At 35.4% G+C, this 128,719-nt stretch overlaps 4 protein-coding genes across 11 annotated transcripts; 1 reads left to right on the top strand and 3 right to left on the bottom strand.

Moving 5' to 3' along the window:
* Positions 1-7,529: 7,529 nt before the first annotated feature.
* On the bottom strand, positions 7,530-27,362 carry CAP1_3 (F-actin-capping protein subunit alpha). Of its 2 annotated transcripts, none has more exons than XM_051214565.1 (12): positions 27,214-27,362; positions 24,867-24,977; positions 24,723-24,829; positions 24,541-24,672; positions 24,411-24,500; positions 24,291-24,376; positions 22,244-22,469; positions 20,276-20,530; positions 16,307-16,430; positions 12,420-12,502; positions 11,937-12,080; positions 7,530-9,666 (listed from the first exon to the last, which is right to left on the bottom strand). In XM_051214565.1, exons 2-12 carry the CDS (start codon positions 24,973-24,975, stop codon positions 9,586-9,588), a joined length of 1,437 nt encoding a protein of 478 aa, XP_051067752.1. In that variant the 5' UTR covers positions 24,976-24,977; positions 27,214-27,362; the 3' UTR covers positions 7,530-9,585. The 2 variants fall into 2 exon arrangements, with proteins under 2 accessions (XP_051067752.1, XP_051067753.1); XM_051214566.1 differs by lacking the exon at positions 7,530-9,666 and adding an exon at positions 9,667-10,444 and having other exon boundaries at positions 27,214-27,266.
* A 16,904-nt stretch (positions 27,363-44,266) lies between these two features.
* Positions 44,267-52,904, top strand: TMEM30A_1 (Cell cycle control protein 50A; the record flags this gene model as incomplete). Of its 3 annotated transcripts, XM_035732263.2 has the most annotated exons (7): positions 44,267-44,364; positions 44,402-44,535; positions 44,570-44,716; positions 46,532-46,721; positions 49,299-49,637; positions 51,778-51,940; positions 52,651-52,660. In XM_035732263.2, the coding sequence occupies exons 1-7, from the start codon at positions 44,319-44,321 to the stop codon at positions 52,658-52,660; spliced, it is 1,029 nt and encodes a 342-aa protein (XP_035588182.1). In that variant the 5' UTR covers positions 44,267-44,318. The 3 variants fall into 3 exon arrangements, with proteins under 3 accessions (XP_035588182.1, XP_051067750.1, XP_051067751.1); XM_051214563.1 differs by having other exon boundaries at positions 46,532-49,637; positions 52,651-52,904; XM_051214564.1 differs by having other exon boundaries at positions 44,402-44,716; positions 52,651-52,902.
* Positions 52,905-54,452: 1,548 nt separating this feature from the next.
* On the bottom strand, positions 54,453-64,313 carry PUF60_1 (Poly(U)-binding-splicing factor puf60). 4 transcript variants are annotated; one of them, XM_051214561.1, is made up of 8 exons: positions 63,974-64,313; positions 63,593-63,939; positions 63,308-63,543; positions 62,977-63,140; positions 61,209-61,521; positions 57,250-57,385; positions 55,513-55,699; positions 54,453-55,001 (listed from the first exon to the last, which is right to left on the bottom strand). In XM_051214561.1, exons 5-8 carry the CDS (start codon positions 61,425-61,427, stop codon positions 54,728-54,730), a joined length of 816 nt encoding a protein of 271 aa, XP_051067748.1. In that variant the 5' UTR covers positions 61,428-61,521; positions 62,977-63,140; positions 63,308-63,543; positions 63,593-63,939; positions 63,974-64,313; the 3' UTR covers positions 54,453-54,727. The 4 variants fall into 4 exon arrangements, with proteins under 4 accessions (XP_051067748.1, XP_051067749.1, XP_051067747.1 ...); XM_051214562.1 differs by lacking the exon at positions 63,308-63,543 and having other exon boundaries at positions 63,679-64,240; XM_051214560.1 differs by lacking the exons at positions 54,453-55,001; positions 63,308-63,543 and having other exon boundaries at positions 55,419-55,699; positions 63,679-63,939.
* A 15,487-nt stretch (positions 64,314-79,800) lies between these two features.
* On the bottom strand, positions 79,801-122,067 carry MS3_00006418 (uncharacterized protein). 2 transcript variants are annotated; one of them, XM_051214557.1, is made up of 23 exons: positions 121,911-122,067; positions 119,168-119,272; positions 118,198-118,325; positions 118,008-118,105; positions 116,566-116,689; positions 115,511-115,598; positions 113,479-113,634; positions 111,240-111,616; positions 109,379-109,639; positions 108,900-109,102; positions 107,674-107,912; positions 106,223-106,542; positions 104,127-104,355; positions 102,501-103,190; positions 95,391-95,483; positions 93,301-93,547; positions 92,397-92,644; positions 90,415-90,823; positions 88,723-89,153; positions 86,599-87,019; positions 85,493-85,728; positions 82,518-82,852; positions 79,801-80,678 (listed from the first exon to the last, which is right to left on the bottom strand). In XM_051214557.1, the coding sequence occupies exons 1-23, from the start codon at positions 122,007-122,009 to the stop codon at positions 80,486-80,488; spliced, it is 5,730 nt and encodes a 1,909-aa protein (XP_051067744.1). In that variant the 5' UTR covers positions 122,010-122,067; the 3' UTR covers positions 79,801-80,485. The 2 variants fall into 2 exon arrangements, with proteins under 2 accessions (XP_051067744.1, XP_051067745.1); XM_051214558.1 differs by lacking the exons at positions 95,391-95,483; positions 102,501-103,190; positions 104,127-104,355; ... (10 more) ...; positions 119,168-119,272; positions 121,911-122,067 and having other exon boundaries at positions 85,493-85,722; positions 93,301-93,830.
* Positions 122,068-128,719: the final 6,652 nt, after the last annotated feature.

Below are 128,719 nucleotides of genomic sequence, written 5' to 3'. Positions count from 1 at the left end.
TGTTATCCTCAAAATAACAAGACGAACACAAATGTGTAGTGACTTACTTTCATCACGAGAACACGATTGGTTTAATAAAAACAATTATTATTATAACCAATTTTACCAGTGACTGCTTGAATGTGCTCTTTGTTTAACTGTGTTAAAAACATCCATTATACTTACTTCAATTGTGACTCCGCGCGAATCCGGTTACGCTCGGTAACCAAGCTTGTATCCTGGCACGATCTCGGTATTCTTTCGATACCACGAGATCGCCAGCAAATATATCTCGACTTGGTTCATTAACTGCCTTCTGATATTTGGCTTCCGTGGGATTCTATGGATATCCTGGCTCGCGTTCCTTTGTAATGGTTTTCATAGTCTACCGCGACTTGACGCCACACAACAAGTGTAAAAAAGGTCGAGTCTCTCACACGCTCACCTTTAAAATTGTCACCTCGGCCTGATAATACTGCAGCCTTGTTCGGCTTGCGCATGCTTACTTCCATAAGTACAGAGTGATAGACACATGTGCGCAATTGGTCGTAGTAGTTAAGGCACTGCCACGCGATTTCAAATATTACGTTACACTCTGTTTACTAGTGGAATTTTAAAATCCCATAACACTTTGAAATAGACTATGATCATTCGGGTGGACCTGACCGATAGACAAAAACTAGGCCAGATCCTCCACAGTATCAAATTGCGATAAGGCCTAGCAATAAAGTTGTTGCAACCTGGGTGAGAGTTTATTTCACAACGAGATTTCCATGACGGCATTTTAGACAACTCTTCTTATCTATACATACCATAATAGTAAAAACGATCCTCGTCTAATTTTGAAATAACGCTGTAAACTAATAGGCTTGATCTGCTGATCGTGCCCTGAAGATCACCAGATCTCCGAAGTCGCGGTTTGTTCTGTCACGAAAAAATTTCAAGCGACACAAAAGTACATTGAAGTTCCCTAGCATACTCGCTAAACTTTTATTGTCGTTGCAGTCGCTTCAAAACCCCCCCAGAGATGCCCGTCACGTAACTGACGTGCCACTAGACCACTGAAGTCAAATAATTCTGATTGGTTTTTTACCACAACACCTATATTAAGTGTCCAGAGACTGCAGAATACCTTGCAATTCTCCTGAACTCGGGACTCCAGTGACAATAAACCTTCCGCGAAACTTCCTTGTTGACATGCGATAAAAGCAACCGGAGATGAAGAACATAGTTGTCTGTCATACGTCACTGATGTGATGACAACAATTCACAGTCTCGTCAATACAGGTACAGACCTTAGCATTCTTCCAGCAATTAATAATGACTATCCACAAGAACTTGTCTTCGATTTACAAGAATTTCACCTTCATGATTACTAGCGAGGAGTTAAATGAATATTCCCCAAAGCACTAGCTGGCAGTGGAGTGCAGAAGTATCTCGTGCTTATAACCTCCTAGTTCGAATGAGTGGAGAAGTAGATGTTAAAGTTTGCTGCCATTTCCACATCGGTAAGGTTTTAACAATCAAGCCCTTTGAGAGCAGACACCTCAATTCTGAGCTTTACTTGAGTAACAGACCTATAAAAAAACTTCGCATTAGACTGTATTTCAACTACCAGCTTGATGTACGACCCTTCTTCTACGATTTAGCCTAAATTCTCTCACTTTTTTTATGTGCGATGACATCTTACTATCTTCATGTAAATGTAAATTGAGGATACTTTGTCTCTTGATTTGCGAAATTACATGAGATCAGAATTATTCATTTTGTCTACAATCTCAGAATTCGACACCGAAATTTACTCTATGTGTTCTCTCCTTTAGTTGCTGAAGAAGTGCGCGGCTTCATTTTGAGTCCCCTCGTGTCATAATCGTACATCATCTGAAAACGTAACATAGTGAACTATCTATAATTATCACAGTCGAAGAATGGAAAGGCCGTTGCAAGTAGAGACATTAGGCGATATATTGTGCGATTTAAGTCTGACTCGATATTAATGCAGTCATCTATGAAGCTGTAATATTAGATCTGATCCAATACTGTGGAATGCAATGATATGACCACAGAATCTATGACATCTTGTGTCTAAATTGCGTCATTTTTTTATACTGACTCGTCCCACGTGACAGTTGGTGGTTGTTTTTTGTGACCTTTCAAAAACTTGGACTGGGAAAAAATGTATTGAATATAAACCTGGTAGAATATCCTGAGTTACGACACCCGCATCATCGAGCCTTGCCACTTCAACTAAGTGTTCTCGCGTTTACATTTTCCTGCTTCCTCCAAGTGTTCAACGACCGACGTGAGCTGTCTCAGTCATTGTCTGTTTGGACTCTTCGGATGTGTGCTTAGGATCTTGTAACGATAAGTGAATCCTAAATAATAATCGCTTTGCAATCATTCGACATTGATTCTGACCTTATTAGTTTTGCAACTAGAAGTCAAACAAAATCAATCTCTTTCCGACATACCGACGGCCTTCCAAATATATCTCCGAACTCACTCATCCCTGACTTTTGTTTTGAGTATGTAACGATCCTTCGATTATATAGGTGTTACAGAAAAATATATTGTCAAACCTTGTATATCTATGGAATCTTTTGAACTCCGCCTGTAGCTCTTATAGGGTTGCTGCCGGTCCCAAGCCCGGGTAAAGGAGGAGGGTTGGGAATGGGGTTAGCGTCCCCATCCCGTAGAAAACTAACTCGCTAAAAAAAACGCTTACCAGAAAAAATAATTCAAACCATTTTAACTCTGCCCTGGGAGTTAGAAGGTCTTCATTTAGAAGAATTATGAAGCTTCATGGTGAAAGCCGAGTTCCTTCGGAAGCCACGAGGCCGATGCCCCTTCTAACAACCAGAGCAAAAATTTTTATTGGTACATGGAACGTTCGAACAATGTGGGAAACCGGGAAGACCAGTCAAATAGCAATGGAAATGAGGAGATACAACCTAGCAGTACTGGGAATCAGCGAAACCCACTGGACCCAAGCAAGACAGAAAGGGCTAGCTACGGGAGAGATGCTGCTATACTCCGGTCACGAAAAGGACAATGCTCCACACACTCAGGGAGTCGCTCTAATGCTGTCCAAAGTAGCACGAAATGCACTTGTAGGATGGGAACCTCACGGATCCAGAATCATCAAAGCATCATTCAAAACAAAGAAGGAGGGGATCTTAATGAATATTATCCAATGTTATGCACCCACCAATGATAGCAACGACGAAATTAAAGATCAGTTCTACGAGCAACTGCAGTCAATCATTGAGAAATGCTGAAGAAAGGACCTCACCATTCTGATGGGAGATCTAAATGCCAAAGTCGGAATAGACAAAACTGGATATGAAGATATTATGGGACGACATGGACTGGGAGAAAGAAACGAAAATGGAGAAAGATTTGCAAATCTATGTGCATTCAACAAATTGGTCATAGGAGGCACGATATTTCCACACAAGCGTATACACAAGGCTACATGGATCTCACCGGACCACACTACAGAGAACCAAATAGATCATATTTGCATCAACAAAAAATTCCGAAGGACAATGGAAGATGTGAGAACCAGGAGAGGTGCTGACGTAGCTTCAGATCACCACCTAGTTGTAGCCAATTTAAAACTGAAGCTAAAAAAGAACTGGACAAGTGGACAAATAGCACTACAAAGGTTCAATACAGACTTCCTTCGAGATACTGACAAATTCAATGAATTCAAGATAGCTCTCAACAACAGGTTCCAAGCCTTACAAGATCTACTGAAAAAAAGAAGAAACTACTATGGAGGACAACTGGAAAGGCATCAAGGAAGCATTAACTTCAACGTGTCAAGAGGTTCTCGGTCTAAAGAAATACCATCATAAGGAATGGATCTCTACAGAAACACTGGACAAGATCAAAGAAAGGAGGAACAAGAAGGCAGCAATAAACAACAGTCGAACACGAGCAGAGAAAGTCCAAGCACAAGCTGAACACATAGAAGCAAACAAACAAGTGAAGAGGAGCATTAGAGCCGACAAGAAGAAATACGTGGAAGAGCTAGCAACGACGGCAGAAAAAGTTGCTAGAGAAGGAAATATGAAACAGCTTCACGATACAACGAAGAAACTAGCAGGGAAATACAGTAAATCAGAGAGACCGGTCAAAGACAAAGAAGGCAAGCCAATCACCGAAATTCAACAACAGCGTAACAGATGGGTAGAATACTTCGAGGAACTCCTGAATAGTCCGGCTCCAATGAATCCACCGGACATCGAAGCAGAGCACACACACCTTCCTATAGATGTCAACCCACCAACTACGGAAGAAATTAGAATGGCCGTCAGTCAAATCAAGAGCGGGAAAGCAGCAGGACCCGACAATATACCAGCTGAAGCACTGAAATCAGACATCGAAGCAACCACAAGCATGCTATACCTTCTATTCAAAAAGATTTGGGATGAGGAACAAGTGCCGATGGACTGGAAAGAAGGACACCTCGTCAAGATTCCAAAGAAAGGAGATCTGAGCAAATGTGAAAACTACAGAGGCATTACACTATTGTCAATACCAGGGAAAGTCTTCAACAGATTGTTGCCGAACCGGATGAAGGATGCAGTAGACGCCCAACTTCGAGATCAACAAGCTGGATTCCGAAAGGATCGGTCGTGCACAGACCAAATTGCAACACTACGGATCATCGTCGAACAATCAGTTGAGTGGAACTCGTCACTATACATCAACTTCATTGATTATGAAAAGGCATTCGACAGTGTAGATAGGAGGACATTATGGAAACTTCTTCGACACTACGGAGTTCCTGAGAAGATTGTCAATATTATCCGGAACTCATACGACGGACTACAGTGCAAAGTAGTGCATGGAGGACAGCTGACAGATGCATTCCAAGTAAGGACCGGAGTCAGACAAGGCTGTTTACTCTCTCCCTTCCTCTTTCTTCTGGTGGTCGACTGGATTATGAAGACCTCGACATCTGAAGGAAAACACGGAATACAATGGACAGCTCAGAATCAATTAGACGATTTGGACTTCGCAGATGACCTAGCCCTCCTATCACGTACACACGAGCAGATGCAGATGAAGATAGCCAGTGTAGCAACAGTCTCTGCATCAGTAGGCCTCAGCATACACAAAGGGAAAACCAAAGTCCTCAAATTCAAAGCGGAGAACAGCAATCCAATCACACTTGATGGCGAAACTCTGGAAGATGTAGAGTCCTTCACATACCTGGGAAGCATCATCGATGAACAAGGAGGATCCGATGCAGACGTAAAGGTGAGGATCGGCAAAGCAAGGGTCGCATTCCTACAATTGAAGAACATATGGAACTCAAAACAACTTTCAACCAATATCAAAGTGAGAATCTTAAATACGAACGTCAAGGCAGTTCTACTGTATGGAGCTGAAACTTGGAGAACTACAACAACCACAATCAAGAAAGTAAAAGTATTTATAAATAGCTGTCTACGCAAGATACTCAACATCCATTGACCGGATACCATCAGCAATAGCCTTCTGTGGGAGAGAACAAACCAACTTCCAGCTGAAGAAGAAATTAGGAAAAGACGATGGAAATGGATAGGACATACATTACGCAAATCGTCAAACTGCATCACAAGGCAAGCCCTAACTTTGGATCCTGAAGGGAAGCGGAAAAGAGGAAGTCCAAAGAACACATTGCGTCGGATAATAGAAGCAGATATGAAAAGGATGAATTACAACTGGACGGAGCTAGAAAGGATTGCTCAGGACAGGGTTGGATGGAGAATGCTGGTGAGCGGCCTATGCTCCTTCACGAGGAGTAACAGGCGTAAGTAAGTAAGTAAGTTTGGGGTTTTGAATATCTTTCTGATGTTTCCGTGAAGGCCGGTTTTTGTTTCATAGGTAAATCGTTCTAGTTCTTTACACTCATTTTCTGTATGTTCTAGGGTAATTCGACCAAGTCGCGGAAGTCGATATGACATATTGAGTACAAAATCTCCCAAGTACCGTTGACATCATGGCTATTTAACACTTAATTTACATTAATGTTATCGAAAAATTCAACATCTCAAGCGTCTTATCCTAGCGAAAGTCGAAAACCTTCAGAATCACGCCTACAGTTATCCTCTCTATTACTCCTAAGGTATGTAATAATAACAATGATATATTTCTACTTTTCAAAAAATAGCTTGTTGATTTTGTGCATTTGTTTATTTTCAAAAATTATTATAACTGAGAAGAAAAATTGAACTTTTCCAGTAACCTCGTTGTAATACTGTTATTGTCCTAGGACCCTCCTCCACAAGTTATGACTTACTAAGACCCCTGAATCACTTTTAGTTCGATCAAAAACAAGGACAAATCTATGTGATTTGTATTACCGTCATCTGCATGTTAGGTGGGCTCGGAGACACTTGACGAAAGAAAATGATCATTTCGTGAACTAGCTCCACATGACCTCGAAGCTTACTAAGAGTACATGTGTATCCACATCCCAGGATTCAAACAAAGAATACAATTGTGACTATACGTGTAAGTGATTCCAAGAAAATTCAACGTGAATCGTGGCCCTACAGTGACAGGACAAAAATCCTTGCAGTTCAGATTGTTTCGTTCCGTTTTTACAAAGTCACTTTCAACATTGAATCTTGTTTTATTCGATGAAGAAGACTATGATCGACGCAGATTTGGAGACTGTGGACATATCCTCTCAACAAGTTACGTCTAGTACTAAAAGCAATAGTCAACTTTCTCTATGGACCATTGTTTTATCTCATAGACTTTATGAATGCTGAAACACAATGTTATTGTCATAAGTAGCTGAAGGTTAGCTACACCCTAAACCATGTACGAAGCCTTGTCTTGATTAATCGTCGATAGACGTTCAGTGTTTTTAAAACAACCATCATTTAAGAGAGCTTTGAGGTCTTAAAATCCTATATTACTTTATTTGCACACATATTCCTTAGACTAATATTAGCTCATTGAGCCGTATCTGTAGCCCAACTAATAGCTTTCCAAATAAACATGTTCTGTCTCTGACTTAGCGTGCAACCAACTTAAGCTTTTTCCCGGAAACATGTCCAGAAAAAATGGGAGGCTTTCGTATGAGGTTAGAGATTACATCACTTAAGAACGAGTCAAACTAATTAACCCATTTAAACTGTTTTAACTCTGCCATGATATAAGCAGGGCATTGATATTGAAGAGTTCCAATGGACAGTGACGAAAATCAATATTTTTTGTAAACCACGAGGCCGACGCCCTGTCTGACAACCAAGGTAATAGTTTATGTAGGTTCACAGAAAGTTCAGACAATGTGAATCAATGGGATGACAAAAGGAGATATAACCCTTCCCTGCTTGGGATAGGTGAAAATGATCAAGTACAAACTACACAAAGACACGTCCAAGACAGAGTTAATTAGAGATTCCTGGTCAGCAACCTATGATATAAGAGGAGTAACAGGATTGAGTAATAACTAGGTTATACAGACTGTTGGACCACAAATGTGGCTCTGTCAACTGCTTTCCAATCGACGCAGTCCGGAAACTAACTGGCTACATGATAACTGAGGTGTTTCCTTGGTACGCATACATCTACCTCGTTGCTGGATTCCGGTTCAAGCTGACCTGTATAGCAACCAGACGCAAGAGAACCATTCGGAACAGCTTTCTAAAACAGTAATGGTTCTTGACAACTTCCCATTGCTCGATTTGTCTTAAGGCATGTTATTTACCAGTCGGTTAGCCGTAGTTACCAAGAGACTAGTCTCGAACGAGCAAGCTGTCATGTGTCGAGGATAAGCTGATAATATTATTTAAGGAGCTCTTTCCATATTGTGAGATGTATCAAACTGGATTCAGTGCTGTTTTCAAGCTTGATTTTGAGCATGACAACACGGCCCTGTCTATGCCAATAAATGCGGCCAGTTTGAAACAGAATTTCGACTAGAAAATATTAAAATCACTAACGAAGACAACACAAAAACCAGAAATGTCTTAAAAGCTTAGTACTCAAAGATGAGTAAGGCAGGTTAAGAACAGCCATAGTGTGTATAATCCAGTAAAAAGTGAAGAGGGTCAAAATAAATGTGAAGACAATGACAGCACAACTGCTGGAGACAACTAATCTAATCCGATGTTAATAGAATAAAGTATTGATAGTCAACGAGGATTTCCTAAAAGTCACCTATTTTTGTGAAGCTTGTGCTGGTGAATTTTCTTGATAGACACGATTAAATCATCCAATTTAGACAAAACAATTTACTCTAGATATGGTGTCTCCTGATTTTCTTCTATTCAAATCGTGTACCTCCCGACCAGAAGTCGCCACCTTGAATTACAGACTAAATAAACAACGAACTTCACAATACCTACACACCAGCTTGTGCCCCAAAATATTGAGGAATGTACCAATCACACAACAAATTAGTTTATTCGGTGCGATTTCTAGTATGCCGCTTACCGACGCCAGAATTGTGGTATTTATTAGGTAGTAACAAATTATATCTGTGTATCAGTAGTTTGGGATTTTAAAGTGAGTACACATAGATAATTTCACCCTTTACAAATGGGAAACTTAGTGCAAGGTTGTTTTTGGGGAGATGTTTTAAGCTTTCTATAGTTGATGTGAATGGATTAACATTGTTCTCCAGGGTTCCTTTTAGAATTGATTCTGTGTGAATATATCAGACGTCGTTGTTGAAGCATATAGCTTTCTCTTTTACAGTTAATAATTAAAGCCAGAGTACAAATATGCATGATGTGAACACAGTGATCGTTGGATAGTACTTCTAGCCATGAATTGTTTGTCAATCTTAAAACAACTAAACCCGATCACTTGTAGCTACCACCCTCCGCAATCAGCACACCCAAGACAATAGACAATCATTTAAAGAGCAATACTGTGCGCGTCAATGCCCACTATTCTTTTACAAAGTGGGGGAAAACAATCGTTGTGGGTGTCGTAATGATAACAAGATGCTACAAAAAAGCATTGCAAAACAACGTTTAAAGCAAACCATAAGTTGTTATACAAAATCCTAAATATATGGTTATGAAACTTTTTATTCACCACCTAGTGTACCTAAAGTGGCCAAAATAACTTGTTTCATTTCTCGTATTCAATTATTTTTTTCTGAAAGAAGACCACGTTTTAAACAAAGGTATATTGCTTATATCCTATTCTGTGTAAAAAAAAGAACACTATCACATGGTGTTTTCTTACTTTTTCAAATCATTCTTCGTAGTTTACCATAACCAAAGTCATTATTATTCTTAACGTTATTTAATATTTTACTTATGAAATTGCATATTAGCATTGCACAATAAACAGACTAACCACACAACAATGATGATGGATTACACAGACCGATGTAAAAATCACCACATGTATATTTTTAAACAAGCAATAAAAAAGCAAATACTAATAAAAGAGATAAAACAACAGGTGCCTGATATTGAAAGTCAAAGATTGACACAGTCAAACAAATTAAACTATCAAGAAAAGCACTGTGTTGTATTGCGCTTGAACAAAAATGTTGTACTAGTACATGAAGCAAGATAAAGTGGCTGTTTAAAATGGAAATTTTCAATATTGTTGACATATGTGTATGACGAACATTTCTTATCTAGAATCACTACACACTGTTTTCAACCCTTTTCCAGTAAAATTTGTTTTAAACTGTTCTGGGACTGCGAACTCTTCCTGAAATTTTACACATAAAAAATGGGGTCAAGATTCTTGAAAAAACAAACATTTATCAACAGTTATCATTTGTATCGTTAAATAATAATCTATAGGCTAAGATTGTTATGGAGTACATTTTTACCAGATATAAATAGATTTTTCATGTAATGTTACAAACATAGAACTTTTATTTGCTACAACAGAACTATAAAAATCTGATTAGCTGATTAATCTAATACTAAAAGACTACACAGACAATATTATTAGTTTCCGAAACACGCCAATCCCACCGACTGTCAAAAGTTTCTGTGATGTAAACTACTTAGCCAATAATAAATGTATCATCACTTAGATGAATATAACGCAATATATTAGTGAGTAGTATAGATGTTGATAATAATGACACAGAGAACTGTAGACTGTTGCTTTGTTGATAAATTATTTATTAACGGGCTACTTTGACGATCAAATTGAATTGATACATGTAAAGCAAATATCACTTTAAATTTAATCAGCTTCAAATCAACAGCAAACTAGAAGCATTAATAACTAGATAATAATTGTGATTATATACATATACAGTGAAATAACATGAAATGAACCATAGAGTAATCATACACAATAGGAAGTTTTATAATAATATCAATTATCATGATATTAAAAAAAAGAAGCCGGTAAAGATTAGTTCAATAATAAAAGTGTTCCTTTGAATGATAAATATTGTAAACTCATATTAATTAGCATATATAGGTAGAATAATAGGAATTTAATTATTTTATGAATTCTGTTCATCTGCCTACAGCATAGAAACAATAATGACAATTAATTAAAACTAATATACATATTTTACATCATATTAATAAAGATTATTAAAACGTAACATTCCTTAAATTATTTAACATAGAAAGAATAAACAATTTAAACACCCATTATGATTTTGTTTAACTCTTTAACATTTAATATTAGTTTGTTTTGTTTTTTTAAAGAAAAAATAATAATCTTCATTAAATCATAACATCATAAGTATGTAGATTAGTTTTAAATAATTTATGAATAAATTCATTGATTTATAAGCATATAAAGAGAATATATAGAAATAAATGAATTCATCATTAGATTATTTTGCTACATTCACTAGTATTGCTTTTATATTCATATTTATCATTGAGAAGAATTGTATATGATTAGAAAAAAGGCAAATAGGTAATATATGTAATATTTGAAAAGTATACTATTGATATTTAGCGTTTTTATAGTTAGTTTTCTACGGGATGGGGTCGCTAACCCCATGCCCAAACCTCCTCTTTTACCCGGGCTTGGGACCTATGCTTCTTAATGAGGAGTAACAGGCGTAAGTAAGTAAGTAAGTAAGTAAGTAAGTAAGTAAGTAAGTAAGTAAGTAAGTAAGTAAGTAAGTAAGTAAGTAAGTAAGTAGTAAGTAGTAGTAAGTAAGTAAGTAAGAGTAAGTAAGTAGTAAGTAGCAAGCAAGTAGCAAGTAAGTGCAGTAGTGAGTAAGTAGCAAGTAGTAAGTAGTAGTGCAAGTGGTAGTAAGGGAGTAAGTAAGTAAGTAGTAAGTAAGTAAGTAAGTAAGTAGCAAGTAAGTAAGTAAGTAAGTAAGTAAGTAAGTAAGTAAGTAAGTAAGTAAGTAAGTAAGTAAGTAAGTATGTATGTATGTATGTAAGTATACTATAGGAACAACAATCTAGACTTGATTATGCACATTGGAAAAGTAGTAAATTAATAAATGAAACTATTAAAGTAATTTATACGAATATTCGTCAAGATTGGAACGAATAGTTTGACAGTATTTGAGCGCCGAGTATAGAAAAGTCATTATATGTGAAAATTATATTTGAAATATTCTCAGCGATTGAAATTTAACTAATTCCAACGTTTAAAGTAATTAATCGTCTTTATGATATGGTTGAATATAAAATAAACACTAAATGCAAATTAAATGAAGTGATTTTACAAAAAGGTAGAAATTGAGGAACTTTTAATATTATATAATGAACAAAGAAACAGAATGGGTTTACGTTCTATGATAGGTAAATACCCCGATAGCTAGGTGGTACTTAAATCACAGAAAAAGGTTAGCATATTATCATTATTGTTTTGTTATTATTTTATAACATCTAAATCGTCTTTTTCTGATAGTTTAATTAGTGATTCTTTGTCTACAGATGGCATTTTATGCACGTATATTCGCCTTATCAATGACTGAATATCGTCTGATATTATCGAGAAAAATAGTAAACATTTCTTTCGAAAAACAAAAAAAAACTTACAAAATCATCAGTTCCTTTAGGTATGAGGATATTGATCTCTGAAGATTTTGCTGTGATCACATCAGCATACTTTGAGTCTTCACTTAAGAACACTTGACATCCATCTGTCTTGTCAATATTCACAGTTGATAGTTGTCCAAGACACTAAACAGAAATAAATTTATGTGGAAATTAACAAGAATGAGGAACATAAATATAAATATATACATGTATACATCTGTGTATAATGCACGCAATAAAAACTACCATATTACTACTAAACAGGTATAAACTTAATTATCAACAGAACAATTTCATATGAGCAATTGGCTTTCCAATGATTTTTTCGGCTTTCAGTTGGTATCTGTTCGCAATTAAAACTATCTGATCAATAGAAGATATTAACTGTAAATTATTACTATCCAGTGACTAAACACACATTTACAGAATTTTGTAGAATTTAACACATACATACATATTTGAACACAAGACTAAAAAACTAACCTGAATTTTAACACTCTGACAATTCACCACATCAATAGATGAGATCAGATGATCAAAGACTACACCGGTTTTCTTACAATTATCTAACAGAAAATAATAAGAACTCATCAAACAAGAACGTGATAAAAAGTAAAATGATGATTGAAATATCAATAATATTCAAATTGACAGTTCCTATACAAGAATCAGTAAAAGTATACATAATGTACAGGAAAGCAGATATATACAAATACAAAATACATCTCTACATAACAACTCAGAGATAGTTCATATGACAGTAATTTTATTGCTCTTGAAAAAAAGCCATTCATAAACTTAATAACTCATTCCATCAATCATCAAAATGAACACAAACTTACTTGATTAAAATGAATTAATCGTATTATATTATTACATTTATGCGTGATGTATATTGTGAATGTTCTAAATTTTTTCATAAATCGTTTTCCAGGTAGTAAAAAACATTAACAATCAAGTTTTACGATTTATAATTTAATACTAACATTTGATTCTCTTAAATAATCCATATAAATATTAGCATTAAGTAAAATGTGATGTATTTGAAAACTGTAAGACATTTAATATGATAATGAACGTATAGATTATAGACAATTTTATTGTAAATGTAAACATGTGGCTAAGTACAAATGATTATCAAATTATTGACGAATGTCAGTAAGTGATGTTAAAACTTTTTATGATCCATAATTGTTTAAATGATCTGTTTCAACTTGACTTCACAGGATTAACAGTAAAAATAATAGTAAAGTTCGATACAATATATATTTTAAGACAACACTTGAATTAAGTTTACGTAAGAGAGAACAGCAGTATATCGAAAACGTTTGCTGTCAATCAGTCATACGCAAAGTAGAACCTGGGATACGTGTGTATCGGCTCAAGTTGTCACATCCCACTGATGTAATGGGATGAAATTGTTAGGGTAAAATTCAGAGTATTAGAGGTAGTAGTGTAAAACACGACAATTTCAGAAGGAACTTATTTTTGTGAGTTGTAAAGTATTCATAAAATACATTATGCATAGTCTTCAATCTTCCCTTTGCATCTTTTGGTGTGTTCTGCCATCTGAACTATCTTCTCGTCTGGTCTACAAGTGTTCTGCCAACACTACTTTCTGTGCACTAAAACTCCTCACTCCGTCTGATAGAGATAACTTCCACGTCACATTCTGATACACACTACTTACAAACAATCTAGTGAGTAGCGTTCACTACAGTAGCACTAATAGTGATAGTAGGAAAGATTAAGCATCGAAGATAAGATACGAGAAAATATGAATCAACTTTTGGTGCATAAAATGTCTGTTAATGAAATGAATTTGTCTTTCAGAAACTTTCCCGAGAGCTGATTTATTAGAATTGAATCGTATGCACACAAACTTTGAAATGATGACGAAGATTCGTAGCTCTATTGAATGCTTTCGATAGTGTTGAATTTTTTTTAACCGAACGGTTTATTTCTGCTTGAAGCACACCTTGACGATAACGTATTCAGAAAAACAACCAAAGCTTCACAACTAAACCATTCAGTCCAGGAAATAGAACAAGACTAAAGGCACATACACATAATCAGTACTTGATTGATAATTTTTTATTTAAAACAATTCAGGTATAAATCATACATGAACAATTTCTTTCAACAATAGTAAAGGATTTAAAGCCGATTTCACACTAAGTAACAGTTAGCATCAATGAATTAATGTAAATTGTTCAGCAAAACAAGATGATATAATATAAACATGATAATATTGAACTTCACGCATAAAAGTCAATCTACTCAAATACACATATAAAGAACCTATTTATTCTACATCCTCACATTGTATTTTGTAATCTATGTTGCAATCAGCCAATTGAGTTATTGATATTAATTTGTGTCACTCATACATTCTAACACAATAATCAAGAGTAAATTTTTAGACTGATTGCATGCGACTAATAAACTATTGACTATTGACGTTAATAATGTCTCTTGGCCTTTGTACAAATTTCTCAAAATGCGGAATTTTTTCAAATAATTACACCAATAACCGGATTGTCCCGATATTGCATAAATATGTATTGTTATGAGATGTTTGTTAAAACTAGTTAGAAATAAACTGCAGATTATACAGATGAGTGTAAATACTAAGGTGATACATAAAAAAGATAAAATCGACAAGGCGAAACTTTAAGGAGTCGAAATAATAACAGTAATGATACTTATAATCTAGATAAATACAAAATATGGATTGAGTCACCCTACTACAATCGACTTTCAGCTGGTTTACCATACATGATAATTATTTTGAGGATCCCAAGAAGGAAATCTGCTTCTCCCCACACAACTCAGACCACCATCCAACAACACGATGGATTAGTGTCATGTCTTCGATACATCCTCAATAGTCTTCTTAGAATCCACTTCTATGTGATCAAGTATAGAGTCAGTAAGTCAATCAGTTACAACGTAGGATCAGGCACATACATGCATCGGTCCAAGTTGACACACATCATTAGCATAGCAAGACGAACACCGGATTCACAGAAGCAGTTAACTCAATGGTGTAATAAATAAAGGAAAGATTTCGTGTAAGGAAATAGTACAGAAAGAAAGATATGAAGTAATTTTATTCTCATAGTTTAAGGGAAGACAAAGAGTGTATACACCTACGCCATTGTGATCGATTCTGGGCCATGTAACACATAGTCTCCAACCACTCCTTACGATAATCACGCGGACCCCAACCAAGTAGTTTGCATCTACAGACATGGATAAGACTAGAAGTGAGTGACTTCAAGCACTGATGCCATGTTTTGGTTTAGCCGCCCCAAACTTTCTTCCAACCATCCCCAACACCGGTTAGCAATGCACGTCGTGGTAATCGGTGTTCAAGCATACACAACACGTGGCCAAACCATCTCAGTCGATGAAGATTTACAACCCAATCAACTGATTTACCATCATTACCTAATACCCTGCGTCTAACCTCACTATTACTTACCCGGTGATCCCAGCGGATGCGAGCAATATTTCTAAGGCATCGGTGGTCAAATAATAGTAGCACGAGAACATATGGTATTTGGTATAAAACTGTGTAAAGAAATGGATGAGTGTGTACCTGAATAAGAGTCAAATGTTTTGTATAGCTCGAGATTTTCCCAACTGAAGCAAGTGTCAAAGCGTTCAAACATGGAACTCAGTAGTTAGAAATTGAATGCATAAACGGAGAGTTACTATTTTTAGTTTCATAAATTCCATGAAAATGGTAAAAACTTATTTTGTCGAACTATTTACACTGAGGCAAGTCAGTAATTTTGTCATCACAGATTCTATAAATAGACAAACTATCAGAAAAGGTATATCAGACTTGAAGCTTATTTTTGCAAACATCGTATTAATGGATAATAACTATAACTATTGTATAATGAAGCATGAATAATATGGTGTGATATAACTACTGACCAACTGGCATGATGCACAAATTCGCATAACAGAAAGATATTTAAATCACAAGTCATTTATAACAATGTAGAAGGAAGTCAACAAAAGAATGTAGACAAAAAAATAGATACGTGATGAGAAGACGTTAAGGTTTTGGCAAAAACACTGGTAGAAAATAGATATTACATTCCTACAATAATTCAGTTAGCAAACAGAGGCTTTTCAATACTGAATTCATTTCAAAATATATACATATATAAACAAATCTGAAATTTACACTGGCCTTTATCTGGTAAAATTCATTTTCTATTTTTGTAGTGTAGAATAAAACAAGTTAAAAGATTTATGCCAAATTAGTTGCATGCTTGGTACATTCAGATATACACACACAATCATTCATATACACAACATACTGATTTATCATCGATAATAATATCACTCACCCATCATGATTGAATTAATTTTCCCCTTAATTTGAACTGTGCATTCATTACATTTATGAATACAAACTGTTTGTTTTGTTTCGGTACTAACAATTTGTAAATTTCCGGCAGACTGGAAATTTTCCTAGAAAATAAAATGATAACCACAAAAAGTATAAAACTTATTAGTATCACTTCCTAATAATAAGTATAAAAAACTCGTAGTTACAAAGTGGGTTCAATGAACCAATTATTCTTAAACAGATAGGCAATTTGTAGAGATTGCTTAGTTTGAAAGCTACCTTACGTCATAGTTTAATATGAACTAGAGAGTCCCTGAAAATCATGAAGTACTGAACGATTAATCTATGGTTTGAGACGTTGTACCAGTGAGTCGAATGCAGTTTAACTATATAGATAGAGAAACAGATATCATCAATGGTGTTGTATGATGGTCGCGCATTATAGCAAACTGACTAATTATGGCTCATCAATGGATTCTAACTCCCTATTCTATAGATATTATGTACGATACGACAATTTGGCTGTCCTGACTTTGATCTTATTTTGGGACTTCTGTGCACACTACTGATGATAAATCTCAATCTAGAACAAAACAGTTATTCAGATCTCCTTAATATCAACCCGTGACGTAAACTGACTTCAATATTAAGTAATAAACATATAGTCTTGCTCAAGTTACGTATCTAAAAACCGTTCAACGTACTTTTATTTAAAAATAGAGTATCGTTATTCGTTATTAGTTTACAGTTTGTTATGCAATATTTAATTGATTATTATCTCTACATACTATCACTAAAGTTGTATAAAAGTATATATCAACATTTATATATCTCATACACTGCAAGTTTACTTATATTTGTATAAAAACGGATTTGTGAGACCCAAGAATACTTTCCAACCATTAACAGAAAAGTACGTAGAAGTGTTTCAATATGCAATCTTGTGGTTAGAAGTAGGGAGTGTAGTGTATGAAACAGCAACTCAATACTTCTTTAACAGGTTAAATACTAAGGCTAATCGCTGTGTGCTGATTCAATTAAGGTTGGAAAGTAATCTATACTGATACACACTTGATGGTTCTAAATAAAGCCACATGATTGTATGAGTGAATTGTTGAGTCCTTAAGAAAAAATAGCCTAGTTATAATCAAATGTTAATGACTATTCAACTAAGAATGAAGGTCGCTTCGCAAACTTTCGACCTATTAACTATAAGAGTACCGTACTTAGTAAAAAAGAATTTAGATTTTAGATAATTCTATTTCTCGACAACGGTACTGAAATGGATCTTTATGAAAACTTGTTACTTTAAGAAGTGTATCCTTAAGAATGATCTACACAATTGCCAGTTGTCTACTACAAATTTGTTAAATAGTGAATCTAAAAAACCTGCTAATCATCTTTAGTTACATATAGGGTTACTTTAGTTATTATGACATGAGGGAGATATTTTAAAACAGACACGTATATATATTCTTTTCTGTTCCCTATCAGTCAGTGATAGGCAACATAGAACCTGACAGAAATGTGGATTAGCCTAAGTCCCGACAACACGTCAGAACAGCGAAATTAAATTATCGCAATGAATACAAAAGTAGTATCAGTGATAGTAAAAAAATTAGGCAGACAAGTTATAATTTGAGAATGAGTGAATTTGAGGGATAAATAATAAAGAATAATTTTGAAACTTAAGGTTTAAGGGAATACAAGAAGTGAATGCAGTTGGCCTATAATGACCAAACCTGATCTACATCATCCAACATTTGGTTGCGATAATTGTGTAGACTCCAACCAAGTAGTATTCATTTACCAATATGCTTCTTATATACCAACACTCAGTGACTTATTGGACTTATGAAATGTCTTGGTTTAGGGGGTTACTTGCTTTCTTTACAAACTGTTTCTACGCCAACAAACTCTGAGTGAGAACGTTACATATACCGTATTTCACATCAAAAAGTAGGTAAGCCATCGGTGAAACCATATCAAACAGTACACTGTCCACTTCGAAAAGCCAAATAACCAATAGGCTATTAAGGTACTATCACTTCATAGAAGTAAAAATTTATGGTTCCCATACGTGACAGGTGGAAGTTCGAAACTGAGTTTAAAAAGTATAAAATAAGATACAGCGAACGAAACATAAATGTTATTGTAAAAAAGAAAGATACGAAATAGACTGCATATATATATATATATATATATATATATATATATATATATCCTTAAGAAATACAAACCTACAAAATCGACAAAATGTCAAATAGTGAAGAAACATTTGGATGGCTATATGCATGAATTATCTTCATATACCGTACACACCATCTAACGAGTATAAACATTGAATTGAAAAACAAATTCGAATTGAACTACATGAAATAATATCATCAGGCTAAAAATGATCACAAATAATAGTCATTAGTATGAATGTTTTAAATACTAATGCTTTCTTATATTCCAACAGAAAATAATAATAGAGACTGTCAGAAAATAACCAAGAATAGATAGACAACTATTTCTACAAAGTTGGACAGTGAATAAAAGGTGCAAAGTGATTTTATCCATGCAATTACATACACTAAACGTGTACAAGTATAGATAAATACACGAACAGCCATTCAGTTTCAAAGTGGTATACGTGAAAAATTCTGTTTTGAAGAAATCAATAATTAAAATCAATCAAGGGGTAGATTTTCAACAGTCCAATGGACACTTATAATTAGTGAAAATTAATTTATGGTGTATGAAATAAAATTAACCAAGTCACATTTTTAAAAAAATTATCAGCAGATAGGCTAAAGTATTCAGATCAACAATGAAATTGTCTTTTTGATAGTTAAATTTCTTTATGAACTAGACATTCGTCGGAGAGTCATTCGGAATCACAAAACACCGGACAGCTGGCCTTAGTTTGGGAATCCTTAACAGTAGGTATCTAGGAGGAATATAGGATGGAATCCAGGATGTTTAAGTATCGTAGTGAACACGATGTCCATTGTTTTTGGTTGGTAACACCCTCACATCCGACTCGATTGAACTCCACTAGTCACGGAAGATGGTCATGCAATATTGTGGATCGATTGAAGCTAGACGTTAACCCCATTGAGTGTTGGCTCAGTGGTCTAGAGGTTAAGCGTTCATGCGCGAGACAGAGGGTGCTGGGTTGTGGATATGCACTGCTGAGGAGTCACACAATACGACGAAACGACCATTCAATACTTATAAGTCTTCAATGGTGGACTAACATGAAACTCAACAATCTCCACAATCTTATACAGATGAATATTTATTATGTGAGGATTATTATTATTACACTAAACATTAATAGATGAGGTGATATTTAAATTAGTGTTCTGCTAATTTTTAGTTAACAAATTACAATGCAAAAACACGTCTATACTTGATCGAATCTCCTGTAATAACGGCATAAATGTTCATATCTTTTCATTTTTCCTGTGAGAAATTATCGTTTCTTGAATACAAATACTGACAAGTGTATTATATACGTCTCTACTTGTTTTTTTTTTCACAAATAAACACTTTAAATATTGATTTCCTTAGAATATTTGTATCTTAAAAATGAGGACAACAATACTAGTATAGATGAAACAATTCAGATTATTATTATTTCTCATGAACCCTAATAATATCAGACAACAAAAGGCTATATGTGCTACGTCCAAATATGTAAATAATTGACTGACCACTCATGATTAATGTCTAATTTTGACAAATGTAAACCTCGTTTGCATACTAAGTCAAATATTTTGACTCTAGTTGGTGTGTAAGCTCTTCGAGCTCTTACTACATGGTACTAAAAGTTAGTATATTATTCCATATAATGAGGTTTCAACGGTTAGAGAATTTTACAACACTACATTTTGATAATGAGATTAATCACACTGAAAAGGATTTAAGTACAGAACATCAAAAAGATAGCATAAAATTTTTAACAAATAAAACTTACTACAGTCCATCTGTTACCCCTTAGTTCCAAACATCCAGCCCCCGACGGCTCTTTCTCAGATGGTGGTCGGACAGTGGGATTATTCGATGATGAATTCACTTGAGTTCGTGATGTATGGATAACAGGTCCTTCACGAAGTTGGGGATTTTTATGTGTTTTCATATCGTCAGTCACTTTGCGCAGATTAGATGTCACCGCTGTTCCACGATTCAGATCAGCGAATAAATTAGACTGTGTTGCGTTATCGTTTGCTTGCTAATTTATAATTAAACAGAGAAATATTAATGATAACCTATCCTGAGTTATAAATTTATGAGTATGGAAAAAATTATTAACTAACGACATAGAGCACATCAATAATTACCAAATCCAATCGTCTTGATAGATTTATACACGAAATAAACGATATCTTAGAAAATTTATCGTAAGACTACTTGAAATATGCATAAACATAAACATATATAGTCTAGTCTATAAGCATGAAGCCAACCACATATTTGAATAAGAGACAAACACACAATTTAATTAAGTTTTGAGCCAGTGATCGTAAAAGGAACAATGGCTCACTAAATACTAACGTGTTTCTAGACCTGATAAACTGTATAACCTGGAAGGCAGACCTGATTGTATTTAGAAGCTTTGTTTAAAAGTAAATGATCACTATATTTTGGAACATAACCAATTAAGTTCATTCTTTTGACAAATCTGCGTTAATTATAAAAGAAGCAATCAAAAGTATACACTCAATGCTATGTTGTCCTATAGGGTGTTTATGTAGTTATTAGCAGGATGTGAGATACTGAAACTCAGGCTACAGATACACGAGCTAAACGAGTGAGAAGAAAGCATATATTTACTGGCTAAATTGAAATGTATGTGTACTCATATATATATATATATATATATGAAGCTTTCTTCTCACTCGTTTAGGTTGTGTATCTGAAGACTGGGTATCAGTATCGAATATCGTATATCTTATCATTCTTGAGAAATGAAAGTCGTTTTACGGACAATCAATCATGTGCACTTGTCATTTGACCAGTTAACTATAAGTAATTTTATTTCATTACCTACTTTAAATACACTTAGCAGGATATATGAAACACAGTAAAGCAACAATTAAGGTATTAGGATTGTTTTTGATTGAGATCATGAACCGACTGATGTTAGACCACCGTTGGAAACCTGGAAGCACTGGACGGCCGTTCCGTCCTATTGTGAGACTCCTCAGCAGTGCACATCCACGATCCCGCCCGCGGGATCCGAACCCAGGGCCTCCAGTTTCGCGCGCGAACGCTTAACCTACTGGACCACTGAGCCGGAATTCAATGGTGTTAGTGTCTAACATCAAACAACAAATGTTAAGAAGACTATAGAGCATCATCCTCTAAAATATGGTCTGTAACAAGCTATGTAACCCAATTTGACTGAACCTATCCAAAACAAGTAACATTCCCACTAGATTTATATTAATGTATTTAGGTGATAATGATGGTGATACTAACTTCATAAATCTTTGGTGTTAGAACGGGAACTACAGCAATAAAGATATAATTAAATCTTATAAGTCAGAATAACTGCTGGAAAGTATTTGATAGGTATATCCTTTCAATTACGATGATTTCAAAATGAAATGAATGCAACATTTTATGAATAGATAATTGATACACATAAATACACAACACTTCGATCCAATACGCGATATGAAGTTGCAAAAGGTAGTGACAAAATAAATGGATAGTTACAATTGGCTGACAACTATATTAGCATATCATAAGAGAAACAGAACGAGTAATGTCGCCAAGTCTAACGGTTTAAATGAATGGACGATCGAATCATTGATGAGAATCATGAATGTTTAAAATCCAAAGATTCTAAAATCTACTGAACAAAATATGTATCAAACTAATTTATAATGAACACATTTCCATGGAACAAAAAGATCATCGTATTCACACACACACACACCAATGACATTGCAGCTAAATGAGAAGCTGTAAGTACAGGGGGTGATTGTGCAGAACAATTGGAATTAACTTCACGAGTAGGCGAAGACTTAGACAGCTTCGATGCTACAGCTGGTTTACCACGAGCATTCCAAACCAAACCAGTGGTATGATGCTTGTTAACATAAACTTGTAATGCAGTCCAAACAGACATTAAAGATTTTTTCCAAGCACGATGAATTGTGTCGCTACAGTAAATAACAGAAAATATTTATGGTCATTTTTCATGAACAAATGAAGGGGGTTAATAAATTAAATAAGAAATCTTCAATGTCAATATCTTTAAAAACAAACCACATAACCATGGATTATCTCAAATAAATTCTAAAACCTGTTGAATTTGTTCAACAATACATTTGATTTTCAGCGAGATTAGTATGAGCTCTTATGGACATCTGATTTTTAATAATACGTGATTACCGCACTTTGATCTTATCGTAAAATGTCTTTTAATTGATTTCTCACGGATTTGAACAGTTGTATAGCGTATTAGTAACTGTAACGTGCTAAATTGCTTCAAGTGATTGTTGAAGAAAACGAGAGATGAAACTTCAGGTCTCAAAGTTCTCTTCGCAGAAGAAATTATAGCCCAAAGATAATAAGAGTAATCCGTCACAACTTTGGGCTCTGTATAAAAAAATCCAACACAACCATACTCAATATATATTGTCAAAATATTTAATCACTTTCACTTTTAAAATCTTGAATTTCGCTAACAGACTGACTATAGTTCCGCTGATCTAAGCCAGCCTTGTCATCAACAACTATGCTAAATATGCAAGACACCTTAGATGGCGTATGTAAAATAAATCCAACACATTGAAACCAGATTGACGTATGTAAAAGCTGGTTGAGCCACTGGATTTTTATTAGCTACGAGTTTAATAAAATTTAAGAATTGTGTAAATACCACGAGGATCAATAAACTCACTGAAATTTGGACGTAAACAATAAGAAAAAATCCAACAAGCCATCCCCTCGGTTTTGTAGAAAAACCAGATATGATTTAACGAAGTAGATCCATCTAAATGTGACTATTATCCGTAAGAAACAACAATGTATGTGTTAGGGATGCTGAGGAATATACCAATCATTATCATGTTAAGTCTAATGATGTCCTTGGACTCTAAATGGGCATTCCCTATTGGCCATTATTTATTTCACTCGTTAAATATTGTACAGATGTTGTTTTCTATTTTTATGGTACGATGTGGTCTGTTTGGTTGGTATATAAACAGAGTATGTTTGAAATATAACGATTCAAAACTCAGAGGCTGTGACTTGCGTTCTAGACTCAACTGGCTGGGCTAGACAGGGAAGCGGGACCAATCGGGACTCTAGGTCGTTCTTACTTGTTTTACGTGTCACTGATTCGATCGATAAATACGCTGCGCATCTAACCGTGCAATCCAGCCGTTACAACAGTATGTCATAATAAAAGCCACACATGTTCATCATATCTAACCGTGTTAATTATAGCATTGTACAAGGAACAGATTAACTTCATTATGAATCGATTACAAGGTGCAATTTAATTACTGGGGCCAGAACTCTCTCCAATAAGCTTCAAAAATAACTGTGATATTAGTGGAAAGATTAAATGAAAACGTTCGTGGCAAAATATATATGACATTCGGAATCTTTAAATTGATCAGTGTGTGTTCTATGGTTTAAAACAACACTTCGAAAGTCACCGAATGATATTCATGAAGTAGAATGAAGGGAATACTAGTTATCAGTAACGCTACGGCTGAGCAACATGCTGCTTTTCATTAAACATTACAACACACCGTTGGTCTTCATTAGTTCGATTGGCAACCAACCCGTTCCTTATCAGTTGGTGTTAGAAATCTTCCCAGGAATATAGTCTATCGAAACCATCAGAACGCAAATTAATTAGGTACATATATATATTTATAAACATATATAGCAGTAAACTCTAAATATAATCCTCTTCGCAATATAACAAATGGTGAGTTTATTTATAAACTGCTTAATAAATAACTAACTTGTTTTTGTATTCCATAAGAACACGATTCGTAAAGAATTCACCGGCTTCTTGCATGGTTTTAACGTACGTCGATGGTGCAACAGCCTGAATAGTTTAAAGGCTTAAAAACAAAACTTACATCACTCAGCCAGCCTAGAGCTGTAACAGACTCAGCCACAGCTGAAAGATGGTTAAAAAAGTTACTGCTTCGATTATTATCCTTAAATTTCTATAAAGGAAAACAATTTAACGAAGTACTAACAAATTACGATAACTTCTTCTATTAGGTCTCCTAATGGTGTTATAATAAGCTTAAGTTCAGAGTCAGAAGGTTTTGAGCATTCAGCTGCCAATTTGATTATTCCTTCTTGCATCAAAAAACATTGTTTAACCATGGAGGCCTTTTTAAAAATAATCCCGTGGAAGTGATTTAATACAGAATCAAACCTACGTGATTTCCAACAATATCTCCGATTTCGAAACTATTACGTACGTATTCCGATAAAGGGCCAGTGACTATTTCATGAAATTCCTTGACTGATGAAGGATTTCCACTTTCTTGAGATAAAGGAATAATTATGAAAACCTTATTTACCCGAAGATATTTTAATTGGTGATGTCCGATACATATTGTTAACGACAGCTGCTTCAAGAAGAATAGTTACTTTTTCTAATCGACAAAGTAGAGAATCAAGTCTTTCCATACCTATAAGTAAACCAAAGCAAATTAAGGCCGGACATAAAACGGCTATTCTGAATCTAGAAATAAAAACGACAAAATTAACTGCATCCCAGAGTTGATGCTCGCCCAGGGACTCGGATCCAGCACCGTCCGCTTCAAACGCCAACGCGTTATTTACTTAGCTACTGAGTCCCGATAACCACCAAGTACATGCAACTGACGAGTTCCAAATAGGACGAAACGTGCAACTCAAATTCCACTACTAGCCACCATATAACTTCGTTTATAATGCTTGTGGCTCAAGGCAATATCGAGGTAATCCGCGCATGATGCACATATGACAGTAAGAAACTGTTCAATTGTAGTCCTAAACATCAATGTGAAGATTCAAACAAACAATACAAGCATGCCAAACAGGCTGTCCAACCACTATATTTCCATCACAACAATACCTAACTTAAAGTCTTCACCAACTTGTACGACTCGGGTCGGCGGGTAGTGATTTCATCTTATTCATGAAATACAGCCACACAACCAACTCAGATTGATACTCGTCACTAAGATTTTAGTTGTATGAGAACTAATCAAGTCAACCACACCCAAAAAGTACTCGTCCCACTACCTCATATACACAAATTCGATCATTCAATATTTCATCAAAAATATTAAGGTAACGTAGATCCCAAGCAACCTAGTAAAAGATACCTAAGGCTCAATTAGCTCGAAATATGGAGTTTGCACAACAAAGTTTTGATTAACTGAAATTTATGCTGTCTGTTTGTTACCTTACAGTAACCACATATCATCCGTAAAACCAGAACTTTCTTGCAATGGTAGATATTTATTAAGACACCTGTTACAAACTTGGACCGATGCATATGTGTGCGTGGTCCTACGTCGTAGTTAACTGACGCTTTATACGAGCAATTACGGTGTTATCCATGGTAAATCTAATGATACAACTTCACTCTTTGTCCATAACCATGAAAACAAATATGTGAACATCTATTTCATCCATACCTGAGACAATCTATAAAACTGTGAACGAAGAACATTATTTTAAGGTAGAAATTCGTAGTGTGAACATGATTTCGACTAATCTAACCAAAAATCAATGGTTAAAACAACTGACAGGATGTTGATCGACTGTAAATCCGAAATGACGCCATCTTACGGAGTGATCACTCACAAGACTGAATCCAACAAATAATTAAGTCCATCGACAGTCTGGTAATCCAACCATAAAAAAGACTAGGTGACAACCCATGTAATTAATTGGTGTCACAAAATAGTTGTGTTTAGTAAGATACCATCCTCGTCAGTTTAGCAAAGAACTACTTTGCGAGGATTAATGATACTGTATTCTGAAAACTGGAGATCGGTGTGTGTCTTAATTGTACTTTTGATAGCTTTGGGAGCTATTTTCAGCGCAAAATTCTAGAGATTATTCAGCGAGCTAGAGCATAAGACTGGTTTTTTAACACTAAACATTCTCCTTGAAAATCTACAAACCGACTAGACTAGCGTAGCAGAAGATGTACGAAGTTTAAGGAAAACTTAATACTTACAAAGGCATTTCCGTCACAGTCTCACTAAGTCAACTGCAGTTATACGTTAAAAGCGAGGGTCAGTGTCAGATAACAATTAACAACAAATACTGTGGTCCTCAAAACGACTAAAGTCTTCCAACAATTCAGTGATAGAAGCTATTCTGTGGATAGTAGGAATTCAAGGTGGATTGTGTTATGTTGTAATAGTAGTACTAAGGTTACTCCACCTAACGAGATGCAGTATAATTAGTCTAAACACGTGGGTTGGGGGATTCGTACGATATAGAGCACCATACATGTAATTTTCGGAGAATTTCGGCTAGTCGTAACTCGAAACGAAACTCCAGAAATAAACTATCTGATTTCGGTTTTTGACCTTAAGAGAATGTCCTACCAAATGATCAGTCCTAGGTAAAAGTAATAACGGACTTCTTCGAATTTTTGAAAAACCAACTAAAATGCTTCGAGAATATCCAGGATGGAAATATACGCTGTTACACCGTCAAAAATAATTGTTAAAACTAAACGGTCGTCTAGTGGTACTTCGAAGTACCACTATTACTGATGGTTCAAATGATGTAATAAATCAAATGACAGAAAAACGCCAGATGAATATTTATACTAAAAAATATTAATCACATACTTTACCATTTTTAAAACGCTCATCTACACCCTTCATGCAATTTTCACAGCAAAAATACATCACTTACACCAAAGGCTTCAGGCCTTCGTAACGCAATTATCACACACCGCGGGCTAAGGCATACGAATAGAGCACCAAATAACCAAATGGTTCAAATGGTTATGGAAGGAATAGAAGAAGCTATCGCTTAACGAGATTCTGTATCTAGTATCGCTGTATCACTGGTGCTTGTGTTTCGGAACATAGGTGTGGTTGAAGATACAAAATAATAGAGGGTTGATAAATCATGGTGAAATACTTCCCTTAGTCCCTAAAAATATCATACGTTTCCCTTCAAAGGACTTCTGAGAAGCCGCTTAACCACCCAACTCATCAGCGAATTCTAGAATTTTACTGCTCGTATGTAGTAAAAGATATGCCTATAGTCCTTCCCGCCATGTCTCCGATTTCTGGGTATTATCCCTATAGTTTGTGTTGGAACTGAGCTTGTTTGGGTTCTTAAGGGGATACCAAGAAGTGTTTAAGGTGCTGTGAGTTATCTGAAGCCCACCTCTGTGACACCCATACTCAAACGGGTAAAGGTTCAGTGATTTGAGGAGCTCTTCATAAGGCTTGAATTTGAGTATCCGAACTGATTTTGTGGATCACCTTTAGATACATTCCAATTTATTCTCATTCTTTTGGAATACTATATTTTCCTACTCTAAATAAAGTCGAATTAAACTGCTGATGATCAAGCGGGATGTTCTGCTGTCGAACTGGCTAAAAATGAGCTTCAATGTTACTAGTTCAAGGTTTTTTCGAAATGTATTTTTGTCACACTTAGCGTAAGACTTTAGATCGTAGGGTATCAACACTCCTGGATCTTTTTAAACTTGGTATGGCTCTAGAGGATAGTTATCTACGCTGTATGAATAGTCTCCAACATGTTATAGATGGACTGCATTGCACTGTGAAGTACTAAAGGTAAGTCCATTGTAATCCGCCCGACTTTGAAGTAGGGTCAGATCCCTCTGAAGTGCCAGCTTAGTATCTCAGGTGCAAACTTCTCCCTGAAGTTTCACATCACAAGCGAAATGCGATTAGTTGGACGATACTTGCTAGGGAATGTCACATACATAAATTATAAAAAAGTTCGAGTACTGACCCCCAGAGGACCCCACTAAAACATTTCATGATCTGAGAAACAGCAAAATTGACACTTACCCTCAAAAGTCGATTGTTTGGGTATGAAGTGAGCCAATCAATTGACGGTGATCTGACACTTGAGCTTACTGATGAAACATATATGGTTGATCCTATCGAAAGCTTTTGAGAAGTCACGGTATATGGCATCAACATTCATCTTGCGGCCAACGATGGTTGTCCACCGCCGTTAGCAGGTTGGCTATACAAAAGTGACTTTTTCTGAAACCATGTTTTTGCGGTAAAAAGAAGCTTATGGATGGTAAGTACTCACGTAGATCATCTTATACCGGGGAATCCATTATTCAAAGATTCACTGCTTTGGCCTCCTTTGATAATAGGTATAATGTGAGGCGACTGGCAATTTTCTGGTACCATTCCTTTTCTTAGCGAATGTGTGAACATCACGCATAGAGGTTTTGTCAAGACTGAAGCTCCTTCACTCAGTATAGCAGAATGAACCATATCCGAGCCAGGGAAAGTGTCCTTATCTAAATAATGTAGTTTCTGACACACCAAGTCAGCGCTCAGATTCACCTCTCTCTTATGGTCTTCATGCATTGGTTTCTTGTTTGTTTGAATTGCCTGAATGCGCTGTTGTTACCAGTTCGTTTGTGTTCCTCCCAGTAGTGCCCTTTGTGGCTTAGCAAACGAAAAGTAGAATTGGTGATGACTAGGTTGTTTTTTTTTCGAGGACCGTTGGTAGAACAGACTGCTTTGTAGCATATAAGGTTATGTGCAGTAAGAAATCCCAACGAGCGTCCACATCAAGTTGAGAATGAAATTTACAGTCCACTTTCTGTAGATTGGCCTGTTAAGCTGAAAAATTTAGCCGTTTGAAATTCCAGCGCCTGTTGCTGGTAGGATGTCCTAGCTCAGTTTACTTGATAAGATTGATAGTTATGGTGGTGTGATCACTTTTATCCAGGAAAGCCAAGACTAAGAGGTTGTCAATTATGAAGTCTTCGTTTGTAAATAGGCAGTCTAGGTGTGACGGTGTTCGACTGTTTCCCCAGCGCCTTGCTAGCCTCACAGTTTTGAATAATCCCAGCTCCTCAATGAGTTTCGACGACCGAGTTATCTCCTGCAGTGGATATGTGATCAGTGAAGCCGACTTTAGAAATATTCTAGTCACCTAGAATCAGGATATGACTATATGAGAGATGTGTAGAGCGAGAAACCCCCTTCCCAACATGCGACTGTCACACAGCACCAGAAATAGGCTTCCGGTTGATGAAACCAACACCCCTTGATTAGTACGTAACCTCATTTGTTGTTTATCCACGAATCCATTTTGGTGATGCAATTTTTTCTATCCTCCTATAAACATACATTTTCCATATAACTGTATATACGAATGTACAGCTTAAGTAAATAATTTCGTCGAAAAGAAAATTTTATTCGCTGAATTCTCTTTTCTTTATTCAATAACGTGAATTATTGAAAATTCTAGGTAAGGACATTAGAATCACCCAAATTAATAGGGTAGGGATAACAAAGTTTGGTATTATTTACTGCGAAATAAACAGTGGTTTTACACAGTGACTGGATGTGCCCAACTTTATCACATCTAAAGCATTTAGCATGAGAAAATGCACATGAATTACGTGGGTAAAATTAACCACAGGACAAACATTTGCCGAACTTGCGCTCACCATTGTGACCTGCTCTGCAATCGCTGAATGATTTGTTATCCGTATGACCTTGAGTAAGAATTGGATTGGGATAACCAAGTAATAAGGTAAATTTCTTGATGTCCTGGAAGTCAGTTTCATACACTGCTTCATAATTATTACATTCAGTCCTAATATCTCGAAAAAGCACTTCGGCATTTACGCATCTCTCCTTAGGTTTTGCATATTATTTCTTTCAATTGGTCGACCACGTACCTGGACATAAAGTTGATCACTGAGGTAGCACTTGGTGGTTTGTTTCTGCAATTCGAGGAGAAACTCTTTAACCTTTCAGTTTTTCTAACGTACCATTTTATGGAGTTTCGCTCATTCGCGGCATCAAAAATGTGTACATACTACACGATTTAGTTGTACCTCTACGGGTTTTATAAAGAAGTAAAATGAAGTTGTTTGAAAATACCAGAGTTTTTAGTTAGTTCTAGTCGTTGCATGTCATGAAAAATCTGCAATTTTAGGATCAGGTCTAATATTAGAGCAATACTAAAAACGAAGTAGACCATAATTCCACATGAATACCTAGTCTATAAGATCTTACGTGGAAGTCACATCACTGTTTACACTGAGTTGTCCTATCATAAGAATCATCAATATGATGTTACCTACTTGTTGTGAACACATTTCGGCTGGAGACAGAACAATAATATTCAATATGAATAAAAGAGATAATTCACACAAGAATGATCACGCCTGCAAGACTGAGCCATGACATCAAATTCGATCCAATTAATTCTTTCTGTCTTCGCTATAGTTGACTTTCTCTTCGTGTAAATTATTGAATATGCATTTTCCCAGTTATCTCACCGACCACACCAACACATTTATTGGGCGATCATTGTAACCTTCATATAATTCGTATGAAAAGAGTTAGATGAAAGATATACCATATTGCCTAAAAGGTAATGAAGTCATTAATGTTATTTCAAAAGCTCAGCGTAACGTATTGCAAACAAAACTTCATGAGCATAGATTAGGGGCGCGTAATACAGTGTGAGTACATACGCCTTCGTAAGAAAGTTACACGGTCATGTTGTCCAACGGCCTATCAGTATACAGCTTTTGTTGACAACAATAAGTTCGTCAACATTCAAGAGACAATCGAAAATAATATATGTCCAGTAAGTTTAACCACTCCTTATGATAGAACTTCTTGCCAGAGATGGATGAACAAGCGTTGTCAATCATATCTTACAACATCAGAAAACCTCGAACAATGTGGGGCAATCAGAAATATATCAGTAGGGATTTGTAGTGACAAGCCCTCAAAATATGTTGATTTTGACGATAGCGGCAACAAAATAAATGCTGGTCCAATCCCCCTATTGTGTGTAGCAGACTATTAGGACATGGCAGATCGTGACCACCTCGCTATTGAGGCCACCGAAAGAAAAACGAAAGCACATGGCGGATGGATTATATACGTTTGTAAAATTTCTGCGCCAAGACTTCCCTTGCACTGATCTAGTAAGCGAGAACACATCTACCTTCTTCTCGGACATAAGAAGCCCTCTGCACGTCTAAACCATATCGAAGGAGCGCTCATTATTATGCTAAAGAGTCGTCAAGAGAAACCACAAGTCTCCTGCCTACTACAAGTATCCTTGCTTCTTTAGAGCCTGCAATCCATTAACCGGTTAGGATATCACAAAATATCATCGGCACCAAGCTGCTGCGAGTTCTTTCTTGTTTATTTTCACTTATACTCTCATCTCATTAACTCCGCCTGGAGTCCCTCCGGGGGCTACTGCAGGTCCAAAGCCCGGATAAAGGAGGAGGGTTGGACATGGGGTTAGTGACCCCATCCCGTAGAAAACTAACTCGCTAAAAACGCTAACCAGAAAAAATTATTCAAACCTTTTAAACTCTGCCCCGGGAGTCAGAAGGTCTTCATTTAGAAGAATTATGACGCCTCATGATGAAAGCCGAATTCCTTCGGAAGTCACGAGGCCGATGCCCCTTCTAACAACCAGAGCGACCATTTATTCAGGTACATGGAATGTTCGTACAGTGTGGGACATCGGGAGAGCCTCCCAAATTGCTGAAGAAATGAGAAGATACAACCTAGAGGTGCTCGGGATTAGTGAAACACATTGAATGAAAGTCTGACAAAAACAACTAGCTTCAGGGAAGCTTCTGCTATACTCCGGCCATGATGAAGAAAATGCCCCCCACACACAAGGAGTTGCATTGATGCTGTCCAAACAAGCACAAAAGGCACTTATAAGATGGGAATCTCATGGACCAAGGATCATCAAAGCTTCCTTCAAAACAAAGAAAGAGGGCATTTCAATGAACATCATCCAATGCTATGCGCCTACTAACGACTACAATGAAGAAGCTAAAGATCAATTCTACAATAGGCTCCAGTCAATCATCGAGAAGTGCTCAACAAAGCACCTGACCATTCTGATGGGAGATTTCAATGCCAAGGTTGGAATGGACAACACCGGATATGAAGACATCATGGGACGACATAGACTGGGAGGAAGGAATGAAAATGGTGAGAGATTCGCAAACCTATGTGCCTTCAATAAACTGGTCATAGACGGCACTATATTCCCATGCGAGCCCATTCGCAAAACCACATGGACTCCACCGGGTCACACTACGCAGAACCAAATCGACCATACCTGCATCAACAAAAGTTCAGGAGGACGATGGAGGATGAGAGAACCGGGAGAGGAGCTGATGTAGCATCAGACCACCACTTGCTGGTCGCCAAGAAGATATTAAAACCTAATAGCACCGGATAATGTGGCGGCCAACATCGCAAACGTTTAGTACGGCTTTTCTTCGGGATGCTGACAAACTCAACAAATTCAAGATAGACCTTAGCAACAAGTTACAGGCCTTTCATGATCTACTCAATGGAGAAGGAACTAGTATGGAGAGCAACTGGAAGGGGATCAAAGAGGCAATCACTTCAACATGTCATGAGGTCCTGGGTCACAAGAAGCACCACCACAAGGAATGGATCACTGTTGATACACTGGATAAGATCCAGGAAAGAAGGAACAAGAAGGCAGCGATCAATACCAGCCGAACAAGAGCAGAAAAAGCCAAGGCACAAGCTGAATACACAGAAGTAAACAAACAAGTGAAGAGGAGCATCAGAACCGACAAACGTAAATATGTGGAAGATTTAGCAACGACGGCGGAAAAGGCTGCAAGAGAAGGAAACATGAGACAATTGTATGACACGACAAAGAAACTCTCTGGAAATCGCCGCAAACCAGAACGACCAGTGAAAAGTAAGGAAGGCGAGGTAATCACCAACATTGAAGAGCAACAAAACAGGTGGGTAGAACACTTCAAAGAACTCTTGAATCGACCAGCTCCACTGGACCCACGCAACATCGAAGCAGCACCCACGGACCTCCCAATCAATGTTGGCCCACCAACAATTGAAGAAATCAGCATGGCCATCAGACAAATCAAGCGTGGCAGATGGTGCAGTTAGACGATCTAGACTTCGCAGATGATCTGGCCCTTCTATTCCAAACGCAACAGCAAGTGCAGGAGAAAACGACCAGTGTAGCAGCATCCTCAGCAGCAGTATGTCTCAATATACACAAAGGGAAAAGCAAGATTCTCCGATACAGCACACCATGCACCAATCCAGTCACAATTGACGGAGAAGATTTGGAAGATGTAAAAACCTTTACGTATTTGGGCAGCATCATTGATGAACAGGGTGGATCTGATGCAGATGTGAAGGCGCGGATCGGCAAAGCAAGAGCAGTATATTTACAACTGAGGAACATCTGGAACTCGAAGCAACTGTCAACCAACACCAAGGTCAGGATTTTCAATACAAATGTCAAGACAGTTCTACTGTATGGGGCAGAAACCTGGAGAACTACAAAAGCCATCATCCAGAAAATACAGGTGTTTATCAACAATTGTTTACGCAAAATACTTCAGATCCATTGGCCGGACACTATTAGCAACAACGTACTGTGGGAGAGAACAAACCAGATCCCAGCGGAGGAAGAAATCAGGAAGAAGCGCTGGAAGTGGATAGGACACACATTGAGGAAAGCACCCAACTGTGTCACGAGACAAGCCCTCACATGGAATCCTCAAGGCCAAAGGAAAAGAGGAAGACCAAAGAACACATTACGCCGGGAAATGGAGATAGACATGAGAAAAATGAACAGGAATTGGATGGAACTAGAAAAGACGGCGGACGACAGAGTGGGTTGGAGAATGCTGGTCGGCGGCCTATGCTCCATTAGGAGTCACAGGCGTAAGTAAGTAAGTACTCATCGCCTTAATTATGACCACTGTATTTCCATACTTTGCCTACTCTGGTAAACATCTGGCCCCAGTCATATCCTTCAATACTCCTATACTTTATTTAGAAACCCACATTTCATAATTTGTAGCCGCTTGACAATTTTATAAGACGCTAGCGATAGAAACGGTATTTTCCAACAGCATGTGAAACGTGAAAAAACGTATGAGATATAAAATTTTATCTAAAAATAAAGCTTAATGAGCCCAGCGTCATAAAACGATGGAAAGTGGAGTTATTGACCAGAAAGCATTGTAAGATCCATTTTGAATGTTTGGTGTGGGTGAAAATCCCTCCATGCATAGACTTGCACTTTGTTCCTATTGATTCCCTTAGTTGTACATTGTTTTTCTTTTCATTGTGTTTGAATTGTTAATATTTGTATTTTCTATAGTTTTTATTTTTCTTGCGCCTTCACTAAGGTTTTGTGTTTCTTCCCGAACTGCATCTATGTTGTTTTACTTGATACTTGTTGTTGGCCGCAGCCATATTGATTTGCTCATCCTTTTGTGCGTGTTCCATCCAGTCAGGATGGAATAGCGTTCACTTGTTGTGACTGGTAATTTTCCCGCATCTTTTATCAACTTCCTTACTTATTGTAATTTAGATTTGATTGATTGAACAATTATTGGTTGAATAGCCAGGTGGTAATATTTGTTTAGGTAACGATTTACATTTAAACTTATGATGAATTATAGAACCGCTATTTACCCGATTACTTGTTTTGATTTCGACGGGCAAGCGCGCGTGTCTAACGTGCCTGGACGGCTATTCTTCAGTCCAAACTGTAGTTTGGATTCTAGAAGCATTGATAGTGAGGGCTATGATTTCGATCCATCCATGTTTGTGGGGCAGAACATTTTCCCCAGGATTTTTGTGATTGAGTGCGAGGCAACCAATAAGTGATACTGACGTTATTCTCCTACGCTCACTACCCAGACTCATATTGAATTTGTTATTCTACTAAGATAACCTATTACAAGCTGACTAAGACTTTTACATTGTGACCTAGTGACTGGTGCTAAATAAAAGAAACTAGAATTAAAAATTAAATAACGAAAAGTATACTATTCAGCGTTTCTTAGCGCTTCACTCCCTTTTAATGCACTTTCAATACTAATAAACAGCTTTCTTGATTCTAACTTTGACTCCTTCCATCATTTAAGCGCATTCCACTCTGTAACACATCACAACTCACTGTCCTTTATTACCGCATTCTCTCATCTATAGACTCTAACCAGATTTTATTCCAATGATAGCAGCTAGCATGAGTTTTATTTACTTAGTCACCATACCTTTTTCCGTTCCATTACAAACTGCTAAGCATTATTTAAAGTTTATATCCAAGTGTCTTTTTGCTCTTTGTTTCGTCTTTTTTAGTATCATGATCCTAAAACACTACTATAGAGCTTCTTGTGCCTGAAACAAACTTAACGTACGTATTTTTCAAGGTAACGGCCCATAACAAGCCCTTTTTAAATACAAACTTCGTAAACAGTTGCATCTAATGTATACTTGTAGAACTGTGGTCTACTATGATATTAGTACTGCTCTAACAATAGACCTAATCCTAAATTTGTAGATTTGTCATGATATAACTGCCTAATCTATAAGATCTTACATGGAAGTCACACCATCGACTACATCAACTCACTGTATCGTATCAATTACCAATACATGATGTAGAACAAGGTTAGGCTAGAGAAAGAACAATATATTTAATATAAATAGAAGATATAAGGTAATACTCAGCAGAGACCACGCCTGCATGGCCGAGCCATGCCACTCGATCAACTCCAGTCCATTCAAATCATTGTTCGCGTCTTCTCCATTGTTAGGTATTTCTCCGTGTTAAATATTGAATATCTATTTTCTGAGTAGTCTCGTGTTCACAGCTTTGTGGATTGTGTGGCTATTGTCCAATGCCACTACATACTCACCATCATTAAAATGCTCATATAATAATGCCGAGTTTGGACTCACAGTGCGTTTCTCATGGTCACAATGTAGACACGGTGCCATCTTTGAAACGTCATAAAAACCGAACTCATAGTACGGTACAAACTCTCTGATGTATCCGGACTAAGGTACTGCCTTTTATTTTTATTGATGTAATCTATTTAACAACCTTACTTGCGAAACATATTATCTGCAAACAAATGTTTTAAATTACTGATCAGTCTGCACCCTACTCTGATCTCCCTTCAGCTACACTAAACGTACACCGTTTACTTGGGCATGAAATATCACTACCTTGTATCTCGTTTGTAGATATAAATAAGAGCAGTCACACACAGTTAGAGTCGACATCATTTGTCAGTCCAAACAAAAGCATTACATGTTGTGAGCAGTATTAAGACAGTTCGTCTGACCCCAAATACCCAACAATTTTACATTCGGTCATCCTGAGTAGCGGCTCACGGAGTACACGTAAGCCTGCCTAAAATAGCCAGCACGAGGATGTAGATCCTGACTACTCACCCATACATATACTCCATCCCCCAACTAAAACAGCACAAGGTGACCATCCGGTAGACACTTGTAACAGGTCTGTATGTAACCATATCGACCTTAAAAACTTTGATATAAATTCCAGTAATCTCGCCACTGGTAGATCTAAAAGCAGCCAAACAGAACTTAGCCTCACCCAAACTATCCAGGACTTATTACCGTACAAATATTAAATCAATGTTCCGAAAAATCACGATCTCGGAATTATAAAAAACACTGAAAATGTAATTGGCCATATATCATCTGACGTGTTGAAAAAACTTCAGTGTATGCAGAATGTCATTGTGTATAATATACCTGATAGTGCGAACGTAAAGATTGCTAAAAATACTCTTCCACAAGAATGTGGATTTTCGCAATCTTGGTGTGTAACAAGAAGATTACATAAAGCACACACTAAAGCCTCCGGTCTTATCCTATGTCAGTTTGGTAGTATCACTGAAGCCAATCACTTCTTTAATAGTCAGTCATTACTGAGGCGTATCCCAACAATTTAAAAGATAAGAATCATCCATGACAGGACTACTATCCAGCGTCGAATTTTCAATGGAACACAAACTAATCAACCCAGCCTACGTAACCGCGGCAGTTACAGCGTTTGCCACTGCACAAATCCTAAAACACCATACACTACCCCTCCCACAAACGTAGGTACGTCGGATGCTGTTATCAGTCCTAAGAACAAGACTCCAAATAAAGCAGCTGCAGCCACTCGTCCTCGGCCCAAACACTCAGTTACCCCAAAATGTCAATCCACTTATGCCTCAATAGTGCCCCAGTATTGCCCTGGGGGCCCCGATAGAAGGCCTAAAGGTGATCCTCCCAGGAATTGCGCTAGCAGCCACAGACGCTCAGACACCGCTGTACGAAATAATACAAAACTCTCCGTAAAAACCCACCAGTACTCTGGCACCCCTAACTCAAAACATGCACCTTTTTATAGAAGTAGAACGCCCTACAACAAACATGGTGAACTGACAGTGCCCACTCATCCTAACGTGAAACGTCACTCGACAAGAACCACACCTACACGTGATACCCGTAAGTCATGTAGTGTGAACCTTGCAAGCTTCATGAACCAGCACAAAACTAAACACAACAGAAACACCTCCCTTTGCAACAATGTCAGGCAATCCTTCATTCCTCAACAGAAACATACAACCGCCTTAACTACCCATAACGGGACTAAAATTGCCCACCGCACACAAGGAAGCCATAACGTTGGCCTGCTTGGGAACCCACCTACTAGTTCTAGATACTGCCTAAGTCAAGCCACCCTATACAACTCTTTAATCCCCCTACCTCAACATATATACCATCTCATCCTTTTTCATCTCCCCCCTCAACAGTGCTGCTATGTGGTCTCCAAATGTTGATGGTGACAACCCCACTATTCTGAGACCATCTATATACTCCGACTTAATGAGGAGTGGAACATGTTTCTCAACGTCGATAACTGTTTCTAGTCTTATAAGCTCCTTGACTGAACCTCATGGTCACTCTCCGAACGCACTACCTAACCATCCAACTCTACCTTTCACTCTTAAACATACTTCTTTCAACAAACTAACCTCCAACTATTTTTCGCACATTAACCATATTGGTAATAAACTAAACGCTCATCAATATGGAGTGAACACTCCCAATTCTTCCTTGTCTCATGGCAAAACAGACAATCCACTGATTTTACGTCATTCTCTTCTACTAGACAAACACTCATCGTACCTGACACTTATGTTAATCAACACTCAATCTGTACAAGGTAAGGTGACTCACCTGCACACCCTATTACTTTTAAAAAACCCTCACTTGTTTTGGTTACGGAAAGTTGGCTGTCCTCCGACACCACAGACACATACTTACAAATAGACACCTATGAGCTCTTCCGCTGTAATCGAGTCACCAAGAAGGGTGGTGGTTGTCTTGTTTATGTATCAAAAAATTTGAGGGCGGAAATCTATAGCGACCATACTCTCAGCAAAATTCCTGATTTGATATGGCCTACTGTGCGCACTCATGAATTTAAAATAGTAATCGGATGCATCTATCGAGTGTTTATTTTCGCTGCAATGTAAGCCGTCTCAAAATGTGTTTCACATGATTGAATAGTGAATAATGACTTCGCTAGTTTTAACCCACACCATCTGATACCATAGTTCATAAAACATGGCAATATCTAATAACAACTGGTATAATATGTTTCTACTACTTCAGAGTCAGTCTCATAATTTAACTTTCAGCCAACTCCGTCTTCGATACTTAAAGGCAGAAAGTTGGGGAGAACCTTCGTCACGTCTGCGATTCCATTATGTAGCTATGACCACCAAAATGTTTACCATCCCAACCACCTAGAGATAAAAATGATAGGCAGAGACCCAGTCGAAATCATTTAAGAGGTCGAACAGTAGTGCTCAAAGTATATGTGTTTATGAGTCACTAGACTGATCTTGGTAACGAAATTCAGGTGGTTATCTTGGTTGGCAGAACTATTTCCACGAAACAGCTCTGCCATATACGATCTCCCTATTATTCTATTTTCACCCTATGTTATCATAGAGATTCTTCCTGTCTTCGTCATTAATGAGCTTTGATTCTTCTATAGACAAAAAAGGTTTGGCCAGGTTGGAACCCATTCATAATCATACTCTGTCACCTATTTTCCAGTACTATCATGTCTTTATTTCGTGCTCTCTATGTCATTCTTCACCCATTGTGTTTATTATTTGATCTAAATGAGTGCTCCAAACAAGTCATGGGACCGCTTTTTCCCCAATTGTCTTCTTTCCCAGATTCCCCCCACACATGTTCATTTGGTCACTCACACAGCACACAGTAAGCTTCCAGGTCAGTGTTAGACGTAAAATCTACCAACGACTAAATGTTACAATACAAATTCGACAGAATCCTGATATCAGACAATATCTTTAAATGCATGCAGGACTGCTAATAATAATGAACACATCAAAATGTATTTTGAGGTCAATATAGAACAAGATACTGAGCCCTGATGGGTTAAATCCACGATTATTTCGCGATCGATCGCGATGCTCTTCATAACGTCGCTTTCCCTCAGGCATAAAAGGTGCTATAGTCAGTCCCATATTTAGAGGGGGTCAGAGACGAATAGTACCTACTTATCCATCTGTCAACCTAGACAACATATTCGTTAGGTTACTTGAAAAGATAATTCAGGTTAAGTTAGTAATGTAATGAGCAGACGAAGTTTAACAGAATTGTGTGATATATTTGCGCAATTCATTTCGAACAATCCGATCACACATATACTTGTTAAGACATTTTTGTATGAAAATTAAAGGTCAACTAGACAGGTTAAAGGTAAGCCATAACAAAGGAAAAAATAATAATATTAAAGTACACAAAAACAATGTGATTACCACTCTGCATAATAAATCAGCATTACCAAGGTAGGTTAATTGTGAGGAAAAAATGTTTTTGAACGCATAAACGGGGTTTCGATTTCCGTATAGCCAAGGCTTCAATAAACCTTAGTATACGTCCTTGAAGGCTTTCGTATAACACTACAAATGCTGACTTGATGTCAACCTTATGACCAGTCTCAGTCAAATGTTTCGCAATGGAGGATTATGTCTGTCTATCCTATGATCTTATTTGACCACTGGAATCCATTTTTTTCCGCAGCCATTTTGGCATTTGTTCACTCACTCTTAATTGCAAATCACAGTTGCTCCTCCCTATGTACGTGTTTCCGCCCACACATGCAAACTGACAGGCACAACGGGATGTGACATAATCGCTTTCGTGCTATTTGAGCTTTTGGTGAAACATAGACCTTGCCTTTTCGATACTAACAAGTTTGGCTGCATGAAATGTCTGGTTGATGGCTAATTTAAATCTCCGTTTCAAAATGAGACTATTTGTATCGCTTCTAAATGATAACGTAATGTCAACCCGCTTTTGAGGTGCCAGAAGCATCATAGGTCTAGTCGTATTGCAATCCTTCCAGTCGTTTATGAACTTTAATGAATAACCGTTGTTCATTAACGTATCAGTCAAGAGTTTCGTCTCTACTTCAATAGTGTCACTAGTACAAATACGATTGATTCTATTGAATAAGCCCTTTATTAATCCTTTATGCGTTCAAAAACATTTTTTCCTCACAATTAACCTACCTTGGTAATGCTGATTTATTATGCAGAGTGGTAATCACATTGTTTTTGTGTACTTTAATATTATTATTTTTTCCTTTGTTATGGCTTACCTTTAACCTGTCTAGTTGACCTTTAATTTTCATACAAAAATGTCTTAACAAGTATATGTGTGATCGGATTGTTCGAAATGAATTGCGCAAATATATCACACAATTCTGTTAAACTTCGTCTGCTCATCGCATTATAGACATTTATCAAATGGACTAATTGTTTTAAGTTAATAAGTCATATAGAATCTTACAATCTGTTGACTCTCGAGGAACACGGGTTTCGAAATAACTACTCATGCTTGACCAACTTGCTTGTTGCGAGAGAGGATTGGGCAGCAACCCTAGATAACGGTCTGTCTGTCGATGTGATATTCATAGATTTTAGCAAAGCATTTAACAAGGTTTCACACTTGAGACTTATGTAGAAGCTTTCAAGCTTCGAAATAATAGGTACTGTACAGGAGTGGATAAAAAACTTCTTATGCGACCGCAAACAGAGGGTGAGGGCTAATGGAACGCTATCCGAATGGAAGCCGGTCAAAAGTGGTCTACCTTAAGGCACCATATTAGGCCCTCTTCTCTTCCTTCTCTATGTTCACGAGTTACCGCTGTTGCTTAGGTCGTCGACATTTTTGTTTGCGGATGACGCAAAACTCTGGAGAACAATAAAAAGTGAGGCTCATCATTTGGATCTCCAAGCTGTCTTAGACGAATTAGTTAGATGGGCTCGAGGTTGGGGGTTAGAACTCAACTCTAAGAAGAGTGTGCTAATGCACATAGGTCACGGTACTAGTTACCACTATACTATTGATGGCGAACCTCCTCCATGCGTTCAAGAACATAAAGGCTTAGGAGTAATAATAAGTCGTGACTTGAAAACAACTACTCATTGCAATGCAGCTGCTGTCATAGGTTTTCGTGCGTTGTAGTCAGTTCGCCGAGCATTCAAATACTTTGACCAGGAAATGTCTCGAATTGCATATCCCACCTGTGTAAGACCACATTTGGAGTACTGTATCCAAGCTGCATGTCCAGCATGTAGGAATCAAATTATAAAGTGCATTTCTAAATTCCCTTACGATGAGCGTTTAAAACATCGTATCGTAGGACGCGAGGTGACCTTATACTGGCATTTTGTATCTTTAATTACGCGATCTAATAAACTTAAAGTGGGGTCCCGTTTTTCTCATCGAGTTGTCAATGACTGGAACGCCTTAGCCGAACAAGTGGTATGAGCCTCATCAGTGAACATTCTCAAGGAGAAGACAGGCTTCAGTACCAAACAAAGCTTATGGACAAATTCGCCTCTAACCCTAGAAGCCTATTCCGTTATGCAGCCTCTCTTCGTCAAGCCAAAACAGGAGTTTCTCAACTGCTAGGTCTTAACGGCCCGACCAACAACGATGGCGACGCCGCTAACTTTCTGGCGGCCCATTACTCTCAAACATTTCAACCGGCTGACATCAACTTTATTGACGACAGTCTCATCTCCAACTCCACAGGACTTTCTGAAGTGGACCTAAGCGCTGACTTGGTGTTCCGGAAATTGCAGCACTTAAGACTTGACACTTCTCCTGGCCCGGATATGGTTCATCCTGCCATACTGAGGGAGGCAGCCTCAATCCTGGCAACGCCGCTTAGCGTGATGTTTTCACACTCGCTTAGCCGAGGCAAATTACCGGAAAACTGGAAGTTGGCTCACATCACACCAATTTTCAAAGGTGGTCGACGTAATGAACCTTCAAGTTATCGGCCGGTGGCTCTTCTGTCATTACCTTCAAAACTCATGGAGTCCCTGATATGCGACGGTTTAAATGACTATCTACTGTCCTTAAATTTCTTCTCACCCCAACAGCATGGTTTCAGGAAGGGTTACTCTTGTATAACCAACCTGCTGACTGCGGTGGACAGATGGACAAGCATCCTCGATTGCAAGGGAAAGGTTGATGTCATTTACCTTGATTTCTCGAAAGCTTTTGATAAGGTTAACCACTTGTGTCTTATCAACAAGCTCAAACGACTAGGTATCAAACCACCTCTAATCGATTGGCTTACTTCATACCTAAAAAATCGACACTTTAAGGTTAGGGTTAATTTCACTTTATCTCAGGCTATGGAATGTCCTAGTGGGGTCCCCCAGGGCTCAGTACTAGGGCCTCTTCTCTTCTTGGTCTACATAAATGATCTTCCTCAGCAGGTAACGTCAGACTTACTACTTTTTGCAGACGACGTGAAACTTTGGAGAGAGATACGCAACCAAGACGATACACAGGCACTTCAGGAGGATCTGACGCGACTTCAAAGTTGGGCAGACGATAACGGACTTACCTTTAACACTTCAAAGTGTAAAGTAGTCCATCTGCGACATGTCGCAAACTACAGTTACAACTTAGGAAACTCCTCTCTAGTAGTATCCCAAGTCGAAAAGATTTAGGAGTCCTGGTGCCCCATGACTTAAAGTCTTACGCTAACTGTGACAAAAATGCCTTCCGAGCAAACCTTGCACTGGTAACGTTGAAGCGCATTTTTGGACAGTTTGACGGACGAACTTTCCATACAATCTTCAATAGTTTCATCCGTCCCCATTTAGAGTACGGAAACATAGTACTCCCCCTCACTCCATAAGGACAAGGTCACTTTGGAGCGTATCCAACGGCGAGCCACGAAATCAGTTCGAGGACTCAAATCTAAGCCTTACGAAGAACGCCTCCGTTCACTAGACCTTTACCCACTAGAATATAGGCGTCTTAGAGGTGATTTACTAATGGCTTATAGTATTCTTAACACTTCTGGACATCCTCTTAAACACCTACTTAAGCTTAGTCCGAATAATAATCTAAGGGGTAACACCCAGAAACTGGAAACACAACATAGCAAGACGGAATGTAGACACAACTTCTACTCCTTAAGAGTTGTCAAAAGCTGGAATTCGCTGCCGGCCGAGCTAGTCCAAGCGACTTCTCAGGAGTCCTTCAAGAGGCAACTTGACCTATTCTTAAGGACCAAGGACAGCATCACATTATGATTTACCAATTTCTTTTCCTTTTTTATTGTTAACATACCTAGGTTCCTGCCTGGAGGATTTGGTGATCCCCTGCTACTAGACACGGAAGCCTGTTAAGCGAAAGCTTCTTCTATTCCGTCCACAACCATTTGAACCATTTGAACTTCACTGGAAGGCAAACTGTCGGGATTAACACAGGTCCAACAACCCACTATCCCTATTGCTGAAGACAAAATCTGAAGTTTGAAATTCATAGGGGCGCTAGTTCGTACATGTGAGCTACGTGGGTGTTGCTAGTCATATCATGGAGTTAGCTGAGACAAAGCCAAAGAAATCAAACAAACCGAAAGGTATCTTTGTGAGCTATTAGTTGGCATTCTGCTTCAGATACACCTTTTCACCAGCAGCGTCTAAAGTCATGGAGACCAATTCTAACTGCTAGGAATGCGTTTCCAATATTTCTCGCTATTGGGTTATTATCCATACCAGTGGGTATAGTTTTACTTGCATCCTCTAATAGCGTAAGTCTTCGTCTTGCTTCTTCACCTTGGTAAGGTCTTAGAGGTTGTTGTGGAGTATACTCACTGCGAAGATACCGTACGCCATACACGATGTTCTGAGTTGGTCAGACTTCCTGACTTCTATAGGACATATAATATATGTTCATGCAAAGTCGAATTTGAACTCAAGGAAGAGTTCAAGGTAAGTGTTTCATGGATCTACGTCGTCTAAAATACTTAGTAAATGCCAAAGTAGCAATGTTGTGTCCAATGCTTTGCTTTCTGTACGTATTGCTTACAGTTCCATCTGACCCAAAAATGTTCATTTCAAATCGGCGTGGTCACTCTAATATTATGCGATCGTATCAGCGTCATAATGGCTTAGGTTTAGGAGGAATGCTCTTGCTATTCGTTGTTACTACGATTTTGTTTATTATCCATGTAACGACAGTAGAATTTTAATTGGCTTATTGCTCCCACCAGTGATTTTTTCTACATTTTTGCTAATAAAGGTTTGCTGTTGATTTTGGTGCTAAAAATATTACCACTGTTGGGTCGAGAATTTGTGTTGCTAGTACATGTATAACATGTCTACTAATGTCAGTACGAGGATTTCCTTTTATGCTACTCTTTTAGTTCACCGCATATATATGATATCTCCATCCAATAAAATTTGACTTACAGAAATCAGTTCTCACCAACTGTAACTTGGATAACAAGAACTCATTCGGACTACTCCAGTCGTTATATTTAGTATTATTCGTCTCTTAAATGCTTAACAATCTAATAATTACATAAACGTAGATATTTGCTTCGATTCTCTTATCATCGATATGGTAATTATTATATTTGAACCGGTTCTCCATTTATGAAACTAGTTCTTACTGTAGCTTATGAATAGCAACAATATATTCACCATTACATATGTAGACAACCGTAATTCATTGACGTGAGACGTTAAAATATTTAGTGCTGACATGAAGCATTTGTAATTAAAATTGATTATTACGAATTGTGACTTGAGTTTTTCGGTCACACTTCCGAGTCGGTAAGTCATCAGAACAAACCCTGTATTTTCACTGTATGATTAGTTGAATGTTCGTAATGTTTAAATTTCCGAAAACAATCATCTACATTCTGTGTAGTCCTTCGCTTCATATACCACAAAGCCCTCTGTTATGCTTTATTATGCTAACTTTAACTACTCTCACAGGTGATTCTGATGCTAAATAACTGAACACATCTGACGTACCAAATATCACTCCGAAGTAATTGTTCGCATCCAACAAAAAGCTTCAGTAGACAAATCTAAAATCACTTGCTATAGGTGTATGCTCTGTTTTAAAAATCCAGGAAGGACGAGTATTTTTTGTTCACCTAGCCTCAATTTTCCGGTGTTCACATTTAGACTATCTGGATAGTTATATACGTTTTTCCAGTTACGTGTTCTATGATGATTATTGTTGTGTCGGGCGGTGTCCAAAATCTGATACTGATGCAGTGTGCTACGCGCTACTTCCCAACTGACTACTTAAGCGAGAACAGAAGAGTGAGTGAGTGTATTGGGCTACCGAATAAAATGCGCAAATACTCATTCATATATATGCCGCCACTCTAATCCTCAGAAAATCGAACCATTTTCTAGCCAACGAAATGCACTTGTCCTTTGGATCACTTCTGATTGCCAGCGATTGACCTTTTCATCAGGCTACTTCTGATTGGCTCTCCATATCAATTACTAATAAGTTAGCCTAGTTAATATGGTTTTTAGAACCCGTGTCTGCGATCACCAAATATTTAGTGGGGTCATAGACAAAATACTCTAAAAAGGGTAGGTTTATGGTTTAAATAAATGTGAGTTAGTCAAATCTGCACATCTTTTCGGACATTTTAAGTTCAGCATTAAATTTATTGAATCCAGCTAAAGTGATTATTTTTACCTTATCCAAAATTATTTATAAATTCGTCAATTATAAAGTAAATAAATGACGTTATACATAATCCTTTTTTATCTTAGGGTCAAGTGTACTTTTATTATGGCCTGTCAAATTTCTTCCAAAATCATCGCCGCTACGTCATATCAAAGGATGATTACCAGTTACACGGTTCCGTGGAAACTCCAAAACCAAGTTGTGAACCGTATCGATTCGATCCCAATGGAAAAGTCTATGCCCCATGTGGAGCTATTGCAATGAGTTTATTCAATGGTAATTTTGATACCGCTATCCTTCACACTGATAAGTTTCCGAAATCTGATATAATAGTTTTTTTTATTTAATTTTACCATTTCTCCCGATTTTTAGCGTGTAATAAGATTCTTTGGCGTCTAAAACATCAACCACCGATGTTTCCATTTTCTAATGTTCAAACCCCGAAAAACCTGGTACATTCTCTCCCTATCCATTGGATGCTTCCTTACGACTTGTAGTTATATCTCATAACTAACCGATGATATTCACACATCGTTTCGTTTGCATGTATACGGCGTGAAGGCTCAAGAGTTAAGGGGTTCGACCTTCGGCTACCAAGTCCTAAGTCCGAACACTTCCATCTACCTCAGTTTAAGCAATCGAATTACATCATTTCCCCTAACACTAAGAGTGTGGCTCATCACCAAGTACCTGATGAATAAGTTGATAACTTGGTAATATAAAATGAAAACGGTGGTGATATAGGGTAATCGACAGTAATCTCGTGCTGTTTCAATAAACGGTTCCGTATAAGTTCGTGCGAACAGTATAAACTATGGCTCACAGTATTTGCAACCTTGAAAAGAGGTTCATGCTTCGCATAATTGCGAGGGCTAAAAGTTGCCATGAAACGAAATTAATAGACAACAAACTATTTAAAGCTTTGGAGACTTAAATATATCATAAGTTCGTTCAAAATCACTATTTTAATGGTATGACCTAATATGCTACCAAAAATCTATTTTATAAGACTTATCATCAAGATATAGTCAATGAAAAGAAAACAGACCTCATACGTATATTATGCAGATAAATTTATATAACCTGATCAATAGAGATACCTGCTGGAGATGTGATATTCGTAAGAATTATTATGCCTGAGAAAAGACCATCAACGGGTTCCAGGGAATGAAAAAAGGGTACTTGGAAGTTACAAAATCTACCTAAATCAAACAGATGATTGCTTTTTTATTCTCTGTAGACGTCACAGCTTTTGGTTGAAGAAATGATATGCGTTTATCTGAAGTTACCCACATGTCGCTTGGTTACTAGGATGCTGGAAACATGTCTTGAAGTCATTGTAATTGATCTTCTGAATAATCTTCGAATAGATAAGTCGCGTTTGTACACGAAGTTGACTTTATGCACATTAATTTTTATTACGAGTTTTTAATTGTATTTCCAGAAATAGTTACTCCTTTACGGGTGTGTTTGGGCCTACCAAATGTAGAATACTATAAAAACCGTCCTCATTGACTCTTAGTTTTAGATAGGTAAATAATGTGGTTGGGAGAATTGGGAAGTTGGATTTGTATTGGCGGGATGACTCAATGAAACCTCAACAAAATAGCCGATTCAGTATTTTGCTGCCCTGGTACGACCGAGAGTGGGGAGAATCCGCTCTCCCTCTCGAAATGCTCTCATATGGCCACGCGTATATAGCCTCTGCCAGGGAAGTTCTACTCACTACCTTCTCACAGCGGAGGTGTTGCTTACGAAATTGAGAGGACGAAAAGCAAATGTCCGGCGCTTTAACCGGGTTGGTGGACATGGAGAGTCCACCTAGGGGAGTTGGAAAACTCTGATTCCAAACCAATAGTGCACATGGGCTCCAGTATCCTAAAGGAAAAAATGGCGTATGAACCAATCGTTGGTTACCTACTGGCTACCATGGGACTGCATCTCCTTACGTTGCTCCACTGCCTTGTGGATCAGACCTTCAGGTCGAAGGCTCCGGGTGTGGCCCCTAAGAAAACCACCTGCTTCGGTTTGGGCACCCGGGCAGTATCACGGCCCTCACACATATCAAATGAGATTTGTGTGACGCATTTGTATTTGGTGCCTCCTTGTACCAATATCTATGTGTTAAAATAAATAAATAAATATGCAACTATAGCAAAATGTTGGCAAACGAACAAAAGAGCTAGTATAGTGCTCAACAGTCAAGTTATTTTTACTTTATGGTGGTGTTATCCCCATTAAAAATACTAGGAATGCATAGTTCAGAAGAATTTGACCTTATATAACGACATAGGCTTATTCGTGTGTAGTGGAGCGTCTCGTTAGTCCATTCTGAATTCAGATAAGGTTAAAATGCTTTGCAGGATTCGAAGCACCTAATGAATGATGCTGATAGGCTATGTGTCATGCATATCGTGTTGCACAGAGTAAAATTTGGTTAGAAAGTTAAGCGTAAGCAGATGAATGAATGTCATGGACCATTGGTTTTTAGCAATATAGAGACGTGTAGACTATCTAGATAGACCAATGAATGTTCTAAAATTTAGTATTTAAAAGCTAGAAAACGTGATTAATAAAGATATAGATTTACTCATTGTTGGTTTTTACCTTAATATTAAATGTCTTATTAAAAATCACTAGTACTTTTTCCATTCTGCTGCAAAGGTTACAAACCAAACCATTATGAGAAAACAAAGCAACTGGTTAGTAAACAAAGTACCTGTCCATACACAATCTATGTCGGATTGTTAGTGAAAATCGACCATATGAGGCGACCAGATATTCTTCTGACCGGTCCACAGAATAGTTAATGTATTTCAGTAGAATCATTTATGGAATCGTTTTTCATTTCAGACTCATTTACTCTAAAATATCTTGGTAAAAGCTCGGAACCTCTTGCTAAACCATTACAAGTTCCAATGACAAATAAGGGGATCGCTTGGCGTACTGATGTTGAAGAAAAATTTGGAAAACCACCAGCTGATTCATGGGCAAACACAGTAAAGCCAGTCAGTTGGAAAAAGTCAGCTCTTGAACGCTCATCTGGTGCATATAGCGAAGACGAAGAGTTATTAGTATGGATGCGTGTTTCAGCACTACCAACATTTCGTAAATTACATCGTCTAGTCACTCATGTCGGCGCTTTTTCAAATGGTCTACCAGCTGGAATTTATAGCGTTGATATTGAGTACTGTGAGTACTGGTTTACTTTTACTTTTTTTTCGACGTGACTGACATGTTTTTCGTCAGTTAGATCCTCTCAGTTAACAGAAATTTAGTTTCCTATGCTCAAGGTTACACTTCTTTCATTCATCTGATGTAATAGTTTTTTTACGTTATGGTCCTTGTTGATAAGCTGACTGTTTAAATGGCAGCTGGATCTTGGATACGACAGTAAAGCTCGGTAGAGTCATATCAAATCCCATATAAGGTTATAAGTCACTCTATCTCTTGCTTATTTTTTCCGAACTATTGTAAGTTTGTGTTGTTTTTAACCATTTTGCTAACCCGTTTTAATGTGTGATGATAAGAGCAAAATTTTTAGATCGATAGCAAGCGTTACTTTATTTAATTAGAACAAATAAACTTGAAGTGGGAGCAAAATTTGTCCTATTTTACAGCTTCTTACCTGCAAACTGTTTCAAATGGCAACAAATTTGTCATAAGTAATGTTTATGGAAATATGCTTTGAACGTATAAATTCACTTATATTTATAAAATAGTAATTAGACTACGCGTAGAAAACAGAATTTGTCAACTACAATTGAAAACGTGATAATGTATGTGAGTTAAAAAATTTTGATCGTAAAAGGAATGAACAAATGGCTTAAGAAGAATTAAACCCTAATAGACTGAGGAATTATATAATTTCTCTGAGTCATTTGAAAAAAACTTAAGAGGATAAACCAGTAGTATTAATTTGGTAGTTGAAAACTAATTAATAGCATAGTGTAGGTTTAGTCATCTTGTTTTTCTGTTTGGAAAGGTCGAACTGAAAGACTCCTCAGAACGCAGTGGAATTGGCATCCTTCGTTCCTTTGGTATCGTAATTGGTTAAAGAATATCTGTTTAGTGACCGATGTTCATCAGATGCCTTGAGATTGTACTAGGGAAAGACCCTGTTTCTATCCAAGATTTTAGATTCGGTCAACAGTAGGTAACGCAGAATCTGACTCATATATGAGTTGGTCCGAATTACCACACCATATCAACACACTAAGATGAGTACTAAGTTATTAGAAGTAGTATCAGTTGTGACAATCAGGAATAACGAATACGATTCAAGAAGGATGAACTCAGAGCAGAAAACGTATAATATAACTTTTATATCCAGGATCTCGAGATGAACAGAGTGAATAAATCTGCACCATTGCAACGGATTCTGAGTAACTATAATGTTTTGAATTATTTGAATTATAGCACGAACTAAGAGTCCCAGAAATAACGCAATTGAATGAAGAAATGAGACACAAGCACAAACGAATGTATTGTATTTGGAATTCGAAATCAAGCATTCAACAAGTACAAAGGTATCATTAGTTCATTCAAGCACCACAGTAACATCCAACATCTATACTAAATCGTCGCAATAATCATCCATATTCCAGACTGGGTAGTAAACAGCCATTAACATGGTCCAGACTAAGTTAATGACTGCATGTACTGATTCCGACTAAATGCCTTCGTTTAACTTTTTTTATTTGCTACTTTAAGTCTATATAAATTGGTAAATATAGTTAGCGGGTACGTGAGCATAAAAAGTATCTACTTAATACCAAAGTAGGAAGTATATGATATCAATGTTATCTATCTTCCCATTAGTTGTTTACACAAGCAGTCAATAACTTATCCATATTCGATCAACACTCCTAAGTATATATGAATTTTTTTGACACTCACTCATTTTTTCCCTGAGTGCTTGCGGATTTTAGTAATTACTAACAATATGCTATCCTTACAACTGGTTTTCTGGCTTTTGAATATCCTCGAGTAAATTCAAATTACTACTAAAGGATTTGGCCTGTTTTAAATACTCAGTTAACGAGGTATTATTTATTGGTGTCAAATAGAGAGGAATTGGCTTCTACAACACTATATACAGATCATTCCAGTAGTTTCATTTATTTACATATCCATGAGCCACCAGTTAACATTAAACTTTACTACAAAATTTTCAAGTATTTTATTTCTTAAGATACTAGAAAATAAGATCATTTGATTCTGAAGATGTATTTTTTATATTTGCGTTTCACAAATTTACCAAATAAAAAATTTCACTCAAGTTCATATTATTCCCCTGATTTAATTTTGCTTGTTTTTATTGTACATTCAGCTTATCCTGTCACTCAATTTGGTGGCACTAAACGAATTATACTGTCTACGATGAGTTGGTTAGGTGGCCGAAATCCAACATTAGGAATATCCTATATTGTTGTGGGCAGTGTGGGCCTTATTTTAGGTCTTATATTTTTCATTCTTCACTTTCATACAATGAAGTAAGTTGATGTTTTTTGCGAAAGCTTTTATCATTTCTTTTTCGAATATAATAAGTCTTAAAAAGAGGTGGGCAGTCAATGTTGTGCTACTGTTTTTCGTGAAAATCTTGACTCTTTATTTTTTTCTCAGGCAATCCGAGTTATAAGCAGAAAACTAAATGTAAGAAGTATAGTTTGATGAGAGCGAATGAAAAATATTAAATAACATTGAAACTAAATGGTAATAAGGAATGCTTACATCTACAATACTGTCATTAATTTCATGTCATCAAATACATATAAAAACAGGAAATAATTCGAACTAAAAATTTTTTTATTTGGGACGGAAATCAGTATGTACGCTGAAGGTGCTTAATAGCATCAAATTTACACTTACAGCAATGCTCGGTAACATAACATGTTAAATATACAGAAAGGGGAGGGAATTATTCTTGCATATTCTGTAGTTTTGTTAGTGTTCTACGTTTTTTTTATCAAATAAGCCTGGTTCCCTTAATACCCACAACAGTAGTTTATGGGGTTTGAATTTTGTTGGGTTATTATAAAATTAGCAACCAGACAGTCATGTAATATCAGCTTAGAAATAAATTGTCACGGTACATAATTAGACTAAAACATTTTGAAATTAAACTATAAAATCTTATCCTTGTTAAATCAATATAAACACTAATTAAAAAATATTCTTCACTGTTTACTTATTTTTTGTACAGGCATCGATAACCTAGCGTTCGTAAACATCAAATGACTTTTCGTCCAGATCATGATTAGTCATATAAAAACTTGTTAGTCGTTCCATAAGATATGAAGTGGCTTCTAGTGATATATTTTGAAGGGTCCTTTATAAAGTATTTTTTATTTATAACTTTTATTTTTTTGTGAATTTGTAATGCTCACGCTCTTAAAAACAAACTTTTGAATGTGATATTTTCAAGATTTCTGGTATAATATACTGTTCTTGTCTATGCTTCGACTAGTTTTTCTGTCGGGTAATTTGTTACACGGCAGACATACATCTTACCTGTGGCTTCTGTTATTAAACTTTAGTTTAATCAGTCCATCTACAAAGTAGGACCAGGCACATACATGCTTCGGTACAAGTTTCCCTACCTCATTAGCACAAGGTGAACATATTCATAATAGTTACTTCAATGGTAGTAATATATATAATGAAAAGATTGCATATAAGGATTTGATATAGGGAAAGAATCAGTTCTTATAAATGTGTAAAGTAATTTTAATTTCACGGTTTAAGGGAAGACAAAGATTGTACACACTTACACCATTGTGATCGATTCTGAGCCATGTCACACCGAGTTCCCAACCACTGGTTACGATAGTTGCGCGGAACTCAACCAAGTAGTCTGCATCTACTAACATGGCTCAGACCGGAAGTTAGTGACTTTGTGGACTGATGCCACGTTTTGGTTTGAACGCCCCTAAATTTCTTCCATCCGTCTCCAACTGGTTAGCATTGCACGCCGTGGGAATCTAGTCCAACTTGTCATTGTTTTAGTTTCCTGACTCCTAATTGAGCACCAAATGCTTTAGATTCTTTCGATCTACATTGGTTGGTTACGGCTCACTACAAAATCCCTCTTGAAGAAACGTTTCTTGGGATACGTTGCACGTCTGGGTAAGCCCATTTGGGAATACATGTTTCAACCACCTCAGTCGACAAGAATTTATTGTCTTATCAACGGGTTTCCCCAGTTTTTACCTCTAGTACAAATACTGCTCGCTAGCAATTCTTTAAAAATGCCTACGATCAAACACTTGCAGCCTACTCATGTCGAATGCTCTCGTAGGTCACACTTCACAACCTTTGTGCCAATACAAGGCGAAACGACACACAATACGAGACGGTATAAAAGATTTATAGCTCAGGTAGATTTTGTCGGAGTCTCGGTCCTTTAGATGTGAGGCTTAATCGTGAAGCTTTCATTGTCCTTCTCAACAACATCAGGTATAGTGAGTTAATTTCTCACCGTTCAATTTGCTCAGCTATTCTCCATCCCGTCAGGGAGTTGGCTGCTGTTCAGAAGAACAATGAAAGCTTCATAATTAAACCACCTAGCTCAGAGAACGAAACCCCACCACAAAGTTACAATGTATTTGTTCTTTAGTTGATGTACAAGCATTTCGCCTGCACTATAGGAATTACTAGTAAGCGATATGTAAACGAGACTTGGGTATACTGTATCACTACTTTGTTAACCACAAACACAACCCTCGAACCAGCAATCTCTCCTAGGAGATAAAATGTCTCCAAAAATACGAAAATTTTATCCGGGTTTAAACTACATATTTCTGAATGTGAGGACTGGTGATGCCATCTGGCTGTTCAACGCAAAGATAAAGCCGGAGTCCTAACAGTATATTGGTACCGTTTGAACATTAGATTTCACCGAAGACGAAACGCATGGAAGTCACACAAAATATTCAGTGGGTGCACTTGAATAGTATGAAGAAATACGACAAAACTTGCAAGTTTGTTAAATAATTAATCAAAAAGCTTACACATGAATAATCATTATTAGTTTGAGCATAGTCAAGGGGAATGTAACTTGACCATATATTCAGAAACGACAAAAGGGAAACTAATTCGGAATATGTTTAATATAAAATTAAACCTTGCTTTATGTACATACAGATTGTAGGGTTAAGGAAGTATACAATAAGTCTGACAAACAAAATGAACATCGTAAATATGCGTACATAATTGTTATAAGAAATACTGATATTGAATGCGGACTGAAATACGACCAATAAAATAAGTTAGAATACTCCTTAGTCATCCAATTCATGCAGTTGAAACCGTTCTTCGTCATACAAACGAGCTTGGACAACACGACCAGCAAAATAGCGTTGATTTAGGGCGCAGCAAGCAGCTTTAGCGTCATCCGATCGGTCAAACTGAATAAAGATGCGAACATCCTGACTTGTCATTATATGAATCAAAACGCGTAGAACAGAACCGTAGTTCCCACACTCCTCCATTACTTCCTCCTGAAGTTCGTCGTCCACTTCATTAACACCTACCATATTCTCGAGCAATAAAACCCTAATAGGGACAATAAGCAGACAAATTAAGTATTAAGACCACTGAGTATAAAAGTATACTGAATGAAAAGAGTACAATCATGAATCCACTTAAATAGATTTTGAACCTCGAGGTAATCGTAATCTATAATTATCAACACATTTAATGTACCCTAAGTCAACGACAGACTTCTACCGCCAATGAGTCCCAGTTAAATAAACTTCCTTATTAACAGCGTGCAGCAAAGTCAGATCTAGTTTCTTTTCCATAATTTGAGTGCAAATAGTAGGATGTCTACTCAAACATAAATATTTAGATAAATATGAACCTATTTTACTAAAACCATTCAAGCATATTCGATTTTATTCAGTACTCCGGAACACTGCCGAAAATTTATAGTGGTAAAGTAGGCAAACAGCCACATTACTATGTTGAAGAATAAGCACATATTTTGCAGTTTGTATTGAGTTGTAGATCTACTAATATGCTTATAAAATATGGTTTCCAGTAACTTGATAAAAGTGATTCCTACCTAGACATACTAATAGTAAACACATCTTGAGAGTCTTCAACATCGTTTAGGTGAGCGGTTACTTCAGTGTGCTCCCCGACCTGATCTTCAGCGGGGATTTCAGGAATTTCCTCTGAAGCAGTTGGGACAGGGATCGCCGAGTCGTCGTCATCATCCCAGACGGATGCAGTTGTGACGGAAATGACATCTGAATAACACAGAAACCAGTGAGTTAGATAAATTTAAATTCACAAAAATAAATTTCATTTCGATTTAATGACAGTACTATGCATAAAGCTTTGAAAAATGATAAACGCTGGATCAGTCACAGAAATTGATTTTTAGGAATTAGTTACGAAAACAATCCCGTTGATTGATAAGTTCTATAGTTGCCTCAGGAGGGTTTTAACTTTGTGATATTCGTGTGTTACAACTTGCACCGGTCTGGATAGGATGCAATAAATGATACTAAGAAGCCATATAAAATACGTCATTTATACTTGGTTTCCAAGGTCTGTTACGCAAAAACATGGTTACGAAGAGTTATATAGCTTGGACAAATCAGCAATAAGTTACTCTATTTTAGTATTCGCTTAAATGCGTTCAATACAAGATATCTACGAGACAAGACAGATAAATTAAATCATAGAAACAATTTTCTAAATCAAACTAAGTAGAATCATCAGTTAATTACAAACTTATATACACAAGTGTAACTCAGTTACTTAGCAGAGCCCCAAGATCATCATATCACCTATCCCAGAAGAGAATATTGGGTTTGTGGAGAGTTTTAGTTACAAAGACATGCTTGAAGTACTTATTCATTTAAACACAAACATTAGTACAAGGAAGCACCAAATAGATTTGTGCGAGGGTTGGGATACTGCCCGGGCGCCTAAACAGAAGCAAGTGGTTTGCTTAGGGGGCCACACCCCTTGAAGTACTTTAATATCACCACATTTTTTGTCTTTTCGGGTTTTCTTTATCTTCTGCATTTTTAGTTTAAAGTTTAATAAAAACAGTAGAAAAATATACCATTTAATCCCTATTTCCTGCCTCCTTTATTAGTTGGATAATTTAAAATGTAATGATAGAAACGTTCTCTTTGTTCTCGATGCGTAATAATTGGTAATTCAGTTCACTCTCGTGAAGTGATTGTTTAATCGGTCACCTTATGCATACCAATATTTTTATATATCGCCATAACAGCAGCAACATTTGTCATTCACAAGTGATATTAATCCCTTTTCATCAGACTTGACAGAGAAGATAAGAAAAAATCACCGTGACTGCATAAGGATACAAAAAGTGAAGTTATGGATATAAATGAAATGACACGATCGGGAGGAGGATAAGCATTTGAAAGAAATAGCCCAGTAGGTCGACTGAATTAGTTTATTTACATAATCTGTTCAATAAACAGGTGAACTGGTTTACTGAGATTGTTAGTCGGGATCGTGACAAGAGATGGTTGATAAGGAAAGCTTACGTTGGGAACATTAAACATGTGCAGTCTTTTAGGTTTTGTGTTATAAACTTTTCCATTTTATCAATCTGCGTACTTGGTGAACATACCATGTATACCCTTTTGATGCTTGTTAGCAGAATGGGATATTTGCAATTCTACCTATTGTCTTTTATGTTGCAGAAATAGAGCAAATCAAAATGTTTTCATATAACTGGCTAGTTAATTATATATTGGTTGAGACGAAAAACGTTCTTTGAACGGATTGAAAATTTTCTTTAATAAAGAATTACCTTCTATTTGCTTCTCTTCCGATGTTGACGTTACATTGTCCCCTACAGAAGTAGGAATAAATACACCAGGAGGTGGGAGATTTTGTGCAGCTGCAGGAGGTCCAGAAAATCCAGTGGAGGTTGTAGGACGATTTGTCTGTTTAGATTCAAGGAGTGTGATTGGAAAAGTTTGTGGAAATGGGTTATTTAACCAAAACTCAGCATTTAAAGTTATCTATGGGGTAGGTAGAAGCCTGACGAAGACAGTGAGCTTCTGTCTTAGCATTTATGAATCCTTCCCCAAACATTTAGAATAAACAAAATTGTGTGTACAAATGAAACTTATTCAACCTCTTCTTCTATAATGGCCTTAGTCACAAGTTTTCCGAAGTAATTACCCTATCCCTATTTCCCGACAGACGTTTTACCTTTAGCTGACTTATTTTGTTTCTGCACTGTCTATGATTAAATTTTATCTTACCATGTCACTCAACCATTTTGAATAATTACTATTCTTTATAAAAACGTTTATGGAAATATTGATGAATATTCAAGATTTCAACGACTAGGTTTACAGTTTCCTAACAAGGACATCATTTCTTGTAATTTTGTATTAAGCTCAGTAAATTTGATAAACATATTATTGATTACCACTGAAAAAGGTACAAATTTGCGACTGTGTGGCTTTGAAAGTGAATTGGAGGAAAAAAGAACTCCATTTAACCAATTACTTTTGTTTTTATAATGAGTGTATTCCATTTAATGGATTGTGAATCAATAAATTGTGAGAGAAAATAAATTTTGCATTCAATACCCGATTACTTCCAAATGAAACGTGTAAATCGAACATTTAAACAATTACACTCACTTAAAAACCTAATAAGTCAGTAATTTGGACTGCAACAAGTCAATACCTATTAGAATAGTTAAATATTATGAATAATTTAAATAACACATTCATGACAAGTGTAATGGTGTTATTCTACTATAAATCTATATTCAACAGTTTAACAATATGGATGTAACAGACTAGTTAGTCCAGTTATTATCAATGTGGAAACTGGCACGAGTGTGCGTCAGTCAAAGTCTGATAGTCTTAACTTAATTGGTGACTGAACGACCTACGAAACTAGTAACTTACAAACGCCTATTTCACCAGAAAAAAGCGTGTTTGTTGGTCAATTGCAGTATCTCTTAAAATCAGTTCATTTGAGGACTTTGATCAATTATTTGGTCTTGTGAGCAGTTATCAGATTGAATTTTATTATTTTCCATCACTTATTTATCACCATTTAAATAAGTGAAACATGTTTATAATACATCCAAAACCCTTCTCTATAACGTCTTAGTTCACTGTGGTCAGAGGAAGCAACCCCTTTAAGCAGCTGAACAATTTCCCTGTTAACCAACTGGTTACAAATGTCCTAATACTCTATAACATCTAAGCTTATAGCGTTCATTAAAACTCTACTCAAAATGACAGAACGAATGAAATGGAACAGGTTCATGTACTCAGCTTTGAAAAACCTAAGTATGACGGTTAGTGATATTACTGAGCTGCTCCAAACCGAAGTAAGTGAAGTATGACTCAAACTCTGAACCTACTTAGCCTATAACTAGTAGGTTGGGTTTGGGAAACTGGTTAATAGCATTAGCCTTCATAGCTAGTGTGACTGTAAACTAAGTATCAAAATTTTCTCATGGTAATTGGGTTACACTGAAGTCAAACCGGATCAACAGCAGGGTTTTTAGAGATTAGAAAAATATATTGATGAAACCATACAATACTGACGGTCTTAGGTGATCAGATTCAAGATTTTGGGTATTAAATATTAGGACGAACGCCATTGCCGGTAACTTGTCGCTGAAGATCATGTTTTTGATTAAAGCTTATATGAGCTGGATTGTGAATTTCTTGTGGAACAATGTGTTATAGTTTAGAATTAAGGTTCTAATGTGTTAGAAGTTAGAGATACTGTGTTAGGGTTAGGTAGTACGGCATGAAAGTATAAAAGTTAGGAGTTCGTGTTAACGAATGTTAGGTTTAGGATGTTGAGGTGCCACTAGCTCCAATCTAATTTGCCAAAATCTAGCTATAAGTTCACTAATTGTGCTAACATTCCAAATCCTCTGTAATTTTATCACTTTTTAAAAACAGAAGTGTTTCACAAAAAGTGCATCCTGATTGGGTTGCTCTTAAAATTCCCAAAGCCTATCAATATATTTAGTGTTCAGTCGACTAAGCATCCTTGAAAAATTAAATCAGAACCATTCAAATATCAAACTAAAAGGTTCGGTGAACGATGAGGAACACTGAGTACGAAAAAAAAATAGATAATAGACTATATAGATGAAAGATTTTTTACTGTATCACTTAACTTTTATTAGTCAATATTGTCCACTTTAATGAAAGAGCGTACATGTTCGTTTTTTTAACAGCAAATCCAGTAGCTGGAACAATGTATTGGTAGAGTGATCGACAAACCACACAGACTTTTACTCATTTTACCAAACTTGCATTCAGAACATCGGAAAATCATGAGTGATCACCAGGAATTGTTTATTTAGACACAACTCACATGATTGTGCAAGTAAAACACAGGACTAAGAAGCATTACAAACAAACTAGGACTTTTTTATGCATAACAGATTCTAGTGTCAGTCATTATTTTAAGCCCATATATCTTATTCTAGCTTTCGGACATTCCATTCTATTCATTCTACTTGAGTCATATTTTGACCTTGTCAATTATTCGTTTATCAGTCTTGACTGTTTTTATATGAGCGTATATGTGTGTACACTTCATATCCCATGACTCATCACATGTCTGTAGTTTATTTTTGTCTGACTATAAATATTGAGTAACGCTTAACTGAAATGGAGTTGGCTTCCCAGCCATCTTCCCTGCGTGTCATTTTGCTTTGTTCTGTTTCATTCGCTTCATATACAAAATATATGTATTCACAAATCAATTCTCGTTATTCGACTTATTTAATTTTGTTATTGACTAACGTGATTTAAGTCGACGATGATATACGAGAAAAGGCGATAACAATCATTTATACGATCTAAATAGGAGTCAGATCCACGGGCCACTAAGAGTTCAACAGATTTATGGTTGACTGGTTACAATTTCGAAATAGTATAAGACATAGTAACCACTGACGAGTCAAACAACAGTTCATAATTAGAACTATATAAAAATACCATGAAGAAACTGCTTCGTACTCTTCGAAAAAATACCATATCTACAGTTTAGCAGATGGAGAACCTCTGCTAAAGTATAGGTGAATTGTGTAAGCAGGTATGAAAGCGGAAAGTAAAACCAGGGATTATATCCAATCGAGCGACTTCCGTACGACAAACTCGGAGATTAAGAAGCAAACTTTTGGTTTCAGTTTGAGATGGAAAATAAAATAATTCACTTGACCAGTCCCCAAATCAGAACATGGTTGAATAGGGGCGTAACTATGTCCCAAATAACAAGGTTGGATGGAAGTAGGAATCATAACAAGAGGAACGTTAGCGTATATATAATCGTTACATAAGATCTTAGAGTCTTTTCCAAGTACTCGCTAGTGCTGATTTGTTAAGAAACGGCCAATCAGAGTGCTTCAACACAATCATGCACGGGATATACTTTAATTCAACCTATATCTCGCTAACAGCTATCTTTTATGATTATAGTCATCATGATGATATCACATTTTACATCTATTGACTTCTTAGTATGTGGTTGATTGTTCTCTTATTGATTGCTTACTTGCTTTATCTTGCTTTGCTACAATATGTTACATCTAATAGCTATATATAAATGTGAAGCATATTATCTCGAACCAATTCCTTTCAGATGTCGCAGGAAATTTACATCACTTTATACCCATGTTCCTAAACGAATCTGTGGATCAATAATCAACAGAATACAGTAAATAATATGGATTCAAATGCCAAAAAGGAAGATGATAATATATTTACTTACTCCATTAAGGCTGTTCGAACTAATTTCCTCAGCTGACAGTGTCATAACTTTAGCGGAAATTGATGCGGCTGCAAACGCGACGGCCGAAGTAGATATTGGATTAGTGGAAATTGTGTTTAAACTTTTGTTAGCATTAAGTTCGAATGGAAGAGGAACTCCTTTGGGAGTAAGTGCGCGTCCAACACGAAGTTGTTGTCCCGCCAAGTCGAAACAATTCATGCTTGAGACGGCCGCGATAGCAGCTTCTTCTGATTCGAAATCAATGTAACCGAATCCCCGATGACGACCAGAACATTTAGGATCTGGATACAAGCTGATCGAATAGCGTAGGCAAGAAGTTGCGGAAAATTAACGTCACCAGAATTCTTAACCAGATGGTAGACAGCACCTAATGGCTTGACTATCATAAATTAAAACACGCAGTACGAAAAAGTGCTGGGTTGATTTTTTCTATTACAGTAAGATGTACACCATAAAGTGTAGGCATAGGTGCTTCAGACCTTATACATATATACACACTTCAGAACAACTACTTGGTGTTAAATATTTATTAGTTGAAATTTAACGAGAAAAACTCAGTTCGCGTTGTACTCAAGGACTTCAATAGCCAAATTGGATGTTAAGAAATGCTATAAGTAGCAACATAATACTGATTGACATACAAATGGATAAATACACATATCGAATAAGCAATTAACTAGCAAATATATCACGTCAAATCTGATAGTTATTAAATAATTCTGCAAGGTAACCAGAATGAGAAATTTGTTCACAACACTTAGAAAGTGAGTTCGTTAGAACTCTAAAGAATGACGGAAGGAGTTACAAATATTGGATATCAACGGTCTTGATCAATAGTAATAACGTGTATCAACACTAACAGCCAAACAAGTCACGCGAGGACCTAATTACAGCACATTAGTCAATTCTAAGGATAGATATTTATACAATTAACCGCCTTAGCAGGATAACCAGTGTCGCGAAAGCTAAGTTTAATTATACGGATGTACTTGAAAAGTAAGTAGCTGTGAATCTGAAATTCCAACCTAATTAAATTTCATCAATATTTGTCTTTTAAGGATAAAATCAAACTCAAGACTTATATACTCAAGGTATATGTCAAACTTCACAGTACTTATGAGAGTTTCATAAGAATGAGTCATTTCTTGGGGTAAACTAATTAGTATCCAGACCACTGGTAAAATTAACTAATTAAAAATGGAACCTAAAACGTGAAAACTGATAGGATTAGCCCTACGACTACAGACTAGTTTGGTGATGATCACTTTTTAACCAACTTAGTACCAAATTAAACGCCTGTAATTTACTAGTATGGGGCTTTATCGTTGGAGCCAAGAAAACCCAATTTTTCAACGTCTGAATCTGACTTCAAATAAAATTTCCTTTACTGTTATTTTAACGAGAAGCAGTCATCTAGATATGTTACATCACACTACCTGCTTACTTAGGCTTTTATAGTCCCAACACCAATCAGACAGAATGGGTGCCTGATTGATTGTTGAGGCGATTAAAGACATTAAACGATTTGGGAAGAACGTATGCTGGTTCAAGTTGCCAAATCTCAAATCGAAGGGAAATCAACTAAATAAGAAAGAGATAAATATCATCATTAACACTAATGCAAAACTAATTAAAAATGGTTTTTGTATCTAACCGTTACGAAATACATTACACTATTAGTGAATTCAATAACAAATATACAAGGCAGAAATTCAGTGCCTAGAGTGGTCACTTAATCATAGTTTACCTGCAGCTGTTTACTTTCCCAAATGCTTCGAATACAGTTTGAATATCAGACTCGGTTAACTCTGGATGAACTGAAGCAATGTATACACGAGGCTTAGTACTAACTTCTGCGCGTAGTTCGGCTTCTAAAGCAGCAGTTTGAGGAGCATTGCTTGGTCGCCCGACCTGTGATATATGAGTCAGCAAGAAAAAAAAACATTAAATTTGCTAATGGCGTGACTTGTTAAAATAAGTTAACAGAGCAGTGAAAAAATATCTTATCTGGCTAGCCGATATAATGAACAGAAGTGAACACCTCTGAATACATTCAAAACCTGAACAATTTGACATACCGAATTTCGAGTGAGACTATAATTTATGGACGACCTTTAGGCGACGCTAAGGTGACATTAAGGATGTCCAGCTGTTAACTAGGACTAAATGAGGGTTATAAACCAATGCAAGGAATTAGAATTGACTTGTATTTGATCGTTAGGGCTAGGAACTGGATCTAGGGTTTTTATCGCGAATTTTGTACCAGAGTTATCCCTTGGCAAACAGATATGAAACCTATCAACTCCATGTCAAACTGATATCGGGGGAAAACGAATTCGTTTTTTTCCAATGTACAAACTCACTAAATCTAGTTTCGTGTGAAGGTAGAAGTTTCAAAATACAACCATGAGAAAAAGAAAGATAGTATCATTGCCCAAACAACACGCACCTTTAGGTTTCTGCCAGCCAGAGTGTATCCATTCATTTGATCTAATGCCAAAGAAGCAGCTTCTGGTACCTCGAACTCAACAAAAGCAAATCCCTTGTGTTTTTGTAGAACTGTATCCCAACTAAGAGCGACAGACTTAATCGGTCCAAAGGGTGAAAACGTTTTTCTGATTTCTTCCTCTCCGATTTCAAAACTGATTGACCCAACATAAATTCGACTCAAAAGAATAAGTGCCTGATTCCTTTTAATTGTATTTAAGTCCTTAAACGTGAGAGCAATTTCGACAGATAGATACCTGTTGGTGTAGCTGTGCTGCTTGTTTGCTGAGTGCATTTTGAATACTTTGCTCTAAAGCATACTTCTTTGCCCTTTCAATGGCGAAACGCTGATCATCTGTCAGAGTCAACAGTGTGAAAGGTTCTTGTTTAATATTAGTTCCAAAGTAAATAGAATCCCCCATTGGCATCAGACTAATTATACCACCAGACTTCCGTAACGCGGCCGCAACACTCAAATCTACGTTAATCATACCGATGAATTATAGTCCGATAAGCGCGCCTTTAAGCTCAAATGGTTCAAATGGTTCAAATGGTTGTGGACGGAATAGAAGAAGCTTTCGCTTAACAGGCTTCCGTGTCTAGTAGCAGGGGATCACCAAATCCTCCAGGCAGGAACCTAGGTATGTTAACAATAAAAAAGGAAAAGAAATTGGTAAATCATAATGTGATGCTGTCCTTGGTCCTTAAGAATAGGTCAAGTTGCCTCTTGAAGGACTCCTGAGAAGTCGCTTGGACTAGCTCGGCCGGCAGCGAATTCCAGCTTTTGACAACTCTTAAGGAGTAGAAGTTGTGTCTACATTCCGTCTTGCTATGTTGTGTTTCCAGTTTCTGGGTGTTACCCCTTAGATTATTATTCGGACTAAGCTTAAGTAGGTGTTTAAGAGGATGTCCAGAAGTGTTAAGAATACTATAAGCCATTAGTAAATCACCTCTAAGACGCCTATATTCTAGTGGGTAAAGGTCTAGTGAACGGAGGCGTTCTTCGTAAGGCTTAGATTTGAGTCCTCGAACTGATTTCGTGGCTCGCCGTTGGATACGCTCCAAAGTGACCTTGTCCTTATGGAGTGAGGGGGAGTACTATGTTTCCGTACTCTAAATGGGGACGGATGAAACTATTGAAGATTGTATGGAAAGTTCGTCCGTCAAACTGTCCAAAAATGCGCTTCAACGTTACCAGTGCAAGGTTTGCTCGGAAGGCATTTTTGTCACAGTTAGCGTAAGACTTTAAGTCATGGGGCACCAGGACTCCTAAATCTTTTCGACTTGGGATACTACTAGAGAGGAGTTTCCTAAGTTGTAACTGTAGTTTGCGACATGTCGCAGATGGACTACTTTACACTTTGAAGTGTTAAAGGTAAGTCCGTTATCGTCTGCCCAACTTTGAAGTCGCGTCAGATCCTCCTGAAGTGCCTGTGTATCGTCTTGGTTGCGTATCTCTCTCCAAAGTTTCACGTCGTCTGCAAAAAGTAGTAAGTCTGACGTTACCTGCTGAGGAAGATCATTTATGTAGACCAAGAAGAGAAGAGGCCCTAGTACTGAGCCCTGGGGGACCCCACTAGGACATTCCATAGCCTGAGATAAAGTGAAATTAACCCTAACCTTAAAGTGTCGATTTTTTAGGTATGAAGTAAGCCAATCGATTAGAGGTGGTTTGATACCTAGTCGTTTGAGCTTGTTGATAAGACACAAGTGGTTAACCTTATCAAAAGCTTTCGAGAAATCAAGGTAAATGACATCAACCTTTCCCTTGCAATCGAGGATGCTTGTCCATCTGTCCACCGCAGTCAGCAGGTTGGTTATACAAGAGTAACCCTTCCTGAAACCATGCTGTTGGGGTGAGAAGAAATTTAAGGACAGTAGATAGTCATTTAAACCGTCGCATATCAGGGACTCCATGAGTTTTGAAGGTAATGACAGAAGAGCCACCGGCCGATAACTTGAAGGTTCATTACGTCGACCACCTTTGAAAATTGGTGTGATGTGAGCCAACTTCCAGTTTTCCGGTAATTTGCCTCGGCTAAGCGAGTGTGAAAACATCACGCTAAGCGGCGTTGCCAGGATTGAGGCTGCCTCCCTCAGTATGGCAGGATGAACCATATCCGGGCCAGGAGAAGTGTCAAGTCTTAAGTGCTGCAATTTCCGGAACACCAAGTCAGCGCTTAGGTCCACTTCAGAAAGTCCTGTGGAGTTGGAGATGAGACTGTCGTCAATAAAGTTGATGTCAGCCGGTTGAAATGTTTGAGAGTAATGGGCCGCCAGAAGGTTAGCGGCTAAAGAATTGAAATAGTTGATGAGATGTGTCCTAAAAACTGTACAATTAGCAATCTCGATAAATTATGAACAAATAAAATTTTGTTACCAAAACAACGAAAATAATTTATTTTTCTTGTTTGCTCATTGATATTCAGTGATGAACTTTGTTTTGTCTCACAATCTATAGATGTTAATGTGAAGAAACGTTTCGGTCTTTAGAAGAACGAATGGTATGCCACATCCCATATCTAATATCTTTGAAGCAAGCTTTTGCAAATCAGACGATTTCCTTGTGTATACTTTTTGGCTTTATAGTGCAATCACAGGTCTTTTATTTCATTCTGTATCGGAGAATAAGTCCCCGAAATAAATGGTTCTGTATGTCATTTACATTTATGCTGACCTCATTAGTTCTATTGGACACACCTAAGCTGGAGGTATTTGGTCACGCACCCACACCAGATCTTGAGTGGGTGTGCCGTGCCTCACATCTCTTGAACTAGTGGTCAGCTTAGACCAAACATTTCTCGATACATCGACAGCTTTCCAAACATATCTTCGGGCCTCCTCATTTGTGACTTCTGATCTGAGTGTACTGCCACACTTCGACTAGAAAAGTGTTACATGTAAAGGCGTCATCAAACCCCGAATACTTGCGGGATCTTCAGTCTTGTTTGGATACACAGCTGTAGAAAATAAATAGTTTTTAAAGTACTCGATATCTATAATAACTTCACTAGTCTTACTGTAAGCATCCTAGCTAAAGGCGCTCGCTTACCCTTCAGTACTGGATCAAAAGTGGATATTGTGTGCTACTCAACCCCTGTTACAACTAGTCAGCTTGACTCATATGCTCCTCGAAATATCGGTTATCTTCTAAGTGTATCTTTGAACTCCTTTGTCCCTAAAATCTGATTTGACCGGCTCTGGGATATGTCTGCCCTGGAGGTTTTATGGACGACAGCGCTGCTAAGACCTGGATGTCTACGACATATTTAGATGGTTTATCGACGCGGCTGTATACACACTGAATTTGATTGTTGACTAGAGGTTGGTATGTTTTTGTTAGAAATTAATGAAACACAACTGTTTGAGCGAAGAATATTCTTTTCAATAACTTCTCATCAAGTTCTACAATTATACATCCAAATTAATAACCCATAAAATTGGCCAGATTTAAGGCAGAGTATATTATTGGGAAATTGTAATATGTGAATTGAGAACTGTTGTTTGATACATGAAATCAATTCAGATCGTTAATGTTGGAGCTGTTTAATATAACGTATGAGAAATAATATGTGAAATAAATGGTCAGAATAAATATGGTCAACATGGGGTGATAGAGAAAATAATGGAATAATAATCGGAAATTACGTAATATGTAGAATAATATGAATTAGGTCAGATATAGTAGATTTAGGGGAGGATATTGAATAAATTTTTCAAAAGGTCACCAAGTGTAAAGATAATGATAATAATGATAATCTTAATAATAATGGTAATAATAATAATAACAGTAATCATAATAAATTGAGGACATAAGGTGAACATTAAGCAGGTTACGTCACCATATCATAAAATTAATTATTAAATAGTTGGCCCCGAAGTTGGCCAAGGCAAAAGGGGTGGATGATCATATTTTTTTGGATACAGAGCTCTGGCTTTTCGGTCCGAGCAGCAATTGCTTCAGCCGTCTGTAGGATTCGCAGTCTAACGGAATTAGGTAGACTGCTGTTAACACGATAGATTATTGTGAAAGATTGCTCAGTGTTGGCTGTATGTCCTGTTTGAACACCTTTGCTTAACCACACGGGAAGGTGCTCATGAGCCCGAATGTACAAATTCCTAGAACATCTGCCAACATAACTTGCTCCACAGGAGCAGTTGAATTGATAGATACAGAAGGAGGTGGCTAGTCTAGGCAATTTATCTTTCAACCTCAGAGTGATTATTGGTCGTGTAGAGAATATTAGTTGTAGTTTATCCGAATTAAAAGTCCCTTGAATTGATCCGCTTAAGTTAATTCTTAGCACTCGAGGCATCGCCTCTGAATTGCAAGCGTATATACAGAGGCTTTTGATTTACAGTTAAGCATTCTGTGTGCTGTCTCTTATTGGCTATGTTTATATTCATAAATTTCTCGGGATACCCATTTTCCTTCAAGGTTATGTATAATGACTTTTCTCATCTTCAGTCGTATCCACAGAGCATATAGTCTTGATTCTATGATGCAGTGTCTTGATAAGGTTCCTTTTGTGTTGTAAAGGGACAAAACTAAGAAAGTTTGTATATTGAATTAGTTTTAAGTATGCTGGGCTGCTAGAATCGGAAACTTTCATACTACCGGACGGAAGACTGTTTGGTCGCAATATGAAGGATTATAAGGTTAGTGTTGAGGATGGGTAAAGGAATAGTTCATACGTATCATATGAACTGGTAAAGGCTTAAGGATAGTAGATAAGGTAAGGTGAAGAGACATGGGTTGGTAATAATAATGATAATAATAGCAGCAATTATGGTGTTAATAATCATAAGTTGTGAGATGTGCACCAGGTACAGCTATCTCAGGCGAAGGACGATAAGCCATGGGTGAGTATGTGGTTAACAAACTTATTCTTAATGCTGTCAAATGAGGGGGTTGTGGTCACTTTGGTTGGCCGAGCATTTCAAGTGAGTACTAGCTGTTGGATGATCAGTTCATTGTGGTTTACCTCATGAGGCGAAATGTTAAGCTTCGAGTATGATACTTTTACTGAGATGACCTGAATTACATGATATTTTATATACCATTATGAAGTTAACTCACTTCCCTCTGCAGGTCAGTGGGAGCAATTATAAATTACAAACTCAGGTTTATCCTTTATTCTTGTGACCCATTTTGTTTCACGCCTGTATGCTTGCTCAAAGAGATCCATATTCGCATGGCGGGGGCGGGTCTTGAGATATGGTTGGATTGGGTCTTGACTGGTGTCTAGAGGAGATAGGGGGTCTTGTTGCCTTCAGAAGTAAAGGGTTACTTTCACTTGGACTGCATCTCACTGGTGGTTGTCTCTAGTGTCCAGGCGTTTTGTTAGCAACAAGCCTAGGTTCTTCCCAGTCGAAGCTTTAGAGAGGCAGTGACAGCTGAAGGAGTGGTCACCCAATCCCATCACTATCTTACTATTCCGTGTCAATACGGCGTTTGTGGCGCAGGAATTAACTTTTCTAAAGCCTTTTTGAGTTTTGCGAAAGAGCTCGTGGACATTTGTAGACTCCTGTTTTCGATTGTCCACCGGACGTTTTAATGATCTTGAGAGCGCTGGGAGGAGAGTTATATCCATGTAGCAGTTCGAATCTTTTAAGCTCCTCTCTAATGGTTACGAAAGGAATCGCTGAATTATGTTCCCTTAGCAACTGCCAAAAATTTAAGGAATGCTGAAAAAGGATTATTTATTGGGTGGCAAAGGAATTTGGTGCATTTTTGTAGTACTATGGGAAAAGTGTCTTCTCAATCCTTTATCATTCCCTGGATCGAATTTTTTACGGTCTACTCAATATTAGCTCAGGCTTCATTCACACACCACTCCTCACTACTATCACTTTTCGTATTAGTGTGCAACTGTTGATTCGTTGTCCGATTCATTTACTTTGAAACTGCATACAGAGAACATCTGCTGCTTTTAGGTTGTCAGAAATCATTTTTTGAGGTTCAGTGATGATAAAGCTTCTCTTTTTCGTGCTTTTTCTTTAGGGAGAAAATCATCGACCGTGTTTTGAGCTTGAATGTAGGTTCAAGGACCAGTTTGTTTGAGAAACCTCTTAATGTTTCTTTCTCTTATATCGGTCCTCCTTCTAGGCGTTATGCACAAGTCTTTTAGTGAGGCCCTCCACCTCTTCCAAGCATTTGTCTTTATATGAAGCCGTCACTCAGTGTCGAGCTTTACAAAAGGTCTTCTCTTATTTGGATTATGAAGCCAAGAAGGATATATTTCGAGGTGGCCCAGTAAACAGTGTTTCTTGTAACTGCCCAGTGTTCGTCATTTGATAAGTCGACTCTTTTCTGTGGTCATGGACTACGTTGAATGTATCACACATAATAGTATTTTTATAGAAACTAAAGATGCTACAAGTATTAGGAGTTTGACGACACCTTAATCAGTGGCACTTTTCATAATCTATACGTGCCAACCCGGTGAAATCAGAAGTTAGAAGCAGAAACGCTCAAAGATGTATTTGATGGGATATCGATATACCGAGAAATGATTCATCTGAGCTTGCTAGCAGTTATAGGAAAAGTGAAGCACGGTGTATTCACTCGCGATCTTATGTGGATGCATGACCGAGCGCCTTCAGCTAGGTGAGTCCATTAAAACTAACAAGTTAAGCATCAAATGTAGAAGACTTGCAGAACTATTGATTTTGGGGATTTATTTACCGCTACAAAACCATATTTGATCTAGTCACAGAATGATCATTATTGAGAGCGTCAACACAAACATTTCTGACCGGAAGTTGACTGTTTGACAATGGTTCAGATGCTATTATTCGACATTTACAACCTTTAAACTTCCAATATAATGAGTTAACATATATAAGCGAACAGTATTGTCTTCGGTCAGTATCTCATTAGGTTTTATTCTGATATACTGTAATGTTTACATGCACGCACAAAATTATTTAACCAATCACCCAAGCTTATAAGTCAGTGATAACGGTGGAATAGATTACACAAGTGACCATAATAAGTAAAGGGTGCAAATCGATAGTTTGATGACAAGTGTACTGGTTGTGATAAGAATAAAGATACATAATGATATATAATGAGAAATCGGTCAGTAACTTGAGCAAAATTAAGTGCTGAAATGACATTCATAAAACTGTAAGGTTACGTAACGAGAGATGTTCATATAATTGGATAATAAAGCGTATATTTATAAAATAGAAGCAAGGGGGTGAAGAGAGATAAATGAACAAAATGTTTGGAAAACATTGATAAATAAAATCGTTTATTAAGGCCATGTGCAGACAAAACCGGTAGGAATATGATAAATTGCTTCAAATGACCTATTTCTGGCTACTGGATGATCTATACCGGTCAAGTGTGATAGAAGAGAGCTGCGTATTGTTTTGATGGTACCCTTCCCCAATCACGAAGGGAGTTGTTCATTATATCGTCGGTTCACTTGTCTGATTGTGAGGCCAATATAGCTTCTTAAACATTAGTAACTGGATTCGTAGATACACATGGATTTGATGAAGCCATTTGAATCACCATAGGTCGTCTGAAGAACGATAGTCTTAACTGCTCTAGTCTGTATATGCCGTAGCACATCAGCTATATGTCCGTTGAATTGCAGTTTCAGGAAGAGAGGTTTTTCACTAGCCGTTGACATTGCTACTTTCCTGTTAGTTAGTGGCGAGACTCTAATTTAGGGACGAGCCAATTAGAAGCGTTTGAGTAATTTCAATTATTACCGAATCAAAAGACAGTTAGTATAGAGTAAAAATATAAGAAAGTAATGAATTACAGTGGATATTATTCTTTTACATGATTTAAAAACTTGTTAAGGTTTGATAAAGGTTCAGAGGTTCTGAATTCATAATGCATACGGTATAGAAACTCATCCACAGGGTTAGGGTTTTGGGTTAGTGGTTATTGTTAGGGTTAGGGGTTAGGATTTAGGGTTAGGGTTAAGGTTAGGGTTGTAGCATCTCAATAAACACCTCTGCTATAAAATCCGCTGCAAACCGATCGTATGTTAGCACCACGTGTTGAACTTGGTTCCGTGATCTTGAAATTGCACAGACGCTTCTTTTTGGCTCGTCCTAAATTAGAATCTCGCCACGCTAACCCTAACCCTTACCATAACCCTAGCCCTAACAGTTAACCTCACCCTAACCCTAAACCCTGACAATAACACCTAACCCAAAACCCTAACCCTGTGGATGAGTTTCTATACCGTATGCATTATGAATTCAGAACCTCTGAACCTTTATCAAACCTTAACAAGTTTTAAATCATGTAAAAGAATAATATCCACTGTAATTCATTACTTTCTTATATTTTTACTTTATACTAACTGTCTTCTGATTAGCGAATAATTGTCAAGGTCATTTAAGATTTCTTCAAAGGTCGTCCCTAAATTAGAGTCTCGCCCTTCCTAGTTCTGTTTGCAAGACATCTAACTGGGTTTGTCTAATAATGAATGGGTACAAAGTTCAAGAAATGCGTGTACCGACCTACTGAAGAATTTTCTGTATACACACTCCTACTGACACAACCACTGTCTTTTATGTTTAACTAAACGTCAAGAAAATGTAGTTTATTAATAGTTTTCTCTCCACACGTAGAGTTGATTTCTGAATTTTTATAGTTAAATAGCTTTATGAGTTCTTCTTTTTCAACGTTCTGACCTACAAAGATGTAAGTATCATCAGTGTAACGACAATAAAATTCAAGCTTATCAATAACATCATTGATAGGTCCATTTTCTGGTTTCACAAGAAAAAGATCAACAATAATACGACCTAGTATATGTTATTAAAAAGACGCTGGACGTCCATTATACAGATCAGAAGTAATTCCCCATGACTAACCTCGTGAATTCCAATATTGATCTGTTTTCAGGTATTGGTTGACACAAAAAGCCAATAGTCTCAGGTAGTGATATATTGGTGGAGAAGATAGCAACATCTACGGATATCATCCGTTTTTAATTCAACTCTGTATGTTTCCCCTTGGAATTGAAATCGAGGACGTCTTTAATGCTTCTGTTGAAGAATGGTTTGCGCTATGGATCTAGGATTTGCGCTAACCGCTTTGGGGTTTTATGGTATGACGGATTATATATATCTAAAACTGGACAAAGAGGAAGTCCTGAATTATGAACGTTAGGTAGACCATAGTCTCAGTGTGTTCAATCCAATTAATGGTCAAATTATTCCTTTAATTTTTAGTTTTTTAGACGAATTAGTCAGACGTTTCTGTTTTCATATTTATACCCTTGACATCGTTGAGGTCTTGAAATTTACTCGGACTACTCATAAGTAATTTCATTTTATCGATGTTGTAGATCACCAACGTAGATGATCTATGTCGAAAATGATTGCAGGCCTACTCGAGTTAGACGTGAATAGTGTGACAAACTAACTAACATTGAAGTCACACCTCATGGTCAGCACCTTACGTGGACTACCCCACTGACATACCAAGATACCATAGGTGCTTTGAAGACTGTACAACACAGGGGATGTCGTTACAGAAATATGTTAGTTAAAGTAGATACAAACGAAAGTGAGACCACTGCCGCATGGGCCAGTTCATGGTACACGATTAACTTATGCGCGTTGGTTGTACATGACCTTGTCAGGGAGCGATGGTCTGTTCGACATTCAGTGATCCAACTGCCGGATGATTTGGCTAGGGCTCAGTGACATTCCACTGGCCCTACAATGTAACTAGTTTCGTTCATTAGAACTAGCCATCCTCTTCCGTCCGACTTAATTATGATCAGAGTGTTATCTTTTCTAAGCATATGTGAAACATATCGATGCTGTCTCGTAAGTGGTGAACCATGGTAAATTTACTATTTTTGTATTGTTGGCAGGTATCAATCTGTATATCCGAGTGACGATCCGATTACGGATATATTCTGAAAACTATTTATGGACTGATATTATGCATATATTCTTACTACATACCTGTAAAGAAACTGAACTACATATAATTATATTCCTCTTATTATAGGCTTATATTTGGCCTATTGGTTACTGTTATAGAATTTACTACTCTCAAGTTATTCTCACTATATTAGTCACGGTCTCTTACAATAATGGCCACTTTTTTGCTTGAATTTGTATAGATGATATTTGTTATTATTTTTTGTCGTGGTGTGGTCTGATCTGTTTATATGTAAACCTAGTATGTTCGAAATAAATGATTTGTGTAATGGAAGCTGATATTGGTGTTTTGAACTTAATATGCAGGGCTAGGCAGGAAAAGGAGCAATAAGAACGCTAGGCTGCTGCTCGTACAGGTGAATACGTCATTATTGTTGTGCAATGTTAATATTGTATAAGTCTTATTCTGACTAATGAATGAGTCGCGTGATATTTAATAGGCCACAAGTCACAACACAACTGACGTCGTTTAATAAGTTCGCATATTTTAATAATTACGAGCATTTGAATTATAGTATGAACTAAGAATCCCAGAAATAACGCAGTTGGATCAAGAAGTACTAGATAACCACAAACGAATGTACTGTATTTAGAATTCGAAATCAAGCATTCAACAAGTGCAAAGGAATCATTATTTCATTTAAACACCACAGATATGCATTGAAATATTACTGTATATTAGAGTAAAGCCTGATGATGATCTAATTATAAACAGTTTTACACTTTTTCGTATGTTGTTCGAAATGTGAGCAGTGTAGAAGTTTCGCGCTATGATCAGCTGATCAGGCCTTTGTTGCGGAAATATTAGAGGCAATTAGAGTATTCGTTTTATGCATGCTTGGTCACCTGTGCGTTGATGACACATTTATTCAATCCGTAAGTCACCAACGTGGATGATCCATGTTGAATGATTGGTGACCTACTCGAATTAGATGGAAATGGTGTGAACAACAGCTTGTGGTGGATCAGACGATATATAAACGCAAAAAGTATCAACAAAGTTAATAAAAATCAATAGAAATGTTAATATATATAAGTTAATTATTACAAATACAATAGAAAGTTGGGACTTTACTTAAGTTCACCAAATTGATGCGTGTTCGGCTTTGGTCTGGTACTAAGAAACCACAATTATAAATGCTTGGTAATTCCAATCTGGTTGACGAACTCTCCAGTGATATAATCCAACGTAGGATGTGATATATTTCAATTACAGTCTATAAACGTAGATAGTATTTGATTTAAACTTCAGTTAACTCAATCACAAAACGAAGATAGAACGAGGAATGTGTGAGTAGTAGTGTATTTATTAGCCAGCAAGAGCATGTCACGCTATGTCAGTATCACAACGGAAAGTGTGTTCAGGGTCATTTACTAAAACAACAGGTGCAATCATTTAATGACAAAATGTACAGACAGTGAAAGATTGACAAAATAAATACAAATAATATTAAAAACTATTTACGAAATGAGCTTGTCAGGCCTATGTCCACAAGCTATCTTCGAATTCACACCTCGAGGTCAGCATGTTATGCGGTTTACCCTTACGTCGTATGGAAGTACTTTTGCTGCTCTGGAGACCGTATAACACAAAAGACGTTATTACAGAAATACATTGGTTAGAGTAGGTACAAGCAAAAGTGTGACCACCACCGCGTGGGCCAGTCCGTGGCGTATGATTAGCTGATGCGCGTTGGTTGTGCTTGACTTTGCTGAGGATCGATGAACTGTTAGATGTTCAGTGACGCAACTGACGGATAATTTGTCTAGGGCTCAGTGACACTTCACTGGCTCTACAAAACAAATACCCACTGTCATTCAAGCTGAAGCAGCACCAACTGGACTCGTGCAGTTCAGTTATCTCAAGGCTATTCAACGTTGTGGTCTTGAGGTGGTTATTGGTGTAGATTGTCACTTGGCTTCTTGCTTCGTGTTTCCTGTCATATCCCAAGATTTTCATGCATCATGTGCTTCTTGTATCGTTCTTGACATCAGGAGTGAGCCAGGTTTTAGTTAAAACCATAATCTCTCGTCCAAACTAGATACATTGTTTCTGAACTCACTTATCTCACTTCCAAGAGTTTTTATTGTGAAGACAGTTGCTTGGCTCTTTGCATGTGGATATTTGTAGGTACATCTATCTAAGGGTACGTATAATAGGGCTGGTTTATACCAGATCGACCATCCAAGTGAAGGGTGATTCAAGGGACTTTTATTTCTGTACAACAGTCGCTGTGGTTTCGCACCGTATGCTTTTGAGAAGGATTCACTGTTTTAAGGTTAATCAGACTATTTTGTGGTTCTTGTGGTTATTCTGTTTTAACTTTTAAAGTTAGCTGAAAGCGTTCCACTACATTCTGTATGGGCTCGAACACGACTCTATATGAGGGTAGTTTACTTTTGACAGCAGTCCGATCACGATGATTTCCATACTTAGTTAAGGATGTATGGAAACGTTTTGTCTAATGATCAGATTCCCTGACTAGATACGTCCCCCTGCGTAACAAAAACTGCGTGGGGGTGGGAGGAAACATTATTTTGTAGTGAAGATTGTCGGGAAACTATATCACCCACTAAATCAATTAGGTTGATAATTCGATCTAGCCTCATGGAAAATTACAAAATCTTGCAATAAATTTTGTTAACTTTAAACATGGTTCTTCTTTCAGCTTGAGTAAGGTACCCTGACTATAGGTGAGAAGTGATGGTACATAGTATAATTATTCATCTGATATCTGAATAACATTCAAAAATACTAATTGTTTGGTCCCTTAAACTTGTTAAAATTACTTTGAAACAATGTCTATCTGTTTGCGAGTCACCGAATCTATCTTTGAGGACCTCTGTCTTGAAATCGTAATACTAGAAAATCTGCTCAAAATGTATGCAGCCGTCTCATCGATTTATAGCTGAAACACATCCTGTCACTTGAAGAATCAAGAACCAGAAAATAACAAGTGCTTTGTTGTTCGAAAATATACCAAACTAACGGTGGTATGTCAGCAACAAACAATCAGTCCCTTTTGTGAGTATGTCTATATTGTCGTTATCCCACACCTATTTGATAGAACTTGGAGTTTTTACAAGACTTATTTTTGTAGTCTTGGTCAAGTTTAACTGTAGAGACAAGTAAAGAAAATGTTGTTAATCAGAAACTACGTTTAAAGAAGATGGATTTTACAAAAATAAATCGCACTGTCATTACTTAGAATGTCTACAGCAACAGGCTGGTCGTATGATTGTTTTTCGTAAAGTGAGTAATAAGGAGTACATGTAAACTAGCTGCATCAAAGGTAAAAATGGTTTAATTGGACTTAAACTGTAGATTATGATCCAGTTACTCCGTGGTTTGGTTGTTTATAACAGCCGTATATAAAAAGCGAATGTAAACAAACCCGTAGTTAATGAATACAATTAATAGGTTTTGCAATAAGAATCATGATGTATTTCTTGAAAGTTGTTATAAAAATATGTGCAAAAATACTATATTAGGTGAATGCTTGTAAGTGGTGGATTTTATAGAAGTGTGGAGACGTCAGGCGTACACAGTGATTAACAACACTGTCGCACGAAACTGTTAATACGAGGATCCAAAATCCAGAAGTCTAGAATAAGGGTGTTCGAAGATGTATTTGGATAATGGTCACTGTGTATGCGATTTGTCCTTAACTGCATTCAGCTAGGGGTGTGCTCAGTAAAATTGGTGATGTCAGGATCAGACCTGAAGATCTACAAAGCTAATTATTTTGGAGACTTATTTACCTCTACAAACATAATGGCAGGTCTTGTGATTGTAACTGTGTAAGAAGTGAGTTGAAATCTATCTTACAGGTGTGAGGACATATTTTCACCTTTTTGGCAACTGAAGTGAATTCTGTTGTGTTTGAGGTTTACAGTTAGGTTTTATTTGGTTTAAGTGGTGAACTAAATAAAAATTCTGGCTCTAATGAAAGCTAACACAAAGCTCCAGAAGTTGTCGCGTGTCCCAAACTTTGGGATCACCAATTGTAGCGTGGTGTCGAGTCGTGATTGACTATGAACACCGCTACCAAGAAACACGTGCCAAGTTAATCAGAAGGCGAAGGTTGGACGTAACCAAATAAATCCAGAAAATCCCCGAGAAGCCAAATATCAGAAGACAGTTAATGGACCAAATCGAGATGTATTCGCTGGCGATCTCGTGGCATCGAAAGGATACCGAGATCGTGCCAGAATACAAGCTTGGTTACAGAACGTAACCGAATTCGCGCGAAGTTACAATCGAAGTGTAAGTCAAAGAATGGAAGTACAAAATAGCTGCCATTAGCACAGTCAAACAAAAGCACGTTAAAACAAACACTGGTACAGTTGGTTATAATAATAATTGTTTTTATTAAACCAGTCGTGTTCTCGTGGTAAATGTGAGTCACTACAAAGTTTATCTGTATAAGTTGCGAGGGTTTAGCGACCGTTGGCGATGATGGGTTTAAATCTTACAGCAATCTTTATTGATCACACCTTCACAAAGTATTTAGTAAGGTTTTTTAGTGGCCCTATATATGACTCCGATTGGATCGTATGTTGATCCCTATTGAAATATCCATCCTGGATATCCTCGTATAAAATCATCGACTTGAATGGAGTTAGTGTATAACGGAATTAAATAAGTCAAATACGAAAACGGTTTTTGAATATGTAAATTTCATGCACTCATTGGTTTGAACAGGCAATCAGGGAGACGAAACAAAGAAAGGAGAGCGAAGCAGATTGAAAAAGCAAAGAGAAGAGAGCGAAGCGAAATGACGCGCAGTGGAGAAGGCGTACGAGCCAAATCCTATTTAATTAAGCGTGGATCAATAGTTAAAGTCACGAACATAAGTTACAGACATGTGATGAATAGGATAAGAAGTGCACACACATACGCTCATATAAAAATAGTCAAGGCTGATAAGTGGATAATTAACAAGGTCAAAACGTGACTCGAGAATAATGGATAAATTGACCCGTTTAGTAGCTAGAATAAGTTATATGGGCTTAAGATAGTAACTGACACTACAGGTTGACACCCTTGTCACAGTCATCTTTCGGGTCCATTCTTAGCAAATAAAAGGAATACTTTACAAAACAGAGCTTTTCTTATTTTGTGGATTTTCACTTTGGGTTAACATACGTATCTTCAGTAAATAATATGGATCAATATTCGTTCCACCTTTTTATCTTTGGCTCGCAAATTTCTGGTTTTGACAGTTGAATTACGTTTAAGTTAAATAAAAGGATGAGATGCTGATGTTCATTGTTCCTTAGAGCATTACACCTGGGCTTATAAACATGTTCACTGTGGCCCAAGGGAATGAATGAAACCAAAAGTAAAGCTCGGTGTTCGTTAGATAAACATAATTCTACTTATGTTACAAATCCAATCATTTATTATTTAATACAGTCCAATAAAATCCTTTGCGAAAACATCTATCTGAATATACATTTGGACTGCAATAGGTAAAAGCTGTTGCTACTTCTTCACAATTAAAAACCTATGTTAAAATGAATAAAGAGAGGGTAATTTTCCCAATCCCGGTATGAAAGATGAGAAGCAGGCTGATAGGTTTTAGATTTTGATGTATGATTTGTCTAAAACTGTTGTGACGGCTTTGTGATGCACGATGAAGCCTCCAGAGGCTCTAAAAGGAGCTGAAAAGATCCCGTTCGTTCAAAACCTTTCATGATATTAAAGTGGCATTCGATGATTGTACAATTGTACAACTTTCCTACCTGCGGATTGGTTAAATCATAATGATGTTATAACTAATACTAAAAACTATAAACAGCCTGTTTTTTTTTTACATTTTTGACTCTTATCCGATAATCGCTTTATCTGCTTCTTCAGTCTTTCGATTTGAGACTATGGGGTTATACATGTTCGAGTGCCGTTAGTTGTATATCGTATTGCACCGTAATCAGGTAAAGGATGTGATGGAAATCAAGTGGCTTTCAAAGCAAGAGTGTACAATGATGAGACTACTCATGAGCAAGAGTAGTAACATTCATTAACCTCTGAATCACTATAAATGTAAGATACTATTAAAGCCTTAGTAAAGAGAATTGGGTCATTCAAGGGCACCAGAGACGTATGCTCGAATGACTCACAAACCATATTGTTATCTGTTTTATATCTCGTAAAGGACATCATTGTTGAACCAAAGAGTGAAACTAAAATACAAAGCAACCTTCAAAAAAAAATTATGATCGTAATGTTGAATGACCCAAACTGGAATAATTGAATGTACCACGTAGTATATTTGAATAGAAAAAGCTAAAAGGTTAATGAATTGTGTCTTAAAGTATAAATATCAGTGAAAAACATTCATTATGATCATAAGAAACATATATCATATCTGAATAAATTGTAAAAATATTAATAACAAGACATATACACACACACACACACAAAAGACAACGAATAATTTAGTGCGAGAAATGTCTTCCCAAAATAAACAATAATAATAATAATAGTAATAATATACAACAATATGTTATACATAAAGTGAATGCACTAACAAACGTAATAAGATCAAGTACAGATATATATGTATATATCATTATCACGAAATATTATCAGATTACTAGATAAAACAAATAGAATGAATGATTGATCATTATGAAATAAAAGTTGAAAATATTACATTGAATTTTACAAAAAACAAAAAACAGAACATAAAACTTATCATTATTATCAGTAAAGTGGATAGATTCACAGGGGTGTATAGTGTATAATAATTTAAAACAAGAAAAAAAAAACTGTAAAATCTCAGTTTATTTCATTGAGGTAGTTGAACAATTAAACATTAGAAACAAAATTATTATTTTGAATTATGATCAGAACAATTAGATTTACAGGTGAATATTAATTTAGCATTAGATGTTGACAACAGTGTAGATGATGTTGATAATGCATCATTGAAAAGAACTAAATTATTATCTGCCATTATAGATTGAATTGAATTTCTTCGAATTGAGGAACATGTTAGTATGTTAGAAATGGAATTGAACCATCTAAAAGAAAATGCAAAAAAAATGATTTAAGTTTAAATTTTCTTCAAAGAATTCAATTTCAGAGGGACAAATAACAAAACTATTCATATTTTAATGTGCATGATCAGTAAAAGATATTATTGATAAGTGATTTGATAAATATTGAATTATTGACACAAAGTAAATTGTAGATGGATAGTATTTAAAATGTTTCCTATTCCTTAAGTTAGTTTGGAAAAAATTGAGAAGGAAAATTGATTTGTTGACAAAAATAACATAAAATCATATAATGAAACTATTATAACTAGACAAAAATAGTGGTATGACTGCTTGTTATAACTGCGGAAAAACGTCAAGATGCGACATGTTATTAATGAACAGGGATTTACGAAGGGAAGAATAGGGTAAGATTACAGATGAAGACTGTTGTGACGGGCGGTGTCCAAAATCTGATACTGATACATGGTGTATTACGCCCTAACCTCCAAACTGACTACTTGAGTTAGAACACAAGAGTAAGCGAGAAAGTATATTGGGCTACCGAATAAAATACACAAATACTCATGTATATATATATATATATATATACTCTAATCCTTAGGAAATTGACCGATTTCTTAGTCAATGAACCTCAAGACTTTTTTATATCAGCAAAGCCTTACGTAATAGATGGTGGATAGTCGAATTAAGCACTATTACAACATACCAATGGACAACTGGTAATTGTCAGTTAATGATTTACCATTGAGTTAGTACATAATTACATAGCTTTGTGTGACAGATAATTAAACATATTTATTAAATAGCACATTCAGTACAAAGCAAACTGATAGATTATTGGGTAAGAGTAAAGGATATAAGGGGGATCACACTAGCAGCAATGAATCTTAGCTCACTTCAAGCTAGACCAAGATAAGTTATTGTAAGCAAATAGTTGGTGGGAAAAAATAATTTTACAGAAGGTACATAAATTTTGCATAAATAGTGAATATAATGGAGTATTCTACAGGTTTCCTGTTAGTAAATCGAAAAAAACAACGACATAAAATCGTAAGTGTGAATGTAGAACATCGGTCTTTTTGAACTCTCGTAAGGATGCGAAAACATTTTTTGTAGTGCCCATACTGCTCTTTGTTAGAGTTACAGTTTTTACGGGTCTGAATTTTCCTGTTGATATTAAAAACTACGATTGGTCAGTCTTTTGGACAAAAGTCGTTTATTTTTGAATTTCTAGGAAAAACGTTAAAGTCATTTTGTCGATTCTGAATGTCACGTCCTCATAGTATGCTTTTTATCTACAACTGAGTAATTTTACAATAAAACAGTCGTTTTTCAAAGAGTACTCCTATCTTCAAAAAAATCCACTTTTTACTCACTGAAAACAAATGTGATAAACTTAAGGATCTGTAACTTTCTAATTGCCTGAACAGAAAACTAATAATTAACATTTTGTTTCTACCGCTAAGCTAGATCTAATACCTTAGATTTAAGAAGTTATAGAATCATGCAAAATTTCATTATAACAGCCTTTTGTGAAACATCATTTAAAAAAAAGTCTAATGCTATGTACCATAAATATAGGTTATTCTACATTTCTAACATATTTGAAGATTAAATTGTAAGTAGTCTTTACGTCAGATCACACAACATTGTATATTCTGCATAGACAGAGAAGATTCGAAATACTCGGCACTAAACTATTCAGTATCTATCTTTGTGTATGCAAATATAAAAGCACATTTATAAAACACTCAAGATATATACACACACACGCATACCGATGAAATCATAGTTATTGTACAGAAAAAGAACAGTTATAATAATCACTTAAGAAGAAATAAATTAAACAAATTTAATTACCTTTTCAAGAGGTAAACATTTTCAGCTTGAAAATAATAATCTTTAGTATTGACAGATATTTTAATAATATGATTAGGTAGTACACGATAATGCTGTCGTTGTTGATCATGTTCAACATCCACTAATCTAGTTGAACATTCACCATACAGTAATGAATTAGTTGATATTAATTCAACAGTACACCTATTGGTTGATAACCATAAACGTGCTAATAATTTATGATGATTGTATGTGTTATAAAATTTTAAGCACATATCTGATAAAATGGTCCATAATTTTTGTTTACTACTTGTGCCACGTTTAGATAGACGAAATAAATAACCAGACATTTCATTCTAAAATTGAGAGAAAAGAATCGTATAATTTGAACAAGAAATCGAACAATAAAAATCGGTGGGGTATTAAGTTTTAATATGAAATGATGAAATCAGAAAAAGTAAAGTATTTGACACAATTTATGAATAAATGTTTTTTCCTAAAAAAGATAGTAAATTCAAAACCTGTGAACAGTGTAGTTCAATCATCCCAAGCATAAGACGGATATCGTCAATGGCAATTTAAGGAGAGAAATAAAAATAAGAATGTGAACCAGATATATCACAAAACAGAGAAAATGGGAACTCATTCAAAAAACGAAACGTTTTGAAGAAATAAGGTCTTTCATATTTAATATCACCTTTGCAAGTCATTCAAACCGAACAAGTTAAATTCGATCCATATAGGCTCACAACACAATGTTAGCTCACAAATCTCTGTCTTTTCATTATATGTTTAATACAATTACCTATAAATTCAATTCGTATAAATGTGACTGGAAGTGGGCATTTGGTTTGCATATTGAAATCAGCATGGCTGTAGGGAAGCTAATTTTGAATCGCGAAAAAAATAATTCCATCTATTTTATCCTGAAATGCCGTCTTACTTGAACACAAGATGGACTCATAAGTTTACTGGTGATAATCCGGTTTTCATTTTTTAAATCGACTGTTTAGCACATAATCGAGCACGTATTTAAGTGAGTTTTGTCTGAATAACTTTGGTAACGGGCAGGAAACTCTTTGTTTAAGTATCGTTTTGTTCATGTTTCTTTCCCATCAACCCCTCTCAGTAGATCCATTATATTTTTGCTTTACGCTGAAGTCTAAAAGGTTGTAATAGCTACTATATTCAAACATGCTTTCGATAGACAATTTTGCTTTTTTCAATAAATACTAATCTTTTATTATGAATGTTTATAGTGAACTAGAATGAGACTTTTTCAGAATAATTTTTAGAACTATAAAACTAGTTTGATAGATTAATATCAGGAAAATTGTATAGCTGTACAATTTACACAGTCTGTCAAATATTTCACTTGAAATATCTCTTAACCACAAAAATGTATACTAAAGTACTCCATGCATCAATCCTTAAGTTTTATTTTTTATTGATACACAATTGATTAAGGAATGTAAACTATTAAAATATTAAAATAAAAAATACAAATAGTATGGCACAAAATTTCGAGTCAAATGAGTTATCGCAGCTTCTGTGTTATTCCATTCATAACAGGAAAAGTTTGATACATTAAGAAAGAGAGAACTGAAAGATGTAAAACACAATGACAACATTATATAGTTAAAAGTGGGAAAATCCCTTTACATGGATATTATGTAATCATTCCCATTGTTATCATTGACTTATAAACTACCTTGATTGGTTTAATAATTTCGTATATGCATATAAATATTACTGTATATTAAAGTAAAGCCTGATGAGGATCTAATCGAAAACAATATTGTTCGCTTATATATGTTGTTCTAAAGAATAATAATCAAATAAACATGCAACCAAGATAAATTTCACTTGTCTTAAAAACGTTTGTTATAACAGGATTATCATTGACTTCTATTCCGAGCCACGCCTGATAACATTTTAACTAACTGAGTTGAACAGTCTCCGGGGCTATGTACAAGGAATCATCATGAGTTACATAGATAATACAATATAACTATTCTTTATTCTATGAAGCTATGGTATGTAAAATAATCGACTTCCCATTTCTTCTGACCAGGCTCAGCGTCAAATGGCGTGTAGCATAAAAATCTCAAGCCACAGAATCTGATGTTTTACGAGAAGAAAATCCGTCCATGCTCAAAGACACTGTTCTGAACTTTGGCACTGCCTACAGAGTATTGTCAGTGTATACAGTAGCCAGACTCAGAGAATAGCAAAATACTTTTGGTCCTAAGGAATCAGTATTCATAAATAAGAAGAGCTAATCGTATAGATGTTACACGTACCCAACATTATATGATCAAATTGAAAAAATCACAACATAAGCTCAGCACCAACAACGAATGTAAATTTAGGTTATCTCTCGTCTTGCAGAAGTGGCTTGCACTTCCATGGTGGACAGCGTTAGTAAAAGATATATTCACTGCATATCAAATAATTGAGATTTGGATAACTGATATACAACTGTACGGTAAGATATATCGTTCAAATACTCTCAGTCAAAAAGTGTTACTTCGAGCAACAGAAAGACATCATTATCATGCGCTTGTTAAAAAACATTTCTAAAACGTCATCGAAGACAAATCTAAAAGTGGACTGACAAACTAAGCAACTCCGAATAATCTAGGTGTTAGTTTGTAGTGATCAAAATAGCTGGTCATCTGATATAATCCTAACTAAAGTGAATTTATAAGGGGGCATCTAAGATATTAATAACATGGCTAGTGACGTATTTCTATAAAACGTATCGTTCATCGCAAAATGAGGAAGATAATGAAGATAGCAATACATTATTATTATTAGTGGACACAAATTAAAAGGATAGTTACTAAATAGAGATAGGTTAAAATGATGCTGTTAGTTATCCATAATAAAAATAAGCCTAATAATACCAAGAGGGCCAACAAAGCTGTTGCTGCTTTTCTTAAGACATATAGCAGTGAGAAGGAATTTAAAACAAAATTATAAAAGGAACTCACATCAATTGTATTCAGCAGTTTGACGGATGATATAGATGCATGTTGTCGCCAACAATGTTCAGCGAAACAATTTTGAAATGTAGGTATTAATGATGTAGGAGTTTGAGAGTTATGTTGAATATCAACAGATTCCGATTGACATTTATAAGTACTGTCGTTAGCTAGACATCGTTGAGTAATTTCTGTGAAAATTAACTTTGAGATAGATGAATCACGCAGACGAGTAACACCTGAAACTAAAAAAACTTAACAATTAATGAACAATTATTTTAATGGTCATCTTAAGTGAAATGATGAATTTCATGCTTGTAAGGGACCAAAAACTGAAGTTAAATTTTAAGAATAAAATGTAAACACATGGTAACAGTAAAATTTGTGTATATGTTAATTTTAAAAAGAAGTTTTTAATCATCGTAAAAACATATGGTATCTACATTGGCCGGTCTTGAAATTAGTGGTTAGCTACTACTCTTCATCACGATTCAAAGAACTTAGTCAGAACAAACTGACGTTTTTGTTTTGTAAATGCATTGGCTGTATGAGCCATTACCAAATACGTGGAAATACTGTCCGCTATTTACCAGAAACTAGGACAAAAATAAGTAATAAGACGAAGTATTTCAGAAACAATGAGGTTAACTTAAGGAAATAAAGCTCATTTTAAAGCTAAAGCTAGTATTATTGTAATAGTGAAAAGTTTTTAAAGGCTAAAATGATGGATGAACATTTTAAGGTATTCAATTAGGTGAACCAAACTAGTGGTTTGAAGAGTAATCAACCTTGCGAGCATTCTAACCAAAGCGTAAGTGCTACAAAGCAAACTGAACCCAAGTTTCTATTCTATAACTGACTGAAATTTTGGGGAGTAAGTCATCTATTTAGTCAAACACACAATAACAGATCGGTAGAACATCGTTTTATCCGTTTAGAGAGGAAATCTGACAAGAAGTCACAAGTTTCATCACCAAAATAACTTAAATGTTCAAAGTAATCAAAACATAAATTTACATTCTGAGAAATTTACGACAAAAATATCAAGATACTAAGTATACACAGTTCAGTTTATCTGCACTACATTTTCCATTTAAGATGAATATGCAACATACCAGTGTATTTAGAAGATTGCGGAGCATGGTTAGAAAACGCGTTGTCACTACGATGTGTAAGAGATGTGTCTGCGTTTGTTGTATTGTTTCCCGATAGCTTAGAAATATTATTAATCCAGGCTTCATAATCCAATTCGTTTTGAACACCAAATATAAAACGTTTACGATGTTTTCGCAATCTGTAGTAACATTGTGACTTCATTTTTGAAACTTGGGAACAATTAGATATTGCATCATCTTGATTAACAGGACATGAATTTGATATACCTGATAACTTACGAACTGGAGAACGACTTGTATATGTTACTACTAAGCCGAATTTTAAATACATCGAATCAGAGACTTGATTACTGTTAGTTTGGTTTTCATGTGAGATGTTTTTCTCAAGTATAACATTTGAAAGTGTTATGATAGCATGCAGCTAAAGTTTGATTTGAAAACAAATAAAAAGTAAAGAAAAACTTGAGATTATTATAACTGATGTTCAAATATATTGTTCCACTTTAATTAAGCAATATAATCCAGTTAAGGTGAATATTGCTAAAACGTGACCAAGGTGATTACAAAGTCAACTATGTGAAAACATTTAATGACTGAAATCATAATGCTCACAAACTAATAAGAGTTGTGTATCAGTGTGACTAGTAACAGTATTGATCTTGGTCTTTATTTCAACGGCTATTTCACATTCTTTTTTCTTCTGTTTTACAAGTTCGGACATGAGTTAATCTAACATTATTTAGGTTTGTAGCAGTCTTTAGTTCAGCTATAAAACGAACTAAGCATAGCGAAAAAGATATGTGGACATATTTCTACCAAACAAATATAATGCATCAGTGGTACATTAACAGCAGTTACATATTTCATTAGTGTTATACATGCTAACGTTAAGAAAAGTATTAATTAAATCAAAAACAGATACGCTAAAAACCCTTTGGATAAATTTCATTCAATTTGTTCGCAAATAACAGGAGGCAATAATTCCCAAGGAAAAACTTAGACACTTGAATTTATCAAATTCAACATTTAGAACAGAAAATAGAAGTGAATTTATAAAGTGGAGCTCTACTCTACTAGATACGACGTAAGTCTCGCCAACTGTTACAATACATAATTACATAACAAGTTTGTCTAAAGCAATAATTTAATCAATACTCAACTTAGATGAGGTCAATTTTCATTGCGGACAGATATCACTTGAGGAATCCCTAAAATAAATATCAACGTTTATTCAATCATGGACGTATGATGAAAAAACTACAATGTTTCTACAAACTACTTAAGTGGAGAAAGTAATCTTTCTATAGATCACTTCAGCTGTACAAGAATATTTACCATCCAAACTTTAACGAAAAACAATGTGATATAGGGATGAAATCACGTAGGAGACAGAAGAACAAACGACTAACTGATACAATTTAACAAGCAACAAAAACCACATGAGAGTAACTTTCTGTATTACATTAAGTGGTCATAAGAAAACGTTATCTATATTTTTTGTTAGTTGTAAAGGTTTTATACATACCCCTAAATAAGTAATTTTCGTTCATGGAAATTTCATAAATCAACTTAATGGTTACAGATCTAAATTGTTCAAACTAATGGTGTTTTAAAGGATCCCGTCATCATAACAACCATGCAAGAGAGAATTAGGATTGACAACCAGACTGTATGGATAATAATAATATATACAGTAACTTATTATTTGGTGGCAACAAATGTTGGATGGTGTTATGATACAAAAGTTAGATGCATGTAACCCTCGACCGAGGTTTCGGTTTGATTAGTATTCTTCAGCGATACACAGAACAATCTGAAGGGAGCTGATACTTTCCATATGACTAGGCCACTCAAACAATAACCATGATATTTATATTGACTGATCTCTTAGAAGTCCCCAATCTCATGTTCATTAGTTCTTTGTGACGATCTCGCTGTATTGATATGGCATGACAAACTAATTCAATGGGTATTTTCCTAAGGCTCAGGTTGTTTTGTGATAGACTGTTTGTTGGTCAAATTATTATTTTTTAAACCATTAATCCAAAACCTTACATTTTCAAATTTGTCGACAATAAAAACGAGACTAATAAGTGAAAATAAAAAGAATAAAATTAGTCTTACTTTTAAGTATAAACCAGTTACACCACGTATTCGACTAGTATAGATTAAACGGTCTGTAAATAGAAAAACTAATCTAGGCTGAAATCCGCGTCGTGAATATTTATTTAACCAACCAAAATGAATTATTGGATGAGTAATTATGGAAGATTGTAAAAATGACGAAATAGACATTAAATCAGCAGATTTATCACTTCCGGAAGTGTCATTATGATGCACTTGTTCACTATTATTATTATTATGGTGAGTGGTGTTGGGACAAGACGAATAATGATCTTTTTCTAGGTTTTCATTGATACACTTATTTGGAGTGAACAAGAAATTCTCCATAGGGAATATAATTATTGACAGCTGCAGTGTTAAAGCAACTCTTTCACATCGGTCTAATGTATTACTTAAAGATCGATTCGATAGTATATAATGTCCAAAAATCGCTATAAATGAAAAGAAGTAATAAATTAAAAGAAAGAAAGGACTAGATAAGTATTAGATCATTAGTGATGGAGATAAAAATTGATACAACTAGTTTAATAAAATGAAGATATGAAACGACATATTAGTCTTTTGAGTTTATTAAAATGTGAAACAGGTGGTTTATTGTTGCTTTTATTTCGCCGAGTCATGTTATTTGCGATGAAATAATTTCGAGGAAGTCGTTAAGTGCTTTAACCCTTAAAGAATAGCTCTGATAATATATATATGAATCAGGTGAGAGATTTTATGTACTAGCATCGAATGTGATGAGTTGAGCACAGTATAACACAGAACAGGTTTGTTCCAAACACCCGACTGAGACTAAATTACCTGATGTATTGCAGTTCATTTGATTCTTTCAAAGTGAAATACGTTTTGGAAAGATCGGACTAGAACATATTTTTGTTCACATTTGATTAATCTTGGCAACAGACGCTAAATAGTATTAAATTTAATCACAAAATACTAACAATATTCAAGTTTATTCCTTTTGTAGAGTAGATAGATCATCGAAACAAATTTTTCATGTCTTTTTAGTCGATATGTACCTACTTAATTATTTATTTCCTGTCAAAAAATTCAAAACTGCTGCTAAGTAATACATAAAATGTCGTAATTGTAAATCAAAATAATTATATTTACCAAAGATCATAGTTTAGAATACTGTAATTAATTTTTAAAGAACAATGTTTATATGTAATTTAAAGGAATCATAACACAAAGAACTTGTAATAACATGAGATGTTTATGGTAAGAATATTAGAAAGTTATACAATTTAGACTTTATATATATATATATATATATATATATATATATATATACGTATAATTCATTTGTAATGGTTGTATCTGAATTCGATAACTAAGTGGATAACGCGATGGGGTTTGAAGCAAACAGTACAGGGTTCGAGTTCCAGAGTAAATATTCACTCTGGGATGTAGGTATATCCAGTCGACGAGTCCAAAATAGGACAAAACGTCAGTTCTAGGTTCGACTAATAGCCATCATCCATCTCTGCTTATATTATATGAATATTTTGTTAACCGTTTCATTAAATGTTACTTCAAGATGAAAAAGAGGAAAATCTCAAAAGACTATTTTCAGAGACTAGAAAAAGAATGATTATGACACTGACGATAATAAAATTTACTGAATAAAGCGGCTACAAAAACTAAAATATATCACACACACGATTCAAAATGAAATGTAAAACGTTTTACCTTTACAGAAAACTGAACTTGAATGAGTTGACATTTGATTCACTAGAGATTGTAACAAGTTACAATAACTACGAAATCGTCGACCAGGCAACAATAAATAATGCCATAAGGAACCAATAGAAGATAATCGACTTTCTAAATTATATAATACTTTCCGTGTGATTGCTGAAGAAGTTTCTAAATTCTTATCCTTGCATTGATTATTATTATTCGAATGTAGATATTTATGAATAAGTGACTGAATATTTTCAGTATTATCATTATCAATATTAGCGAAATTGTTGTTATTTAAATGATAATTACCACTCTCTTCATTTATGTTGGAATATGATGAAAGAATATCAACAAATGCTAAAAACCATAATTCTGTGAGTAAATCAGCTGAATTTCGAATCCAAATTTCATAAGACTAAATTAAAAAAACAAGTAAACAAACAAAAGAAAGTCATCAATATGAAAGTTTATGGTCATATAAATATTGAGCCATTAGTTACAATTGAACAAACACATCTAAGCCTGATGATAATTCCAAGACAGCTTTAATTAATCAGAATATATAATTATATATGCATATCTATATAGTTCTGATCTAAATAACACATTGTATAGGCCGTGTAACTAACAACAGTCAACAATATATACAACTAAGCAGAGTAGGTGATCATTAATTGTACCAAACAACCAAATGACCGCGAAGAAACAGAATGAAAGAATAATTACTGATAAATTATATAAACAAATAATTATGCCGCATACAGCGGCGCGAAAATGCCTATAATAACACCGATCATGCTTACGTGAGACAAGGTTTACCAATTTACTTTATTTAGTCTATAGTCAGTAATTGTGCTGAATGAGCAGTGAACAACTATATATTGATCAGACTCAAAAAATCTCGAATTTTCGATACTATTATTATGATTTTCTGTATGAGCAGTAGCTTTGTAGTGCAGTAAAGTTAACTGAAATATCTAAATGATGGATGGTCTAATTTTTCCATAACACATTCATTTATTTTCGAATTAGTGAGGTAAAAGAGTATGGATAAAACCTCGAATATTTTGCCATATTATTAATGTATGGTAAAATACTTTATTGACTGTTAGACCGAGTTGTATCAGGATATTCAAATATTAGATGGTTTTATATTCCAATATCAATTATGATCTTGAAAATCAACGATAAAAAATATAAGCGTTTAATAATTAAAATCCTCGGTTTAGTTTTTCATTATTATTAATAGTTATTTACACTCCCTTGAATTGAAGCCTGTTAATTTCCTCTTTTGCGTTGGTTTGAAAAGTAGTGGGTCTATGAAAATCTGCGGCAAACCCTTTATTGCTTATGACTAGCCAACTTCAAATATTATCAGCAAATGCAGTTACTTGACGGTAAAAGAATTTTATTTTTGCGTTTGTCAGAATGTAATTTAACCTAAAAGGACTTAAAACGACATTCTCTCTACATAGTGGCAAACCTTGCAAAGTTTGTAAAAATGGTGCAGAATGTTAGGATTAAATTTGGGACAATTAACCCTAATTTATACCGAATAGCAACAAACTGATTGCCAAAAAAATGTTGTTTTACTTCATTGGAGCAGAACTGATGACAATGAAATAACGGTCACACTAATCGTTATGAGTTAGTGATGAAACAATCAAATTAACCAAAATCATCATCGTTTGATAAAGGTCAACTCAACTGAAGAGATGATGTAAAAGAAACTAGCAATCGGTTACCAACATGTTTTGAATTTGTAAATTGCACAGTCGACTAGAATTTATAATAGAAATTAGATAAACAGATGTTATTGATAGTTTGAACTGTAATAAACCAAGAAAACACAGTGGTTAGGGACGCTATTTTTGATGAGTAGCTCTTTTTAGTGCTTCCTTGATATATAAAAAAATGTATATAAGAGAATGAGTAACATAATAAATAAATCAACCTAATAAAACAAAATTAGTGATAATTGAGTTTACCTGTACTTGATCTAATAAATTCATTAGTAAATCTGTAAAACAACTAAGACTATGTAACTGTTTCAATGTTAAATGCAAACCATATTTTTTATGTTTATGTTTAAAATAAGGTGAAACATTACAGCTAGAAATTTCCGAACTGGACAATTGTTCATTTTTACTACATTTTAATACGATATGAGACATAGATGATTCAGATGAATTGAAATAACCTTTTGATGTGTAGTTCATATCATAAAGAGGTGATTCTGAAAAGTTAAAAGGTAAACATTGAATACAAATTTGTTGAAAAATAAGATAAATACATAATAATAGTACAAGAAATTAATCATACTAACAGAAAAATTAAATGTAAGCCACTGAGCATAGTTAATTATATTATTTATGACAATGATTTCAATGGCTAGAAATAAAGTTATTTATGGTTAAGCAAAAATCTTCATGCGTGTAAAAGAGCATCGTATTTCGAGAAGAAAGAAAATAGATTACATATTCAGTTAGACCTGTCAGGGGATCAAAAATGTGATATGAGATACCGATGTAAAAATAACTGAATTATTTCGTTTCGTCACCTGCAAAATTTTCTGTTGTAAGTTATTTGTGAAAACAATTAGACGTGTCACAAGTGTTATATATAAAATAGTTGTAAATATGTCAGATATATTCCGTATTTTCGACAAGGAGTTGATCAACGTCTTCGCAAGTCGGGATGAACTTTGAAACTATAATTCCAGTAAACTAAAGTAGAACTTTAACAATAAATAAATTTCTGCAGTATTGTTCACCACTATTAGATGCATATAGAGTATTCTTGCTACGAGAATTTTTCTCAAATCGATATAATGAATAAACTAGTCAGTGTTATACTGAATGATTTTGAAACAACTAATATAACATAACTCACCACAATCAACTGTCAAACATTCAGATACAGATTCCACATTGTCATCATGTGATTTTAATGGTAAAATATTTTTCCCAAGGAGTTTTACTTTTGTTATTAGGCGTTTCAATCTGGATATAGTTATTTTCAGTTGATGAAGAAAAGATGTTTGTCTATCGATTATAGGTTTCAGGATTGGCAATAGACGAGTTTGTAACCAGTGAGTTAGTGATTTTGCGCTGAACGCATTAGCAGTATCCAGTGAAGCCTATAAAAATCCAAGAAAAAAACCTTAAATTTAAGGAAGGTAGTGTACACTTAAAGTTTCCCGAGTGAAAGAGTAAGACGTCTATCAACAAACAATCAACATAAAAGTTTATTGACAAGAGAAAATCGTGGGGAATGTTATACATTTCAGATCGCCTGTTAACTTCAGTATACACGTTAAACACTATGAATGTTTGCATTCAAGCTTTTCACTATAAGTTTAAATTTGGGAATGTATTGTTTCTTTAAGTTAATAAATGTTTACAAATGTAGTTTTATATGTAATCAAAAGGGTTGATTTACAATACAGATAAGTAATGCAAAATTTAACCAACGCAGTTCAGATGTAGATTTTGATGTCCAAAGTCAATATTTTATCAAGGAATACAATAAATATAGTTGTTACGAGATGTAATATACCATTAAATTAAATTAGTTTATTTTTACTAGAATTATTAAAATAAAGTTTGGATAAATTGAAACCAGAGCCTCATTTGACTAGTAATTTAAGATGTAACTATTGCATGTTAAATAAACTGATATTTTGATAAAGCCTTTTACGTATAATGCTTATAGATATAAAAGTAGGCTGATGACTGAAATGGAAAAAGATTTAGTGGGAATAAGGTTTTGAACGACTAGAGTCTAGGTTGCAGATACGGTATTCTACCGACTAACGTGTAATGTGAAATTTGTCGAAAAACATTTCTTCCTAATTACCAGGATTCTCATGTGATGGAATTTATGTTTTTCTACAAAAATAAGAAAAAAAGACCAATAATTTCAAGAAACCTTTTTAACAAAAAATAATGGGATTTTTGTATCATTAAAAATGATGAATTGATGGATAAATGTAATATCTTCATCTAGAAATTCTTACTAGTGCTTATGATGCAACATGTTATGCAACTGGACACTTTCGAACCATATTAGAATTTAGATCATTAATTTATGATTGAATGGTTTACATTTCCAATTTTGGTCACTTTCTAATTTAGTGTGATCTTCATTTAATGTTTTCGGTGCATTACTTCCACTTTTTATCAGCTGTTTGGTGTTCCATGCTTCTCTGGTTGATATATATACAGAAAGTTTTTCAAACACTATCTTACCTAAGATACTAATTAGATCTACAATAGAGTAATATATATATATATATATATATATTTATATATATATATATATATATAATTATACAATGAAAGGGTACTGTAGCTTTTTGCTTAATAAATATGTTACCATTATACATAAGATACTGGAGACATTGAAACCATTATATCCGAGCGAAGATTAAATCACGAGTAACTTCTGAAACCAATTAATTGACAAATATTATCTGTACATTCTTATGGTATAACTATCCAATAATTAAATTATATATATTTATATTCTTCTTATTGTAAGCTTCATTTTGACCTATAATTTATTATTGTGCGATTTACTGTTCTTAAGCTATGTTCAGTTTATTGACTACTGCCTCCTACGTCCACAGTCACTTTTTGGCTTTATTGTGTACAAATGTTATTTCCTATTTTATGGTGGGTTGCGGTCTGTTTGATTTTTATATAAACCTAGTATGTTTGAAATAAATGATTTGATTCGATTCGCATAGTGGAAGCTGGTATTGGTGTTCGGGACTCAAGTGGACGGGCTAGGCGGACATAAGACCAATAACTACGCTAGGCTGCTCATACCGGTCGAACGTCATTGGTTTTAGCACAGTGCTCCGATTGTATAAGTCGTATTTTGATTGGCGGATAAATCACGTGATAAAAAGCCGGACATAAAGTCATAACAGAAACAACATATTTATCATCAATAATATCACAACATTCAATACTTACCGTCATCAAAAATTCCAAGTCACGATTGTACATAGATTCTGTCAGTAAGACTTCTTTAAAAATATCTAAACACCCTGAGGTAATTTTCAGTAACTGTAAAGAAAATGATAATTCAGCGTAATTCTTTATGTTGGAACTATTCCGCATCATTTCAATAAATATAGTCAGTGGTAAAAAAACATCCTTTAGAAAAATATAATCAAGATAGTATCTATCAAAATATTACTAAAAAGTAAAATAGACATGACAAATTAATGACTAAAGTTACACATTTCAACTAAGATATAAATTAGAAAACGTAAACATTTTATGTAAAACATATGTCTTTATGTACATTATTAAATAAAAATGAGAGTAAAAGATATTTTTAAAAAAAATCACTTCAGAAAACAGGTTCAAAACGTACTTTGTTGAAATCACACTACTAAATGTTCGTGTGGATGGAGTCTCAGTAAATGAAAAAGCTCGTTTAGTTAGTACTTTACATTGTTTTGGTTTTTGACTGGCAGCACCTTTAGTGTGAAGTAACAATGAGATTGATTGGTTTCCTGTCTATAAAAACTGAGTATCACTTTGCTCATAAGTCAGTTTGATTACATTTTTTGAGGGTATTGAGAAGAGTGTTTTTTATTTTTAGATAAGAAAAATTATTTTGTACATAACTGCCACGATTCATCATAATATGACAGCAGAATAACTATTGATATTTTTTTCACAATTAGTTAATTGAAGATGATCGATTTAACTGATAACCAAATATTTTATATTCTTATTTCTTTAGATTGGCTAACTATGAGTTACACCCTGGGATTTTTCACCTCAACTTTCTTTTAAGTCTCTATTTTATTCGAAGTAGAGAGATTAACTTTTCGTAACTAAGCATGACCACGAATATCGATAATAGATTGAAAACATGAGGTTGAAAGCGTGTAAATCATTCAGTTAAATTCTAATACCAAGTTAAATTGTTCAATAGTTAACTGAGACATCGGATGGGAAGATAAAGGCAGTATTATAAACTGTATGATGGTCAGAGAAAGAAATCCATTCTAGAAAGAAAACACTTAGATTCTTCAATTAAAAACTATTAAAGAATGCATGATAAGTTGTATAAAACCAGAACTCATTTTAAAAAAATAAGTCGTACGTATCATATACCGCATAGAAAACAGAACGGAGTGAATAGCTACTAGAAAAGCCGGTTAGTGGACTAGCATAACGGTCATGATTTGATCTAGTTTGCTGTCTATTTGCTCTAAGTTGAACAGAGTAAAAAGTGGATGAAAAAAGTTCACTAAAATATTTGTAATACGAAGCTGTAAATCAAGACAAATTTGAAATGAGTTTCTTTTCTTACTGAACTGCACACCGATATACTGTTACAGTAAAAAGGTTGGAAAAAGTAAGATTTATTAAAATTTGTTATCGTTTGAATATAATGGGAATCTATTGATACACACTTCAGTTTCGTCATCAGGTCAACGGTTTAAACTGACTAATGAGAATGATAAGAATAACAATACACTATATTTCAGAACACGAAGAAAATGTTATGGGAAAAAAAAGGAATAATTGTTTATGAGGACACCAAAAACTAAGATTAATTACAATTTATCTACATAATATCTGCAAGTGAACAGGTAATCAACAACATGGAAGCAAAATACATTGACTAGTGTTTACTTAGCTTATTTATTATTAAATGTAACCGATAATTAAAAATTCCTCACAAAATATTTTGATCTTAACAGTTATCTTTTTCAGATATAAAGTACACGAATAACAATAAATATATCCATTACATAATTTTGTGGTAACTGAGTTGGCATGATGAATAACATCTTAGTCCATTGAGATGAGTTAATAATTAATTAATAACAACTTAACAATAAAAAGTCTGATAGTCTGTTAAATTTTAAAGGTAATAAGCTTTTCTCTTCATTTAAATGCGACGTAATCTACGATTAACTATCACATACAAACAGTTAATTCACTGTAAGCAGAAATGAACAATCAATCCGCATAGATTAACTGACCATAAAACGAAGGAAATCAGTATGGATAAATTTTTCATACTAAGAAGTCTAATTACGGATTGGTTTGACCTTGGGTAGATCAAACATATCGTTAATTGGTCAGCTGACTTAATAATGATAGTAGACGAGAAAAACGTAGCTAAAAACTACTCTGAAAACAACGTAACCTTTTTCATATTTGACTTGGTAACTTCTTTTTTCAGAAGGAAACGTTTTTCAACGACAACTGAAATTCAAAATAAGGTATATTGATTGGTCACTGGAGAGTGGCCAACATCATTTTTACCTAATTTTTGTGTTGATCAAATTCTAACAAAAAATTTGTGATGTAGCCTCTAGTCATCGTGACTTGAAAGAGCGCACACTACATCTTGATGTTAAGTTGCTGTTGGTATTCTACGAAATAATTTGGACCTAGATTTCGTGCTCGTTGGTGATCGTCAGTGAGGCATACCTGTAAACATAAACGAACTGATGCTATTAGGATTTAATAGCAATGTATCAGACTGAGAAACTGGATGACCCTGATCTGAATGCATTAGGGAGCATCAGTTTCATGAGGATCACAGGTATGTCTAGTTTAAGAGTGTCAACTAACACGAAACCTAGATCTATGATTTCCTGCCGACTACCTCAAACCATCTAACAGCTTTGTGAATTTTGAAACATTCTGTGATACTAATTATAAATATATACTGTTCCATGAGACGAAAGGCATATTATATTTGAAGATTCCACACGCGAAGAAAAATAAAACATATAAGACAGCAAATTAAATTACTATAAATGCGTGTTAAAAGATTATTTTCAACAGTAATCCGTCAACATTCCATATATAACGTTGAATGGATTCGATAATGGAGGAAAATAGAGTGGAGATAAGGCTAATGAAGAAATGTTTGTGAATAAAACGTATTTAGATTAACACAACGTATAGCGTAAAGTTAAACTAAGCATTCACCACCGTATAATACACAAAGCTCTACGAATAATCTTTTATGATAACTCAAGGTAAACTTAAGCTATTATGTAATATCATAAATTTATGCAAGTTTTTTGATAGTCGCTCTAAACGCTTAAGGGTGAAAGAGACCTAAAGTTGGTTTGATTTAATTGAATAGATTATATACTGATTTTGAGTATGGTGACATGAAACAATGCGACCGCGCATCGATTCAACCACTGTTCTAGTCAGTTATTAACATTGAAATACTTCGTATGAAACCAAGATACAATATTCAGTCAGTCAGTCAGTAACAACGTAGAACTTCTTACGTACGTACATCAGTTCGAGTTGCAACACCACATTAGCACACAGATGCAGTGGTCGATTCAAATCCCGTAGTGGTAGAGGTAATAAGAGTATAAGCAGCAATCGGAAAGATTAGGGTTTGGATATGTTATTTAAAGAGAATAATACAGTGAAATAAATTTGGGAAGAGAAAAAAAAGAGACAAGGAGGAATAAGGAGATCAAAATTTGGGAGAACACAAAGAGTGTATGCACCTGCGCCATTGCAAACGATTTTGAGCCATATCATTCAGGGTCTCTAACCATCGGTTGCTATCATCTCGCGGTCCCCAACCAGGTAGTCTACACCTACCAACATGACTCAGTCCACTTGTCAGTGACTTCATGGACTTGTGCCATGTTTTGGTCTGGCCGCCCCTAGCTTTCTTTCAATCTACTTCTATACCACTGAACATCACACGTCGAGGCAGTCGGTGGTTGGGCATACGTAACACGTGTCCCAGCCATCTCAACTGATGAGGTTTCACTACGTCATCAATTGATTTGCCATCCTTACCTGGTACCCGTTTCCTAACAACTGTGTTACTTACTCGATGGTCCCAGGATATACGAGCCATATTTCGAAGACACCTATGATCAAATACTAGTAACCTACGAATATCCTCTTCTCTTACCGGCCATGTTTCACTGCCATAAAGAAGGACGGAACGAACTGATGCGCAGTAAACACATCCTTTGTTTGATAGACGGATATCTCGCCAACGCCATAAATGACACAAGTTGGTAAAAGCTAGTCGAGCCTTCTGTATCCGTGCTGAGATTTCATCACACCAGACCACAAGGGCTGATGAGACTTTCAAGATAAGTGAAGCGATCGACACGCTCAACTACTTCACTCCCTATCATTAGTTCGGGTGTCAATGCAACCCAATCCTGAAGCAACACTTTGCATTTCGAAAGGGAGAATCGCATCTCGAACATGCTTGCATTGTTGCTTAGAGTGGTCAGAAGACTCTGCATTTTGTCAGCGTCTTCACCAAATAGAACTATGTCATTGGCATATTCGAAGTCAACAAGTCAACATCCCGGTAGAAGTTCAACCCCTGGAAATTTAGACGAGGAAAGTGTTATCCCTAAAAGTGCGTCGACGACAAAGTTGAACAAGAATGGAGAGAGTGAACAGCCCTGACGAACACCACTTGAGGTAATCAATTCTGATGACAGTTCGCCATGAGCTCTCACTCGATCAGTTGTGTTCGAGTAGAGAATCTGTATAAGGTTAATGTACTTCTTTGGTACTCCTTTCAGTGACAAACACTGCCATAGAACCTCACGATCAACAGAGTCGAATGCTGCCTTAAGGTCGAGAAATACTACAATTGTGGGGCTTCTCAATGTGTGTCTGTGTTCTAGAACCTGACGTAGTTTCAATATCTGGTCTATACAACCACGTCCAGGTCGAAAACCAGCCTGATTTTCTTTGGTCTGTTCTTCATGAGCTTTAGTTAGGCGTCGAAGTATTATTGAAGCTAATATTTTAGACACTATATTAGTCAAACTGATTCCTATGTGATTGTCACAAGAGGGCTTTTGTCCTGTCTTATAGACTGGCACAATCAGTGATTGAGACCAGTCAGATGGGATTACGTCCAGTTCCCAAATTCTACCTAAGACCTCGGTTAATCTCATTGCTAATACTGGACCACCATCCTTAAAAATCTCAGGAGTAAACCTGTCAGGGCCTGCTGCTCTCCCTCGCTTCAGATTTCCTATGGCTTTTTCAACTTCGTAAAGAGACGGAGGACCTGCATTAACTTGCCATTCAGGTTGACTGGAGATCGTGGGAAACCGAAGTGTGGCTGAAGGCCAGTTGAACTGATCCCTAAAGTGTTCTGCCCATCGATCCAATCTCCTGGATTGAGAATGTATAATGTGACCATCTTTCTATGAGATTGTTTCGCTAACAGTCGGTTTCCTAATGCCGGTTTCCTTAACAAGTCGGAACAATTGTCTGCTATTACCTATTGCCGCTGCCTTTTCCATCTCTCTTGCTTTCGCTAACCACCACTGTTCACGATCATTGTGTAGACTTCTTGTCAGCTTGCGCTTAAGCTGAATCCGCTCTTCATTATGTTCAGAGCCAGGTGGAATGAGTTTCCGAGCATCTATCAGTGCGATAGATGCTGCCGAGATCCAGCGTTGCTCCCTAACCTTACGGGTTACCGTACTAGCAGGTGTCACTGCTGTTTCCATAGAATTTCGGATATCACTCCATGCTGCCTCGGGGTGGGCATCACATACATGGCTGTCTAACTGTTTTCCTAGTTGTTCCTGAAATATACTCTTAGCTTGACTATCATTAAGTAGGGCCCTAAGAGGTTTACTTGCTGCGTCTTTCCTACGTTCAGTAAGACGCAGACAGATACGCGCTCGTACTAGAGCACAATCTGAATCTAAGCATGTGCTCCACATTAAAAACCTTCTAGGAAAAGGCCGTGCGCGACCGGCCTCAAGCTGTTGTCCCTTGGGCTCTGCGGTTACGCTCCGTTCTTCAAAGGGCCTTACCGCCGGAGACGGAAATCCTTGAGGTATGGTGAGGTGTGACGTTTTTAGGGTCGACCTTTTCTAACCCCGTCCTTCCTTGTGAGAAGGTAGCATCGCTGCAGATGCTGGTTGTCCGAGAGAAACACCTTACTGCTGTCACACCTCTCTACAGTCAGCAGTACGACTTCGCCCTTAGACCTTGAGTTGCTGCTTTTAGTCTTACCGTTCTCCAATCGACCTGTCTGGTATGCTAGAACCTACAGGAACATATGTTCCAGCCAATATAGCTCGTTTGGTTCATTACGATAGGCAAGCCCGACCACCGCGTCAAGGTAGCAGCTTCGGTCGGGGATACAATATTCTGCATTTCCTAAAGAAGATTTGGATCTATTATGAAATCTGAGAATCTTTGAAAATTTCGAAAGAGATCCTGAAGTTCCACCATCAGAAATTTAAAGATTAAATAAACAGTGAGATTAACGTTAACATACTCTGATGGTATTGAATTACGATGCACTATGGTGGTCGAACACAGATTACCATAATAACAAGAATTAAATAAATGAACACAGAAATATCTTACCAATAAATATAAAACGTTTTCTGGAATTAAATAATCAACGAACAATACTGTTAAAAAATGCATTTTTGAGGATAGTTCTTACACTGAAAATTTACATTACTTGGGAAACCAATAGGAACCAGAGACCGAGAGATAAGTATATTCGTCTAGTACGATACAAGGTACTGAAAAAACAATATATCAAGAAAATACACAGCTTGCTTTTGTGTAAATCTTTACTACACAACAAAGAGTGAGCAATGTTTGGAGGCTTTGAAAGATATGGCCTGTGATGTATAGTATTGACACATATATTTATTCTTTGTTTCCCCTTAGATAATGTTTTAAGCTTATCTTATACTATTTTATTCTACGAATTCATTTCGTATAAAATTACATTGCTTGTGTCTCATGCTTTCTATTACCACTGATACTGTTCCTAATTTTACTATCCAAGCAATGATAATTTCATCTCGGTACCGTGTAATAATTTGAATCGATGCAAATGTTTCAGGTTCTATGCTGCTTATCACCTACTGAACGGTATAAAACTATAGTTTAGGACAGATCTATGTGATTTATTTCCTACTATAAGTCAATAATTGTAGAATATTTTCTGTCCGGTAGCAACTAGAAAAAAGGAAAGAAAGAAAACCAGGCATAAAGTAGTTCGGTAAAACAACCAATTAATAATAACAAAAGAATTTAAGTACTCACTTCAAGAGTTCTTTGTTTAGTTATGGGTAAAGTATCATCAAATTCTGGTGTAGATATTTTGCACGACAACAAAGCTGAAGGTATAGATGAATCATTATCCATTGAAAAATGTGATAAAAATAATGAGGATGGTATAGTATGCTGTTGCTTTGAGGATAATTGTTGAGATTTAACACGAAAAAGATCATAAACAGATTGTTCGTTCACAGAGAGTTCATCGGATTTTGCATTATTATTGATGTTTATTGATTTCGATAAATGAGTTAGGCTTTTTGAATGCTTCCCTTTTCTATAATGATCTGAATCAAGATATGACAAATGTTTATTTGAGCTAATTTCTTTATTGCTGTTATACAGATTGCCGTCATCTGCGTAATTTTTATCATCATCATTGTCATCACCGTCAACTTCTGACAGACCAGTGATCAAAGAAATAGCACCTAATGATATCGCATCAGCTAAACTTTCTGGAGCTTCATCAGCAGCATTATCATACAGTTGATCTGATGGAATATCACTTTCCATGTCATCGATTAATTCACTTTGAACAATATCATCACTTATTATTGATGTAGTAATAACACAGTTTGTTCTATTATCCAATGATATCTCTTCAGGTTCAGTTGATACTACTGAATTGTTAGTTGTATGTATTGAATGATTATGATGATGAGATATGTCGAATGACTCCTATTTAATAGGGAAGAACAGAAAATTTAATAATTAGGGATTAATACAAAAAGATAATACTGGCGATAATTGACAAAATGTATGATAATAATCGCAATAATAATAAAGTAATCTTATTTCATTAATATTCCCGTTAAATGTTGATTTAAAACTATTGGTAGTTTGTTTCGCCCAGAAAATTATGTATATTTATATACGTGGAAAAAAAAGAAAACTCTGATGAAACGTCCCTCACAATAACAAGAATGGCTATCTGACCTTACACCTAAGTTCATCCAAAAAAATATAAAAGAAAAAAAGGTTCAGAAATTTAGAGCTGAAATAAGGTAAGATATTTAAAATTAATTATTCATTGAAACGGAACAGAAAACATATATTTATGTATAAATGTCTAAATTCACTGGAGAATCACACCAAAAGTACAACACACAATGCATACGCAAGTTTCACATCACAGCTATATAGTGCTACTTAGTTTTCATTATTTTTCATCTGATTGTCCCACATAAGCAACTGATCAAATAATGAAATTAATGTGCCTCTATATTTGACTCCAAGTCCACTAAATCTGTGCATTAAGCTGATTATTTGGTACTTCAACTTCAAGAAGATAAACTAGACTGCTCCTTCCATTTACTTCTCTACCAGCTAACTAGAGTGTAAACTCCAGGTCTGCATATTCTCTCTTCTTGATAGAGATCTCAAAAATATCGAATTCCTATGGAATAAAATGATATGCTTATGTACAAAATATTAACACAGTATAAAAATGATGAAGTGTTATAGGCCGTATCGAAATCATTTGTTCTTAATTTACAAAATGGTTTTTAAAACCATACGTTAAAAATATGTTACAAACTATGGCAAACGTGTAGCACTATTTGAATAAGTTCAAATGATATTAAAAAAACTTCATATCTGCATCATATAACTCACTAAAACAGAGACAACACCACTAATGGACAGAATTTCTTTTTGATCATATTCATTCTCAATTTTTTTTCCAGTATCGATTTCATCAATATATTCATTGATCTCTTCTTGTTTTACCACATGCACTTCGTTGTCATCATTACATTCATTTTCTGAAAATACTTTGAAAAGATCCACAGGAATATGTGACGGTGACAGTTGTACAAATGTCACACTTTCTGAATTGTTATGACTAGATGTTCAATGTAAAAAAATAAAAAAATTTACAATCAATGTGTCCAGAGGTTTGTCAACATATGAAATAAGTATTTAGGTGCTTGATGGTATGAATTAATTTCATTTCCAAAACAGCCAGAAACACTATTTTCATTTTTAAAGAAATTTAAGGACAATAACTGTTAAATCATTAACAATAAAATTTAATTATTAGAAAAAAAGGGAAGCTAGTAAAACAAAGTATTAAATGTGTAGTTTTAACACCTGATTATGTTACTCAGCCTGAATTGACAGTAACAAGTATGTAGGAAGCACCATACGCCTTTTTGTTCAATATATTTAATGGAGCTCCTGATTAATAATAAGAATTCTGGTAGTCGTTACAAGAAATGGTGACCGATTGCGCTCAACCATAAGGGGAGTGAGGCCGATATCCCCGACGGCATTTGATATTGATTTTATTATATTACGAGCTGACTGAAACGCAAAATGACAGGTATCGGTTTATACATCTTTTGAGGCCGTTGATAAGCACTGCCAAAGAGTCGTAGAGCAATACAAAAAAATTTTCTAGTGTTTTATGACTTTTAAAGATTCCTCGAATGATTTCCATTTGTGATAAAAACTAACAACAATGGCGAATAGTAAAAATAATGTGAACGCAAGTATCTGTTGACCTAGAAGAGGGATTAAGGAGACAATAGTGCAATCGTTATATCTTAACCACAGAACATTGATACAGGACATAGACACAACAATAGTTCTAAAAAACCCAGATAAGCCAAGGTTAAAAATCTATAAGGTAACTATCAGAGAAGTGACCAATGTAATCTAATATATTTTGTTAATTCATACCTAGATAATTAAAAAAAATTACTCATTTGGTATATAACTTTCTAGATTGAGACAAGAAAATTAGCGATGAACGTAAGACAAAAAAGTTTAACATACAGGTGTAGAATTGCTACATTAACATATTCGTATGAATATTCACATAAAAAAGTGATTGATCTGTTTTTTTTCAAATGATTACCCGGCAAATATTTATTATTTATGAAGTTAGAAGAGATGAAAAAATATCAGTTGTGCTATAATGTTTCTCGAGTTTCAGCTTTTATTAAGTTTATTATACATCAATTTAGATAGAATTTTAGCTACTAATTTATAATAGGCAACATATATGTGAAGGAACTATATGCACATAATTCCTTATTGAATTATACTGATAATAATTTGACAGTTTGTTGATAATGTTAAATTCTTAAATAAAATTTACTAGAAAGAAGTGACGTGTAAGATTGTTCACAGATTTAAATGTAGTTTTCACTCAGTTAATTTTTACATCAATTCAGTGTTAATTTTACTGAATTAAAAAAATTCGTTTCGATTCATATTTCATTTAACTTTTGAAATAATTCAATATAATTTTTATTCAGTATACCATTCAGTTGTTTTAATTTTATATATATGACAAATTCTTTTACTAATATTTACGATTACGTTTATATATGAATGATTGATAATTTTCTTGCATCTCTATGAGCAAAACCTCTAGACAAGGTTGTACTTTTGTTTTTAGTTAGTGGGGAGGAAAAAAAACAAATACAAAGAAGTTGCGTTGATTAAAAGAGTCGAGAAATATAAACTTAAGTATTCACAACTGTATTACATTTGACAGAATAAATTGTACACTTATTCTCTTCAAGAATTATTTTGTAAAGTAACATTTTTCTTTATAATGTAGAGTGATTGTAGACGCTTGACAAAAGAAAATGTGAACAATATTAATTTAAACAAAAAAACAAACAGTAAAACAGATTTTTAATACAATAATAATACTAACTTCTAAAAACGAATCTGAATATTGTATATAGTTCACCTACCTGACAAGATCACATATATCATCATTTGATTCGTTAACTTCTAGGAATTTAGTATTATGAATTATTCTATCAATATTTTCATGATAATCATTACTACCTTGTTCTTCTTGAATGTTATTTTTACAAGCAGGAATTATTGTTTGTTGATTATCAATTCTGTATGCATATTGTTCCATATTATCAATAGATGTTGGGTAATTTCCCATTCCGATATTTAAATCATATTCTTTTTGATAAATATGATGTTTTTTAATTTCTGTTGTCTCATTAAATTGATTAATAGATGACATAAACGGAGAACGTATTTGACTTGTTAAAGTCTGAGAAAAAGTATGAAAATAAATTTGTAAGAAGAATGTTAATAATAAATGCTCATTAATTTATTATACCTTGAGTGTATTTACGGAATTCATAAAGTGCATCATTAGACGAGATGAAATGATTAAAAAACATGTGATATAACAGTTTACCAAGTTTTAGTATTTCAACAACAAATAATATATCTTTAAATTGGGTAAGGTCAAAAATATTCATTTGTAGAGTATCCGTTGCCATGTACTGGATTTGCAAGTGCACAACTTGGAACCTAATTGGTTAAAAACTGAGTTTTTTTAAATAACTAAGCCTCTTATTTCATTTGTATTTAAACATCGTAATGTATATAAAATGTCTCCTGAGACATTATAATGATGGAACTCAGCAAGACATGAAAAATCGTTTGAGGTTAGTAATGCATAATTTGAAGACAAAATCGTATGAAAGCTAGTCAGAAAAATTCTAGCTATATTCCTAACTCCAAAAAGATTTTTAGAGAAAAATAAACTATATAAAGAATCTTGCATAACTATGAATGAAATTTTGGAAGAAATTATTGGAGCGACCATACATTTGGAACTCGTACAGTATAAGAGATACTAACATCCAAATTAAAGCACAGCAATTAAACTACACAGAGTACTGGACCATACACCTGTTTCCGTTTGACAGGTAGATAACTCATTAACCAATGGTCTTATGGTAATTTGAACAAAATCGGATAATCCAATTTCGATTACTAAATCTCAACGTTCGGAAATTTATTCTGGTATCAAACAATCTCCAAAGTGCCGTAACCCAATGTTATCATGATGAAAACTTTTCTTATGTTTTTTTAATGATCGTTTAGTATGCTTAACAACTATCAGAAAAGCAATTATCACGGATGTTTAAAGTGAACAGTAGGATTGATAACCACTATATATCCAGGTTAATAATCCAAAAATTGGTCAAGTTTAGGGTAAAGTACATCGTTTAAAGTTATAGGATGCGAATTGATTATGTTAAATATTGGAGAAACAATCAAGGCAACAAATGACTTCATTAAATTTGGTTACATTGGGAATCAGTTAAGTATGATACTGTTTTTATATGATTATACCTTCAATTGTTAAAAAAGAACAATTATATCTAACCTGTTTACTTTGTTTGGTAGAGATTACAGATATAGGTGATGTATCCTTTTCATCTGCACTCCAATCTAATTCACAAACATAAAGATTCGACAGATCACTTTTTGAGGTTAATAAAAATTGCGTATGATCTAACGGTTCATCGTCTGCTGACACTGGTCTAGGATAGGATTCCGAAGTTAAAGAACAAGAAGATGAACAGACTGACACATTTTCAGATGGCTTGAATATATTCACTGAATCTAAGTAAAAAACAAACAAGCAATAAATAACTAGTTCAGTTTCTAAAGCTTACATAATTTTAATTGGTAAACTGTAAAAAAAGGGGATCTGAGAATAAACCTTTCTTGCTGATCCATATCAATCGAGAACCTTTTAAGAGCTAAATTTGCAATTTTTCGAGTGAAATTCTATTATCAATAATGAATATAGTTTGAAAAATTTTTAGGTAATGTCAATAACATTTCTATTCTCAGCAAAGAAGTTGTAATTAACTGGAGATAGTTACTTACTGAAGCGACTAAGCAAGGAGAATATTTAATTTCTCCTTTAAAATTTTTAAATTGAAATACCATGATGTATTTTACCAACCTTTACGAAATATTCCAGTACCACAGATACACAATAATGTAAAAGTTGAACTGTCAACAGAGCTTTGTTTTTAAGTTTCAAAAAGAGAGAGAGCATGTCTTCTGGATAATCAGTGAGAGACATGATTGTCAGGTTAATTTCGTAAGAAACGTAGTGATTTGTAAAAAAGATGAAATAAATAATCGAAATCAACGATTTCCTATTTGTGTACTGAGTGTTAGAGATAAAAGGAATTTTCTTTTCAAACTTATTAGAAAGTCTAAACAAAATTAAATTATTAACAACTTTTAATTTTTTAAACAACAACACTCGGCTTAGTTTCTGAAGTTAATCAACAGTTAAGTGTGTAAAGTGATTGACCGACATCGCATACACACAAACACACGCTTATGGTAAAATAATGTATTTGATGGTACTAATGAAACTAGAGTGTTGTTGAATTAGTAATATCTATTTTATGTGATAAAATGCTCTTGCATTCGGTCTTTCAATAAGTGACAGCCCTGTACTACTGACTAGTTATAAATTAAGATAATTATAGTAACAAATATACTAATATTTTAATAAATATTAAGGTTAGGTATACTTTTCGGCATTTCAATTAAATAATAAATTATACACGAAATAATTTGACGAACTCTTTGAGTTGTAATTTGTGAGGGTAGATCGTTGATTGTAAAATTTACAATCAGACCAATCTAAAGCATTCACATCTTCCGATGCGGATGATTGTCTGCTGATAGTGCCCGAAAAATGACGAGGAACATATGAATGTGTACTGAGTTTCCGTCTACAAGAAGATAATTGACGATCTATTGATGACGTACTGACCGCACGATTACTACAAATAAAATACGACAGAAAGATCAGTAAGAAATAAATATTACATAAGCAATTGGTCGAATCATCGATAAAACTATAGTGAATTAAAATAAATAAACTCACTTCTTGTTACAGGAAAATCAACCGTAGGAAATCGCAATCGCTCATCAAATCAGAGTTCATGTCAGAAATCAAATGGTTGATATTTCAGTGCACTTACGATTAACTATCTTTACAGAGGAATATATTAAATTAGATATACATCGAACAAATTAAAAAAACACAGAAAACTCACCAATTCCATTTGAAACTACTTCTTTCTGGTAGAGTAGACGAGGCTCCAGGAATATTATTGCTATCAAATGATAAAGATGAATATGGAATCAGTGAAGTGAATGAAAGACGAAATAGTTCAACGTGTTCACCACCACCAGTGATTGGAGTTTGCTGAGAAAGTAATTTTGTCAAAGCATGCGATTTTCTACGCATCGATGCTGTTCGATCATCAAAATACGGATTAAACTTTAAACTAGATGAGTTATATTCAGATGAAAAGCTAGAAAAAAAGAATATGAAGTTTCTTTTAGTGACTTAGAAGAGTAAATGAACAACTTAAATAAAACTCTACAGATCACTATAAAAAAAAACTTAGTAATCTAAAAAAGTACTAATCAACTGTAAATGACACTTGGTTAAAAAATGTATACTGAATTCCTACATTTGATAGGAAGAATCAAAAGTTATAGAACAGGGTATTTTGGTTTACAATCAATTATTATAAACTGTGGTTATAAGCAAACTATTAACATATTCCTCAAAACTAAGACAAACAAAAAAGTGTTACTGAATTCCTAGAATTTATATTATTAATTAGCATTGTTTGCTTGAACAGATATTAATGAAATATTGCATTGTTTTGAAAGCATTCAAGAACCTAAAACAAAAGCATTCTATTACAAACACTACATGCAAATTTTATATAATGTTAAACAGCTTATACATATAAAATAACATGGTAGGAACAAGGGATGTACATAAAACGTTAAATAACAGTTCACTCATAATTATATATGTGGTATGATTTGTGACATGACGTACTTGATTTCGCAAAAGATTACAGTTTGGTCTTCTAATGAATATCATTTGGTGTTATTCAAAACATGCATTTCGCGAGTTCCTAGGCGAATAGTTTTGGAAACTGAGTGAAATCATCAAATCTAACACGGTGTAAGCATACCTTCTTAAATAAGTAACTAAATAGCACAATGGAGAGGGCTGTCATGTTGGATACTGTAATACAAACAATGTATTCTGCAAGTTAGGTCGTGAATTCTGGTAACAGAATGATTTGCTACCGTGCACCTGTGTTTCAGTTGAGATATAATTCACTGGTGTGGATCCTTCTCTTTCATTAAATAGGTTAACTGATAAGAACTTTGTGAGGCTTGGCAACTAATAGCAAAGTATCGTAATTACATTTAACGCATGACCTATATCACATAATTTAGTGAATTGATTTATAAGTGATTATTTAGCTTGATTGCTTTTCCGAAAATTATAACCCAGTTACGTAAAATATCCTCCCACTGAAAATTCATTAATAACTTAATTATGTTATAATTCTTGACAAAATGACAAAATGAATAAAATAGAACAATACCATCAGGACGAAAAGGAAATTAATTGAATTTCAACGCTTAATAAAAAATGGCATAAAGTGTCATTTAATTACTGTTTAATGGTTTAATTTGTCATTTTTCACAACACTAACGAATTACGATAAATGGGTCAACGTCAAGTGAAAATTATTTACATAATTAGGTAAGACAGCCATAATTTCTATACAACAAATTAATTCGGTGGAAAACTCCCATAGAAACCGTATCCTTCATACTAACACGATAAACTGCAACAGTAACCATAGTATTAACGGGTACAAAAAGTTAAATATATCAAAAGTAATCCCCATTAGAATTTGTATTTATGTTTCACACATGTAATTAAAAGAAGTACAATTTTATTAGACTTACTATTAAAAATAAAAATGGTCATTATTTAGTAGAAAGAAAAACTGACAAAATTTGTTTAGGATTTTACAGATGAATTAATTTGACAGAAAAATATACCTACTACATCTGGGAAAAAAATCAACTTACTGAGAATTAGATCCTGATCGATTCAAATGACTGACTCGTTTAACGGGAGTACTTAAATGAGAATCTTGAGAACTTTTTGTATTACACATGTCAGAACTTATTTCATTGTTTTGTTTATGAGTTGATGCTTTTGAGTTTAATAGGCCGTTCGCTTCACAACTAGCTGATCTATGAAGTTTTCCAAATGGTAAAGTGAAAATATTCGTAAATGAATGAGGAAATACGACAGAATTACGATGATTGATTGTACCGCACATCCTATTACCATATGGTGAGATAGAACGAAAAAATGTATGCTGTTCAATACATTTTTTCCAAAAGTTTTTACAACTATTACGTGTAGGAAATGAGAATTCTATGATGTCATTTCCGTAACTCTAAAATAAAAATAAATAAAAGGCATTGATTAAGTAAAGATAAAAATTTTGTAAAACAAGACTAATAGATCATTCCTTGTATTTTAGCTTATAAACACTGTAAGTGTAGGACATGATTTCAAGAAAAATGAAAACTAAAAATATATCTCTAATACTCGATAGTAATTTTAAATAATATTGATACAATCAAACCATACAATGAATTATGCTTAGCTTCGATTTCTTAAGTAATAGAAATAAATAATAATTTCTCCTTGGAAGATTTATTAAAGAGATCAGATAAGATTACTTTAAGTGAGCAAGGGTAAGACAACCATAATAATCATGTTGAAAGTGTAACAAAGAAGTATCTTCCGCCGTAGTTGGTATATAATACACGTATACCACACTGACTTCTACAATATTTTTATGACTCAGTTTGTTCTAATGACTCAGGAAGATTGAGAATAGTTATCTGAAACAAAAGCAGTTTCACATTTATGAAATTAAATTATATTTTCGGCAGAAATACCATCGTTCAAGCTATATAGTGCCTAAATGTCGCATTATTCTAAATGCCAAGAAAAAATTGAAAAGAAATATAAATTCATCAATTTTTCATATCAAAAGATTTGTGCATGACTTCACATACACCTTTATTTATTTATTGGAACACATAAATATCTGTACAAAGGGGCACCGAACAAATGTGTGCCACACAAGTCACTTGATTTGTGTGTGGGCTGTGATCCTGCCCGGGTGCCCAAACCGAGGCAGATGGTTTAATTAGGTGGCTACACCCGGAGCCTTCGACCTAAACGTCTGATCCACAAGGCAGTGGAGCAACGTAAGGAGATGCAGTGACCAACAGTTAGTTTATATGCCATTTGTTCCTCCAGGATCCTGGAGCCTATGTACACCATTGATTCGGAATCGGGGTTTTCCAACGCGTAGCCATGTGAGAGCGTTTCCAAAGGGAGAGCTGACTCTCCCCACCCACGGCCGTGAATGAAATAATTTTTTTTTACTTCAAACTCTTATTTATAATTTATTTTGACTACAGATACCTCTGATTAGCAGAAATAATATTGATAATGATTTCAGTGATAATTTTATTCTACATTAGACGCAATAATTTAATTAAACATCTAGTGAACAAGCATTTGAAAAGAAAGTGATCAATCAATTGTGGAAAGAAAGTGTATAAATATGCTTAATCTAGCCAAGTAATTAAACCAAACTTTGTCATTTGTAAAAAAATTAAAAGTTAAGTTTTTTCACTTTTTCTTCTAATCTACATCAATCATTTAATAATAATAATAATAATAATAATAATAATAATAATAATAATAATAATAATAATGATAATAATAATAATAGTCGTTTTTACGTTTTCACTCATAATCACATTTCTGATATTGTATATGTTTTCGAAAATTTCAATAATTCCCAACAATCTGATTATCTTTGTTGCGGCTTATACTATCAATATATAATGAATATGGGTGAGACTATAATTTATGGACAACCTTTGAGCGACGCTAAACTGACCTTGAGAGTGCCCACCTAATAACTAGCATCACATGAGGGTTATAAACCTGTGTGAGGAATTAGAATTATGATTTACGGCTGATGTTAAAGGTTAGGAATTAGATTTAGTGTTCTCATCACGAACTGACATGAGCTATAATGCGAAGACTTTATTTGGCCAAATGGATGAGTGGATTTCGCGCCCAAATCTGAGACCTGTTATCTTATACCTGATTGGTTCGTCCATCAAATATAGTCTCGCTGAAATTACATATAGTGTAAGATTACCAATAACCATAATAGTACAATAATGTCTGATTAAAATACAAGAAAAGTAATAAATCACTGCTCACATATGCTTCCATATGAAGTTTAATTAATAATTTACGACGTTTGAAACTAAGTTTACGAATCATTGACCAATTGAAGGTGTTCATACGAGAAAAGTTCTCAAAAATCATAATTCCGAAATGGTTAACTCCTAAATTTACTGGTTTGTCTTCTGTGTTCTGAAATAATAAGAATATGTGAATAATTGGCTCATACATTATAAATGAGTGAATCATAAAGTGATTAAGAAATATAGCCTGGGATTTTATCGAAAAGGCGAATCTTAAATCTTAGTGGAAAAATAGTTTTGTCGAATGAAATCTTACTGGAAATGATTTTTCGTCAAAGTTTATTGATGGTAACTTGAAACCAAAACATCTATTTAAAAATACCCTTATAGTTCCAAAGAAAATGTTATATATGAACATTGAATTAAAAGTAGGTGTTCTAACAGAGAAGCTGTAAAACGAGATATGTAGAGCTCTGAGAAAGAGCTTTAATGCAGCTGAGCTCCGAAATGCTTTCTTTAGTAAAAGTCCTATCTAATGAAGAGCATTTACCAATTTACTTGCATTTGTTGGGTATCTTATGTTGGCAATACAAAGCGTGTACTTAATAAATCACTATGCGAGCATTATCACATATGGCTGTCCTAAGAGGAATACAAACCAATGAACAACTCAACCACGAGAATCATCGGCCAAGATTATCTGTAACGTAAAGAAAACTGCGTTGAAGAAAGTTTGGAATCAAAATTTTGTGCACAGTTGTAGCTATACTAATTCACCAGCTTAAACCTGATCTCTATGGATAAAATGGTTATATTCAATCTCCTATTCTTTCATGATATTGACAACCCTTATAATTACAATATTTTTGAACATGTTCTTTGTAAATTAGATAATTATTTTCTACGTTTATTCAACAAATTACAATTTATTATTAACTCAAACACTATTACACAACTTAGTCCATTGATGATTTTTGATTACTATGTTAAATGGTGCAACAGCCATATTTTACTCAATTCTTGAAAACTTCTGTTAACTTTAATTACTTTGTTAAGTGAAATTTATTCATAAACTATTATATTCAATACTTAAAATATTCTTATAATCTCTGAAAACTTAATTAGATGATCTAATGTCGCTTTATTTTTTATAACCTTAAATATCCAATACTTTAAGACATTAAATAATTTTAGTTTAATGACGAAACACTAGTTTCATTTATTAGAGATTACTACATGTCAAGATAACTATTAATAAGCTTTTACAGCCTAAGAAAACCATATCATTGATAATAAAAATCTCTTCACTAGAACGTCTTCATTCTTTTGTTGATATTTAATGTAAAAAATTAAAAACTGTAATAAGAATGACAGATTTTACTGAAAGCATGTAAAGAAAAAGTATTACTTGTTAGAAACTAATAAAATTTTAAATCAACATTACATAGAAACAATAATTTATAATTTTCTATAGAACTTTATATTGCTCACCCTCCATTGAGTAACATTTACATAAAGCTGCATTTCAGTACATAACATAGTATATCAAGAAACAGTAGCTCAGTCTAATAAACGCTCAATTTGCAGCTACTGCGTCTTTGGTTTAGGCAGTCAAGAGTTACTTCCAACCAACGCACAATAAATGAATTTCAACACCTTCATTTGCTATAACTTTGCATCAATTTCGTAGAATACTAACCAACCTTATATTTGATAGTTGTTAGACGTGCACTAGAAGATGAACATCACGTCAAATTTGGAGCACAATAACTCAAATTTCCTACATCCCAGTGGGAACCGATGGGCTGTAAAGCTACTCAAATCATCATTATTAAAATGAAAATTACTCATGTTTTACATTTGGAAGACCAAATGACATGCCTTAAAAATAAGCTGGTTAGTTAAGGAACCAAAATCGTTTATTTTACTTAAGTACAAATATTTCTAAGTGCACATGTGCCAAGAGATAATAAAAGGCTTCATTAGGCAAACTCTCCTACATAGTAGCCGTGACAAAAAAGTATATAAAATACACTTCACCCTACCTTTGCGGCATGTAAACGAATTCCATACAATTCGACTTTGCGAGCAGCATCTAAAAGACGATAATCGGCTTCTGATTTTGAAATTCCTCTACATCAAAAGTATGAGATATATTCATTTTACCAATTATTCAAAGGAAAACTGATTGGATTAAAAATCAAAACTTATATTTTTAAAGTAGTAAACTAAAACAAACTATCATTTAATCTTGCGACAACAAAATATTGACGAATAATGAACATTATCCTTGGTATAAAACTATAGTTTGTTAACTAAGTTCCAGAGATCCAGAAGTTGTACGACATACGATAAAATCGCTACTAAGTTATTGTATAAGCACTTACGACATTTATACATAGACTAACTTTAACAAATGTAATCGTGCGATTTATTATTTGAAACTGCATGCCTATACAATGAGAAAATGTCAGAGAAATGACTAGCTCATCTTTCTTATTAGAAGTGAGATATATTAGAGAATGTCACTTGAGGATTTTATGCACTTTTTCGTATTTTGATGACTATAAAGTAGTACGGTTTAGATTAATTATTTAAACAAGTCTAATAGTCAAAGAACTTGATTGCCGTCGTCCTTGCGATGAAAAATTTGGTATAATTGAATTTCAAATATTTACATAGCTAATGACATACATCGTCATGCATTTTGTCAGAATTTAAACGAACGTACCGATTGACACTTTTGCTTAGAAGTTGAGTATAATTTACAACGATTATTTTGCCTGAATTCTGTACTATCTACCTCATTTCTTTTAAAGACTATTTCACTGGAAAAATGTCAAGTAAAATATAACCGGATGTTTAGTGAAACAGTAGGATTGAAAATATTCTTTTCTAAAGAAAACTTCACACGGGTTTTGGGTTGCTAAACTATTGATTTTTTGTCAATCTTACTATTAAATAGATTAGGAAATTTGTTAATTGTTTGACATAAATAGACTAGATCGATGTTTAAAATTGTTAGATAATTATTAAACTATAATTAGAAGATAAAGGGATAAAACACAAGGTAATGCTTTAAAAGACAGAAAATACTTACATCAACGTTTGATGCAGTTCCATAAGACGCATTAAGTACGAATCTGGTGCTGTTCTAAATAAATGATGCTTCTTTAAGTATGCATACGACCGACATTCTGACTCTTGAAAATCACCCAACTGAGCTATTCAACAAAGATTTGAAAATTAAATGAATTATGCATTTTAATCAAGAAGTTAGCGCAGAATTATCTACATGAGGGCATCCAATGATTTGTAGCTTACTTTGTACCTTAACAATTATTCCTAGATGCAACTGTAACTTAAAAAGTGAATTATTTAAATGATTAGTAAGTGATGTCCGAGATGGTATCACAACGATTTCAATACAATATATGAATCTCGAGTCACATAAAGTACTTAAGTCTTATGATGAATTGTTTTCAAAACATTTTGTTTTATTGTGCAATCGGAAGTAAAACGTAGGCTGATAGCTTATGAAGGCAAGTTTACACTTGATGTTTCAAACGACTTTTCTTTAAGATTATGTACTTTTAAACCTGGTTGGCGAATAATTCAACAAATACTAAATAATGCTTAATCCTATGTTTGAGTGACGAAGTGTTGTAAGTTAGGTGATTAGGCATCCATATCCATGATGCTTAAGTTTTTGATGGGATAACAACGATCCAGTACAGATATCCTCGACTATAAAATTCAATGCCGTAGATTGAAATTGATTGAAGGACACGTTTTTTCTTTGAAATCATAAACCGATCAGTGTTAGATTACCATCGAAAACCTGGGAGCACTGGACAGCAACTGCTTTCTAGTTTGTGACTGCTCAGCAGTTCGTACCCACTATCTCACATGCGTGAATTAAACCCAGGGCCATCGGTGTCACACGTGACAACTGAGCCGGCATCCAGAGACATTAATATCTAGCTTCGGTCAATCCATGACGCTGTGCGACCATCTTCTATTCTCTTCAGTGTGTAACTAGAATGAAACGGTTACTCAGTACCTCCACGTTTCCGATTATGTTCACACTTGGATCAGCTCATGATTTCAATAAAAACCAACAATTTTCACAAACCCTTAAAGACATGTCTTTTTATTAGAATCGTACACATATTTTGCTAATGGATGATAATTAGAGGCTTTTTATAGACGAATCACAAATTAAATAACAAAAATAATTGAAATTAATGAAGAATCACTGAATTTAGTAAACACATCAAATGATATACTTAAGACCTTCATTAGGATAACATTTACGCATTTCATTCACGTTGAAATTCCGAAAAAGGGATGCTTTACATGATGATTTTAAGAATGGTATTTCAAAACTAAGTGGCTACGGATTCAACCCTTTGATAACTGTCAATTCATTTTAGTTTGAAGCATTAGTTATGTTTATCGAAAATTAAACGTAGAGACCTAATGTGTCGGTGTAACCAGTTTTAAATGTTATCTTATAAGCATATACAACAATAAACTTACACTGTGCAATGAATGCTGCAAGCAAGAGACTGGTATTACGATTACTGTGTAACAAACCTTGAAAGAAGTCGTTCCTGATTTGTAGAGCATACAGGTACCTAGAAGATGATATAAATAGTGTAGCAAAATAATAACTCACACCGCTTTGGAAGGATATAACATGTATTTATCATTGAAAGTAATCACTCACCTTGTAAGGTCATCTTCTATTAGATTTGGATACGGAGTAAAAAATTTAACCCCAAACAAAAGCTCCAGAGGTCTTGTACTTGAATTTCTCAAGACCTTTGTAAGGGGTTTGTTATTATCAACCCAGCACTAAAGTAATCCACAACAAGAATAAAAAACAGTGCAGATAATTCATGCAAAAACCACTTATTTAATCAAGAACATATAATTTCTTCATACTATCAGTTTGCTGTCACTTCAAAAGCTACTTAAATAGTGATAATCCAAAGGAACGATTGTGTACCGTAACACTGTTGCTCGACAGTGACCATCTGATTAATATCACAGTAATACACCAGTTTCAAGTTACCAAACTTCAGAATGGCGATAAAGGATAGATAATAAGTTTAGAAAACTAAAAACAAGGACAGATAAGTTGTTCAGTCCCCATTGGCTATCACGTTTCGTTTCCCTAACGTCAAACCATGATAGAAAGTATACATAGCTTTTTAAAAATCCACATAGAAGTCAAGTTTAGAATTAACACAAATATTAATTTTACAGTGTACTGGTTTAATTATTTTTGCAGCAATTTAGACCAAACCGAATGAGCATTGGACACTTAGCCATAACATGAGAAACATCTCTACCAAACAGATAAGAATTGAACTCATATGTTTCAACGTTTTGGTATGTTTGTCACATCTTACTCATTAAATATTGCAGTTGTGTGTCATTTATGAGGTTTTCAAGGTAGTAAAAAGCGTATACAGTGGAATATTGTATACTGACAAATGAACATTTACCAAGCAATACTCACCGACCAATACAATTAGTGACTTCTAAGGTATTCTGTAGGCTTTGAAAACCATGTTTTCAATAAGCAGTAATTAAAATAGAATAAACACTCATGATCTGTTGAAAAACAATTTTTGGACAATAAAGGTACTTGCAAATAGTATTTAGAAGATCCAAAATACTAAAAAACTCACGCTGTTGCCTTCAAAATCGGAATATAGCAGCCCGAAATACTCATTTTGAAAAGTACCAATCTTCTTAATGACTAAAGTAAATAAATCCAGACCCAAACATCGTTCCTAGATTAAATAAAACATGAGACTGACAGAGAGATACAAAGTTGTCTTTGAATTTATTCTTGAGGTTTATAAATGCTTAAGTAGAATGAGAAAACGTGACTTTAAAATACCAATGACGTAGGGGTATTCAACAGACAGCTTTCTGTAAAATGCTTATTGTGAAAAACAAAAAACTGTAAAATTCAGATAATTTATAATGATAAACTACTTATGGAAAATAGCATCAAATTTGTTACAGTATATAGCACATTAAGTGTGTTTTTACCTAGCTGCTTCTGTAATCAGTGAAAAATTAAATAACCCATTGTTTCATTGAATAAAAATGAAGAACTTAGAGAAATATTTTTTTCTTTTCGACAAAATCATTTACTTAGACTGCATATCCGTATTTATAATTGCTTGGAAGATGTATAAGTTATGCATTACTGCTGAAACAAATTTGATGGCAATCACAGTAGTTTACATAGTTCATCAACCATGAAGTCACTTCAAGATAGTCAAATGTTAATCACGCAACAACTTGAGGACTTTAGGTGTAGATAACTATCTCTCAAAATTTTTAAGCGTTATTGATGGAATTACATATAATAAATACCGTTGTGTGGTAGTGCTTATTAAGTATGCAAAAAGCATAGGCTTTGTAAAAGAATCTTATGTCTTCCCGATACATTTCATTCTATTTTAGCTACCAATCGATAAACCTCAAAACGACTGAGTTATCTCAAATATATTTTTACGTAAAATAAATTCTAAAAAAGTGTTCACGTGAAACAGTTGACCGGTGCTCCTTAACACTCATCTATTCAAAAATCTATCACAATTACTATTGGAGAATGCAAATTCCAGTAAAAGGTTTCGATTTATTGTGGTAGTGTACAAAACTACATTAAGTGAATTAGGAAACAACCAGGACCACAACTAAAAACAGATCAAAACGCTGTCATTTCACAAAGATCACAAGAACGAAACTTTCACATCTTTTAAACCACATAAAAACGAAGTGTAACAGTTTGGCATTAGCGTACGCAATAGTCAGATAGAGAAAATCTGACATGACTTGCATGAAGAGGCAAAAATAGTTGTCCATGTCTACACCAAATATTCAAGTTTAAATGGATAGATCAAAAAAGGGTGGTCCATAAACGGAAAAATTGAGAAATGAGTGAACCAATGTTTCTATTTACATATTAGACAGTCCTATGAAAATAAAGATGCTACAAGTATTCAGAGTTTGACGACAACTTAACCCGTAACACCTTTTATAACCGGAACAAACCAACCTATTAAGATCAAAAGACGTGTGAAGTTTGCTTCATCGTAACGTCAGAAATCTCTCTCAGAAAAGTAACTCGTGAAGTTGGAGTGAAAAAATTAATAATGATATTACGAATGATAACTTCCAAAGGTACGAGTATTTTACAACATTTTGGCAAGCACATGCTATTTTCCAGGATTGAAGTTACTACTCAAGTTACATAAGAGTGATTTCTATAAGATTATTTCTTTCCTTTTAATTTTTTCATGAATTGCTTCACCTGAAATTATAATATCTATAGAAAGATTTTCAGCTATGTTATGAGTTACAAAACATTCAGATCTTAATCTAACATTCTCCACTTAAGAAAAATCTATTCATGGCTGACCATATAATGCATGGATTCAATATATTATTTGAGGACATTAGTAAGACCAAGGACTCTGAATGGTGTGATTTAGTATAATCATCAAAGTCACTGGATACTTTCCCGAAATTCCAAGTGGTTTAAAATTGAAAATTTTGTTCCACTTTTGATTGTAAATCAATTTTACTGTTTAGTTCGAGCGCATTATGAACACTTGCTGAGTTGTGAATCAACATCTATTCTGTTTCTGTTTTAGAATCTCACATATGCATCTGATTACCCTCCCAATAACAACATACAAGCTCGGCGAAAAACCGTAGTGATTGAAAGTTAACAATAGTAATAGGAGGAACTGATTTTTGACTGAAAGAGGAGCCCAGATAAGCAAAGGACTACCGTCAGATAGTTTAACGAACGACAAGACGGAACTTAGAATTAGATGCCATGAGTGGACCTATGATCCATTAACCTTAAAAATTATTTGTGATAGAATTTTGGTGACAAATAAACGTTATCACGCCCAAATCTAAAGCTAAAAAATATTTTCAGTAGTTAAATTACTTAAAACCTTGACTGCTTTGATATTGGGTGTGTTTTACATGTGTATCACTGCAATACATGAACACATTGTGTGGTCCTGAGCAAATGTCTTGATGATAGTGGAACTTCAGCAGGTTTTAAATTACATTTTCAGTCACATACCAGAGATCTTTATGTTCAGTAGGCTGAAATGACAAGCTGAAGTTTAAATGGCACTAGACCAAGAAGGTGCAACTTATAAAACGAATACAGCGTACGGTTTCATACATCTTAGAGTCTTTATATGACACTAATTAACAATAAAAACTACCTTCAAAACAAATTTGGTGTGTTTAAACTAAGGGTTATAGTGAGTCAATCGTTTAGATAACCTGAGAAAGCCACGCGAGGAAAAGTCTGTTTTGTAAAAATAACATTGAAGACGTTCTTATGTTCAAGTCATTATATTGCATAAATAATTATTGATATAAACTCACAGATAAACAGAATTTTTCAGTACCACCATCCAAAAAAATAACATGCACATCCACTAATGAATTTTGGGTATTTTCTTTACTTTTTTCGTGGTCCTGCATAATATCTGAAGTCTAACTCCAACTCATTGTCGAATTAACTGTTTGACCGACATTTGTCATTCCGCTTTAAATAGTTGATGAAGTTGATATATTTAAACCAATAAATGCTTCATACTATCAGTTGAGATAAGAAGTAATATAAGTTCTGAAAAACTTCGATTCACCTTATTTTCAAACGTTCTACAATTGTATAAGAGATAAGTAAGTTTACTTTTCGTAGATTGAAGGTTCATTATGAGGAATCCACTTTGTAATCGAAGATTATATCTCGAAATCATTAACATTAGGGTTCACACTTCCCTAAAGTTTAGCAGGTCAGGTTTCTAAAGAATCTATATTCTATGAATTGTACTTTCTCTTCATATTTTAAGAATTTTAGCACGAGTGTCTATAGCTTGAACACATCAGCTGTTTTTATTGTCGAGATAGCAAAAACCTAGTATGAACGGGTATTCTTGCGTGCAGACGCTGAATTGGGGGTAAAGAACTTAACTGTATTTCCATTCATATATCATGAGAGAACATATCGAAACTCAAGCATTAAATATGACACAAGTATTGGGATTTTGACAACACTTCGATTTTGCTATGATTAACTCATTTTTAAGTAATTATCATGCTGTAGTTTGGTAGTTGTTATCATAACTTTTAACCTTTTTGTTAATTCTGTTGTTGTATTCAATGTGTTATAACACTAGCGACAGCCTATTGTGGGATAGAACAAACCAACTTCCAGCTGAAGAGAAAATTATGAAATGACGTTTGAAGTGGGTAGGACATGCATTACAAAAATTCCCAAACTACATACGAGGCAAGAGCTAAATTGGAATCTTGAAGGAAAATGTAAAAGAGGGAGACTAATGTACACACTGCATAGAGAATTCGGAGCATACATGAAAAGGGTAAATAGAAACTGAAAGAATTTAAGAGGGTTGCCCGGGATAGAGTTGGATAGAGAATGCTGATGAGCGTCTTGTGCTCCTCAACGAGGAGAAACAGGCGTTAATAAGTAAGTAGAGGATAAAATCACGATTACTTGGGATATGTGGTTCAACGTGTCTTTGTGATAATTGGAAGTAATTGAATTAGGGTGCTTTTAAACGCAACTCAATTTTGTAAATGTGGCATTCAGCTTAGCAACCAATCAGAGTGAGGCGGGAATTATTATATCCGCCATCTTTGTAAGCAACGGCGGTCGGCTTTCTTTGTTCTGTGCTTTTTTAAGCTATTTCTACTGTGTAGCTATGCAATTTAATGTTTCAGTGTGCTAAAATGCCGCAGTTAGTGTAATGTTCTATATGTTGGTGTGAAATTTACTTCGAATCAGCATTGTTTTTTTGGGTTTTTTCTGCTTCTAATCAAGTCAATGTATTTCTTCAGTCAAGCTGGCTAGTCATATGTTTTAAAATGGTAATCGGTTTTGCATTGCCTTGTTTTCTAGATATCCAAAGCCGAAGTTCGTTTTTTTGCTAAAATAATTGTTGCTGCAGCCTGTGACTAACTGTCCGCATGTTCGTTCCTAACTGTCCTTTATTATGTTATCGGCAAAATGAAAGAAAATAACCTCCGGTTATTAATTTTCTTCGGTATTATGGACAACACTATCCCGCCAACGAGTCAAACTAATACTGATTGCCCAGCAGTAGCTGATATCAGTATTGTTTTTGAAAAGACCCAGACTTCCGACAACCATAGATGAAGTCACAGATACTATCAATCTATTGCAGAGGGTTTGTTATAAAAAATATGTCATATAGCAGTAATAGAGGGGTTGTACTCGTTACGTAGTGCGTTAAAGCAAGCTTAACATTGAAAAGTCGGAAATCTGCTATCAGTGTGTAGTGTATATTTGCTGTTTTGGCCATAAAAAGAACTCGAAGGGTCATGATCAGGGAGTAAAAAGGTAAATAACTGTTATTAAGCTGTTTTATAGATCGTATTTCACCACTCTCAAATCTGTGTTTTTTTACGGTATGACGTCAGCCGGTACCTAATATGTTCACCCTTACGATGAAAAGTACGTGCAAATATTTCACCTTCATATTCGAATTATTTTTGGACAACTGTCTTCCAGTTCGAGTGCTTCGTACTCCCTGGTTGACTAGATTCCTACATTATTCATAGTTCCAGTATAATTTTCTCACGCAGTAAGTTCAAAGTAGACACTAGTATTTCTAAATAAGCCTGTTAAGCTAATATCCGTATTCTCTATTTCAGTTAATCGATGAAGACATGTACCACGTGGATCTGCTGCATACTGCCATTTTACTCCAAATCTAACTGCTATATCTTACTTCTGAAAAATAAAATTGCTATATGCAGCAAATACAGACTTGTATGTTCATGGCTTCATGAGATTTTTAGCACGATTGTAGTAATATTCTCACTAAAGAGCTAAGTGAGTTCGTAGACCAATGTAAGGTACCATACAGGGTGCCTTTGAGTTACTCTTGTTCCATTAGTGTCGACAGAGACATTACTTACTTATCATATGACATTTGAATAAGAAGCTATGAGATTAGACGCAAGGACGGTTAGGATGTGTAACGCGTGTCCATCCATCAGCTGCCGTGGCAACTCATGGTGACGAGAATAAGTTGTGAGAGGACCCGAGTCTGTAGGTTTCCCAAGAAAATGACGTAGATATGCACCAAATCACCTTATGAAGAGCGCCTCCAATCACTTAACTTCTACCCATAAGAGTATAGACGTCTTAGAGGTGACCCCCCGTTACTGGACACGGAAGCCTGTTAAGCGAAAGCTTCTTCTATTCCATCCACAAGTTCCTTGCAACGATTAAGTAGATAAAACAAAGTAGCATTAGATTCAAAGATTTATTCAAGAACTTTCGTTAAGAATCGAATATAAAACAAAGGTTTAAACCAAGTTCCCGTTTAAAAGTTGTATTGGTAATGTCATGCTGCAGTTTTTGTTGTCTTTTTCCAAACGAAAGGGTAAAAGAAGTAAGTCAAAAAAATACTGAAAGTGGTTGTGAGACTAAAATAGACGTCCAGCATCCTTTTTATAATCTGCTGTTAGTTGGATCTCCCATAAACAGCTCCATACGGTCATAGTTCTAAGGGCGAAACAGTTTTTTGGATCCGTGAAGGCTCACTCCAGTTGCATTCTAAATGAAAAAAATAGTGATGAATTTAGTCAGAAATGTGGATTAGATAAGTAACCAAATTACATGTTTTTTAGCAAAGAATTTATGCAGTTGTGATTTACCTTGAGTTCATGAATATTAGATAAGGTCAGCTACTATTACTTGTGCAAAGCATAACATGGGCTTAGTACCGTATTGCAATGCTTTTATTATTTTGCCCCCATTTAAGTATTCCCATGCATCTGCGTCTAGTTTAACAGGATGACATACAAGCAGCTTTAGTGTCTGGTGAGCTAAGAGTCCCAGTTGTCCAAAAGATTCCTAACATTTGTCCACAGCCAGCTGCATTTAATTGAGACACAGAACACTCATCTTCCAAAACTGTATACTGCTGTTTTGCGGGCAAATAAAAGGTCAGACGCTTAGTTATCCTGCTACCGATGTTATTGCTGGGGAAATTGTTTGGTGACAGTGATCATGAAATATGGTCAGTGATAGATGTACAGTCTAGAACTAAACAACAAACATACTTATCACTGTCTTATAATGTATGACAGCAACAGCATCAAAGGCACGTTTTTTCCTATTTTTAATCAGACTGATTTGAATCAGTATACTCCCCAGAAACGGGCAGCTCGACTTACTAAATTGATCTGTTTCGTTACAGGTATAGTATATCGTATAGTATATCGTAAAACGAAAGATCAAGATAATATAAAATGCCAAGTAGTGCCTTACGTGCAGTGGTCGTTTAAATGTTCTGGAAATCTTACTCTTCTTCCAGAACGCGCCGTCTTAAGTTTATCTTCTGATACTATTCAAGTATCATCGTGTGTGTTGCCTGTCGGTTGGGGTATTATAAGCGTAGGAGTCGTGTTGTGCGATTGTACAAGAGGATAATCGACGTAGATAGGATTTCCTTCTAAATACGCTGCTTTTAAGCGATCGATGCTGATGCTATCGTTTGTTCCGTTCTTATCGACTATATAGTACTTAGATTCACGTTGAAGAACTTTGAAAGGTCCCTCGTATGCTGATTCGAATGGTCGTCGATGCGAGTCTCGACGGACGAAAACGTGTGTACTATATCGTAGGTCAGGTTGAACAAAAACATCGGTTGATTGCGGTCGAGTGGAAGCAGGTTTAACTGAACGCATTGCGTTTGTAAGCCTGTTCGTGTAGGAGGTTAGATCCATGTTCATTGAAGAGGATGAAGGATCCACGAATTCTCCTGGAAGCCGAAGTGTCGTTCATAAAGGCCCTACCAAATCCAGATGAACATGGTCGAAACGAACATCGGGAGTTTTAAATGAGCCTTGTGTCTGATAACCTTAGATTTTCGGCAGCTTACATAGGAGCGTGCCCACCCCCTCACTCATGCCAGGCCAGCAAAACCGTTCTGCTATAAGCTTGATAGTTGCACGAACAACTGGATGAGAAAGTTGGTGCAATGTATTGAAGACGTTGGGTCGATAATGTTTCGGCACGATTAGTCGATCCCTACCTGTAGATGTGTCAAACAATAAGGTTTCCTTACCTGTTCCCATCTGTTTGATGCGTAGTTTAAGGGTTGTAGACGATAACTCGTGCTGAAGATCACTGTCTTCTTTTTGAAGCTCGGCGAGTTTAAGAAGGTCGATTCCTTGGAAACTGTTCAAGGAAGTTATGCGAGATGAGGCGTCTGCAACTACATTGATTGCTCCAGAAATATGTTGAATGTCTGAAGTAAACTGTGAAATGTAGTCCAGTTGTCGAGACTCACGGGGAGAGTACTTGTCAGAAGGAGGGCTTAGAGAGAAGGTAAGTGGTTTATGGTCAGTGAAAAGAGTGAGTTCACGACCTTCGATGTAGTATTGAAAATGTCGTGCAGCACAATACATAGCTAGGAGTTCCCTACCGAATGTGCTGTACCTCGATTCGGTGTCTAGCAACCGTCTAGAGAAAAATGCCAATGATTGTCAGGAGTTGTTAACCCATTGCTGTAAGACTCCTGCGATTGCTGAGTCGGATGCGTCTACTGCGATGCTAATGGGCGCTTGGGTGTCCTGATGTGCAAGCATTGTTGCTTTGGCGATGAGTTCCTTAATTGTGGAGAATGCTTTTCGTGCGGTGTCGTCCAAATTAATGGATTTCGCATTTCCATGAAGCTGGTCAGTTAGCGGTTTCATAAGTGACGCGCATTTGGGTATGAAACGTCTATAGAAACTTACCAGGCCGTCAAACGTTCGTAGTTGCTTGACGGTGGTCGGTTCTGGGTAATCTAGAATGGCCGCTACTTTGATCCTAAGTGGTCGAATGCCTTGAGCATCTATAATGTGTCCTAGGAAGTCTAATGAGTCAACTATGATTCGGCATTTCTGAACGTTTACAGTAATGCCATGTTTTTGTAGTCGTTCGAAAACAAGATCCAGATGCTTGAGATGTGATTCTCTGTCCGGACTTGAGATAAGGCAGTCGTCAACATACGCATGTACAAAGTTGAAACCTCGAAAAACGTCGTCTATGAATCTTTGGAATGTTTGAGCAGCGTTTCTTAGACCGAAAGGCATTCGCAAAAATTCATAGAGTCCAAAGGGAGTTATGATGGCGGTTTTCGGTATGTCGTTTGTGGCCATAGGGGTTCGGTTATACGCTTTAACCAAGTGGATTTTCGAAAAGACAGTTGTACCTTTCAAGGTAGCTGTCAAATCGTGAATGTGAGGCAAAGGGTAACGATCGGGAATGGTTTTCGCGTTCAATCGCCGATAGTCACCAGTTGGACGCCAATCGTTGCTGTCCGTTTTAGGGACCATGTGCAACGGAGATGCATATGGGCTATTTGACGGCCGTATGATTCCTAAGTCTATCATATGGTCGAACTCGTTTTTCGCCAACCTTAGCTTTTCGGGAGCTAGTCGTCGTGCTTTAGAAAATACAGGTGGTCCTGTAGTCATGATGTGATGTGTAACGTTGCTGGTTACACATGGTAATCTCGGTTGAGTTTGTTGTATCCCAGGATACTTATCGAGAAGTGGCTGACAAAGTGGGTCTATCATATGCTTAATTGCGACTGGGGATAATTTGCAACCAGTAAAAGAAGTTACGCAGACGGATAAATTAGTGTTTCCGTCTACTAGCCTCCGTTTGCGCGTGTCGATGATCAGATTGTGGTGTTGTAGAAGTTCCATACCAATGATTGGCATAGAAACATCAGCAACAACGAGGATCCAGTGAATGGGTTTGCGTAAACCCACGTTAAGGTAAACGTACCTTTTGCTATACGTAGCGATAGGTTTTCCGTTTGCCGCCTGTAAGTTTAGGGTCGATTCGTGAAGTCGGTCGTTAGGATTTGCTGGGAGAACGCTAACTTGTGCGCCAGTGTCGACGAGGTAGCGAACTTTCGTTGTCACATCTGTGACGTACAACAGACAACTATGTTCGCCGGCTACGGTTGCCGTTAACGCGTGCCGGCTTGGAAGTTTCCCGAGTTGTTTTTCGAGTCACTCGGTTTCGTGTTGGGAAAATTGCAGGGTTTTCTGCAATTTCTGGAATACTTTCTATACTGCTTATGATACCAGCACCAGTCGGGGTTATCCGTCTCTCGTGATCGAGAGACAGATCGCTT

The sequence above is a fragment of the Schistosoma haematobium genome, chromosome 2 (assembly GCF_000699445.3).
Source record: "Schistosoma haematobium chromosome 2, whole genome shotgun sequence".
NCBI lineage: Eukaryota > Metazoa > Platyhelminthes > Trematoda > Strigeidida > Schistosomatidae > Schistosoma > Schistosoma haematobium.
The sequence above is the reverse complement of the archived record's forward strand: the minus strand, read 5'-3'. Positions and strand labels throughout refer to the sequence as shown.

What these genes read in the sequence shown, in the direction of transcription:
- CAP1_3 (XM_051214565.1), bottom strand. Translation starts at nt 24,975, where the DNA reads ATGGAAAGACTTGATTCTCTACTTTGTCGATTAGAAAAAGTAACTATT. An exon ending in ACCTAATAGAAGAAGTTATC is followed by an intron (nt 24,501 to 24,540) that starts GTAATTTGTTAG and finishes TTTCCTTTATAG; the next exon opens with AAATTTAAGGATAATAATCG. An exon ending in GTCAGAGTGTTAAAATTCAG is followed by an intron (nt 12,081 to 12,419) that starts GTTAGTTTTTTA and finishes ATTTCTGTTTAG; the next exon opens with TGTCTTGGACAACTATCAAC.
- PUF60_1 (XM_051214562.1), bottom strand. Translation starts at nt 64,011, where the DNA reads ATGCACTCAGCAAACAAGCAGCACAGCTACACCAACAGGTATCTATCT. An exon ending in GGGAAAGTAAACAGCTGCAG is followed by an intron (nt 61,522 to 62,976) that starts GTAAACTATGAT and finishes CTATTCGATCAG; the next exon opens with CTTGTATCCAGATCCTAAAT. An exon ending in TTTACTATTAGTATGTCTAG is followed by an intron (nt 55,002 to 55,512) that starts GTAGGAATCACT and finishes TGTCCCTATTAG; the next exon opens with GGTTTTATTGCTCGAGAATA.
- MS3_00006418 (XM_051214557.1), bottom strand. Translation starts at nt 122,009, where the DNA reads ATGCAGGACCACGAAAAAAGTAAAGAAAATACCCAAAATTCATTAGTG. An exon ending in CGATCAGGATCTAATTCTCA is followed by an intron (nt 109,640 to 111,239) that starts GTAAGTTGATTT and finishes CTTTTTTTCTAG; the next exon opens with CTTTTCATCTGAATATAACT. An exon ending in ACTTGGAATTTTTGATGACG is followed by an intron (nt 93,548 to 95,390) that starts GTAAGTATTGAA and finishes GGATTTTTATAG; the next exon opens with GCTTCACTGGATACTGCTAA.